At 50.4% G+C, this 127,849-nt stretch overlaps 2 protein-coding genes and 2 long non-coding RNA genes across 5 annotated transcripts; 2 read left to right on the top strand and 2 right to left on the bottom strand.

Annotated features, from left to right (window-relative positions):
• The first annotated feature begins 6,414 nt into the window (after positions 1-6,414).
• Positions 6,415-33,033, top strand: LOC137311301 (E3 ubiquitin/ISG15 ligase TRIM25-like). Of its 2 annotated transcripts, none has more exons than XM_067978588.1 (6): positions 6,415-7,047; positions 8,548-8,643; positions 9,333-9,563; positions 18,096-18,118; positions 19,074-19,207; positions 29,669-33,033. In XM_067978588.1, the coding sequence occupies exons 1-6, from the start codon at positions 6,487-6,489 to the stop codon at positions 30,196-30,198; spliced, it is 1,575 nt and encodes a 524-aa protein (XP_067834689.1). In that variant the 5' UTR covers positions 6,415-6,486; the 3' UTR covers positions 30,199-33,033. The 2 variants fall into 2 exon arrangements, with proteins under 2 accessions (XP_067834689.1, XP_067834688.1); XM_067978587.1 differs by having other exon boundaries at positions 19,074-19,282.
• A 38,452-nt stretch (positions 33,034-71,485) lies between these two features.
• LOC137311299 (uncharacterized) lies at positions 71,486-77,990 on the top strand. Its single transcript, XR_010960288.1, has 2 exons — positions 71,486-71,913; positions 77,724-77,990. It is a non-coding gene; the product is annotated as an uncharacterized lncRNA (long non-coding RNA).
• LOC137311298 (E3 ubiquitin/ISG15 ligase TRIM25-like) lies at positions 73,858-107,815 on the bottom strand. Its single transcript, XM_067978586.1, has 6 exons — positions 107,184-107,815; positions 101,719-101,814; positions 100,796-101,026; positions 92,999-93,021; positions 91,835-92,043; positions 73,858-78,454 (listed from the first exon to the last, which is right to left on the bottom strand). Exons 1-6 carry the CDS (start codon positions 107,742-107,744, stop codon positions 77,925-77,927), a joined length of 1,650 nt encoding a protein of 549 aa, XP_067834687.1. The 5' UTR covers positions 107,745-107,815; the 3' UTR covers positions 73,858-77,924.
• A 5,597-nt stretch (positions 107,816-113,412) lies between these two features.
• LOC137311300 (uncharacterized) lies at positions 113,413-127,510 on the bottom strand. The gene is made up of 3 exons (XR_010960290.1): positions 127,484-127,510; positions 115,161-115,295; positions 113,413-113,833 (listed from the first exon to the last, which is right to left on the bottom strand). It is a non-coding gene; the product is annotated as an uncharacterized lncRNA (long non-coding RNA).
• Between the last annotated feature and the right edge of the window lie 339 nt (positions 127,511-127,849).

Raw genomic sequence — 127,849 nt, 5'->3', positions numbered from 1 at the left:
CAGGAGCGGAAGGTGTTGAGGGGAAGGGGTTGAGCAGGAGCGGAAGGTGTTGATGGGGAGGGGAAGGGGTTGAGGGGGTTATGAAGGGGGTTCGGGGGGAGTGTCCCGGGCCAGTTCCGGTCCTGGGTTCCCCGATTCCAGGAGCCGGTTGAACGAGAGCCATCGACAGCTCGGGCCGCATTGCACTCTGGGAGATTGAGTGACCTGACCCCGTGACCCCGGGCAGGCAGCAGAGGGGGAGGGGGAGGGGGGCGAGGAGGGGGAGGGGGAGGGCTGCGTCTGTTTCGGCCGGAGACAGTGGCCAGGGAGGGGGGGAGGGGGTGGAATCAGCAGCGAGGGAACAGAGTTTGTGGCGGGGATCGAAGACGATGGCCGAAATTTTAACTCCGAGCCCGGAAGTCGGCGGGGCCGAATTCCCTGAGTCTGGGTTTCCCGGACGTCCTTAGGATTTTGATGCCAGGACGTCTTTTAGGTTTTTTTTGACAGTTTTGCGCCCGAGAGGCCGTCCGGATTGACAGGCTGGTCTCAGTCGGACGGGAGAAGAGCAAGGAAGATGATGTGAGCAGGTAAGTGTTAGACAGGGAGCGCGGGGGTTGGGGCAGGGGAGCGATGTGGGGTCATCGGGGTGGGGGGAGGGTTGGCTGTCATCGGGGTTCCGGAGTCATCTGGGTGTTCGGGTGTCATCGTTGGGGGGGGGGTTCATGGGGGGTCGGAGATCATGGTGGGGTCGGAGATCGTGGGGGCGGTCGGAGATCATGGTGGGGGTCGGAGATCGTGGTGGGGTCGGAGATCGTGGTGGGGTCGGAGATCGTGGGGGGGCGTCGGAGATCGTGGGGGGGCGTCGGAGATCGTGGGGGGGGGTCGGAGATTGTAGGGGCAGGTTGGAGATTGTGTGTAGGAGGGTCGGAGATCGTAGGGCGGTGGGGTTGCCCCAGGGAAGCTTGTTGGGCCTGGGGGAAGCACTCCTGCTCCTCCGGGCCCACAAGCCGTGCGATAAAGTCACTCACCTGCTGTTTGGGGCTTTCTCACCTCCTCTCACGAGGCGTGAAGAAGAAGGCCCGGGAATCCAGACAAAGCAGCACTCCCTCCGCACTGCCCTGGAGTGGCAGCTTGGATCATGAGCTCAAACTCCCGAGCCCCAGCAAGTCGCACAACTCTCTAGTCCCAGAATAGAACATAAGAACATAAGAAATAGGAGCAGGAGGAGGCCAATCGGCCCCTCGAGCCTGCTCCGCCATTCAATAAGATCATGGCTGATCTGATCCTAACCTCAAATCTAAATTCATGTCCAATTTCCTGCCCGCTCCCCGTAACCCCTAATTCCCTTTACTTCCAGGAAACTGTCGATTTCTGTTTTAAATTTATTTAATGATGTAGCTTCCACAGCTTCCTGGGGCAGCAAATTCCACAGACCTACGACCCTCTGAGTGAAGAAGTTTCTCCTCATCTCAGTTTTGAAAGAGCAGCCCCTTATTCTAAGATAATGCCCCCTAGTTCTAGTTTCACCCATCCTTGGGAACATCCTTACTGCATCCACCCGATCAAGCCCCTTCACAATCTTATATGTTTCAATAAGATCGCCTCTCATTCTTCTGAACTCCAATGAGTAGAGTCCCAATTTACTCAACCTCTCCTCATATGTCCGCCCCCTCATCCCCGGGATTAACCAAGTGAAGCTTCTTTGTACTGCCTCGAGAGCAAGTATGTCTTTTCTTAAGTATGGACACCAAAACTGTATGCAGTATTCCAGATGCAGTCTCACCAATACCTTATATAACTGCAGCAATACCTCCCTGTTTTTATATTCTATCCCATGAGCAATAAAAGCCAACATTCCGTTGGCCTTCTTGATCACCTGCTGAACCTGCATACTAACTTTTTGGAAACCAACTGAGCTCTGCACCGGTCAGGCAGCATCTGAGGGGCAACGTTTTGGGTGGGATCCTGAGTCAGTTCTGCTGTTTATTGCCAGCAATTTGTTTTATTCAAAGTACAGATGCCATTTTGTCGAAATGTCTTTAATCTAAAAACGGAGAAACAGTGTACACACGCTCACACTAAAGGAATTGAAGGTGAAATATTAGTGAGCATTCCTGGTTCCTTTCAGAGACCGAGCAATCAGTTATTGAAGCCCCCCTGCCCATGGTTTAGTGGGTAAAGTGTAACTGGTCTGATGTGTTGACCGTGGGCTCCACATGGTCTCGGTCTCATTAAACTGGGGCAGGACAAAGAATCAGTCAGGGTTAAATTTATATTTATCAGTGACTTGGATGAAGGAATAGAGAGCCGTGTATCTCAGTTTGCTGACGACACTAAGTTAGGTGACACAGTAAATAGTGTAGATGGGAGGAGAAAGTTGCAAAGGGACATTGGTCGATTCAGTGAGTGGGCAAAACTGGGGCAGATGGAGTTCAATGTGGGGAAGTGTGAGGTCATTCACTTTGGACCGAAGAAAGATCGATCAGAGTATTTTCTAAATGGTGAGAAGCCGGGAACTGTGGAGGAGCCAAGAGATTTAGGGGCCCAAGTACAGAAATCACTAAACGCCAGTGGACAGGTACAAAAAAATAATTAAAAAGACAAATGGAATGTTCACCTTTATCTCGGGGGCTGGAATACAAAGGGGAGGAAGTGATGTTCCAGCTGTACAGAGCTCTGGTCAGACCACATCTGGAGACTGGGTTCAGTTCTGGGCACCGCACCTCAGGAAGGATATATTGGCCCTGGAGGGGGTGCAGTGCAGATTCACCAGAATGTTCTTATTAGGGCGGGAAAGTGGAGTTGAGGTAAAAGATCAGCCATGATCTGATTGAATGGCGGAGCAGGCTCGAGGGGCCGTATGGCCGACTCCAGCTCCTAGTTCTTATGTTCTTATATCGGGGCTGGAATGGTTAAATTACGAGGCCAGGCTGCACACACTAGGCTCATATGCCCTGAGTCTCGAAGATTAAGGGGTGATCTAATTGAATATTTAAAATGATTAAAGGATTTGATAGGGTAGATAGAGAGAAACTATTTCATCTGGTGGGAGAGTCCAGAACAAGGGGGAATAATCTTAAAATTAGAGCTCGGCCATTCAGGGGTGATGTCAGGAAGCATTTCTTCACACAAAGGGGAGTGGAAATCTGGAACTCTCTCCCCCAAAAAGCAGTTGAGGCTGGGGGTCAATTGAAAATTTGAAAATTGAGATTGATAGATTTCTGTTGGGTGAGGGGATGAAGGGTTACAGAACATTGGCGGGTAAATGGAGTTAAGATACAGATCTGCCATGATCTAATTGAATGGCGGAACAGGCTGGAGGGGATGAATGGCCTCCTCCTGCTCCTATGTTCCCATAACCAGAACTGGACACAGTACTCGGGGTGGGTCTGACCAGAACTGGACACAGTACTCGAGTGGGTCTGACCAGAACTGGACACAGTGCTCGAGGTGGGTCTGACCAGAACTGGACACAGTGCTCGGGGTGGGTCTGACCAGAACTGGACACAGTACTCGGGGTGGGTCTGACCAGAACTGGACACAGTACTCGGGGTGGGTCTGACCAGAACTGGACACAGTACTCGGGGTGGGTCTGACCAGAACTGGACACAGTACTCGGGGTGGGTCTGACCAGAACTGGACACAGTACTCGAGGTGGGTCTGACCAGAACTGGACACAGTGCTCGGGGTGGGTCTGACCAGAACTGGACACAGTGCTCGGGGTGGGTCTGACCAGAACTGGACACAGTACTCGAGGTGGGTCTGACCAGAACTGGACACAGTGCTCGGGGTGGGTCTGACCAGAACTGGACACAGTACTCGAGGTGGGTCTGACCAGAACTGGACACAGTGCTCGGGGTGGGTCTGACCAGAACTGGACACAGTGCTCGGGGTGGGTCTGACCAGAACTGGACACAGTGCTCGGGGTGGGTCTGACCAGAACTGGACACAGTGCTCGGGGTGGGTCTGACCAGAACTGGACACAGTACTCGAGTGGGTCTGACCAGAGCCCTGTACAGTTTGACCATGACTTCCTCTGACTGTATTCTCCTGTTTTGGATTTGTTGTCCAACATTCTTTTGTCTTTGTTGGTTTGCAGCTCTGTGTTTTTTTTTATTCGTTCACGGGATGTGGGCGTTGCTGGCAAGGCCGGCATTTATTGCCCATCCCTAATTGCCCTCGAGAAGGTGGTGGTGAGCCGCCTTCTTGAACCGCTGCAGTCCGTGTGGTGACGGTTCTCCCACAGTGCTGTTAGGAAGGGAGTTCCAGGATTTTGACCCAGCGACAATGAAGGAACGGCGATATATTTCCAAGTCGGGATGGTGTGTGACTTAGAGGGGAACGTGCAGGTGGTGTTGTTCCCATGTGCCTGCTGCCCTTGTCCTTCTAGGTGGTAGAGGTCGTGGGTTTGGGAGGTGCTGTCGAAGAAGCCTTGGCGAGTTGCTGCAGTGCATCCTGTGGATGGTGCACACTGCAGCCACAGTGCGCCGGTGGTGAAGGGAGTGAATGTTTAGGGTGGTGGATGGGGTGCCAATCAAGCGGGCTGCTTTATCTTGGATGGTGTCGAGCTTCTTGAGTGTTGTTGGAGCTGCACTCATCCAGGCAAGTGGAGAGTATTCCATCACACTCCTGACTTGTGCCTTGTAGATGGTGGAAAGGCTTTGGGGAGTCAGGAGGTGAGTCACTCGCCGCAGAATACCCAGCCTCTGACCTGCTCTCGTAGCCACAGTATTTATATGGCTGGTCCAGTTAAGTTTCTGGTCAATGGTGACCCCCAGGATGTTGATGGTGGGGGATTCGGCGATGGTAATGCCGTTGAATGTCAAGGGGAGGTGGTTAGACTCTCTCTTGTTGGAGATGGTCATTGCCTGGCACTTATCTGGCGCGAATGTTACTTGCCACTTATGAGCCCAAGCCTGGATGTTGTCCAGGTCTTGCTGCATGCAGGCTCGGACTGCTTCATTATGTGAGGGGTTGCGAATGGAACTGAACACTGTGCAGTCATCAGCGAACATCCCCATTTCTGACCTTATGATGGAGGGAAGGTCATTGATGAAGCAGCTGAAGATGGTTGGGCCTAGGACACTGCCCTGAGGAACTCCTGCAGCAATGTTGGTCGGACATGTTTCGTGTCGAGTTTACTCAGACTTGTAGCCTCTGCTGCTTTGCTTTTCTTCATCGGTCTTTGCCCCACTGATAAGAATATAAGAAATAGGAGCAGGAGTAGGCCACAGGGCCCCTCGAGCCTGCTCCGCAATTCAATAAGATCATGGCTAATCTTCAACCTCAACTCCACTTTCCTGCCCAATCCCCAGATCTGTTGATTTCCCTAGAACCCAAAAATCTGTCCATCTCAGCCCTGAATATACTCAACGACTCAGCATCCACAGTCCTCTGGGGTAGGGAATTCCATAGATTCACAACCCTCTGAGTGAAGGAATTCCTCCTCATCTCAGTTTTAAATGGCCGACCCCTTATCCTGAGACTATGCCCCCGAGTTCTAGACTCTCCAGCCAGGGGAAACAGCCTCTGAGCATCTACCCTCTCAAGCCCCCTCAGAATCTTATATGTTTCAATGAGATCACCTCTCATTCTTCTAAACTCCAGAGAGTATAGGCCCATTCTACTCAATCTCTCCTCAAAGGACAACCTTCTCATCCCAGGAATCAATCCAGTGAATCTTCGTTGCACCGCCTCTAAGGCAAGTATATCCTTCCTGAGATAAGGAGACCAAAACTGTGCGCAGTACTCCCGGTGAAGTCTCACCAAAGCCCTGTATAATTGTAGTAAGACTTCCTTACTCTTGTACTCCAACCTCTTGCAATAAAGGCCAACATTCCATTTGCCTTCCTAATTGCCTGCTGTACCTGTGTGCTAACTTTTGTGTTTCTTGAATGAGGACACCCAGATCTCTCTGAACACCAACATTTAATAGTTTCTCACCATTTCAACAATATTCTGTTTTTCTGTTCTTCCCACAAAAGTGAATAACCTCACATTTCCCCACATTATACTCCATCTGCCACCTTCTTGCCCACTCACTTAACCTGTCCATATCCCTTTGCAGATTTTCTGTGTCCTCCTCACAGCTCACTTTCCCACGATGAACCTTTTAACTTTTTCTGTATATTTTTCTATTCCTCCCAGAGAGCTCCTTCCCTTTCCTCTCTGGGGGATTTGTGAAGGTTATTGTTCCTCTTTATATCAGTTTTAAATCATTTGTTAAACCGTTTAGGGTCTGGTCTGAGCTGATTAGTTTTCGGTTTGTGTTTACTGAGTCCAGCTTGCTGTATTCTGGCTCCAGATTGTAAAATTGCAATCTTGTTTTTCTGAGCTGCTACTGCAGGCCTGAAAGGGTTAATCTTCAAACAAAGTGAGTCACGAAACTGAAACTAACTTTGTCACTCCTTGCACCGAGTGTTTATTAGAATTTCACTTCCTGCTCTGGTTCCTCTCTCTCTCTCTCTCTCTCTGTTCTGTGTGAAAACTCTTTCAGGTGCTGCAGGAATGGAGCCCGGAGCTTTCGAGGATGAATTAACCTGTGCTGTGTGTCTCCAGGTGTACCAGGACCCGGTGATATTACCCTGTCTGCACAGTTTCTGTTTGAAATGTATTGAGGGAGTTTGGGCCCAGACAGCAGGCCCAGGAGGGTTTGAGTGCCCTCAGTGTCGCCGGAAATTCAACCCCAGGCCCAGTCTGGAGAGAAACTTCACGCTGTGTAATATCGTGGAGAAATACAATCGCTCACAGCCTCCTGCTGATTCAGGCCGTGTCATGTGTGATTGCTGTGAAGAAAATCCAACCCCGGCTGTGAAGACGTGTCTGAAATGTGAAGCTTCCTTTTGCTCCCTTCATTTAAAACCACATTTACGGAAAGAGGCCTTCAAGGATCACACCCTAATCGAGCCTACGGCTGACCTTACAGAGAGACAGTGCCTTGACCATAAGAAGGTCCTTGAATACTACTGTAAAGATGATGCAGAGAGTGTGTGTGCTTCCTGTACAATAATAGGGAAACATAAATCCCACACACTGCTGAGCCTCGATCAGGCACAAGCTGCAATTAAGGTGAGCGACACAATTCCTGATATTAAATACAGTGAGGGAGAGTTTTCCTGTTGATGACGAACATTAATTCGAACTGATTGCAGACAGTGCTGATTTAGCCCAGAGTTTTCTTTCTGCCCCGGGTCTGGGTTTACGGCTGTTAATTTTTTGTCAGTCAGATGCTCCCTCCCCTTTCTCTTACAGTCTGTCTGAGAGAACAGGGTGGGCACTGGGAGGGGTGTGAGAGTGAGCCAGGGTGAGGGCATTGTGGAGCTCAGTAATTCACTGTGTGGGTGATGAACTCGATTCTTTCCCCTCAGTCTGGTTCAGCAAAAACTGAAATCGAATACGTCTTTAAATTCAACACAATTTTATTTACCGCGGGGCTTGGTCTCTAGCATCGATTTTGACTCCGGACAGAGCCGTGTCGATCCTAACAGAACAAGACAAGTTACATACAGGAGTTCACACTTTTATACATTTATCAGAGGAGGTGGGCACCTGTACAGCCAGGGTCCACACCAATCATCAGCGGGGCATCGGTAGGCCATGTAAGGTTACATAATTACCGGCCAATTACAGGTAGTACAGGGGCCTGAACATGCAACATTGACAGACACAGATGAATGTATTCTTATCTCCCAGTTTGGAATGCCTTCGTGGTCCTTCTCCACTCTTATCTACTAGCTTGGAATGTTTCCAGCCTTGATCAGCTTATTGCTTTTATTGATTAACCGGCTGTACCAAGACACTCACACCAGAGACTCCCGAGTCCTGTCAGGTCTCTTCCATGATGAGCATCAACAGACCTCTATATCTAACAAACTCAGCATATAACTATCAGCCTTGATGGGGCCCCTTGTCCTGACCCACAGTATGCTGGCTTCGAAGTAACTCCTGTTTCTACTTTGCCACATAAGCAATCCTAGCTTCTAGTATTACTGACTATGTAAGCATTTTCATTAAAGGGGCACTGCGTATGGATTCTCATGGGCACCTGTGAGAACTGGCACTCCATGACATAGGGCTGTAGAGCAGAGCATGTTGGAGCCCTGTGTAACGCTGGGGTATTCTGCCATCTGACCAGCAGGGAGAGGACCATCACCGGTGGGGGGAGTGAGGGACACCCACGGGGGGTGACTCAGGGGCTGGGGGGGGAAACTGTTTCTCACAACAAGAGGGAATTGGTGTTTGAGAAATGCTGGTGTGACTGAGTCTGTCTCCCTTTCCCCTCGGCTGATTCCTGGAAATGGAGGAGCTGAGTCCGTGTGAAAATGCAGCACACGGTGTGTCAGTGTGAAAAGAAGCCGGTGTGTGTGTGGTCACTCAGTTTATACAGGGCAGGGAGCGCCTCTTTACTGAGAGCCACAGAAGGGAATATTTCTGCTCAAGGCCCAGACACTGAGAATCCCCCAAACCACTTTCTATCCACACCCAGTGGGGTCACTCCTGGAACGGAATCATTTCCCCTTTAAATCCCAGTTTGAATCCCTTTTGAAAACTTTCCAATTGCCTTTACAGGAAGAATTGGAGAGAGAAATCGAGAGGCTTCGGGGAGTCCAGCAGAATTGTTCCACCAAACAGCGAGACTTGGAGAGATCAGAAGCTGAAATAAAGGTAGGGAAAAGTGGGACTGGATTTACTCTGGAATCTGCAGCCAATTCAGGACAAACTCTGGGAAATTCCTCCCCAGCTCCCTTTTAAAGGGTGGGAGTGACTCCAAACCCCCCACATGTTCAGGGAGTCTGTTCCAGAGATCGAGGACTCTGGTGTCCAACCTAACTCTGTGCCTATGGATTTTATACACAGACCCTCTGGTCCTACCATCCCGATCCATCTCAATACCTCACCCAACCAGTGAGTCCAATAATCCCTCGATCATTTTAAAAACCTCAATCATGTCCCTCTCGGCCTTTCTCTAAATCGCCCTCCCTCTTGGAGCCGATCCTCAGAATTAAATCCATCAGACTACGTGTCATTCTGGCCACCGTCCTCTCCAGAGTCTCGATCTCCTTCACCAGGTGTGGGCACCAAAACTGGACCCATCACTCCAGGTGTGGATGGACCAGGTGGCAGTGCCATACACAGTCTAAATACAGTGCTCTTTCTTTTAAACTCAAGGCTCAAGGCAACACTCGTTAAACTCTGTTTTCTCTCCCAGTAGACACCCCCCACTGCTCGTCTATCTTTAACGGGTGATCGAGTAGTGATCGAAACAAACTGTCCCGTCCCTGGAAAGTGCCGTGTGCTCAGGGTAAGAGCTGTGTGGAAGGGCCGTTTGTAATGAGAGTTGGTTTGGGTTTCAGACACGAATCAATGAGCTGAAAGGAAAGCTATCGAAGAGCTACTCTGACTGGAGGAGACAGCTGGAAGAAGATGAAGAATACGCACTGAAACTGATCGATGAGGAGGGGCTCCGAGCTCTCTCACAGATTAGAAGCTGTTCTGAAGCATTAAACAAGAGGATGGAACAGATGACATTAATAGATGGAGAATACCATGGTCTGCTACAGAGGGACCCTCTCTCCTTTATTCAGGTACATCTTCAATATAAACAGGGCCATGTCTGGGGAATGGGGCGTTTCTGTGAGGCTGGTGAGAGGGCTGAATTGTTTGAAGATTGTTGGTGGGGCCCAGCAATGGTGCTGCCCCCTCAGCCCTGCCCCAGGAGTGTTGGTGCTGCCCCCTCAGCCCTGCCCCAGGAGTGTTGGTGCTGCCCCCTCAGCCCTGCCCCAGGAGTGTTGGCGCTGCCCCCTCAGCCCTGCCCCAGGAGTGTTGGTGTTGCCCCCTCAGCCCTGCCCCAGGAGTGTTGGTGCTGCCCCCTCAGCCCTGCCCCAGGAGTGTTGGTGCTGCCCCCTCAGCCCTGCCCCTGGGGTGTTGGTGCTGCCCCCTCAGCCCTGCCCCAGGAGTGTTGGTGCTGCCCCCTCAGCCCTGCCCCAGGAGTGTTGGTGCTGCCCCCTCAGCCCTGCCCCAGGAGTGTTGGTGCTGCCCCCTCAGCCCTGCCCCAGGAGTGTTGGTGTTGCCCCCTCAGCCCTGCCCCAGGAGTGTTGGTGCTGCCCCCTCAGCCCTGCCCCAGGAGTGTTGGTGCTGCCCCCTCAGCCCTGCCCCAGGAGTGTTGGTGCTGCCCCCTCAGCCCTGCCCCAGGAGTGTTGGTGCTGCCCCCTCAGCCCTGCCCCAGGAGTGTTGGTGCTGCCCCCTCAGCCCTGCCCCAGGAGTGTTGGTGCTGCCCCAGGATGGAGTGCAGTAAAATGTTGGATTATTCCCCATTCCTGTGACTGGCCCCACCTACTGTTATACATTGAACTCTTTACTCTCAATCCCAAATTCACGGTTTGGTTTCATTGGGTGTTGATTTGTTTGTTGTATAAACAATCGAATAGTGATCATGGGGGAGTTCAATTATCCGAATATAGACTGGGGAAAAAACAGAGTAAAGGGCAAAGAGGGGGAGGAATTCCTCAAATGTGTTCAGGAGAACTTTCTTCAATATGTTTCCAGCCCAACGAGGAAGGAAGCAGTGCTGGATCTAGTTCTGGGGAATGAAGTGGGGCAAGTGGAGCATGTTTCAGTGGGGGAGCATTTGGGAAACAGTGATCACAATATAATTAGGTTTAGAAAGTAATGGAAGAGGACAAGAAACAATCAAATGTGAAAATACTCAACTGGAGGAGGGTTAATTTCTGTGAGTTGAAAAGGGATCTGGCCCAGGTGGGTTGGAAACAAAGATTGGAAGGTAAAACAGTAAATGAGCAATGGGAGGCCTTCAAAGAGGAGATAGTTCGGGTACAGACTAGAGACATTCCTGTGAGGGGGAAAGGAAGGGCATCCAGAGCTAGAGCTCCCTGGATGATTAAAGAAATAGAGATTAAAATGAAACAGAAAAAGGAGGCTTATGATAAATGTCAGGTTCATAATAGTAAACAATTTTACAACACCAAGTTATAGTCCAGCAATTTTATTTTAAATTCACAAGCTTTCGGAGGCTTCCTCCTTTGTCAGGTGAACGATGTGAAAATGGATCACATCGTTCACCTGACGAAGGAGGAAGCCTCCGAAAGCTTGTGAATTTAAAATAAAATTGCTGGACTATAACTTGGTGTTGTAAAATTGTTTACAATTGTCAACCCCAGTCCATCACCGGCATCTCCACATCAGGTTCATAATAGACAGTAATCACAGTAGAGAATCAAACAGAATACAGAGAGTGCAGAGGAGAACTGAAAAAAAGGAAATGAAAGGGGCAAAGATAATGTATGAGAAAAGATTAGCGGGTAACATAAAGTCTTTTAGAAACTTACAAAGTGTAAAAGGGTAGTTAAAGGAAAGGTGGGGCCAATGAAGGACCATAAAACTCCACAGGAAAAGTGATCCAACCGCGGCTATCTAGAGAAGTTAAGGATGGTATTAGATTAGAAGAAGAGGCTTACAATGTTACCAAAAAGAGCAGTCAGCCTGAGGATTTGGAGGGTTTTAGAAATCAGCAAGGGATGACCACGAAATTGATAAAGAGAGACAAAATTGAATGAGAGTAAACTAGCAAGAAATATAAAAACAGATTGTAAGAGTTTCTACAGGAATGTAACAAGGAAGAGATTAGTTAAAGTAAACGTGGGTCACTTAGAAGCAGAGACAGGAGAAATTATAATGGGGATTAAGGAAATGGCAGAGATGTTAAACAAATATTTTGTATCTGTCCTCACCGTTGAAAAGACAAAAACATACCGGAAATAGTGGGGAACCAAGGGGCAAATGAGAGTGAGGAACATAAAGTAATGACGATTAGTAAAGAAAAAGTACTGGAGAAATTAATGGGACTAAAAGCTGACAAATCCCCTGGACCTGATGGTCTACATCGTGGGGTTTTAAAAGAGGTGGCTGCAGAGATAGTGGATGCATTGGTTTTGATCTTCCAGAATTCCCTCGATTCTAGAACAGTACCTGTTGATTGGAAGGTAGCAAATGTAAACCCGTATTCAAGATAGAAGAGAGAGAGAAAACAGGGACCTATAGGCCAGTTAGCCTGACATCAGTGGGAGAGAAAATCCTAGAATCTATTATTAAGGACGTAGTAACAGGCACTTAGAAAATCGTAATATGATCAGGCAGAGTCAGCACGGTTTTATGAAAGGGAAATTGTGTTTGACAAATCTATTCGAGCTTTTTATGGGTGTAACTAGCAGGGTAGATAAGGGGGAACTGGTGGATGTAGTATATTTGGATTTTCAAAAGGCATTTGGTAAGGTGCCACAGAAGATTAGGGCTCATGTGATTGGGGGTAATATATTAGCATGGATTGAAGATTGGTTAACGGACAGAAAACAGAGAGTAGGAATAAACGGGTCATTTTCGGGTTGACAGGTTGTAACTAGTGGGGTGCTGCAAGGATCAGTGCTTGGGCCTCAGCTGTTTACAATCTATATCAATGATTAGATTAGTGGACCGAGTGTAATGTATCCAAGTTTGCTGACAATATAAAGATAGGTGGGAAAGTAAGCTGTGAGGAGGATGCAAAGAGGCTGCAAATGGATATAGACAGGTTAAGTGAATGGGCGAGACGGTGGCAGGTGGAGTATAATGTGGGGAAATGTGAAATTATCCACTTTGGCAGGAAGAATAGAAAAGCAGAATATTTTTTAAAAGGTGAGAGACTAAAAATGTTGGTAGTCAGAGGGATTTGGGTGTCCTTGTACAAGAATCACAGAAAGTTAACATGCAGGTACAGCAAGCAATTAGGAAGGCAAATGGTATGTTAGCTTTTATTGCAAGGGGGTTGGAGTATAAGAGTATAAGAGTAAGGACGTCTTGCTGCAATTATACAGGGCTCTGGTGAGACCATACCTGGAGCATTATGTACAGTTTTGGTCTCCTTACCAAAGGAAGGATATACTTGCCTTGGAGGGGGTGCAACGAAGGTTCATTAGATTGATTCCTGGGGTGAGAGGGATGTCTTATGAGGAGAGATTGAGTGGAATGAGTTTATATTCTCTGGAGTCTAGAACATAAGAACATACGAAATAGGAGCAGGAGTAGGCCAATCAGCCCCTCGAGCCTGCTCCGCCATTCAATCAGATCATGGCTGATCTGATCCTAACCTCAAATCTAAATTCATGTCCAATTTCCTGCCCGCTCCCCGTAACCCCTAATTCCCTTTACTTCTTGGAAACTGTCTATTTCTGTTTTAAATTTATTTAATGATGTAGCTTCCACAGCTTCCTGGGGCAGCAAATTCCACAGACCTACTACCCTCTGAGTGAAGAAGTTTCTCCTCATCTCAGTTTTGAAAGAGCAGCCCCTTATTCTAAGATTATGCCCCCTCGTTCTAGTTTCACCCATCCTTGGGAACATCCTCACCGCATCCACCCAATCAAGCCCCTTCACAATCTTATATGTTTCAATAAGATCGCCTCTCATTCTTCTGAACTCCAATGAGTGGAGTCCCAATCTACTCAACCTCTCCTCATATGTCCGCCCCCTCATCAAAAGAATGAGAGGTGATCTCATTGAAACATATAAGATTCTGAGAGGGCTCGACAGGGTAGGTGCTGAGAGGTTGTTTCCTCTGGCTGGAAGTCTAGAACTAGGGGGCATAGTCTCAAGATAATTAGCCCATTTAGGACCAAGATGAGGTGAAATGTCTTCACTTAGAGGATTGTGAATCTTTGGAATTCTCTACCCCTGAGTGCTGTGGATGCTCAGTCATTGAGTATATTCAAGACTGAGATTGACAGATTTTTGGAAACTAATGGAATGAAGGGATTATGGGGATTGTGCGGGAAGTTAAGTTGAGGTTGAAGATCAGCCATGATCTGATTGAATGGTGGAGCAGGCTCAAGGGGCCGAATGGATTAAAATAGATAAAGAGGAAGTACGAAAAGGGTTGACAGCGCTCAAAGTAGAAAAGTCACCCGGTCCGGGTGGGATGCATCCTAGTTTGCTGAGGGAAGTAAGGGTGGAAATAGTGGAGAGTCTGTCCACAATATTTCAATCCTCCTTGGATATGGGAATGTTGCCAGAGGACTGGAGGATTGCAAATGTTACACCTCTGTTCAAAAAAGGGGAGAGGGATAAACCCGGCAACTACAGGCCAGTCAGCCTAACGTCGATGGTGGGGAAATTTCGAGAGACAATAATCTGAGACAAAATTAATTGTCACTTGGAAGAAAATGGGATAATAAACGACAGACAACACAGATTTATTAAAGGCAAATCGTGTCGGACTAACTTGATTGAATTCTTCGATGAAAACTTGTCAGCAAAATTGAAGCCCATGGGATTAAAGGGACAGTGGCAGCATGGACACGAAATATGCTCAGAGACAGAAAGCAGAGAGTAGTGGTGAACGGTTGTTTTTCAGACTGGAGGGAAGTTTATAGTGGTGTTCCCCCAGGGGTCAGTATTCGGACCATTGCTCTTTTTAATATATATTAATGACCTCGACTTGGGTATACAGGGCATAATTTCAAAGTTTGCAGATGTCACAAAACTCGGAAATGTAGTAAACGATGTGAAGGATAGTAACAGACTTCAGGAGGACAGAGACAGACTGGTGAAATGGGCAGAAACATGGCAGATGCAATTTAATGCAAAGAAGTGTGAAGTGATGTATTTTGGTGGGAAGAATGAAGAGAGGCAAAATAAACTAAATGGTACAATTTTAAAGAGGGTGCAGGAACAGAGAGACCTGGGGGTGTACGTACACAAATCTTTGAAGGTGACAGGACAAGGTGAGAAGGCTGTTTAAAAAGTACCCAGGATCCTTGGCTTTATAAACAGTGGCATAGATTACAAAAGCAAGGAAGTTATTCTAAACCTTTATAAATGACTGGTTCGGCCCCAGCTGGAGTATTGTGTCCAATTCTGGGCACTGAACTTTAGGAAGCATGTGAAGGCCTTAGAGAGAGTGCAGAGGAGATTTACTGGAATGGGACCAGGGATGAGGGACTTCAGTTATGTGGAGAGACTGGAGAAGCTGGGGTTGTTTTCCTTGGAGCAGAAAAGGTTAACGGGAGATTTAATTGAGGTGTTCAAAATCATGAAGGGTTTTGATAGAGTAAATCTGGAGAAACTGTTTCCAGTGGCAGAAGGTTGGCCTTTATTTCTAGGGGGATGGAGTATAAAAGCAGGGGAATCATGCTACAACTGTACAGGGTGCTGGTGAGACCACACCTGGAGTACTGCGTACAGTTCTGGTGCCCTTATTTAAGGAAGGACATACTTGCATTGGAGGCAGTTCAGAGAAGGTTCACTCGGTTGATTCCGGGTATGGAAGGGTTGTCTTATGAGGAAAGATTGAACAGGTTGGGTCTATACTCATTGGAGTTTAGAAGAATGAGAGGAGATCTTATTGGAACACACAAGATTCTGAGGGGACTCGATAGGGTAGATGCTGAGGGGATGTTACCCCTCGTGGGGGAATCTAAAACGAGGGGGTATGGTCTCAGAATAAGGGGTCACCCGTTTAAGATGGAAATGAGGAGGAATTTCTTCTCCCAGAGGGTCGTGAATCTTTGGAATTCTTTACCCCAAAAAGCTGTGGAGGCTGAGTCACTGAATACATTCAAGGCTGAGTTGGACAAATTTTGATCAGCAAGGGAGTCAAAGGATATGGGGAAAGGGCGGGAAAGTGGAGTTGAGGTAAAAATCAGATCAGCCATGATCTCATTAAATGGCAGAGCAGGTTCAAGGGGCCGAATGGCCGACTCCTGCTCCTATCTCTTATGGGCTTATAAAGTTCTGTAAACATTGGACACAGATTTAAGATGATCAGCAAAAGAATCAGGTGAGAAGAGGAGAATTCTTTTTACACAGCGAGTTGTTCTGATCTGGAATGCGCTGCCTGAAAGGGCGGTGGAAGCAGATTCAATAATAACTTTCAAAACAGAATTGGATAAATACTTGGAGGGGTAAAATTTACAGGGCGATGGGGAAAGAGCGGGGGAATCAGGCTAATTTGATAGCTCTACCCAAGAGCCGGCACAGACACGATGGGCTGAATGGCCTCCTTCTGTCCTGAATCATACTATGATTTTATGATTTAAAAATAATTGAGAGATCTGATGAGGGTTGTGCAGTTGATGTTGTGTATATGGACTTTCAGAAGACATATGATAAATCATAGAATCATCGATTCATAGAAAGGTTACAGCACGGAAGGAGGCCATTCAGCCCATCGAGTCCACGCCGGCTCTATGCAAGAGCAATCCAGCTAGTAACACTCCCCCACCCTTTCCCTGCAGCCCTGCAAATTTTTCCTTTCAAGTACTTATCCAGTTCCCTTTTGAAGGCCATGATTGAATCTGCCTCCACCACCCCCTCGGGCAGTGCATTCCAGATCAGAACCACTCGCTGTGTAAAAAAGTTTTTCCTCATGTCACCTTTGGTTCTTTTGCCAAACACCTTAAATCTGTGTCCTCTGGTTCTTGACCCTTCCGCCAATGGGAACAGTTTCTCTCTATCTACTCTGCCTGAACCCTTCATGATTTTGAATATCTCTATCAAATCTCCTCGCAACCGTCTCTTCCAAGGAGAACAACCCCAGCTTCTCCAGTCTATCCACGTAACTAAACTCCTTCATCCCTGGAATCATTCTAGTAAATCTCTTCTGCACCCTCTCTAAGGCCTTCACATCTTTCCTAAAGTGCGGTGCCCAGAACTGGACACAATACTCCAGTTGTGGTCGATCTAGTGTTTCATAAAGGGTCATCATGACTTCCTTACTTTTGTACTCTGTGCCTCTATTTATAAAGCCCAGGATCCCGTATGCTTTTTTAATCACTTTCTCAACCTGCCCTGCCACCTTCAACGATTTGTGCACATAAACCCCCAGATCTCTCTGTTCCTGTACCCCTTTTAGAGTTGTGCCCTTTAGTTTATATTGCCTCTCCTCATTCTTCCTACCGAAATATATCATTTAGTATTTTTCTGCATCCCACACAATAGACTTGTTAGCAAAATTAATGCCCATGGGAATAAAGGGACAGGGGCAGCGTGGATACAAAATTGGCTAAGGGACAGAAAGCAGAGAGTAGTTTTTCAGATTGGAGGGAAGTTTACAGTGGTGTTCCCCAGGGGTCAGTGTTAGGACCACTGCTCTTTTTGATATATATTAATGACCTGGACTTGGGTATATGGAACATAATTTCAATGTTTGCGGCTGACACAAAGCTTGGAAATGTAGTAAACAGTGAGGAGGATAGGAACAGACTTCAGGAGGACATGGACAGACTGGTGAAATGGGCGGACACATGGCAGATGCAATTTAAGTGATGCATTTTGGAAGGAAAAATGAGGAGAGGCAAAATAAACTAAATGGTACAATTTTAAAGGGGGTGCAGGAACAGAGAGACCTGGAGGGTCATCGACAGAAATCTTTGAAGGTGATTAGGACAATTTGATCAAGCTGTTAAAAAAGAATACGGGATCCTGGGCTTTATAAACAGGCTTGGAGTACAAAAGCAAGGAAGTTATTCTAAACCTTTATAAATCACTGGTTAGGTCCCAGCTGGAGTATTGTGTCCAGGTCTGGGCACCACTCTTTAGGAAGGATATGAAGGCCTAAGAGAAGGTGTAGAGGAGATTTACTAGAATGGGACCAGGGATGAGGGACTTCAGTTATGTGGAGAGACTGGAGAAGCTGGGATTGTTCTCCTCAGGGCAGAGAAGGTTAAGGGGAGATTTAATCGAGGTGTTCAAATCATGAAGGGTTTTGATAGAGTAAATAAGGAGAAACTGTTTCCACTGGCAGGGAGGCCAGTAACCAGAGGACACAGATTTAAGGTAATTGGTAGAAGAACCAGAGGGGAGATGAGGAGAATTTTTTTATGCAGTGAGTTGTTCTGATCTGGAATGCGCTGCCTGAAAGGGCGGTGGAAGCAGATTCAATAATAACTTTCAAAAGGGAATTGAAGGGGAAAAATTTGCAGGACTATGGGGAAAGAACAGGGGGAGTGGACTAATTGGATAGCTCTTTCAAAGAGCCAGCACAGGCACGATGGGCCGAATGGCCTCCTCCTGTGCAGTATGATTCTTTGATTCTATTGACTGATTTGATCTCCTCTCTTTATTCACAGAACTCGAAGCAGCTCCTTTCCAGGTAAGTTCCTCTCAGTCATACAGTACCTGCTGCTGATAGGGAACCTTCACCTGTATCTGGGAGAAGAGTGAAAGTAGAATCACCGCTTGGAAACCTCCCCAGATCAGGGGCTTCCAAATGGGGCGAATATTGAGTGATGTTTAACTGTGGTTTGAGGGGTTCTTGGCTCAGGCAGCCTGTGGGAAATGGGAGTGAGATGGGCTGTTCCATCGGTGTGTCGAGCTTCTCAGGAACCTGTTGGACAGGAATTGAGAGTGAGAGAAACCTGCAGTGACCTGTATCTAACCGAGGCTTCCTAAAGGCTCCATGTGTGTCAGTGACAGCTTTATTCCATTGGGTCAGTAAGTGCTGTGTGATTGGCTTGTTCTATCAACCAGCCCATGGAGAAATGAGGAGAGGGGCAGGTCCCAGTGTCAGAGTGACAGTAAAATGTCTTGTGATTGGCTCATTCTATCCACTAACAGAGAAATGAGTGTGTGCTGAAATTTCCCAGTAATGTCAGTGTGACTGGACACTCTGTGAGGGAATCCCACCGATCCCAGGTCCCTGGGAGGCTGTTCCTTCTCCTCTCCTCACTTCACATGATCGTAGTGAGTGTGTTCCTGCAGAGAGGGGGGAGCACAGACTGGAGACCCTCGGGATAATAATAATTATTAATAATGGAAAGATAAGGGCTCCAGTACAGAGAAACTGGACTGAACACAGACGGCTTTGAAAATCACAAACTGAGCTGAAGTGACAGCAAACCAGGATCCCACTGCACGTGTGGAGATCAGTGTGAATGCAGGGAGACTGCAAATCCCGGGATTCTGCCATTCTCAGGATGGGTTGCTGCGGGGTGTCAGTACGAGCATTAGAAGGGGTGCAGGTTGTCGCACTGATCACTCGTTCCCCTTTGGGTTTCTGATCTGAAATGTCCCCACTGATAAAAACATTCTCTCCTCTTTCATTACAGAGTGACTGAGACTCAGAGAGTCACAGACCCAGATGTTCCAGCGCTCACCCTGAACCTGTCCAAAATATCTCAACTTATCCAGAAGAGGCTGAATGGATCGGAAAAGTACCACTCAGACATATTGGGAATGATAAGTGAGAACGTGCAGCTTTTCTCCAATTCTGGGCACCACACTTTAGGAGAGATGTCAAGGTTAAGAATTTCAGGAGGTGAGGAGGCACTTAGATTAAAGCCCTCAGGTTAGAGATGATTGCCGTTAGCTGGGCTTGTCTGAGACATGAAGAAACTGTTATTAAATCATTAAAATAAGATTTCCAAGGCGATTACGATCAATATACTGATTGGACTGAAAGAGGAGGAAGGCGGTGTGTACTGAGGACATCTGAATGGAGAAGCGGGGAAGTTATGTTAAACTTGTATCAAACCTTGGTTAGACCACACTTGGAGCACTGTGCACAGTTCTGGTCTCCATATACCTTGGTTAGACCACACTTGGAGCACTGTGCACAGTTCTGGTCTCCATATACCTTGGTTAGACCACACTTGGAGCACTGTGCACAGTTCTGGTCTCCATATACCTTGGTTAGACCACACTTGGAGCACTGTGCACAGTTCTGGTCTCCGTATACCTTGGTTAGACCTCACTTGGAGTACGATGCACAGTTCTGGTCTCAATATTATAAAAAGAATCTAGAGGCACTGGATAACGTGCAAAAAAGATTCACAACGATGATGACAGAACTGAGAGGTTATAAATATCAGGAAAGGTTGAACAGACTGGGGCTCTTTTCTCTCAAAAAGAGAAGGCTGAGGGGTGACCTGATAGAGGTCTTTAAGATTATGAAGGGGTTTGATGGGGTAGACGTAAGGAAGATGTTTACACTTGTGGGGAGACCAAAACTAGGGTCATAAATATAAGATAGTCACTAATAAATCCAATCGGGAACTCAGGAGAATCTTCTTTACTGAGAGAGTGGTGAGAATGTGGAACTCGCTCCCACATGGAGTAGTTGAGGCGAACACACAGATACATTTAAGGGGAAGCAAGATAAAGACATGAGGGGGAAAGGAATAGAATGATACACTGAAAGGGTTAAATCAAGTCGGAGGGAAGAGGCTCATGTGGAGCATTAACACCAGCATGGACCAGATGGGCCGAATGGCCTGTTTCTCTGCTGTTCATTCTATGTAATTCTATTGATGTCGAGGCCTTGGAGAGGGTGCAGAGGAGATGTACTAGAATGGTACAGGGATGAGGGACCTCAGTTATGTGGAGAGATTAGAGAAACTGGGATTGTTCTCTTTACATCGAGTCACATCAAGTCTACAGCACAGAAACAGGCCATTCGGCCCAACTGGTCCATGCCGGCATTTATGCTCCACACGGGCCTCCCCTCTCCCTACTTCATCTCACCCTATCAGGATACCCTTCTATTCCTTTCTCCATCATGTGCGTATCGAGCTTTCCCTTCAATACATCTGTGCTATTTGCCTGAACTGCTCCTTGTGGTGGTGAGTTCCACATTCTCACCACTCTCTGGGTTAAGAAGTTTCTCCTGAATTCCCTATTGGATTTATTAGTGACTATTTCCCATTGATGACCTCGAGTTTTGGACTCCCCCACAAGTGGAAACATTTTCTCTCGAAGGCTCGAAGGGCCGAATGGCCTACTCCTGCTCCTATTTTCTATGTTTCTCTACTTCTACCCTATCAAACCCTTTCATTATCTTAAAAACCTCGATCAGGTCACCCCTCAGCCTTCTCTTTTCTAGAGTAAAGAGTCCCAGCCTGTTCAGCCTTTCCTGATAAGTTTATCCTCTCAGTTCTGATATCATCCTTGTGAATCTTTTTTTGCACCCTCTCCAATGCCTCTATACACTATTTATAATATGGAGACCGGAACTGTTCACAATACTCCAAGTGTGGTCTAACCAAGATTCTATACAAGTTCAACATAACTTCTTCACTTTTCAATTCTATCCCTCCAGAAATGAACCCCAGTGATGATTTGCCTTTTTATGGCCTTATTAACCTGTGTCACTACTTTTAGTGATTTGTGTGTCTGTACCCCCAGATCCCTTTGCTCCTCTACCCCATTTAGACTCTTATTGAACAAGCAGTTTGTGGCCTCTTTATTCTTCCTACCAAAATGCACCACCTCACACTTATCTATATTACAATTCATTTGCCAATTACAGCCGACTCTGTAAGTTTATTAATGTCTCCTTGTATTTTGACACATTCTTCCTTTGTATTAACCACACCCCCCAATGTGCTGTCGTCTGCAAATTTTGAAATTGTACTTCCAATTCCCGAATACAAATCATGAATGTAAATTGTGAACAACAGTGGTCCCAGCACCGATCCCTGGGGAACACCACTTCCCACCTTTTGCCAGTCTGAGTAACTACCCTTAATCCCGACTCTCTGTTTTCTGTTTTGTAGCCAACTTGCTCTCCATTACCTGCTCATTTATCCTGAGTGCAGAGAAGGTTAAGGGCAGATTTAATAGAGGAGTTCAAAATTTTGAGTGATTTTTATAGAGTAGAGAGGGAGAAACTGTTTCCAGTGGCAGGAGGGTCTGTAACCAGAGGACACAGATTTAAGGTAATCAGCAAAAGAACCAGAGGGGAGATTTGGAGAATTTTTTTTACAGTGAGTTGTTCTGATCTGGAATGCGCTGCCTGAAAGGGCGGTGGAAGCAGATTCAATAATAACTTTCAAAAGGGAATTGGATAAATACTTGAAAAGGAAAAATTTGCAGGGCTATGGGGAAAGAGCGGGGAAGTGGGACTAATTGGATAGCTCTTTCAAAGAGCCGGCACAGGCACGATGGGCCGAATGGCCTCCTTCTGTGCTGTAAGATTCTAGGATTCTATAGGGGACTGCCAGTATAGAATCATAGAAAGGTTACAGCACGGAAGGAGGCCATTCGGCCCATCGAGTTCACGCCTGCTCTTTGCAAAAGCAATCCTGCTAGTCCCGTTCCCCCGCCCTTTCCCTGTATCACTGCAGATTTTTTCCTTTCAAGTAGTTATCCAGTTCCCTTTTGAAGGCCATGATTGAATCTGCCTCCACCACCACCTCGGGCCGTGCATTCCAGATCCTAACCACTCGCTGTGTAAAAAAGTTTTTCCTCATGTCACCATTGGTTCTTTTGCCAATCACCTTAAATCTATGTCCTCTCATTCTTGACCCTTCTGCCAATGGGAACAGTTTCCCTCTATCTACTCTGTCTGGACCCTTCATGATTTTGAACACCTCTATCAAATCTCCTCGCAACCATCTCTGTTCCAAGGAGAACAACCCCAGCTTCTCCAGTCTATCCACGTAACTAAAGTCCCTCATCCCTGGAATCATTCTAGTAAATCTTTTCTGCACCCTCTGTAAGGCCTTCACATCTTTTTTAAGTGCGGTTCCCAGAACTGGACACAATACTCCAGTTGTGGCCGAACCAGTGTTTTATAAAGGTTCATCATGACTTCCTTGCCTTTGTACACTATGCCTCTATGTATAAAGCCCAGGATCTCTCTGTTCCTGTACCCCTTTTAGAGTTGTGCCCTCTAGTTTATATTGCCTCTCCTCATTCTTCCTACTAAAATGTATCACTTTGCATTTTTCTGCGTTAAATTTCATGCCACGTGTCCGCCCATGCCACCTGCCTGTCTATACCTCTTGAAGTCTATCACTATCCTCCTCACTGTTTACTACCCTTCCAAGTTTTGTGTCAACTGCAAATTTTGAAATTGTCCCCTCGACACCCAAGTCATGAATATATATCAAGGAAAGTATCTCCAAGCACTGGCACCTAATAGACCACATCATGGTCCGAGCGAGGGACCGCAAAGATGTCCGCATCACCTGGAGCCGCCGACTGCTGGACTGACCACCGACTAATCCACTCGACCATCTCCATCAACCGAGCCCCAAACCGGCAGCGGCAGAAAAAACTCTGCCGCAGGAGACTTAATGTCGCTGGACTCAAAGACCCTGAGGAGAAAGACCAACTCAGCCGTCGCCTTACAACCAATCTGGTGACGACCAATGATCCAGAGTCCCAGAGTGCCCACAGCGTCTGGTCCGCCCTAAAAGCCACCATAGTCAGCACCTGCGAGGAGACGCTCGGTCTCTCGACCAGGAAACACCAAGACTGGTTCGACGAGAACTATCAGGAGATCCAGGATCTCCTAGACCGCAAAGGCAAGGCGTTCCTGAATTGGCAGCTCCACCAAAACTCGAGTGAGAGGAAACAAGCCTCCAGGCAACTGAAGGCCGAGGTGCAACAAAGAACCCGTGACCTAAAGAACAGATGGTGGGTGGAAAGAGCGCAGGAAACTCAGCAACTCGCCGACAACCACAACGTGCGCGGCTTCTTCAGCGCAATTAAAGCCATCCACGGTCCGAGTACCCAGGGACCTACCCCACTGAGAGCCAAACATGGAGAGGCGCTCATCAAAGACAGAGAGGCAGTCAACGCCCGCTGGAGAGAGCACTTCGAGGACCTCCTCAACCAAGACCCAGTCCTCGACACAAGTACCCTCGACACTATCCCGCAACACGCGACCCGCCACCATCTCAGCACAACCCCAGCCCGCCACCATCTCAGCACAACCCCAGCCCGTCACCATCTCAGCACCACCCCAGCCCGCCACCATCTCAGCACAACCCCAGCCCGCCACCATCTCAGCACAACCCCAGCCCGCCACCATCTCAGCACAACCCCAGCCCGCCACCATCTCAGCACAACCCCAGCCCGCCACCATCTCAGCACAACCCCAGCCCACCACCATCTCAGCACAACCCCAGCCCGCCACCATCTCAGCACAACCCCAGCCCGCCACCATCTCAGCACAACCCCAGCCCGCCACCATCTCAGCACAACCCCAGCCCGCCACCATCTCAGCACAACCCCAGCCCGCCACCATCTCAGCACAACCCCAGCCCGCCACCATCTCAGCACAACCCCAGCCCGCCACCATCTCAGCACAACCCCAGCCCGCCACCATCTCAGCACAACCCCAGCCCGCCACCATCTCAGCACAACCCCAGCCCGCCACCATCTCAGCACAACCCCAGCCCGCCACCATCTCAGCACAACCCCAGCCCGCCACCATCTCAGCACAACCCCAGCCCGTCACCATCTCAGCTCAACCCCAGCCCGCCGTGAGGTCAAAAAAGCCATTCGACAACTGAAAAACAACAAGGCCCCCGGTGCTGATGGAATCCCCGCTGAAGTACGAAAACATGGTGGAGAGGCACTCTTGACACGAATACACGACCTTATCACCCTTGTCTGGAAGGAAGAGAGCATGCTGGGAGATCTCAGAGACGCCGTAATTGTGACCATCTTCAAGAAAGGAGATAGGTCCGACTGCGGAAATTACAGAGGGATTTCCCTAATGTCCACCACGGGAAAGGTCATCGCGAGAATCCTCCTCAACCGCCTCCTTCCAGTGGCCGAAGAGCTCCTCCCTGAGTCTCAATGCGGCTTCCGCCCATCAAGAGGCACAATGGACATGATCTTTAGCGCGCGACAAATCCAGGAAAAGTGCAGGGAGCAGCATCAACCTCTGTACATGGCCTTCTTCGATCTCGCAAAGGCCTTCGACTCTGTCAACCGTGAGGAATTGTGGAGCATCCTCCTCAAATTCGGCTACCCCCAGAAATTCGTCACCATTCTCCACCTGCTCCACGATGACATGCGAGCCGTGATCCTCACCAACGGATCCACCACAGACCCAATACGAGTGCAAACTGGGGATCAACCAGGGCTGCGTCATCACACCAACGCTCTTCTCCATCTTCCTCGTTGCAACACTCCACCCCATCACCATGAAGCTCCCCGCCGGAGTGGAGCTAACCTACAGGACAAGTGGGAAACTGTTCAACCTTTGACGCCTCCAGGCCAGAACCAAGACCACCCCAACTTCGGTCATCGAGCTGCAGTACGCAGACGATGCCAGCGTGTGCACACACTCAGAGGCCGAGCTACAAACCATCGTCGACACATTCACCGAGGTGTATGAGAGAATGGGCCTCAGGCTAAACATCCCGAAAACAAAGGTCCTCTCCCAGCCCGCTCCTGCCACACAACACTGCCCCCCGACCATCAAGATCCACGGTGAGCCTCTGGACAGTGTGGATCATTTCCCATACCTCGGGAGCCTCCTCTCGGTGCGAGCAGACATCGACGATGAAATTCAACATCGACTCCAAAGCGCCAGTGACACCTGAGGAACAGAGTGTTCGAAGACCGAGACCTCAAATCCAGCACCAATGGTCTACAGAGCAGCCGTGGTCCCCGCCCTCCTGTACACATCAGAAACATGGACAATGTACAGCAGACACCTCAAATCACTGGAGAGATATCACCAACGTTGCCTCCGCAAAATCCTGCAAATCCACTGGCGGGATAGACGTACCAACGTGAGCATTCTCTCCCAGGCTAATATCCCCAGTATCGAGGCACTGGTCACGCTCAACCAGCTGCGATGGGCGGGGCCACATTGTCTGCATGCCCGACACAAGATTCCCTAAACAAGTGCTCTACTCCGAGCTCCGCAATGGCAGGCGATCACTAGGAGGGCAGAGGAAACGCGAGACGGACACTCTCAAAGCCTCCCTAAAAAAATGCAACATCCCCACCGACACGTGGGAATCGCTTGCCCTAAATCGCCCAAACTGGAGAAGAAGCATCCACGAAGGCGCCAATTACCTCGAGCGTCACCGAGTGGAGCACGCGGAGGCCAAGCGTAAGCAGCAAAAAGAGCGCACAGAATCCAGAGCGTCTCACCCACCCACCTTATCAAACACTACCTGCCCCACCTGTGGCAGAGTCTGCGGCTCCAGGATTGGACTATTCAGCCACCGCAGAACCCACCCTCCCGGAGTGGAAGCAAGTCATCCTCGACCCTGAGGGACTGCCAAAGAAGAAGATTTATCAAGAAAAGTAGTGGTCCCAGCACCAACCCCTGGGGAACACCACTGCACACCTCCCTCCAGTCCGAAAAACAACCGTTCACCACTACTCTCTGTTTCCTGTCACTTAGCCAATTCTGTATCCATGTTTCCACTGCCCCCTTTATTCCATGGGCCGCAATCTTGATGATAAACCTACCATGCGACACTTTATCAAATGCCTTTTGGAAGTCCATGTACATCACATCAACTGCATTACCCTCATCTACCCTCTCTGTTACCTCATCAAAAAGCTCTATCAGGTCAGTTAAACACGATTTGCCTTTGACAAATCCGTGCTGGGTTTCCCTATTCAATCCACACTTGACCAAGTGACTGTTAATTCTGTCCCGGATTATCGGTTCTAAAAGTTTCCCCACCACTGAGGTTAAACTGACTGGCCTATAGTTGCTGGGTTTATCCTTACACCCTCTTTTGAACAAGGGTGTAACATTTGTGATTCTCCAGTCCTCTGGCACCGCCCCCCGTATCTACGGATGTTTGGAAAGTTATGGCCAGTTAGCAGGTCGGGTTAGTTGTGTTCAGACAGCTGGGAATATCCCCGAACTTTAATCTCAGGTCCCTGTGTGTGTGGATCAGGAGCCTGAGATTAATCCTCAGTCGTCAGTGACACCTGCTTTAAACATTCCTCACTGCAATGGGCCAAAGCTTCACCCGCCATGGGTCAGGTAGGGGCGGGGTTACACACTGTCAATCAGAGTGTCTCTTAAAGGGACACTGTCCCTCACAGGGCTGTCAGTATCTGTGCTCCGGGGAGGGGGCAGAATCAGCTCAACAGGGGGAGCCCCTGTCCCAGGGATTGTCATCGAGCAGTCGACAGGGATCGGGGGGAGAGCGGGAATATTCCAAGGTGTGTTTATATCACAGGGGATCACAATGTTCATAATTTCTATTTAACCCTTTATGTTTCTATTTAACCCTTTCTGTTCCTAGTTAACCCTTTCTTTCTCGGTGACGTTTCTTCAGTCAGGGTTCAGTGCGAGGGATTCGAGGGTCGAGTTCCTGCACCTGTTCCCTCCTCGCAGCTGGGAATTGGTCCAAGTCTCAGACCCAGGGCGAGAGGGAGTGTTGGTGAATTCAGAGTGAACAGGGAGCAACAGTTTAATGTACAGAAGGGACATCAGATTCATCTCAATTGACAACAGAATCCTCACTACTGTGTGGAAATTAATGGAGACTTTAATCAGAGCTGTGAGCAGGATGGAACAGTAACAGGAGGGGGAGAGCCCAGGGCACACTCCTGTATTCAGGATGGGACAGTAACAGGAGGGAGAGAGCCCAGGGCTCACTACTGTATTCAGGATGGGACAGTAACAGGAGGGAGAGAGCCCAGGGCACACTCCTGTATTCAGGATGGGACAGTAACAGGAGGGAGAGAGCTCAGGGCACACTCCTGTATTCAGGATGGAACAGTAACAGGAGGGAGAGAGCCCAGGGCACACTCCTGTATTCAGGATGGAACAGTAACAGGAGGGAGAGAGCCCAGGGCACACTCCTGTATTCAGGATGGGACAGTAACAGGAGGGAGAGAGTCCAGGGCACACTCCTGTATTCAGGATGGGACAGTAACAGGAGGGAGAGAGCCCAGGGCTCACTACTGTATTCAGGATGGGACAGTAACAGGAGGGAGAGAGCCCAGGGCACACTCCTGTATTCAGGATGGGACAGTAACAGGAGGGAGAGAGCTCAGGGCACACTCCTGTATTCAGGATGGAACAGTAACAGGAGGGAGAGAGCCCAGGGCACACTCCTGTATTCAGGATGGAACAGTAACAGGAGGGAGAGGGCCCAGGACACACTCCTGTATTCAGGATGGGACAGTAACAGGAGGGAGGGAGCCCAGGGCACACTCCTGTATTCAGGATGGAACAGTAACAGGAGGGAGAGAGCCCAGGGCACACTCCTGTATTCAGGATGGGACAGTAACAGGAGGGAGAGAGCCCAGGGCACACTCCTGTATTCAGGATGGAACAGTAACAGGAGGGAGAGGGCCCAGGGCACACTCCTGTATTCAGGATGGGACAGTCACAGGAGGGAGAGAGCCCAGGGCACACTCCTGCATTCAGGATGGGACAGTAACAGGAGGGAGAGGGCCCAGGGCACACTCCTGTATTCAGGATGGAACAGTAACAGGAGGGAGAGAGCCCAGGACACACTCCTGTATTCACGATGGGACAGCAACAGGAGGGAGAGAGACCAGGGCACACTCCTGTATTCAGGATGGAACAGTGACAGGAGGGAGAGAGCCCAGGGCACACTCCTGTATTCAGGATGGGTCAGTAACAGGAGGGAGAGAGTCCAGGGCACACTCCTGTATTCAGGATGGGATAGTAACAGGAGGGAGAGAGCCCAGGGCACACTCCTGTATTCAGGATGGGACAGTAACAGGAGGGAGAGAGCCCAGGGCACACTCCTGTATTCAGGATGGAACGGTAACAGGAGGGAGAGAGCCCAGGGCACACTCCTGTATTCAGGATGTAACAGTAACAGGAGGGAGAGAGCCCAGGGCACACTCCTGTATTCAGGATGGGACAGTAACTGGAGGGAGAGAGCCCAGGGCACACTCCTGTATTCAGGATGGGACAGTAAAAGGAGGGAGAGAGCCCAGGGCACACTCCTGTATTCAGGATGGAACAGTAACAGGAGGGAGAGAGCTCAGGGCACACTCCTGTATTCAGGATGGAACAGTAACAGGAGGGAGTGAGCCCAGGGCACACTCCTGTATTCAGGATGGAACAGTAACAGGAGGGAGAGAGCCCAGGGCACACTCCTGTATTCAGGATGGAACACTAACAGGAGGGAGAGAGCCCAGGTCACACTCCTGTATTCAAGATGGAACAGTAACAGGAGGGAGAGAGCCCAGGGCACACTCCTGTATTCAGGATGGGACAGTAACAGGAGGGAGAGGGCCCAGGGCACACTCCTGTATTCAGGATGGAACAGTAACAGGAGGGGGAGAGCCCAGGACGCACTCCTGTATTCAGGATGGAACAGTAACAGGAGGGAGAGAGCTCAGGGCACACTCCTGTATTCAGGATGGGACAGTAACAGGAGGGAGAGAGCTCAGGGCACACTCCTGTATTCAGGATTGGACAGTAACAGGAGGGAGAGAGCTCAGGGCACACTCCTGTATTCAGGATGGGACAGTAACAGGAGGGAGAGAGCCCAGGGCACACTCCTGTATTCAGGATGGGACAGTAACAGGAGGGAGAAAGCCCAGGACACACTCCTGTGAGCTGTGTGTTCCCAGTACAGCCAGTGCTGAGATTGTGGGGCTGTAACTGTGAGTCTGTGGGATGTGTTGTGTGCCGGTGAATCCCCTCCATTGTGTCTGGGAGAACGTGTGCACAGTGCCAGGGGCTTGTGTGATTAAACTGACTGCTAATGTGTGTCTCCACTGCAGTGTTTGCACTGAGTGTACAGCACTGGGACCCACACACTGCTATTTAACAGGGATTCTGATCAAAGGCCATTTATTTAACAGGGGATGAACACAGTCTAAGAGGTAATATGGGGCTGACAGTGTCTGGGAAATACTGACACTCCCACCCTGCAGCTGTCAATCATTGATGGGAGTGGAATAACCCTGTCTGACCAATCTCTTCTCTCCCCTCTAGGGCAAAGGTCAGCGATGAGCCTGGATCCAAAGACAGCAAACTGGAACTTGGTTCTGTCCAATGATCTGAGATCAGTAACAGGGACTGGACATGAACAACCCTACCCACCTCACCCAGAGAGGTTCGCAGTCTGGCCCCAAGTCCTCTGCTCCCAGAGTTTCTCCTCAGAATCCCATTCCTGGGATGTGGAGACTGATGGGGAAGACTGGAGAATAGGGATTGTGTGTCGGAGCGCAGAGAGAGAGGAGGGAGAGTCTGGTCTCGGGGAAAACAGTAAATCCTGGTGTTTACGTTATGGTTTGTTTGGTGTTTCTCTCAGTGCCGGTCACAATTCCCGGTTCACTGACCTCCCACCGATCCCGTCTAAGAGCCGGATCCGAGTTCAGTTGGACTACGAGGCCGGGACTGTGTCATTTCACCGGGTCACTGACTCACTGACACATTTACACACATTTCAAACCACATTCACTGAACCCGTGTTTCCGGCATTTTGTTGTTGGGAAGAAACATCCCTAAAACTGTTAAATTAATCCTGATAGCGGAGACTCGGTGACATCACTTCCTGTTCGGGACTGATGTCACTTCCAGGTCTGCCCTTCTGATGATGTCACTTCCAGGACTGCTCTTCTGATGATGTCAGTTCCAGGTCTGCTCCATATGATGATGTCACTTCCAGGTCTGCCCCTCTGATGATGTCACTTCCGGGAGCGTGTCTCTGATGATGTCACTTCCAGGAGTGCCCCTCTGATGATGTCACTCCCCGCTCTGTCCCTCTGATGATGTCGCTCCTGGCTCCGCCCCCTCTGATGATGTCACTTCCGGGAGCACCTCTCTGCTGACGGTATTTCCGGGTCCGCACCTCTAATTATGTCACTTCCAGCACTGCCCCTCTTTGTCAGGATCCGGGGTCTTTGTGATTTTCTTTGTTCGGGTCTGTCACTAAAGCTAAAAATAGCTGCTTTTGGTGAGTTTGCTTGTAATTCGTAGCGTTCCAATTAATTGTCTCCTTCAGTTGTAGAATTTTACCACTTTAGTTGCAGAATTGTCGTGGTATTAATCACAGTAGTGAATCAGAATAGTGGCAGGCACGACTGTATTAATCTCAGTAGTGAATGGTAGTGACAGGGCATGACTGTATTAATCTCAGGAGTGAATGGTAGTGACAGGGCATGACTGTATTAATCTCAGTCGTGAATGGTAGTGACAGGGCATGACTGTATTAATCTCAGGAGTGAATGGTAGTGACAGGGCATGACTGTATTAATCTCAGTAGTGAATGGTAGTGACAGGGCACGACTGTATTAATCACAGTAGTGAATGGTAGTGACAGGGCATGACTGTATTAATCACAGTAGTGAATGGTAGTGACAGGGCACGACTGTATGAATCACAGTTGTGAATGGTAGTGACAGGGCACGATCGTATGAATCTCAGTAGTGAATGGTAGTGACAGGGCACGACTGTATTAATCTCAGTAGTGAATGGTAGTGACAGGGCACGGTCCCTTTAAAGTGCTGCTGTGAAAATCTGAGGCTGGGGTTTGAAATTGTTCTTTGACGGTCGCTCCAAACAGCGATGGTGAATCGACAGCCCGAGTTACACTGACTTCAGTGGGAAAGAAAATGGTGCGGGTGTAAAATGGGCTGTCCATTCACTATCGCCCGTGTTGCACTAACACCAGAGACTAATTTCACCCCCGGGGTCTCCTGGGCATCGCTGAGAGCTTCTGGGACTGCCCAGGGGGGGTAACACATCTGTCTGCAACTAAGCAAATGTATTGATTCATTGGACCAGACTGGGAACTTTTAATCTGTGTTTTATGGGGTGGTGATTTTTAGTTTATTGGACAGTAAGGTTCCTCCAGGGCTCACAACCAACATGAAATGGGAGTATTATGGGATGTTACTGAGGTGACTGAGTGTGTGAGACACAAACAGGAAAATTGCCCCACCAATTGGAGTCTACAATCAGCGTCCCAGGTGGTCATGGGTGATAATGGGACATTTTGTGATAACCAAAAACCAAAGGGTCAGGAAAACGATGTGTGAGTGACCGGTGAGAAACAAAGATCACCTGGGAACAACCCCCAAAGGGCATCAATCAGGAATCAATACACAATCCAGTGAAAGTCAGGAAAGGGGAGTTAACAATCGTTAATTGATAGCTTTCTCTTGGAGACGGTTGTGTCCTTGCTTATACTGAACAGTGAGAAGAATATTTTATAACCTGGGCTCTACCCGAGAGATCGGGACCACGCAGGGGGAGATAAGCAAATACCTCCAGACACCCCCCGGTCTGTTGATCAGATAGCCTGAAAGCACAGGAATGGCTTGTATTTGATGTCACGTTCGGTGTGATTTTGGGAAACAGCTGTGTGTGTAAATGTGATATTTTGCACGTGAGGCAACCAGTCTGTGGAACGCATGATGGAGATGCCCTGAAGGACGGGTCTCAGACATGCTCAGTCATGTTGACAACACCACGACATGAAATGGTTAATGTGCTCAGGAGAGTGAGGACAGATACTGGATCACTACTGATTTACACTTGGTAATCAAGGCACTGACACATGCTCCATAGAGAAACCGACCAGTTAATGAAACAATCAGGACAGTGTTAAACACACTGGTACCTATCAGAGGGATTGAAATTAAAGTAAAGACGGACATAGAATTTGGATTTCCAAAATTCAGGTTTGGATTCCTTCGAGTTAACGATGAAATTGGGACAACTGAGGGCCGGGGAGAAATAATACTGAGCCAGAATTATCCACAAGATGGATAATGGTAAAAAGGAGAGCTGGAGGATCTTTGAAGTCCAAGATTTCTTGATGATATGGTAGTATTTGGGGGGAGCCTAGTTTCTGTAGTTTTCTGTACAATGTATTATGATTTTCTTTGTCTGTATCATGATGTGTGATATTAACCAAATGAAACTTAGATTAGAAGAGCAAATGGCTGGAGATCGGTCTGTGATGCTCACAGGATGAGGACCTTAGATAAGGCCCCAGGATCCCACAAAGGAGGGTGGGGGGAGATTGTAGAAGATTAAGACTGAGAAGTAATGAGGGAAACCACTTTCTTAGATTACTTCTGTAGTTTAAAACCCCTAATATTGATAGACTGACAGTGCATTCAAAACAACGTAATGCTGACATTGAAAAGGGGACCTCTACCCCTGGGGATCATGAATGGAGGGAGGTCGTCTATAATGTGGGACAGCATCCTTGGGTGAAAATCATGTCTCTGCTTTTTGTTATTATACAGCTTGTTATGATTGTAACACTTTTCTTTCTCATTTGTCGTATTTGAAAGAACTTTTTTGTAAATGTGACGCTGATTAAACTTCTTGTAACAATGTTTAAACTTATCTGTGGTGAGTGCAATTCAGATTCAATGAATGGGTTAAAGTGAGTTGTTCGATCTCACACTCAATTGAGGGGCGACTGAAGGATTTTGGACTTTCAACACCAGTTATTAATTACCTGCTAAAGGAGCTGAGTTTGGTTAAAAATATTATTTCAACAAAGGAACGGTTAAACTGACTGTTCAAGGCAGCATGCTGGGAAGGTTGGCCAAATTGGAAAAGTTTCATTCAGCAGATTGTCTCGAAGGTTAAAGGTAAGACAGATACAAGGCCTTGAAAGTCTGTGAGAAGCTGTTGTAAACATCAGATGCTGTAATATCAACTTGTTCAAACCATGGGAAAGAGAGAGAGGGAAAAGTAACAACAGTGAGTTTTGCCAGCAAGAGTGGGGAGAAGTGAGGAGGGAGTGGGGGAGAAGAGGGAAGAAGGGGAGGAGATTGGGGGTCGGGGAGGGAGGAAGAGAGGGGGAGTGGGGAGGGGGGGGATGCGGGGAGGGGGACGTGAGGCCTGGTTCCCACACTCCTCGTCGGCCAAGTTTTGTATCATCTGCAAATTTTGAAATTGTGCCCTCGACACCCAGGTCCAAATTGAAAAGAGAAGATTGTGAAGTTCAAATTAACCGATCGAAAACATTCCAAGTGAGCAAAGATTCATCAAAGAATTCACCACAATACATCTCTCAATAAATGCCCTGCTTCCCTCCACCTTTTACGAGTTGTTTTAATATATTTTCATTCTTTGTCACTGACACATAAATCAGAGGAGGAAATTTCAGCTGCAATGAGATTCCCGTGAGATGGGCCTTGTCCCATTAGCTGCAGTGTTACAAGAACAACAGAAACTTGTATTTATAAAGCACCTTTAACGTAGTAAAACATCACAATGTGCTTCACAGGAGCAATCAAACCAAAACTGACACCAAGGCAAAGAAAAAGACATTAGGTCAGGTGACCAAAAGCTTGGTCAAAGAGGTCGGTTTTAAGGAGAGTCTTAAAGGAGGAGAGAGAGGGGGAGAGGTTCAGGGAGGGAATTCCAGAGCTTAGGGCCGAGGCAGCTGAAGGCACGGCCGCCAATGGTGGAGCGATGAAAATCGGGGATGCACAACAGGCCAGAATTGAAGGAGCGCAGAGATCCCGGAGGATTGTAGGGCTGGAAGAGGTTACAGAGATAGGGAGGGGCGAGGCCAGGGAGGGATTTGAATACAACGATGAGAATTTTGAATTTAAGGTGTTGCTGGACCGGGAACCAATGTAGGTCAGTGAGCACAGGGGTGATGGGTGAATGGGACTTGGTACAAGTTAGGATACGGGCAGCAGAGTCTTGGATGGGCTGAAGTTTAAGGAGGGTGGAAATGGGAGGCCGGCCAGGAGAGCATTGGAATAGTCAAGTCTGGAGGTCACAAATGCATGGATGAGGGTTTCAGCAGCAGATGAGTTGAGGCAGGGGTGGAGACGGGTAATGTTGAGGTGGAAGTAGGCGGTCCCGGTGATGTTGAGAATATGGGGTCGGAAGCTCAGCTCAGGGTCCAATAGGACGCTAAGGTTGCAAACAGTCAGCATCAGACAGTGGTCAGGGAGAGGGATGGAGTCGGTGGCTCGGGAACGGAGTTTGTGGCGGGGACTGAAGACAATGGCTTCGGTCTTCCCAATATTTAGTTGGAGGGAATTTCTGCTCCTCCAGTACTGGATGTCGGACAAGCAGCGTGACAAATCAGAGAGAGTGGAGGGGTCGAGAGAGGTGGGGGTGAGGTCGAGCTGGGTGTCGTCAGTGTACATGTGGAACCCGACACTGTGTTTTCGGATGATGTCACCGAGAGGTAGCATGTAAATGAGAAATAGGAGACCACCAAGCACAGATCCATGGGGAACTCCAGAGTTAACGGTACGGGAGATTTACTCTGTATCTAACCCGTGCTGTACCTGCCCTGGGAGTGTTTGATGAGTCAGGCTGAAGCATTTGCAACCATCTTCAGCCAGAAGTGCGGAGTGGATGATTCATCTCCGCCTCCTCCCGATATCCCCACCATCACAGAATCTAGTCTTCAGCCAATTCGATTCACTCCACGTGATATCAAGAAACAGCTGAGTGCACTGGATACAGCAAAGGCGATGGGCCCTGACAACATCCCAGCTGTAGTGCTGAAGACTTGTGCTCCAGAACTAGCTGCGCCTCGAGCCAAGCTGTTCCAGTACAGCTACAACACTGGCATCTACCCGACAATGTGGAAAATTGCCCAGGTATGTCCTGTCCACAAAAAGCAGGACAAATCCAATCCGGCCAATTACCGCCCCATCAGTCTACTCTCAATCATCAGTAAAGTGATGGAAGGTATCATCGACAGTGCTATCAAGCGGCACTTACTCACCAATAACCTGCTCACCGATGCTCAGTTTGGGTTCCGCCAGGACCACTCTGCTCCAGACCTCATTACAGCCTTGGTCCAAACATGGATAAAAGAGCGGAATTCCAGAGGTGAGGTGAGAGTGACTGCCCTTGACATCAAGGCAGCATTTGACCGAGTGTGGCATCAAGGAGCCCTAGTAAAATTGAAGTCAATGGGAATCAGGGGGAAAACTCTCCAGTGGCTGGAGTCATACCTAGCACAAAGGAAGATGGTCGTGGTTGTTGGAGGCCAATCATCTCAGCCCCAGGGCATTGCTGCATGAGTTCCTCAGGGCAGTGTCCGAGGCCCAACCATCTTCAGCTGCTTCATCAGTGACCTTCCCTCCATAAGGTCAGAAATGGGGATGTTCGCTGATGATTGCACAGTGCTCAGTTCCATTTGCAACCCCTCAGATAATGAAGCAGTCTGTGCCCGCATGCAGCAAGACCTGGACAACATCCAGGCTTGTGCTGATAAGTGGCAAGTCTCATTCGAAAAACGACACTTCCTCAGTACTGCCCCTCCGATAGTGCAGCACTCCCTCAGTACTGCCCCTCCGATAGTGCAGCACTCCCTCAGTACTGCCCCTCCGATAGTGCAGCACTCCCTCAGTACTGCCCCTCCGATAGTGCAGCACTCCCTCAGTACTGCCCCTCCAAGAGTGCAACACTCCCTCAGTACTGACCCTCCGACAGTGCAGCGCTCCCTCAGTACTGACCCTCCGACAGTGCAGCGCTCCCTCAGTACTGACCCTCCGACAGTGCAGCACTCCCTCAGTACTGACCCTCCGACAGTGCAGCGCTCCCTCAGTACTGACCCTCCGACAGTGCAGCGCTCCCTCAGTACTGACCCTCCGACAGTGCAGCGCTCCCTCAGTACTGACCCTCCGACAGTGCAGCGCTCCCTCAGTACTGCCCCTCCGACAGTGCAGCACTCCCTCAGTACTGCCCCTCCGACAGTGCCGCGCTCCCTCAGTACTGACCCTCCGACAGTGCCGCGCTCCCTCAGTACTGCATTGAAGTTTCAGTCTGGATTATGAGCTCACGTCTCTCGAGTAGAGATTGATCCCACGACCTTCTGATTCAGAGGCCATTTGGTCCATCGTGCCTGTGCCGGCTCTTTGAAAGAGCTATCCAATTACATAAGAACATAAGAACATAAGAAATTGGAGCAGGAGTAGGCCAATCGGCCCCTCGAGCCTGCTCCGCCATTCAATAAGATCATGGCTGATCTGATCCCAACCACAAATCTAAAGAACACAAGAAGTCGGAGCAGGACCCGGCCACATAGCCCCTGGGCCCTCTCCGCCACCCACAGGGCATTGACCGATCCGAACTCAGCTTCATGTCCAATTTCCTGCCCGCTCCCCATAACCCCTAATTCCCTTTACTTCTAGGAAACTGTCTATTTCTGTTTTAAATTTATCTAATGATGTAGCTTCCACAGCTTCCTGGGGCAGCAAATTCCACAGACCTACCACCCTCTGAGTGAAGAAGTTTCTCCTCATCTCAGTTTTGAAAGAGCAGCCCCTTATTCTAAGATTATGCCCCCTAGTTCTAGTTTCACCCATCTTTGGGAACATCCTTACTGCATCCACCCGATCAAGACCCTTCACAATCTTATATGTTTCAATAAGATCGCCTCTCATTCTTCTGAACTCCAATGAGTAGAGTCCCAATCTACTCAACCTCTCCTCATATGTCCGCCCCCCCATCCCCGGGATTAACCGAGTGAACCTTCTTTGTACTGCCTCGAGAGCAAGTATGTCTTTTCTTAAGTATGGAGACCAAAACTGTATGCAGTATTCCAGGTGCGGTCTCACCAATACCTTATATAACTGCAGCAATACCTCCTTGTTTTTATATTCTATCCCCCTAGCAATAAAAGCCAACATTCCGTTGGCTTTCTTGATCACCTGCTGCACCTGCATACCAACTTTTTGATTTTCTTGCACTAGGACCCCCAGATCCCTTTGTACTGCAGTACTTTCCAGTCTCTCGCCATTAAGAAAATAACTTGCTCTCTGATTTTTCCTGCTAAAGTGCATAACCTCACATTTTCCAATATTATATTGCATCTGCCAAATCTCCGCCCACTCACCCAGCCTGTCTATATCCCCTTGCAGGTTTTTTATGTCCTCCTCACTCTCTACTTTCGCTCCCATCTTTGTATCATCTGCAAATTTTGATATGTTGCACTCGGTCCCCTCCTCCAAATCGTTAATATAGATTGTAAAGAGTTGGGGACCCAGCACCGACCCCTGTGGAACACCACTGGTTACTGGTTGCCAGTCCGAAAATGAACCATTTATCCCAACTCTCTGCTTCCTGTTTGATAACCAATCCTCCACCCATGCCAGAATATTACCCCCAATCCCGTGATTTTTTATCTTAAGTAATAATCTTTTATGTGGCACCTTGTCGAATGCCTTCTGGAAGTCTAAATACACTACGTCCACTGGTTCCCCTTTATCCACCCTATACGTTATATCCTCGAAGAACTCAAGCAAATTTGTCAGACATGACTTCCCCTTCATAAAGCCATGCTGACTTTGTCCTATTAAATTATGCTTATCTAAATGTTCCGTTACTGTCTCCTTAATAATAGACTCCAAAATTTTACCCACCACAGATGTTAAGCTAACTGGCCTATAATTTCCAGCCTTCTGCCTACTACCCTTTTTAAATAACGGTGTTACATTAGCAGTTTTCCAATCTGCCGGGACCTCTCCTGAGTCCAGGGAATTTTGGAAAACTATCACCAAAGCATCCACAATCCCTACTGCCACTTCCCTCAAGACCCTAGGATGGAAGCCATCAGGTCCAGGGGATTTATCCGCCTTGAGTCCCATTATTTTACTGAGTACCATCTCTTGAGTGATTTTAATCGTATTTAGCTCCTCCCCCCCGAGAGTCCCCTGTTTGTCCAGTGTTGGGATATTCTTAGTGTCCTCTACTGTAAAGACTGAAACAAAATATTTGTTCAGCATTTTTGCCATCTCCATGTTTCCCACCATTAATTTCCCGGTCTCATCCTCTAAGGGACCTATGTTTGCCTTAGCCACCCTTTTTCTTTTTATATAACGATAGAAACTCTTGCTATCTGTTTTTATATTTTTTGCTAATTTCTTTTCAGAATCTAACTTCCCTTTCTTAATCAATCCTTTAGTTACTTTTTGCTGTCTTTTGAAGAATTCCCAATCTTCTATCCTCCCACTAAGTTTGGCTACCTTATATGTCCTTGTTTTTAGTCGGATACTATCCTTGATTTCTTTACTTAGCCACGGGTGGCTGTCATTTCTTTTACACCCTTTTTTCCTCAGTGGAATATATTTATTTTGAAAGTTGTAAAATAACTCCCTAAATGAACACCACTGCTCATGTACCGTCTTACCCTTTAATCTATTTTCCCAGTCCACTTTAATCAATTCCGCTCTCATACCATCATAGTCTCCTTTATTCAAGCTCAGTACGCTTGTTTGAGAATCAACCTTCTCACCCTCTAATTGGATATGGAATTCAACCATGTTGTGGTCGCTCGTTCCAAGGGGATCCTTAACTAGGACATTATTAATTAATCCTGACTCATTACACAGGACCAGGTCCAAGGTTGCCTGCCCCCTTGTAGGATCAGTTACATACTGCTCAAGAAATCCATCCCTGATGCACTCAATGAACTCGTCCTCAAGGCTGCTCTGCCCAATTTGATTTGTCCAGTTAATATGATAATTAAAATCCCCCATAATTATGGCTGTTCCCTTATTACATGCCCCGACTATCTCCTGATTAATACTTCTTCCAGCAGAGTTGCAACTATTAGGAGGCCTATATACTACGCCCACTAATGTTTTTTTCCCTTATTATTCCTTATCTCCACCCAAACTGTTTCATTATCTTGATGCTTTGTCCCAATATCATTTCTCTGTATTACAGTGATTCCTTCCTTTATTAACATAGCCACCCCACCTCCCCTTCCTTCCTGCCTGTCCTTCCTGATTGTTAAATACCCTGGCATATTTAATTCCCAGTCGTTGTCACCCTGCAGCCATGTTTCTGTAATGGCCACAAGATCATACCCATACGTAGTTATTTGTGCCGTTAACTCGTCCATTTTATTACGAATGCTACGTGCATTCAGATAAAGAACTTTCAAATCTGTTTTGTGACGCTTAGTTCCTGCTTTTTCCTTTTTTAACACTTTACCTATTACTCCATACCTTCTGTCCCTTCCTGTTACGCTTTCCTCTCTCTCCCTGCTCAGGTCCCACTCCCCTGCTCTTTCCCATAACTCTGTAAATTTTTCCCCTTCAAGTATTTAGAAAATCTCAAAAGGGAATTGAATATTGAATCTGCTTCCCCCGCCCTTTCAGGCAGCACATTCCAGATCAGAACAACTCACTGCGTAAAAACATTCTCCTCATCTCCCCTCTGGTTCTTTTGCCAATTACCTTAAATCTGTGTCCTCTGGTTATCGACCCTCCTGCCACTGGAAACAGTTTCTCCTTATTTACTCTATCAAAACACTTCATGATTTGAACACTTCTGTTAAATCTCCCCTTAACCTTCTCTGCTCTGAGGAGAACAACCCCAGCTTCTCCAGTCTCTCCCCATAACTGAAGTCCCTCATCCCTGGTCCCATTCTAGTAAATCTCCTCTGCACCCTCTCCAAGGCCTTGAGATCATTCCTAAAGTGCGGTGCCCAGAATTGGACACAATCCTCCAGCTGAGGCCTAACCAGTGATTTATAAAGGTTTAGCATAACTTCCTTGCTCTTGTACTCTCTGCCTCTGTTTATAAAGCCAAGGTTCAACCAACTGACCATTAAACCCCTCACAGGAGGTCCACTAGTGATTGAAAGTTAAATCAGGATTTCCCAGCACAAATTCTCCCTGAGACAGATTCAACAGCCCGTCCCCTGAGCTCTGGGGAACTGACGAGGGCTGATTTAATTCCATCTTTGATTTCATTGTAATTTAACCGAATCATGCTGTACAAATAATCTCCTGTTGGGCTTTATCTGAATGGAGATGAGAGGCTTGTCATGGTTGACACCTTGAACAAACTCCATCACATTCACCGAGTCCTGCTGGGGATTGGTCGAATTGTAAAGGGTCCCTGGACCAGTGACTGATGGAGAACAGTCAGAAAACTCCCCATACAGACATTTCCAAACCTCAGGTCAGTGCTCTGTCACGGCCAGAATCGTGACTCGCCTCGGAGTCAGAAGGTCGTGGGTTCAAGTCCCACTCCAGAGACTCGAGCCCATAATCCAGGCCGACACTCCATATCACACGAAGGGCCCAAACCTCTCCACCATTCTCCAGCGTTCCCGGGAAGATCAAAGGTTTCTTCCTGTAATCTCTGCGGCTCAAAGATGGTCACAGACGAGGTTGGGAATCAATGTTTCTCTCAATGGGCTGATGGAATTCACAAAGGGGGAGTCAGAGCTCGGCTGTGAGAGTGAGCTCAGGAACATTAGAGATAAGTCCCAGAGAGTGACCTTCGGAAGGTCAGAGAATGGGTGGCCTTTGGAGATGGTGTTTAGCCTCAGACTCTGGGCAGGTAATCTCTGTACCTTGTGTGTTAAACCAGAATGGGAGTCTGCGGGGAGCTGATTTGCCTGAACTGATGTGCCATTGAGTGCAGTTTGTAAACAAGGCTCTGGCTGTGAGTGAGGAAGTGTCGAAATGTCATTTCCAGTCCAGCTCTTTCACAGCACTTTGTGTTTCCATCAAACCCTCACAAGGACCTTCTCACCAGCTCCCTGAACAGTCAGTCAGGGCGTCTGAGAGACATTTAGGAGATTACAGAGATAGGGAGGGGCGAGGCCATGTGAAGATCAACTGTCTGTTAGGTTCTGTGGGCCGAGGAATGTTTCCTCCCTCAGGGACAGAAACTGTCAGTCAGACACGGTTTGGGTGAAAGTTTTGTAACTCTGAATATTTCTGTCCCCTCGGATGGAGCTGAGCTCTGGGCCTGAGTGAGGAACCTGTGGGAATGAGTTGATGTGAAGGGGCTGAGGTGGACAGTGTGTCTGCTGTCTCCCTTCTCTCCCACTCTGCTCTATAAGCTTCATATCATCGGGTACCTGAACTCTACTGATTGTTTCTGGATGTGGAACCTTCCCTGGTTAATGGAGCCATTGAACTGTGAGTCCTGTTACTGGGAAAGTGCTCGATCTGCAGACAGGGTTGCAAGGTGTGTAATACGGGGAGAGAATCACTGGCCTTACACTGGGAGTTGCCTTTCCTTCACTCTCAGAATATATTTTTACTGCACATTATATTTCAGCTGGGAAGTGATTCAAAGAGTAAAGTTTCTCTTATGATTTCTGTATTATTGGATTCCTCTGACACGTGATATTAATAAAAGCTGGGATGAGTTACAGTCTGACCCCAGGGTGACCCTGCAGGTTTTGTGATGTCCTTTGCCTGAACTTGGGCTGGTTGAATATTTAAGGCATTGAGTGAGCGGGGGAGGGGGAAAGGTTTCTGTGGGCCCCACAGAGAGGAGTGGGACTGGTCGTCTATTGGAGGTTTGGGGTCTCCCCCCACTGCTCCCTCTGAGGATCAGGGTTCAGCCTCTCTCCGTCCAGTAACCCCGGGGCCCATTGAAATCTGGACATTGCTTCAGGATCCTACAACACACAGAGGAATCTCACTCCCACTATTTCCTTCTTTCACAAGAAACCCATCGCTCGTTTCTCCTGTGACCGGGGGAAACTCTGACAAAATACTTTTATTATCAATTCTTCGGGATGTGGGTGTCGCTGGCAAGGCCGGCATTCATTGCCCATCCCCAGTTGCCCCTTGAGAAGGTGGTGATGGGCCTTCTTCTTGAACCGCTGCAGTCCGTGTGGTGAAGGTTCTCCCACAGTGCTGTTCGGTCGGGAGTTCCAGGATTTGGACCCAGTGACGATGAAGGAACGGCCGATATATGTCCAAGTCGGGATGGTGTGTGACTCGGAGGGGAACTTGGAGGTGACGGTGTTCCCATGCACCTGCTGCCCTTGTCCTTCTCGGTGGTGGAGGTGGTGGGTTTGGGAGGTGTTGTTGAAGAAGCCTTGGCGAGTTACTTGGTGTGATTATTGTGTTGGTGCTGAATGTGAGAGGAATCCATCTCCCCATCACAGCTCACATTATTCAGAAACACTTCACACAACTTTACACTTTGACCCCAGCTGATTGATGGCGGTGATATTAGGGCCAATAACAATTAATAACCTGGACCCTTTGTACAAGGGAAGGATGGAGTGAATATTATGGAGATTAACTACAGAATTAAGAGCTTGTTTTTGGTATTAATCCCTCGTCATGACATCAAACACCAACTTTCTCCGTTGATCTTTAACAGTTTCGATGTTGACGACTTGGACTCAAAGCTCGATCTCCATTCACTGGTTTAAAGGCCTCTCGTGAAGTGAGCTTTTCATATTTCAAACTGAAGCCTTTCCCTATCACTGAGGTCAGAGCCCGTTGGCAATATCTTCCTGTCATTTCACTCACCGAGCACTTTCTCCTCAAATGGCAGCTCACTGGGGACAGATCTCCAATCAGGGAAAAGATGACACCACCTTTCTCTTCACTCAAACTAAAGCAAAATACTGCGGACGCTGCAAATCAGAACTCAAACCCGAGAATGCTGGAAACACTCAGCAGGTCAGGCAGCGTCTGTGGGGAGAGAAACAGAGTGAATGTTTCAGGTCGATGACCTTTCATCAGAACAATCTGTCTCTCTCCCCACAGACGCTGCCTGACCTGCTGAGTGTTTCCAGTATTCTCGGCTTTGATTTCTTTCTCTTCACTCTGAGGGGCTGCGGGAGTTTATTGACCGACGGCCGTTGTATGTTCAGTAATTTTACACGCCCCTTGGTCAGGACCAGGGGTGATTCTGGGATCAAAAAGCCCCTGTGACATCCTGGGATCCGTTTCCCAGTGAGCGTCGCTCCCTAAAGGGAATCTCCCGGATCGGAGAGTCTCCCCGAGAGATCCCGACATCGGGGAGTAAATGTGCAGTTACTCGATCTCACACTCCTGTGTCACACTCCTTCTGTATCACACTCGTTCTGTCCCCTCCTCCTCCTCCACTTTGTGTTTGGGGCAAATCCCTTGGGGAATTCTGATGGAAGTGGTGACAGAATTAACCAGCGTTGAGTTACAGACTGAATCGTCAGATTAAACTCAGGAGTTTCATGAAATGAGGGAAAAATCTGCAAAAAAAAGAGAATTTTCTCGGCTGATTGTGAACAATCTGCCCTTTTGTGTAAAAAAACCCTAAAAATTCAGCGTAACTTTAAAAGGAAAGATGATAAAACTAAAAGCTGTGGAAAGGACGGAGGTTTGTGTTGTTTTGCCAGGATGTCACTGCACGAAATGGGAAATGGATTCACCGAATGGCAGAGTCGGAATATCAAATCAGGCCGGAGAAATCAATGGGAAGGTGCCGAGTGATGTGATCACATCTCAGCCCTGGGCACGGAGGGAATGGGAATCCATCTCAGGATCAATCTCTCACATCAATGGTGCCGAGTTGTGGAACTGCCCCCAGTGTTTCAGTGTTTCCACTCATTTCATGATCAGATTTGAAATCTCCCACCTGTCTCTCTGGCCTTTCCTCACTCATCATTTCACAATTGGAGATCTCACTCGGTGCGATTTCCAACAGTTCGAGAATTCAGGAGTCAGTCGTGGCTCAGTGGGTGGCTCTCTCGCCCCTGAGTCAGAAGGTCATGGGTTCAAGTCCCACTCCAGAGACTTGAGCATAAAATCCAGGCTGACACTCCCAGTACAGTACTGAGGGAGTGCAGCACTGTCGGAGGGTCAGTACTGAGGGAGTGCGGCACTGTCGGAGGGTCAGTACTGAGGGAGTGCTGCACTGTCGGAGGGTCAGTACTGAGGGAGTGCAGCACTGTCAGAGGGTCAGTACTGAGGGAGTGCGGCACTGTCGGAGGGTCAGTACTGAGGGAGCGCTGCACTGTCGGAGGGTCAGTACTGAGGGAGCGCTGCACTGTCGGAGGGTCAGTACTGAGGGAGCGCTGCACTGTCGGAGGGTCAGTACTGAGGGAGTGCTGCACTGTCGGAGGGTCAGTACTGAGGGAGCGCTACACTATCAGAGGGTCAGTACTGAGGGAGCGCTGCACTGTCGGAGGGTCAGTACTGAGGGAGAGCTGCACTGTCGGAGGGTCAGTACTGAGGGAGCGCTGCACTGTCGGAGGGTCAGTACTGAGGGAGCGCTGCACTGTCGGAGGGTCAACACTGAGGGAGCGCTGCACTGTCGGAGGGTCAGCACTGAGGGAGCGCTGCACTGTCGGAGGGTCAGTACTGAGGGAGTGCTGCACTGTCGGAGGGTCAGTACTGAGGGAGTGCTGCACTGTCGGGGGGTCAGTACTGAGGGAGTGCTGCACTGTTGGATGTGCTGCCTTTGGGATGAGATATTAAACTGAAGCCCTGTCTGCCCTCTCAGGTGGATGTGAACTATTCAAAGATAAGCAGGAGAGTTCTCCCCAGTGTCCTGGCCAATATTTATCCCACAACCAACATCACGAAACAGATTTTCTGGTCATTATCTCATTGCTATTGTGGGATCTTGCTGTGCGCAAACAATCACATCAACAGACAACCTCAGGCGGTTTTCCACACCGCCTGAGGAAGGGGAAAGCCCCCGAAAGCTTGTGGGATTAAAAATAAAATCGTTGGACTATAACTTGGTGTTGTAAAATTGTTTACAATTTCTTTATTCTGACTGCAGTCAGTTAAAATATAAATCTTATCCATGAGCCCATGGGTCAGGGAGGGTCTGTGGGAAAGTATTTGTGTTTCTGTGTGTTAAGTTTCCAGTCACCTGTTTATCATTGTCGATGTTTCTTTGTAAACTTCTCCCTTCTTCCTCCTTCATTGTTACAACCATTTCATCTTCCCTTTCACTCCCTCTCACTGCCCACCATTCACTGGATGGGAGGGTGGGCATGTAACTCACTCCCAGACCTCTGTCACAGCTGCTGGAACATCAGGGGACAGGGACAGGGGAAGGGCCTTCGACTCAAACAAGGACATCCCTTTCAACAAAGGAACAACTTGCATTTTTATTGCTCTTTTCACAAACTCAGGACGTCCCAAAGTGTTTCTTTTCTCTCTTTGTTGGTTTGAAGTGGGGATTCATTGATTGGAGACTGGGCTTGTTATCGAGCATCATTCAGACACCAGTCCATTGAGACCAGACTCTGTTCTCAGCCTCCACTTCACTAATTGTCACCATTGTGTAGAATGGGCCCAAACTCTCTGGGGTTTCGGAGACTGAGAGGTGATCTCATTGAAACATATAAGATTCTGAGGGGGCTTGACAGGGTAGATGCTCAGAGGCTGTTTCCCCTGGCTGGAGAGTCCAGAACTGGAGGCCATAGTCTCAGGATAAAGGGGTCCACCATTTAAGACTGAGATGAAGAGGAATTTCTTCACTCAGAGGGTTGTGAACCTTTGGCATTCTCTACCCCAGAGGGCTGTGGATGCTGAGTCGTTGAGTATATTCAAGACTGAGATCGATGGATATTTGGACTCTCGGGAAATCAAGGGATATGGGGATCGGGCGGGAAAGTGGAGTTGATGTGGAAGATCAGCCACAATCTGATTGAATGGCGGGGCAGGCTCGAGGGGCCGAATGGCCTACTCCTGCTCCTATTTCTTATGTTCTTATCTCCTGGTCTTCAAAGTACAACTGATGAGATTCACCCTCTCACCACAAGCTCATTCCCTGATTGGTTTTATTATTGACATCAATCAGCTCCAAATAAAATGGAGCAATCAGTGAGAAATGAGGGGAGGCGATGAGTTTGTGAATAAACAGACGCTTCAGTTATAGATTCAGGGCGGTGCTGGAAGACCCAATAAGCCCAGGAGCTGCCTCGTGTTCAGGGTCCAATAAGGTCACGGTTGGGAGTTAATTTGTGGATCAAATCCTCTGCACCGTGAAAAACACTTTCTATAAAACAATCACTGTCCCTCCCCCTCCCCAAGGGCACTGAGGCCAAATGTGCTGCCCGTACTGTGGTTCTAGCTGAGTGTGATGGGTCAGGGGTGACCAGGGGTCAGGCCTACAGGTTATGTGAGGCCAGGTGGAGGTTAGATGTCAGGAGGTGGTTCTTTCCCCGGGGAATCGTGGGCCTCTGGAACAGGCTGCCGGCTCGTGCGGTGGACACCGATTCACTGAATTCCTTCGAGCGAGAGCTGGACCTGTTTCTGTCTGGGGCGGAGATCTCCTGGTACAAAAGGTCGGTACCTGGTGACATTAATCAGGGTCAGAGTGACCTCCTGGACTAGTTTCAATCACCTAGGGGGGGGTCGGAGATGAATTTCCCAGATTTTTCCCCTAATTGTCCTGGGTTTTTATCTGTTTTCTCGCCTCTCCCAGGAGATCCCATGGATTCCGGGTGGGTGGGGAGTGTCTGTATTGTGAAGCATTGGGCACCGTGACTATATGGGACAGGCTGGATGGACCAGAGGGTCTTCTCCTGTCCGTCCGTTTTGTAATATTTCTATGTTCAGAAAATCTTCAGAATAAAATCAGGCACCGACAGCAGCTTGGATTTATCTCTGGAATTTTCTGGAAATTCCGCTGTCATCGAAGGGTTAAAACTGCGGAGGAGGCAAAGCCCAAGAGAATCAACTCCGACCTGAGGGAGTTTCGGATTTCCTGCTGAAATATGTGAATATAAATCACACACTCGAGTTAATACCGGCCGCAGGTTCATCACTTTGTAATTTCTCCTGTTCCCAACATTATTCTTCATATTCCAGTAGAATCTTGTGGGGTAAAATCAGTCAAAGTCCGGGAACCAGTTCCAGATCTCCAGACTCACTGACCACAACCACCAATGTTAAACCCGGGCTGATTATTACGGTTCTCACTGAGGGTGAGGGGAGAATGTGATTCAAACACAATGCAGAGGAGATTTACCAGAATGGGAGCAGGGATGAGGGACTTCAGTTATGGGGAGAGACTGGAGAAGCTGGGATTGTTCTCCTAAGAGCAGAGAAGGTTAAGGGGAGATTTAATAGAGGTGTTCAAAATGATGAGTGGCTTTGATAGAGCAGAGAGGGAGAAACTGTTTCCAGTGGCAGGAGGGTCGGTAACCAGAGGACACAGATTTAAGGTAATTGGCAAAAGGTTTGGGGGGAAATGAGGAGAATTTTTTTGACGCAGCGAGTTGTTATGATCTGGAATGTGCTGCCTGACAGAGTGGTGGAAGCAGATTCAATAATAACTTTCAAAAGGGAATTGGATCAATACTTGAAAAGGAGAAATTTGCAGTGTTATGGGGAAAGAGCGGGGGAGTGGGACTAATTGGATAGCTCTTTCAAACAGCCAGCACAGAAAGGATGGGCTGAATGGCCTCCTTCTCCGATGGATGATTCTATCATTCTATGATTCTGTCCTTAATAATACGACAGGCACACTCCTGAACATAAGAAATAGGGACCACTAATGGGAGTGACCAAATCTGGTGAAGCCCTGAACCCTGAACCCATAAACCTTGAACCCAGAACCCTGGGGAATGTCTAAGGTGGATGTGAAATTTGTAACACTTGGTACAACACTCCTGAATTTATAAAGCAACGTATCGAGTGATGCCATGGGAGATCTGCTGGAAATCTTAAACCATGTCCTCTGTAAAAATTAGAATAATGTACAAATGTTAATTGCTCTTTTTGTAGTGAGCAGAGGGGAGATTCATTGGATCAGTTGTCTGGTGGAGTCAGGATAAAATAATCTGATTAATATGAGAATTAGGACTTCAATTCCAATCAATTAAAATCTCATCAAATAATCTCCAGTAATGAGCGCGAGTGATTGGCATCGATCGTATCCAGCTGCTGAATTATTAATGGAGGAAATTATATTCACAGCTCTTCATTCACAATTAAAACCTGTCCTTATTAGTTGATTTTAGCTGCACTCATTACATTAGAACCACTGTTACTACGGCCACTCCTCCCCGAACCACCGCCACTCCTCCCCGAACCACCGCCACTCCTCCCCGAACACTGCCACTCCTCCCCGAACCACCGCCACTCCTCCCCGAACCACCGCCACTCCTCCCCGAACACTGCCACTCCTCCCCGAACCACCGCCACTCCTCCCCGAACCACCGCCACTCCTCCCCGAACCACCGCCACTCCTCCCCGAACCACCGCCACTCCTCCCCGAACCACCGCCACTCCTCCCCGAACCACCGCCACTCCTCCCCGAACCACCGCCACTCCTCCCCGAACCACCGCCACTCCTCCCCGAACCACCGCCACTCCTCCCCGAACCACCGCCACTCCTCCCCGAACCACCGCCACTCCTCCCCTAACCACCGCCACTCCTCCCCTAACCACTGCCACTCCCAGTGTCACTCTGTGAATTCCTGCCGTCTTTTAATCCAATAACTGTAATGTAACAAACCCAGCTCGAATATTCTTTATTAATGAATTGACACTAATTCTGGGCCAGGAATTACAGTAACTGTCGGGAGGTTGGTGTGTCGAGGGGAGAATGGTTTCTGTAACGATCGGATTCAAAGGTTGCAGCAATGAGGAAAGTGTATTTCAGAATAGTTATTCCTGGTGTTCCTGTTCCCACTGACACTGTCAGACCAGAATCTGCCCTCCCCGACACTAACAGGGTCACTCCCTGTTCACACTCACACTGTCAGACCAGAATCTGCCCTCCCCGACACTAACAGGGTCACTCCCTGTTCACACTCACACTGTCAGACCAGAATCTGCCCTCCCCGACACTAACAGGGTCACTCCCTGTTCTCTCGATCTCCGTCAAGTGTCAAAAACAAATTAAAATCCAGGAATCCCTCGAGGATCAAAATCCATTTTCTAGAAACGATCCATTTAATGAAAACAATGTGCCTTTTAATCGAGGAGATGATAAGTGGGAATCTCACAGTCACTCTCGGGAGACACAGCCCAGCTTTGGGAACTGTTTGTATCGAATGTGGACCATCTCCTTACTTTAAATTCAGCCATTATATCGTTCCATGTCGAGTGTTCTAAAAGGCCAGGGTCCTGGGTCCCTCACTCTGTGTCCTCAGCCCCAGTCCTGGACCCGCTCCATGATTCAGTATCTCTGTCCCCGGGGACACACTGGGGGAGGTTTAATGAAGAGGGAGCTCAGACTACACACACCAGTCCTGGACCCGCTCTATGATTCAGTATCTCTGTCTCCGGGGACACACTGGGGGAGGTTTAATGAAGGGGGAGCTCAGACTACACACACCAGTCCTGGACCCACTCTATGATTCAGTATCTCTGTCCCCGGGGACACACTGGGGGAGGTTTAATGAAGGGGGAGCTCAGACTACACACACCAGTCCTGGACCCACTCTATGATTCAGTATCTCTGTCTCCGGGGACACACTGGGGGAGGTTTAATGAAGAGGGAGCTCAGACTACACACACCAGTCCTGGGCCCACTCTATGATTCAGTATCTCTGTCCCCGGGGACACACTGGGGGAGGTTTAATGAAGAGGGAGCTCAGACTACACACACCAGTCCTGGACCCACTCTATGATTCTATGAACCCAGGACTTGGGGCCTGAGAGACAAAGTACCTTTTTATCCTGGAGTCTCGCTGTCAGAGGCTCAGAGAAGAGGACGGGAAACCTTTGACCAGTGAAGGTCCTGACCCCTCTGAGAATGGCCAGTGACAGATTCACACTCAACATTAGAGGACAATTCAGAGGGGAAATCCCCTGAGGTGTCAGTGTGGTTCAGTGGGTCGTTCTCTCACCTCTGGGTCAGAAGGTCATGGGTTCAAGTCCCACTCCAGAGACTTGAGCACAAAATCAGAGGAGAGTTTTGGAAGATTTACAATCAGCACTGACTGCACTTTGTGAAGAGGCAAGGTTACCTTGATCAAAAGCCCTTCCCTTTTACACAGATATATGTTTAATCCTCGGGCAATGTTTAGAAACAAGCTTTCCAAAATATTAATCTCTCATCTGATATTTCTTCGTGACGTCAGAAGATTGGATTTAAAATCACTGAATGTTTTGGGAAAATTCTGTGAAAGATTGTTTCCAAACGTCCCCTGTCTGTTAAAGACATCGTACAGCTCGATTGTAATATTAGAATCACACTAGTTTTACATTACATCGACAGAAGGTAAATTTAATCAGCATCACAGCATAACTGCAGTGTAAAAGGGCAATGAGCTGGGCAGGAAACGATATCTAAAACTGTCTGTGGATCATCAACACAAGGGACATAGGCCCAGAAAATTAATCCTCGAAAAATAATTAAATCCTCTTCACCCCCAATAAATATCCACCACTTCTTCACAATTAATTTTATTCCTGATCAAAATTACTGATCTAATCCCCCCTCCAATATCTAATCCTTTCCGATATCACAGGATTATAAAAACCTGATCCTCTTTCCCCAAATATTAAATCTCAGTAATAAGTTGGGTCTCGATGGCCCCAATCTTTGCTCCTTCTGTCCCCTGTTTGGTCTCAGAGGCCGGAATGTGTTTTCTGTTTAATTTCTCCTGGTATTTTTGAATGAAAGATTTCTCCCCCTCACTAATCTAATGATGGGCCTGAGATCAGAGAGCTCCAGCATTCCAAACCAGCCCCCTTTCCCCGATATAAACCTCAGATCAAAGCGGCTCCCACACTTTCTCACTTTACTCCTTGGGTTTTACAGCTCGGGAACTCCTTCCGACCAATCTCCCCGTCATTGGAAAATGGCCACATTGATTTGTGGAACTGCAGGGAGCAGAGTTCAGGATTCCGCCTCTCGTTAAATGTGGAAAGAAATCAGATTCTAATCGTGGGTTCAGTATCCAGGGTCACTGCGAGTAAAGTTATAATACAGGACAAGGCTGGTCCAGGATAATAAGGGGCAATGACCCCAACCCCAATCTCACCCCCAATATTAATATAATACAGGACAAGGCTGGTCCAGGATAATAAGGGGCAATAACCCCAACCCCAATCTCAACCCCAATATTAATATAATACAGGACAAGGCTGGTCCAGGATAATAAGGGGCAATAACCCCAACCCCAATCTCACCCCCAATATTAATATAATACAGGACAAGGCTGGTCCAGGATAATAAGGGGCAATAACCCCAACCCCAATCTCACCCCCAAAATTAATATAATACAGGACAAGGCTGGTCCAGGATAATAAGGGGCAATAACCCCAACCCCAATCTCACCCCCAATATTAATATAATACAGGACAAGACTGGTCCAGGATAATAAGGGGCAATAACCCCAACCCCAATCTCACCCCCAATATTAATATAATACAGGACAAGGCTGGTCCAGGATAATAAGGGGCAATAACCCCAACCCCAATCTCACCCCCAATATTAATATAATACAGGACAAGGCTGGTCCAGGATAATAAGGGGCAATAACCCCAACCCCAATCTCAACCCCCATTTTAATATAATACACACATTAATATAATGGTCCAGGATAATAAGGGGCAATAATGGAGCAAACGTTTCGATGAGATTATTTGTGTTTGTGAGAAGATGGAAGTTTGCCTCAATTCTCTCTCCCAATGTATCTGTGGATTATTATAAATACACAGATTATCTTATTTAGAAAATGAAAAAACGATTACAGTCAAATGTAGACACGGGGGGAGGGGTTCAGGGGGAGGGGTGGTGATTACAGCAGAGTCTGGACAGAGGGGGTGGGAGAGTTCAGGGGAGGGGGTGGTGATTACAGCCGAGTCTGGACACAGGGGTGAGGGGTGGCGATTACAGCCGAGTCTGGGCAGAGGGGGTGGGAGAGTTCAGGGGAGGGGGTGGGGATTACAGTGGATTACACTGAGAACAAAGATGGGAAGGGAATCTGATGTGATATTAAAGTGAAATTGTATTACACTGAATTTTGCCCCACGATCCTAAAGACCATAAAGGGAAATATCTGCAGACTCACTGCTGTTTGTCTGTAATATGACAGTCCGCAATGTGACAGTCCGCAATGTGACAGTCCGCAATGTGACAGTCCGCAATGTGACAGTCCGCAATGTGACAGTCTGTAAGAACATAAGGACATAAGAAATAGGAACAGGAGTGGGCCATAAGGCCCCTCGAGCCTGCTCCGCCATTCAATCAGATCATGGCTGATCTTCGACCTCAACTCCACTTTCCCGCCCGATCCCCATATCCCTTGATTCCCCGAGAGTCCAAAAATCTATCGATCTCAGTCTTGAATATGTTCAATGACTCAGCATCCACAGCCCTCTGGGGTGGAGAATTCCAAAGATTCACAACCCTGTGTGTGAAGAAATTCCTCCTCATCTCAGTCTGAAATGGCCGACCCCTTATCCTGAGACTATGCTCCCTCGTTCTAGACTCTCCAGCCAGGGGAAACAATCTCTCAGCATCGACCCTGACAAGCCCCCTCATAATCTTATATATTTCAATGAGATCATCTCTCATTCTTCTAAACTCCAGAGAGAATAGGCCCACTCTACTCAACCTCTCCTCATAGGACAATCCTCTCATCCCAGGAATCAATCTAGTGAACCTTCATTGCACCGCCTCCAAGGCAAGTGTATCCTTCCTTAGATAAAGAGACCAAAACTGTACGGAGTATTCCGGTGAGGTCTCACCAAAGCCCTGTACAACTGTAGTAAGACTTCCTTACTCTTGTACTCCAACTCCCTTGCAATAAAGGCCAAAATGCCATTTGCCTTCCTAATTGCTTGCTGTACCTGCACGCTAACTTTTTGTGTTTCTTGTACGAGGACACCCAAGTCTCTCTGGACAACAACATTTAATAGTTTCTCACCATTTAAAAAATATTCTGTTTTTCGATTCTTTCTACCAAAGTGAATAACCTCACATTTCCCCACATTATATTCCATCTGCCACCTTCTTACCCACTCACTTAACCTGTCTATATCCCTTTGCAGAATCTTTGTGTCCTCCTCACAGCTTACCTTTCCATCTAGCTTTGTATCGTCAGCAAACTTGGATACAATACACTCGGTCCCTTCATCTCCCACCTTTAAGGTGGGGGAGGGAGGGGGGTGTTTAAGGTGAGGGGAGGGAGGGACGGGGGTGTTTAAGGTGGGGAGGGAGGGATGGGGGTGTTTAAGGTGAGGGGAGGGAGGGACGGAGGGAGGGGGTGTTTCAGGTGGGGAGGGAGGGACGGAGGGAGGGACGGAGGGAGGGGGTGTTTCAGGTGGGAGGGGGTGTTTCAGGTGGGAGGGGGTGTTTAAGGTGGGAGGGGGTGTTTAAGGTGGGGGGGGGAGAGAGGGAGGGGGTGTTTAAGGTGGGGGGGGGAGAGAGGGAGGGGGTGTTTAAGGTGGGAGGGGGTGTTTAAGGTGGGGGGGGAGAGAGGGAGGGGGTGTTTAAGGTGGGAGGGGGTGTTTAAGGTGGGGGGGAGAGAGGGAGGGGGTGTTTAAGGTGGGAGGGGGTGTTTAAGGTGGGGGGGAGAGAGGGAGGGGGTGTTTAAGGGGCGGATGGAGGGACGGTGTGTTTTAGATGGGGGAGCAGGTGTTTAAGGGGGGAGCGGGTTTGGGAGGTCCCGTTGAAGGTGTGGGGGGGCGGGTTTGGGAGCTCCTGGTGTAGGGGGGAGCGGGTTTGGGGGGGTCCTGGTGAAGGGGGGGGAGGGGGTTTGGGGGTCCTGGTGAAGGGGGGGGAGGAGGTTTGGGGGGTCCTGGTGAAGGGGGGAGGGGGTTTGGGGTTTGGGGGGTCCTGGTGAAGGGGGGTGTTGGGGGGTTTGGGAGGTCCTGTTGAAGGGGGTGGGGGTTTGGAAGGTCCTGGTGAAGGGGGCGGGGGGAGGGGGTTTGGGGGGTCCTGGTGAAGGGGGGGTGGGTTTGGGGGGTCCTGGTGAAGGAGGTGAGGGTTTGGGGGGTCCTGGTGAAGGGGGTGCGGGTTTGGGGGGTCCTGGTGAAGGGGGTGCGGGTTTGGGGGGTCCTGGTGAAGGGGGGGCGGGTTTGGGGGGTCCTGGTGAAGGGGGGGCGGGTTTGGGGGGTCCTGGTGAAGGGGGGTGGGTTTGGGGGGTCCTGAAGGGGAGCGGGTTTGGGGGGTCCTGGTGAAGGGGAGTGGGTTTGGGAGGTCCTGTTGAAGGGGGGCGGGTTTGGGGGGTCCTGGTGAAGGGGGAGCGGGTTTGGGGGGTCCTGGTGAAGGGGGGGCGGGTTTGGGGGGTCCTGGTGAAGGGGGGGCGTGTTTGGGGGGTCCTGGTGAAGGGGGGGGCGGGTTTGGGGGGTCCTGGTGAAGGGGGGGTGGGTTTGGGGGGTCCTGGTGAAGGGGGCGGCGGGTTTGGGGGGTCCTGGTGAAGGGGGGCGGGTTTGGGGGGTCCTGGTGAAGGGGGGCGGGTTTGGGGGGTCCTGGTGAAGGGGGGCGGGTTTGGGGGGTCCTGGTGAAGGGGGAGCGGGTTTGGGGGGTCCTGGTGAAGGGGGAGCGGGTTTGGGGGGTCCTGGTGAAGGGGGGCGGGGGTTTGGGAGGTCCTGGTGAAGGGGGAGCGGGTTTGGGGGGTCCTGGTGAAGGGGGGAGCGGGTTTGGGGGGTCCTGGTGAAGGGGGTGGGGGTTTGGGGGGTCCTGGTGAAGGGGGAGTGGGTTTGGGGGGTCCTGGTGAAGGGGGAGCGGGTTTGGGGGGTCCTGGTGAAGGGGGAGCGGGTTTGGGGGGTCCTGGTGAAGGGGGAGCGGGTTTGGGGGGTCCTGGTGAAGGGGGGAGCGGGTTTGGGGGGTCCTGGTGAAGGTGGTGGGGGTTTGGGGGGTCCTGGTGAAGGGGGTGGGGGTTTGGGGGGTCCTGGTGATGGGGGAGCGGGTTTGGGGGGTCCTGGTGAAGGGGGAGCGGGTTTGGGGGGTCCTGGTGAAGGGGGAGTGGGTTTGGGGGGTCCTGGTGAAGGGGGAGCGGGTTTGGGGGGTCCTGGTGAAGGGGGGAGGGGGTTTGTGGGGTGCTGGTGAAGGGGGGAGGGGGTTTGTGGGGTGCTGGTGAAGGGGGGAGGGGGTTTGTGGGGTGCTGGTGAAGGGGGAGGGGGTTTGGGGGGTCCTGGTGAAGGGGGGGCGGGTTTGGGGGGTCCTGGTGAAGGGGGAGCGGGTTTGGGGGGTCCTGGTGAAGGGGGAGCGGGTTTGGGGGGTCCTGGTGAAGGGGGGCGGGGGTTTGGGGGGTCCTGGTGAAGGATCCTGGGCCAGTTGCTGCAGTGGAACTAACGCCCAGAGCAGCAGCTGTGTGGATCCGGCTGCAGAGAGATCGGGCGATAAATCCGTTCCCTCCCGTTTCTGGCCACGAACCGATCTGTTGCTCCCGTTGTCTCCGTCCTTCCATTTAAATTAAACCGTCCCGTGTTCACCAGCTGAAATATCACAGCTCCGAGACATTTAAATATTCTGAGATTGTTTTAATCTGGGCCCCGCTGACCCTCAATAATCTGTTTAAAGTTTCTGGTTAAACTCAACAACAGGGAACATGGTCACATTTTCTGTAAGTTTGTTCCTTCAAAAAGATTTCTCCCTCTGGCAGCGAATTAAAACCTGAACTCCCGGACATCCCATAATCCGTGGGCTCCACTCTCTCCCTTTGATGCTCAGTTCTGTCTCTCGGCCACATTTGTCTAATTGCGATCTGTTGATCGGAGTAATTAATTTCTAATTGTGTGAACCCGGGTCCCACAAACCATCGGATTTAGTGCAGCCCCCGCTGATATCTCAGATCCTCAAACACAGCTCAGTGTGTGAACAGGAACATCTGAGACAACAGGAAACTCCACACACATTTAACCCCTTATTACTGCCTCCTTCTGGCACTCTCCTTCTGCCTGATATTTCTGGTGATCAATCAATGTGATTAAACCCAGGGCCGGCCGGGATACTAATGACACAATTGGGACCAATAACCGGTCAATCAGACGCGCTGATTGATATCAAGCGGCTCACTGTTGGTGAACGAGTTCTCACCGACTGACAAATGGAACAGAACCTGGAGCAGAAACTGAGCCCATCGGGACCGACATCTCTGCCGGTGTTTCTGTCCCTGAGAGATGGGAATATCAGCGTTTAATGGGATTGTTATTTCTCTCCTGTTTGGAGCAGAAGAGGGAGGAATCGCATCGCTCCCAACACGCAGAGGACTTTCTGGAACCAAGAGGGAGCAGCGAGATTAGACCCTCATTGAAAGGCAAACACAATTCTACTGATATCGATAGTCCAATAAACAGGAGAGTGTCTCAGGCCCAAAGCATTAATCAGAGGACAGAGGAAACCCAGGTGTTTCCCTGTGAGTGAGATTAGAAAGTGAGACCGAGCCAGTGCCCTGAATTACACACAGCCCCCGATTGATGGTCCCACTCTCCTGGGGGCAGGTTTTACCCTCCCTCGGGGGCTCCTCACTCTTCTATTCACAGCTGATAATGATCTGAATGTCCCACAACACAGAGTTATTGCTCCAATCGCTGCCTTGCCCTGCGAGTTCCCAATATAACGTTGCTCACTCTGTGAATATCCAGGCAGCTCATTCCAGTCCTGCATCAAGTCAACCAGTGACACAAATTAAAACTCCTTCCACTTAAAGGAAGAATCAGACCAATTCCCTGAGACTCCCTCCAGCACGGGTCCATTTTAAAGAGGTCTGACGGTGTTAAAAGGAAGGTCATTCCCCTGTGTTGTGAGATTGAGAAGTCCCTTCCCCCACTGCGATCACTCCGTCCCTCTCAGTTACTCTGCCGTTTATAGCCCTGCGGGACAGAGGCCCCAGAACAAGGAAACAGTCCCAGCTCGGGCCGTGTAGAGATACAACACACTGAGGGGACAATGTCGGGCCCAGGGATCTCAGGATTCATGCTGGGCCCTGTAATTCCACACACAACAAACTGCATTTATATAGCGCCTTTAACGGAGTAAAACGTCCCAAGGAAATTCACAGGAGTGTAAATCAGACAAAACATTTGACACCGAAACAAAGAAGGAGACATTAGGTCAGGTGACCAAAAGCTTGGACAAAGAGGTGGTTTTTAAGAAGCATCTTAAGGGATGAGAGAGAGGTGGAGAGGCAGAAAGGTTCAGGGAGGGATTTCCGGAGCTTCGGGCCCAGGCAGCTGAAGGCACGGCCGCCAATGGTGGGGTGATGAAAACTGGGGATGCACAAGAGGCCAGAATTGGAGGAGCGCCGAGATCTCAGAGGGTTGTAGGACTGGAGGAGGTGGCAGAGAGAGGGAGGGGTGTCGGGCTGGAGGGGGTTACAGAGATAGGGAGGGGTGTAGGGCTGTAGGAGGTTACAGAGATAGGGAGGGGTGCAGGGCTGGAGGGGGTTACAGTGATGGGGAGGGGTGTAGGGCTGGAGGAGGTTACAGAGATAGGGAGAGGTGTAGGGCCTGAGGAGGTTACAAAGATGGGGAGGGGTGTCGGGCTGGAGGGGGTTACAGAGAGAGGGAGGGGTGTTGGGCTGGAGGAGGTTACAGAGATGGGGAGGGGTGTAGGGCTGGAGGAGGTTACAGAGACGGGGAGAGGTGTAGGGCTGGAGTGGGTTACAGAGATGGGGAGGGGTGTCGGGCTGGAGGGGGTTACAGAGATGGGGAGGGGTGTAGGGCTGGAGGGGGTTACAGAGATAGGGAGGGGTGTTGGGCTGGAGGGCGTTACAGAGATAGCGAGGGGTGTAGGGCTGGAGGGGGTTACAGAGATGGGGAGGGGTGTAGGGCTGGAGGGGGTTACAGAGATACGGAGGGGTGTAGGGCTGGAGGGGGTTACAGAGATTGGGAGGGGTGTCGGGCTGGAGGGGGTTACAGAGATAGGGAGGGATGTGGGGCTGGAGGGGGTTACAGAGATAGGGAGGGGTGTAGGGCTGGAGGGGGTTACAGAGAGAGGGAGGGGTGTAGGGCTGGAGGGGGTTGCAGAGATGGGGAAACCTTCAATCACACTTCACTAAAGCCGTTCTCTCCATTCCAACAGTTTATCTGTTACGATCTGATGCCCTCGACCTACACAGAGAGCAGCCGGCTACAGAAATCTGGTCATTTAATTTAATATTGAAGTGTTGTGATGTCTGGGGCCAGAGGAACAAATATCTTATCGTGATGTTTATTGCTTTATCTCAATCTGGACGATTGCCCTGGTAACAACACAGATACAGTAAAGATGTGATGTGCCCGTAAATCGATCAGAACAGGATGAACATTAATGCCCTCCTGCAATAACTCACCACAGTCCAAAAACAACATCCTCCATTTATATCACACGGTTAACATCGTAAAACGACCAAGGAGATTCACAGGAGCGATTATCAAAAAGAAATTGACACGGAGTCACATAAGGAGATATTTGGACAGGTGATCAAAAGCTTGGTCAAAGAGGTGGGTTTTAAGGAGGGTCTTAAAGGAGGAGAGAGAAGGGGAGAGGGGGAGAGGTTTCGGGGGGGAATTCCAGAGCTTAGGGCCCAGGCAGCTGAAGGCACGGCCGCCAATGGTGGAGCGATTAAAATCGGGGATGCGCAAGAGGCCAGAATTGGAGGAGTGCAGAGATCTCGGAGGGGTGTCGGGCTGGAGGAGGTTACAGAGATAGGCAGGGGCGAGGCCAGGGAGGGATTTGAACACAAGGATGAGAATTTTAAATTTCAGGTGTTGCTTGTCTGGGAGCCAATGTCGGTCAGCGAGCGCAGGGGTGATGGGTGAACGGGACTTGGTGTGAGTTCGGATACGGGCAGCAGAGTTTTGGAGGAGCTGAAGTTTATGGAGGGTAAAATTGGAGGCCGGCCAGGAGAGCATTGGAATAGTCAAGTCTGGAGGTAACAAATGCATGGATGAGGGTTTCAGCAGCAGATGAGCTGAAGCAGGGGTGGAGACGGGCGATGTTACAGAGGTGGAAGTTGGCGGTCTTAGTGATGGAGTGGATATGGTGTCAGAAGATCATCTCAGGGTCAAATAGAACTCCAGGATTGCGAACGATCTGGTTCAGCCTCAGACAGTGGTCAGGGAGAGGGATGGAATCGGTGACTCTGCATTGACGTCAATGAGCTCATAATCCAGGCCGACACACACAGTGCAGTACTGAGGGAGTGCTGCACTGTTGGAGGGTCAGTACTGAGGGAGTGCTGCACTGTCGGAGGGTCAGTACTGAGGGAGTGCTGCACTGTCGGAGGGTCAGTACCGAGGGAGTTCTGCACTGTCGGAGGGTCAGTACTGAGGGAGTGCTGCACTGTCGGAGGGTCAGTACCGAGGGAGTTCTGCACTGTCGGAGGGTCAGTACTGAGGGAGTGCTGCACTGTCGGAGCGTCAGTTCTGAGGGAGTGCTGCACTGTCGGAGGGTCAGTACTGAGGGAGTGCTGCACTGTCGGAGGGTCAGTACCGAGGGAGTGCTGCACTGTCGGAGGGTCAGTACCGAGGGAGTGCTGCACTGTCGGAGGGACAGGACCGAGGGAGTGCTGCACTGTCGGAGGGTCAGTACCGAGGGAGTGCTGCACTGTCGGAGGGTCAGTACCGAGGGAGTGCTGCACTGTCGGAGGGTCAGTACCGAGGGAGTGCTGCACTGTCGGAGGGTCAGTACTGAGGGAGCGCTGCACTGTCGGAGGGTCAGTACTGAGGGAGTGCTGCACTGTCGGAGGGTTAGTATCGAGGGAGTGCTCCACTGTCGGAGGGTCAGTACCGAGGGAGTGCTGCACTGTCGGAGAGTCAGTACCGAGGGAGTGCTGCACTGTTGGAGGGTCAGTACCGAGGGAGTGCTGCACTGTCGGAGGGTCAGTACCGAGGGAGTGCTGCACTGTCGGAGGGTCAGTACCGAGGGAGTGCTGCACTGTCGGAGGGTCAGTACTGAAGGAGCGCTGCACTGTCGGAGGGTCAGTACCGAGGGAGAGCTGCACTGTCGGAGGGTCAGTACTGAAGGAGCGCTGCACTGTCGGAGGGTCAGTACTGAAGGAGTGCTCCACTGTCGGAGGGTCAGTACTGAGGGAGTGCTGCACTGTCGGAGGGTCAGTACTGAAGGAGCGCTGCACTGTCGGAGGGTCAGTACCGAGGGAGTGCTGCACTGTCGGAGGGTCAGTACTGAGGGAGTGCTGCACTGTCGGAGGGTCAGTAGTGAGGGAGCGCTGCACTGTCGGAGGGTCAGTACTGAGGGAGCGCTGCACTGTCGGAGGGGCAGTACTGAGGAAGTTACGTGTGGAGACTGGAGAATTGGGATGTTTCTCCTTTGAGTCGAGAAAGTTAAGTGGAGATTTAATTGAGGTTTTCAAAATCGTGAGGGGAGAAAAATTGGAATGGGGGCCGTTTTTGGGCGTAGGTAGTGTGATGTGCTGTTACCCCGAGCCCAATGACCCCTGTGCAGGACACAAGTTTCAGCCCACCCGAGGACTCTCCCGCAATCAGCGTTCATTCCAGGCCTTGCGGGTGGAATCAATGCAATTCGTACTTTCCATCACCAGATGGTGCTCAATCTCTTAAAGGGAGAATGTTTCTGAGAAATCTCTTAAAGGGAGCTGGTACCTGTTATTGGCTGAAATTAACAGTCGACTGTCTGCACAGAGTCTGAACGGAGGCCAGACATCGCACACGTAAAACACAGATGCAGATCCCATCCTTATGTTTACACACTGATGAGTTATATTACAACATTGAATAAATATTGCGCACTACTAAATCGCACATCCTCCAATCTGCACACCAGACCTCACCAATCTGCCGATCTGAGTTGGTACCAGGCCTGCGAGAGTGCGTGCACCAAGGTTCTCTGCTGATGCACTACAGACCTTGGGTGCAAGAGGTGGAACGAAGGACGGACATCCTATAACCGCGGGGGGGCAAGAGGCCCTCCAGACATATATCCAAAAGGCAGTGGGAGGCAGCGGGGGACGAAGTCAATGCCAGGCGCACAGCATCATGAACATGGATGCAGTGCAGGAAGAAGTTCAATGCTTTGACATGAGTGGTCAAGGTGAGTGAGGTCAACTGTCAAGTGGTGTCTCCGACCAACTGCTCCACACACGACACCCCCATCGCCCACACACCAATAAACTCTTCCCATCAATACTCAACTCTTCCAATCAGATGCTTCCTCTCACCCTTACACATTCCCACTGTTTCAAGCCGCCCACCCACAACTCACAGGCCACACACACTGGCTGCTATTCTACCATGACAGACACATCACCCAGACACACGTCCCGCTTTCTTGCAGGAGAAGGTGGCGCATATCAAGAGGCAGCAAGTGGCCGTGGCCATTTAGCCCCTCGAGCCTGTTCCACCATTCAATGAGATCATGGTGGACCTGTGATCTAACTCCATATACCCGTCTTAGCCCCATATCCCTTAATACCCTTGGTTCACAGAAATCAATCAATCTCAGATTTAACATTCACAATTGAGCGAGCATCAACTGCCGTCTGTAGAAGAGTGTTCCAAACATCTCCCACCCTTTGCGTGTAGAAGCATTTCCTAACTTCACTCCTGCACGTCATGGCTCTAAATGTTGGGCTATGTCCCCGCGTCCGAGTATTGAAGTCTGGGAGACCTCCAAAAACAGTTACAAATGTCTCAGCAGCCAGAGGCAATAATCCAGCCACTAACCTGTAAATCCTGCATGGTCCCTTTAAATAGCGGTGGTGGGGGGTCCTCCAGGCACCGAAGACACGTTCAGATGGTCGGGGTTAAGACTGTGCGTTGAGTTCAGCGTTAGGTCCCAAAATGGTGTCGATCACTTCAAATCAGCGTTTCACACTGATTGAAGCCATTTTCTCCCCACTTTACATGATTCCAGCGTTCGTTATCTGCGCCTGCGCAAACACCGATACCAAGATGGCGTCTGGTGCACGTCACGCAGGAAACGTGCGTGCGCATCCATGACACCATCTTGGATATTTAACGCCCTCTGTCTCCTGCCTCCGAACCAATTCCCTCCCATGTCAATCGGTTGCCTCCAATTCCATGAGCTCTCATGTTTGTGAACAGTCTCTCATGTGGAACCTTGTCGAATGTCTTCTGAAATTCCAGGCCCACATTTCACCCCGAGCTCAGGCCCACACGGACTCTGTCCCCCCCCCCCCATTCCCACACGGACTCTGTCCCCCCCGCCCATTCCCACACGGACTCTGTCCCCCCCCCCCCATTCCCACACGGACTCTGACCACCCCCCCATTCCCACACGGACTCTGTCCCCCCCCCATTCCCACACGGACTCTGTCCCCCCCCATTCCCACACGGACTCTGTCCCCACCCCCCATTCCCACACGGACTCTGTCCCCACCCCCCATTCCCACACGGACTCTGTCCCCCCCCCCATTCCCACACGGACTCTGTCCCCACCCCCCATTCCCACACGGACTCTGTCCCCCCCCCCATTCCCACACGGACTCTGTCCCCCCCCACCATTCCCACACGGACTCTGTCCCCCCCCATTCCCACACGGACTCTGTCCCCCCCCATTCCCACACGGACTATGTCCCCCCACCCATTCCCACACGGACTCTGTCCCCCCCCCATTGCCACACAGACTCTGTCCCCCCCCCAATGCCACACAGACTCTGTCCCCCCCCCATTGCCACACGGAATCTGTCCCCCCCCCATTCCCACACGGACTCTGTCCCCCCCCCATTCCCACACAGACTCTGTCCCCCCCCCATTGCCACACGGAATCTGTACCCCCCCCATTCCCACACAGACTCTGTCCCCCCCCCATTCCCACACGGACTCTGTCCCCCCCCCCCCATTCCCACACGGACTCTGTCCCCCCCCCATACCCCACACGGACTCTGTCCCCCCCCCCATTCCCACACAGACTCTGTCCCCACCCCCCATTCCCACACGGACTCTGTCCCCCCCCCATTGCCACACAGACTCTGTCCCCACCCCCCATTCCCACACGGACTCTGTCCCCCCCCCCACACGGACTCTGTCCCCCCCCCATTCCCACACGGACTCTGTCCCCCCTCCCCATTCCCACACGGACTCTGTCCCCCCCCCATTCCCACACAGACTCTGTCCCCCCCCCCCATTGCCACACGGAATCTGTCCCCCCCCCATTGCCACACTGACTCTGTCCCCCCCCCATTCCCACACGGACTCTGTCCCCACCCATTCCCACACGGACTCTGTCCCCCCCCCCCATTCCCACACGGACTCTGTCCCCCCCCCATTCCCACACGGACTCTGTCCCCCCCCCATTCCCACACGGACTCTGTCCCCCCCCGCCATTCCCACAAGGACTCTGTCCCCCCCCCCCCATTCCCACACGGACTCTGTCCCCCCCCCCATTCCCACACGGACTCTGTTTCCCCCCCCATTCCCACACGGACTCTGTCCGCCCCCCCGATTCCCACACGGACTCTGTCCCCCCCCCCCATTCCCACACGGACTCTGCCCCCCCCCATTCCCACACGGACTCTGTCCCCACCCCCCGCCATTCCCACAAGGACTCTGTCCCCCCCCCCATTCCCACACAGACTCTGTCCCCCCCCCCCCATTCCCACACGGACTCTGTCCCCCCCCCCCCATTCCCACACGGACTCTGTCCCCCCCCATTCCCACACGGACTCTGTCCCCCCCCCATTCCCAAACAGACTCTGTCCCCCCCCCCATTCCCACACGGACTCTGTCCCCCCCCCCCACTCCCACACGGACTCTGTCCCCCCCCATTCCCACACGGACTCTGTCCCCCCCCCCCATTCCCACACGGACTCTGTTCCCCACCCCCCCCATTCCCACACGGACTCTGCCCCCCCCCCCCCATTCCCACACGGACTCTGTCCCCCCCCCCCACATTCCCACACGGACTCTGTCCCCCCCCATTCCCACACGGACTCTGTCCCCCCCCCCCATTCCCACACGGACTCTGTCCCCCCCCCCATTCCCACACGGACTCTGTCCCCCCCCCATACCCACACGGACTCTGTCCCCCCCCCCCATTCCCACACGGACTCTGTCCCCCCCCCCTTTTCCACACGGACTCTGTCCCTCCCCCCCATTCCCACACGGACTCTGTCCCCCCCCCCATTCCCACACGGACTCTGTCCCCCCCCCCCCATTCCCACACGGACTCTGTCCCCCCCCCCATTCCCACACGGACTCTGTCCCCCCCCCCATTCCCACACGGACTCTGTCCCCCCCCGATTCCCACACGGACTCTGTCCCCCCCCATTCCCACACGGACTCTGTCCCCCCCCATTCCCACACGGACTCTGCCCCCCCCCCATTCCCACACGGACTCTGTCCCCCCCCCATTCCCACACGGACTCTGTCCCCCCCCCATTCCCACACGGACTCTGTCCCCCCCCCCCATTCCCACACGGACTCTGTCCCCCCCCCTTTTCCCACACGGACTCTGTCCCTCCCCCCCATTCCCACACGGACTCTGTCCCCCCCCATTCCCACACGGACTCTGTCCCCCCCCCATTCCCAAACAGACTCTGTCCCCCCCCCCATTCCCACACGGACTCTGTCCCCCACCCCCCCATTCCCACACGGACTCTGTCCCTCCCCCCCCATTCCCACACGGACTCTGTCTCCCCCCCCCATTCCCACACGGACTCTGTCCCCCCCCCCCCATTCCCACACGGACTCTGCCCCCCCCCATTCCCACACGGACTCTGTCCCCACCCCCCGCCATTCCCACAAGGACTCTGTCCCCCCCCCCCATTCCCACACAGACTCTGTCCCCCCCCCCCATTCCCACACGGACTCTGTCCGCCCCCCCCCATTCCCACACGGACTCTGTCCCCCCCCATTCCCACACGGACTCTGTCCCCCCCCCATTCCCAAACAGACTCTGTCCCCCCCCCCATTCCCACACGGACTCTGTCCCCCTCCCCCATTCCCACACGGACTCTGTCCCCCCCCCCATTTCCACACGGACTCTGTCCGCCCCCCATTCCCACACGGACTCTGTCCCCCCCCCCCATTCCCACACGGACTCTGTCCCCCCCCCCATTCCCACACGGACTCTGTCCCCCCCCCCATTCCCACACGGACTCTGTCCCCCCCCCATTCCCACACGGACTCTGTCCCCCCCCCCATTCCCACACGGACTCTGTCCCCCCCCCCCCATTCCCACACGGACTCTGTCCCCCCCCCCCATTCCCACACGGACTCTGTCCCCCCCCCCCATTCCCACACGGACTCTGTCCCCCCCCCCCCCATTCCCACACGGACTCTGTCCCCCCCCCATTCCCACACGGACTCTGTCCCACCCCCCCATTCCCACACGGACTCTGTCCCCCCCCCCATTCCCACAGGGACTCTGTCCCCCACCCCCCATTCCCACACGGACTCTGTCCCCCCCCCATTCCCACACGGACTCTGTCCCCCCCCCCCATTCCCACACGGACTCTGTCCCCCCCCCCCCATTCCCACACGGACTCTGTCCCCCCCCCCCCATTCCACACGGACTCTGCCCCCCCCCCCCATTCCCACACGGACTCTGTCCCCCCCCCCCCATTCCCACACGGACTCTGTCCCCCCCCCCCCATTCCCACACGGACTCTGTCCCCCCCCCCCCATTCCCACACGGACTCTGTCCCCCCCCCCATTCCCACACGGACTCTGTCCCCCCCCCCATTCCCACACGGACTCTGTCCCCCCCCCATTCCCACACGGACTCTGTCCCCCCCCCCCCCCCCATTCCCACGACGGACTCTGTCCCCCCCCATTCCCACACGGACTCTGTCCCCCCCCCATTCCCACACGGACTCTGTCCGCCCCCCCATTCCCACACGGACTCTGTCCCCCCCCCCCATTCCCACACGGACTCTGTCCCCCCCCCCCATTCCCACACGGACTCTGTTCCCCACCCCCCCGGACTCTGTTCCCCCCCCCCCCCCATTCCCACACGGACTCTATCCCCCCCCCCATTCCCACACGGACTCTGTCCCCCCCCCCATTCCCACACGGACTCTGTCCCCCCCCCCCATTCCCACACGGACTCTATCCCCCCCCCCATTCCCACACGGACTCTGTCCCCCCCCCCATTCCCACACGGACTCTGTCCCCCCCCCCCCATTCCCACACGGACTCTGTCCCCCCCCCCCATTCCCACACGGACTCTGTCCCCCCCCCATTCCCACACGGACTCTGTCCCCCCCCCCCATTCCCACACGGACTCTGTCCCCCCCCCCCCATTCCCACACGGACTCTGTCCCCCCCCCCATTCCCACACGGACTCTGTCCCCCCCCCCCCCATTCCCACACGGACTCTGTCCCCCCCCCCATTCCCACACGGACTCTGTCCCCCCCCATTCCCACACGGACTCTGTCCCCCCCCCCATTCCCACACGGACTCTGTCCCCCCCCCCCATACGGACTCTGTCCCCCACCCCCCCCCCATTCCCACACGGACTCTGTCCCCCCCCATTCCCACACGGACTCTGTCCCCCCCCCCCATTCCCACACGGACTCTGTCCCCCCCCCCCATTCCCACACGGACTCTGTCCCCCCCCCCCCATTCCCACACGGACTCTGTCCCCCCCCCCCATTCCCACACGGGACTCTGTTCCCCCCCCCCCCGGACTCTGTTCCCCCCCCCCCATTCCCACACGGACTCTATCCCCCCCCCCATTCCCACACGGACTCTGTCCCCCCCCCCATTCCCACACGGACTCTGTCCCCCCCCCCATTCCCACACGGACTCTGTCCCCCCCCCCATTCCCACACGGACTCTGTCCCCCCCCATTCCCACACGGACTCTGTCCCCCCCCCCCATTCCCACACGGACTCTGTCCCCCCCCCCCATTCCCACACGGACTCTGTCCCCCCCCCATTCCCACACGGACTCTGTCCCCCCCCCCCATTCCCACACGGACTCTGTCCCCCCCCCCCATTCCCACACGGACTCTGTCCCCCCCCCCATTCCCACACGGACTCTGTCCCCCCCCCCCAATCCCACACGGACTCTGTCCCCCCCCCATTCCCACACGGACTCTGTCCCCCCCCCATTCCCACACGGACTCTGTCCCCCCCCCCATTCCCACACGGACTCTGTCCCCCCCCCCCCATCACGGACTCTGTCCCCCCCCCATTCCCACACGGACTCTGTCCCCCCCCCATTCCCACACGGACTCTGTCCCCCCCCATTCCCACACGGACTCTGTCCCCCCCCCCCCCATTCCCACACGGACTCTGTCCCCCCCCCCCATTCCCACACGGACTCTGTCCCCCCCCCCCCATTCCCACACGGACTCTGTCCCCCCCCCCATTCCCACACGGACTCTGTCCCCCCCCCATTCCCACACGGACTCTGTCCCCCCCCCCATTCCCACACGGACTCTGTCCCCCCCCCCCATTCCCACACGGACTCTGTCCCCCCCCCCCCATTCCCACACGGACTCTGTCCCCCCCCCATTCCCACACGGACTCTGTCCCCCCCCCATTCCCACACGGACTCTGTCCCCCCCCCCATTCCCACACGGACTCTGTCCCCCCCCCCCCACACGGACTCTGTCCCCCCCCCCCATTCCCACACGGGACTCTGTCCCCCCCCCCACACGACTCTGTCCCCCCCCCCATTCCCACACGGACTCTGTCCCCCCCCCCCATTCCCACACGGACTCTGTCCCCCCCCCCCACACGGACTCTGTCCCCCCCCCCATTCCCACACGGACTCTGTCCCCCCCCCCCATTCCCACACGGACTCTGTCCCCCCCCCCACACGGACTCTGTCCCCCCCCCCATTCCCACACGGACTCTGTCCCCCCCCCATTCCCACACGGACTCTGTCCCCCCCCCATTCCCACACGGACTCTGTCCCCCCCCCATTCCCACACGGACTCTGTCCCCCCCCCCATTCCCACACGGACTCTGTCCCCCCCCCCCCCCACACGGACTCTGTCCCCCCCCCCATTCCCACACGGACTCTGTCCCCCCCCCCCACACGGACTCTGTCCCCCCCCCATTCCCACACGGACTCTGTCCCCCCCCCCCCATTCCCACACGGACTCTGTCCCCCCCCCCCACACGGACTCTGTCCCCCCCCCCCACACGGACTCTGTCCCCCCCCCCCCATTCCCACACGGACTCTGTCCCCCCCCCCCCCCATTACCACACGGACTCTGTCCCCCCCCCCCCATTCCCACACGGACTCTGTCCCCCCCCCCCCCATTCCCACACGGACTCTGTCCCCCCCCCCCCATTCCCACACGGACTCTGTCCCCCCCCATTCCCACACGACTCTGTCCCCCCCCCCATTCCCACACGGACTCTGTCCCCCCCCCCCCACACGTACTCTGTCCCCCCCCATTCCCACACGGACTCTGTCCCCCCCCCCCCCCACACGGACTCTGTCCCCCCCCCATTCCCACACGGACTCTGTCCCCCCCCCATTCCCACACGGACTCTGTCCCCCCCCCATTCCCACACGGGACTCTGTCCCCCCCCCCCCATTCCCACACGGACTCTGTCCCCCCCCCCATTCCCACACGGACTCTGTCCCCCCCCCCCCATTCCCACACGGACTCTGTCCCCCCCCCATTCCCACACGGACTCTGTCCCCCCCCCCCCATTCCCACACGGACTCTGTCCCCCCCCCCATTCCCACACGGACTCTGTCCCCCCCCCCCCATTCCCACACGGACTCTGTCCCCCCCCTCCCATTCCCACACGGACTCTGTCCCCCCCCCATTCCCACACGGACTCTGTCCCCCCCCCCCCCATTCCCACACGGACTCTGTCCCCCCCCCCCCATTCCCACACGGACTCTGTCCCCCCCCCCCCATTCCCACACGGACTCTGTCCCCCCCCCCATTCCCACACGGACTCTGTCCCCCCCCCCATTCCCACACGGACTCTGTCCCCCCCCCCATTCCCACACGGACTCTGTCCCCGCCCCCCCCCATTCCCACACAGACTCTGTCCCCCCCCCCCCCCATTCCCACACGGACTCTGTCCCCCCCCATTCCCACACGGACTCTGTCCCCCCCCATTCCCACACGGGACTCTGTCCCCCCCCCCCCATTCCCACACGGACTCTGTCCCCCCCCCCCATTCCCACACGGACTCTGTCCCCCCCCATTCCCACACGGACTCTGTCCCCCCCCCCCATTCCCACACGGACTCTGTCCCCCCCCCCCCCCATTCCCACACGGACTCTGTCCCCCCCCCCCCCATTCCCACACGGACTCTGTCCCCCCCCCCCCCATTCCCACACGGACTCTGTCCCCCCCCCCATTCCCACACGGACTCTGTCCCCCCCCATTCCCACACGGACTCTGTCCCCCCCCCCATTCCCACACGGACTCTGTCCCCCCCCATTCCCACACGGACTCTGTCCCCCCACCCCATTCCCACACGGACTCTGTCCCCCCCCCCCCATTCCCACACGGACTCTGTCCCCCCCCCCCCCCCATTCCCACACGGACTCTGTCCCCCCCCCCCCCCCCATTCCCACACGGACTCTGTCCCCCCCCCATTCCCACACGGACTCTGTCCCCCCCCCCCCATTCCCACACGGACTCTGTCCCCCCCCCCCCCATTCCCACACGGACTCTGTCCCCCCCCCCCCCATTCCCACACGGACTCTGTCCCCCCCCCCCCCATTCCCACACGGACTCTGTCCCCCCCCCATTCCCACACGGACTCTGTCCCCCCCCCATTCCCACACGGACTCTGTCCCCCCCCATTCCCACACGGACTCTGTCCCCCCCCCCCATTCCCACACGGACTCTGTCCCCCCCCCCCATTCCCACACGGACTCTGTCCCCCCCCATTCCCACACGGACTCTGTCCCCCCCCCCATTCCCACACGGACTCTGTCCCCCCCCATTCCCACACGGACTCTGTCCCCCCCCCCATTCCCACACGGACTCTGTCCCCCCCCCCCCCATTCCCACACGGACTCTGTCCCCCCCCCCATTCCCACACGGACTCTGTCCCCCCCCCCATTCCCACACGGACTCTGTCCCCCCCCCCCATTCCCACACGGACTCTGTCCCCCCCCCATTCCCACACGGACTCTGTCCCCCCCCCCCCCCCATTCCCACACGGACTCTGTCCCCCCCCCATTCCCACACGGACTCTGTCCCCCCCCCCCATTCCCACACGGACTCTGTCCCCCCCCCCCATTCCCACACGGACTCTGTCCCCCCCCCCATTCCCACACGGACTCTGTCCCCCCCCCCCCCCCATTCCCACACGGACTCTGTCCCCCCCCCATTCCCACACGGACTCTGTCCCCCCCCCCCCATTCCCACACGGACTCTGTCCCCCCCCCCCATTCCCACACGGACTCTGTCCCCCCCCCCCCCCATTCCCACACGGACTCTGTCCCCCCCCCCCCCCATTCCCACACGGACTCTGTCCCCCCCCCCCCCATTCCCACACGGACTCTGTCCCCCCCCCCATTCCCACACGGACTCTGTCCCCCCCCCATTCCCACACGGACTCTGTCCCCCCCCCATTCCCACACGGACTCTGTCCCCCCCCCCCCCCCATTCCCACACGGACTCTGTCCCCCCCCCCCCCATTCCCACACGGACTCTGTCCCCCCCCCATTCCCACACGGACTCTGTCCCCCCCCCCCCCATTCCCACACGGACTCTGTCCCCCCCCCCCCCATTCCCACACGGACTCTGTCCCCCCCCCCCCCCCCATTCCCACACGGACTCTGTCCCCCCCCCCCCCATTCCCACACGGACTCTGTCCCCCCCCCCATTCCCACACGGACTCTGTCCCCCCCCCATTCCCACACGGACTCTGTCCCCCCCCCCCCCATTCCCACACGGACTCTGTCCCCCCCCCCATTCCCACACGGACTCTGTCCCCCCCCCATTCCCACACGGACTCTGTCCCCCCCCCATTCCCACACGGACTCTGTCTCCCCCCCCATTCCCACACGGACTCTGTCCCCCCCCCCCCCATTCCCACACGGACTCTGTCCCCCCCCCATTCCCACACGGACTCTGTCCCCCCCCCCCCCATTCCCACACGGACTCTGTCCCCCCCCCCCATTCCCACACGGACTCTGTCCCCCCCCCCCCATTCCCACACGGACTCTGTCCCCCCCCCCCATTCCCACACGGACTCTGTCCCCCCCCCCCATTCCCACACGGACTCTGTCCCCCCCCCCCCATTCCCACACGGACTCTGTCCCCCCCCCCATTCCCACACGGACTCTGTCCCCCCCCCCACACGGACTCGGGCCCGGCGCCTGCGCACTGTGCGTGTGTTGAGCGCGAGGGGCGGATTGAGCGGGAAATGAGAGTCGGAGAATCTGAAGGAGGGAAAATGGCGGAGTCACCGAGTGAATTCCCCGGGACCCGGGGTTTCTGCATCAGCCGATTAATCGCAGTCTGAGAGCTGCTGGATGTCCAGGTCAGACATTGAAATCCTCGCCGCCCGGCTCCCAGTGACTCAACACCTGATCGCAGCCTTTGGGAAGGAAGGTTTGGGGAGCAGTGAGCACTCGGTCTGGGCCCTCTCTCTCTCTCAATCAAATAGACCCAAATACAATTTAACTCAAAGAGGAACAAGAGCAGCCTGCGATCTCACTGAGTAACGGCTCCATTGGAGAGACACTGAGGAACTGACTCTTCACCGCCTCAGGACGGCCCAAAGCGCTTTACACACAATGAGGTGGGTTTGAAGTGTAGTCACTGTTGGAATGGAGGGAATGAGGCAGCTCATTGATGCACAGCAAGATCCCACAAACAGCAATGATCCCACGGACACTATTGGGAGAGGAGCAGGGGAGTTCTCCCCGGTGTCCTGGACAATATTTATCCCTCAACCAACATCATAAAACAGATTATCCGGTCATTATCACATCGCTGTTTATGGGACATCTTCAACCACTGGTTGGAGACAGGATTCCCCCCAAGGTCAAATATCCAGCTGACATTCACCATCACATGAACACTGGCCCCTTGGGGGTGAGGTACTGAGGGGGGGGGGGTGAGGGGGTGACCAGAGCTGTGGAACCTCAGACCAACAAGGAGCAGCTGGGAGGGAGAGGGAAGGGGATTAAAACAAACAGAAACAGCAAAAAGAAAATGTTTTAACGCAGAGTGAATGATGATAACTGGAGTGAGATTAATCCCCGGGATATCGAAGGACTGGGGCTGGAATCACACCGTCTGAATTCATCCCAATCCCGCAACTCCCAGCTCTGCTAATTTAACAGGATTTACAGCGTTAAAATGTGTAAACAGGGTGAGGATAAATGAGCAGAGCTCGAGGTCATTAGATCCTGGACGGCCCGATCTATCAAAATAAAAACTGGGAGAATTGAGAAACGCAGCGGGAAACATGAGCTGAGGCCGAGACTCGGGGGCAGAGCGGAATCTGAAATCTGACGGCATTTTTTGTCCTTCACCAGGGAAACAAACACAATCATTTAACTCTGAGTGAGAATCAGATCTGAAACCCCCCCCCCAGTTCTGGGCCCCAGTCATTAAAGAAAGAAAGAACTTGCATTTATATAGCGCCTTTCACAACCTCAGGATGTCCCAAAGCCATTTACAACCAATGAAGCACTTTTGGAGTGTACTCACTGTTTTAATGTAGGAAACGCAGCAGCCAATTTGCGCACAGCAAGATCCCACAAACAGGAATGTGATAAATGATCAGATAATCTGTTTTATCGTGATGTTAGTTGAGGGATAAATATTGGTCCCAGGACACCGGAGAGAACTCAATTGCTCCTCTTCCAATATTGGCGGTTGGATCGTGGAGGGTGAGGGTCCCGGGGAGGCAGCAGCCCAGATTATTTCTGTGGGTCCCTCCTGCTCCTCCATGACATACAAACCTAATTGGCCACTTCCCTTTTCCGGGCCTCTTCGATTCCATCGCCCGTGGAGCCTGGTCGGAGTGAGAACAGCGCAGGCTCCGGCCTAAAATGGCGATCGGGGGCCTATTTACCCCAATTTCCATATTAACAGGGGCTGATTGCCTGAAACAGGCGGTGATTTGGACACCCGGCAGGAGGCCCCTTTCAAAATGGCACCGGCTCCATCGCCGGGGTTACCGGGGCGGGAGAGGCGACTGACCCCCATTCTCAGACCGGGAGGGGAGTGAGAATCGATCCCCGGGTCGAACTTCACAATCCCCTCTTGAATTTGGACTTGGGTGTGGGAACCAGGCCCCACGTTCCCCTCCCCCTCCCCCCACTCTCCTCCCCCCTCACTTCCCCCCACTCTTGCTGGCAAAAACACACTGTTACTCTTCCCTCTCTCTCTTTCCCATGCTTTGAACAAGTTGATATTACAGCATCTGATGTTTACAACAGCTTCTCACAGACTTTCAAGGCCTTGCATCTGTCTTACCTTTAACCTTCGAGACAATCTGCTGAATAAGACTTTTCCAATGTGGTCAACCTTCCCATCATGCCGCCTTGAACAGTCAGTTTAACCGTTCCTTTGTTGAATTAATACTTTTAACTAAACTCAGCTCCTTTAGCAGGTAATTAATAACTGGTATTGAAAGTCCAAAATCCTTTAGTCGCCCCTCAAGTGAGTGTGAGATCGAATAACTCACTTTAACCCATTCATTGAATCTGAATTGCACTCACCACAGATAAGGTTAAACATTGTTACAAGAAGTTTAATCACCGTGACATTTACACAAAAGTTCTTTCAAATATGACAAATGAGAAAGAAAAGTGTTAAATCATAACAAGCTGTATAATAACAAAAAGCAGAGACATGATTTTCACCCAAGGATGCTGTCCCACATTATAGACGACCTCCCTCCGTTCACGAAGGAATTGGTACTCAGTAAATTAATGGGACTCAAGGCGGATAAATCCCCTGGACCTGATGGCTTACATCCTCGGGTCTTGAGGGAAGTGGCAGTGGGGATTGTGGATGCTTTGGTAATAATTTTCCAAAATTCCCTGGACTCGACAAAGGTCCCAGCAGATTGGAAAACTGCTAATGTAACACCCTTATTTAAAAAGGGTAGTAGGCAGATGGCTGGAAATTATAGACCAGTTAGCCTAACATCTGTGGTGGGTAAAATTTTGGAGTCTATTATTAAGGAGACAGGAGCTGAACATTTGGATAAACATAATTTAATCGGACAAAGTCAGCATGGCTTTATGAAGGGGAAGTCATGTCTGACAAATTTGCTTGAGTTCTTTGAGGACATAACGTACAGGGTGGATAAAGGGGAACCAGTGGACGTAGTGTATTTAGACTTCCAGAAGGCATTCGACAAGGTGCCACATAAAAGATTATTGCTCAAGATAAAGAATCACTGGATTGGGGGTAATATTCTGGCATGGGTGGAGGATTGGTTATCTAACAGGATGCAGAGAGTTGGGATAAATGGTTCATTCTCGGACTGGCAACCAGTAACCAGTGGTGTTCCGCAGGGGTCGGTGCTGGGTCCCCAACACTTTATAATCTATATTAATGATTTGGAGGAGGGGACCAAGTGTAACATATCAAAGTTTGCAGATGATACAAAGATGGGAGGGAAAGGAGAGAGTGAGGAGGACGTAAAAAACCTACAAGGGGATATAGACAGGCTGGGTGAGTGGGTGGAGATTTGGCAGATGCAATACAATATTGGAAAATGTGAGGTTATGCACTTTGGCAGGAAAAATCAGAGAGCAAGTTATTATCTCAATGGCGAGAAACTGTAAAGTACTGCAGTACAAAGGGATCTGGGGGTCCTAGTGCAAGAAAATCAAAAAGTTAGTATGCAGGTGCAGCAGGTGATCAATAAGGCCAACGGAATGTTGGCTTTTATTGCTCGGGGGATAGAATATAAAAACAGGGAGGTATTGCTGCAGTTATATAAGGTATTGGTGAGACCGCATCTGGAATACTGCATACAGTTTTGGTGTCCATACTTAAGAAAAGACATACTTGCTCTCGAGGCAGTACAAAGAAGCTTCACTCAGTTAATCGCGGGGATGAGGGGGCGGACATATGAGGAGAGGTTGAGTAGATTGGGACTCTACTCATTGGAGTTCAGAAGAATGAGAGGCGATCTTATTGAAACATATAAGAATGTGAAGGGGCTTGATCGGGTGGATGCGGTAAGGATGTTCCCAAGGATGGGTGAAACTAGAACTAGGGGGCATAATCTTAGAATAAGGGGCTGCTCTTTCAAAACTGAGATGAGAAACTTCTTCACTCAGAGGGTGGTAGGTCTGTGGAATTTGCTGCCCCAGGAAGCTACATCATTAAATAAATTTAAAACAGAAATAGACAGTTTCCTAGAAGTAAAGGGAATTAGGGGTTACGGGGAGCGGGCAGGAGATTGGACATGAATTTAGATTTGAGGTTGGGATCAGATCAGCCATGATTTTATTGAATGGCGGAGCAGGCTCGAGGGGCCGATTGGCCTCCTCCTGCTCCTATTTCTTATGTTCTTATGATCCCCAGGGGTAGAGGTCCCCTTTTCAATGTCAGCATGACGTTGTTTTGAATGCTCTGTCAGTCTATCAATATTAGGGGTTTTAAACTACAGAAGTAATCGAAGAAAGTGGTTTCTCTCATTCCTTCTCAGTCTTAATCTTCAACACCCTCCCCCCCCCCCCCCCTCCTTTGTGGGATCCTGGGGCCTTATCTAAGGTCCTCATCCTGTGAGCATCACAGACCGATCTCCAGCCGTTTGCTCTTCTAATCTAAGTTTCATTTGGTTAATATCACACATCATGATACAGAAAAAGAAAATCATAATACATTGTACAGAAAACTACAGAAACTTGGCTCCCCCCAAATACTACCATATCATCAAGAAATCTTGGACTTAAAAGATCCTCCAGCTCTCCTTTTTACCATTATCCATCTTGTGTATAATTCTGGCTCAGTATTATTTCTCCCCGGCCCTCAGTTTCCCAATTTCATTGTTAACTCAAAAGGAACCCAACCCTGAATTTTGGAAATCCAAATTCTATGTCCGTCTTTACTTTAATTTCAGTCCCTCTGATAGGTACCAGTGTGTTTAACACTATCCTGATTGTTTCATTAACTAGTCGGTTTCTCTATGGAGCATGTGTCAGTGCCTTGATTACCAAGTGTAAATCAGTAGTGATCCAGTATCTGTCCTCACTCTCCTGAGCACATTAACCATTTCATGTAGTGGTGTTGTCAACGTGACTGAGCATGTCTGAGACCCGTCCTTCAGGGCATCTCCATCATGCATTCCACAGACTGGTTGCCTCACGTGCAAAATATCACATTTACACACACAGCAGTTTCCCAAAATCACACCGAACGTGACATCAAATACAAGCCATTCCTGTGCTTTCAGGCTATCTGATCAACAGATCGGGGGGTGTCTGGAGGTCTTTGCTTATCTCCCCCTGCATGGTCCCGATGTCTCGGGTAGAGCCCAGGTTATAAAATATTCTTCTCACTGTTCAGTATAAGTAAGGACACAACCATCTCCAAGAGAAAGCTATCAATTAACGATTGTTAACTCCCCTTTCCTGACTTTCACTGGATTGTGTATTGATTCCTGATTGATGCCCTTTGGGGGTTGTTCCCAGGTGATCTTTGTTTCTCACCGGTCACTCACACATCGTTTTCCTGACCCTTTGGTTTTGGTGATCACAAAATGTCCCATTATCACCCATGACCACCTGGGACGCTGATTGTAGGCCCCAATTGGTGGGGCAATTTTCCTGTTGAAATCTCACACACTCAGTCACCTCCTCGTGTCTAATTAAGTTAAACATCCCATAATATTCCCATTTCATGTTGGTTGTGAGCCCTGGAGGAACCTGACTGTCCAATAAACTAAAAATCACCACCCCATAAAACATAAATTAAAAGTTCCCAGTCTGGTCCAATGAATCAATACATTTGCTTAGTTTCGGACAGATGTGTTACCCCCCTGGGCAGTCCCAGAAGCTCTCAGCGATGCCCAGGAGACCCCGGGGGTGAAATTAGTCTCTGGTGTTAGTGCAACACGGGCGATAGTGAATGGACAGCCCATTTTACACCCGCACCATTTTCTTTCCCACTGAAGTCAGTGTAACTCGGGCTGTCGATTCACCATCACTGTTTGGGAGACCGTCAAAGAACAATTTCAAACCCCAGCCTCAGATTTTCACAGCAGCACTTTAAAGGGACCGTGCCCTGTCACTGGCATTCACTACTGAGATTAATAGTCGTGCCCTGTCACTACCATTCACTACTGAGATTAATGCAGTCGTGCCCTGTCACTACCATTCACTACTGTGATTAATGCAGTTGTGCCCTATCACTACGATTCACTACTGTGATTAATGCAGTCGTGCCCTGTCACTACTATAATTCACTACTGTGATTAGTGCAGTCGTGCCTGCCGTTATTCTGATTCACTACTGTGATTAATACCACGACAATTCTGCAACTAAAGTGGTAAAATTCTACAACTGAAGGAGACAATTAATTGGAACGCTACGAATTACAAGCAAACTCACCAAAAGCAGCTATTTTTAGCTTTAGTGACAGACCCGAACAAAGAAAATCACAAAGACCCCGGGATCCTTGAAAGGGCAGTCCTGGAAGTGACATCATCAGAAGGGCAGTCCTGGAAGTGACATCATCAGAGGGGCACTCCTGGAAATGACATCATTAGAGGGGCAGACCTGGAAGTGACAGCAGTCCTGAAGAGGAAGTGACATCACTGAGTCTGAACTATCAGGATTAATTTAACAGTTTTAGGGATGTTTTTTTCCAACAATAAAATGCCGGAAACACGGGTTCAGTGAATGTGGTTTGAAATGTGTGTAAATGTGTCAGTGAGTCAGTGACCCGGTGAAATGACACAGTCCCGGCCTCGTAGTCCAACTGAACTCGGATCCGGCTCTTAGACGGGATCAGTGGGAGGCGAGTGAAGTGGGAATTGTGACCGGTTCTGAGAGAAACACCAAACAAACCATAACATAAACACCAGGATTTATTGCTGTTCCCGAGACCAGACTCTCCCCCCTCTCTCTCTGCGCTCCCACACACAATCCCTATTCTGCAGAGATTCCCATCAGTCTCCACATCCCAGGAATGGGATCCTGAGGAGAAACTCTGGGAGCAGAGGACTTGGGGATCGTCTTTAAACCTCTCTGGGTGAGGTGGGTAGGGCTGTTTCTGTTTAGTCTGTGTTACTGATCTCAGATCATCCGACAGAACCAAGTTCCAGTTTGCTGTCTTTGGATCCAGGCTCATCGCTGACCTTTGCCCTAGAGAGGAGAGAAGAGATTGGTCAGACAGGGTTATTCCACTCCCATCAATGATTAACAGCTGCAGGGTGGGAGTGTCAGTATTTCCCAGACACCGTCAGCCCCATATTACCTCTGAGACTGTGTTCATCCCCTGTTAAATAAATGGCCTTTGATCAGAATCCCTGTTAAATAGCAGTGTGTGGGTCCCAGTGCTGTACACTCAGTGCAAACACTGCAGTGGAGACACACAGTAGCAGTCAGTTTAATCACACAAGCCCCTGGCACTGTGCACACGTTCTCCCAGACACAATGGAGGGGATTCACCAGCACACAACACATCCCACAGACTCACAGTTACAGCCCCACAATCTCAGCACTGGCTGTACTGGGAATACACAGCTCACAGGAGTGTGCCCTGGGCTCTCTCCCTCCTGTTACTGTTCCATCCTGAATACAGGAGTGTGCCTTAGGCTCTCTCCCTCCTGTTACTGTTCCATCCTGAATACAGGAGTGTGCCCTGGGCTCTCTCCCTCCTGTTACTGTTCCATCCTGAATACAGGAGTGTGTCCTGGGCTCCCACCCTCCTGTTACTGTCCCATCCTGAATACAGGAGTGTGCCCTGGGCCCTCTCCCTCCTGTTCCTGTTCCATCCTGAATACAGGAGTGTGCCCTGGGCTCTCTCCCTCCTGTTACTGTTCCATCCTGAATACAGGAGTGTGCCCTGGGCTCTCCCCCTCCTGTTACTGTCCCATCCTGAATACAGGAGTGTGCCCTGCGCTCTCTCCCTCCTGTTACTGTCCCATCCTGAACACAGGAGTGTGCCCTGGGCTCTCTCCCTCCTGTTACTGTTCCATCCTGAATACAGGAGTGTGCCCTGGGCTCTCTCCCTCCTGTTACTGTTCCATCCTGAATACAGGAGTGTGCCCTGGGCTCTCTCCCTCCTGTTACTAGTGTAGATGAAAACATAAAATTACAAAGCGATATTGATAGATCAGGTGAATGGGCAAAACTGTTGTAAATGGAATTCAATGCAGACAAATGTGAGGTCATCCACTTTGGATCAAAAAAGGATAGAACAGGGTACTTTCTAAATGGTAAAAAGTTAAAAACAGTGGATGTCCAAAGGGACTTCGGGGTTCAGGTACATAGATCATTGAAGTGTCCTGAACAGGTGCAGAAAATAATTAAGAAGGCTAATGGAATGCTGGCCTTTATATCTAGAGGACGAGAGTACAAGGGGGCAGAAGTTATGCTGCAGCTATACAAAACCCTGGTTTGACCGCACCTGGAGTACTGTGAGCAGTTCTGGGCACCGCACCTTCGGAAGGACATATTGGCCTTGGAGGGAGTGCAGCGTGGGTTTACTAGAATGATACCCGGACTGCAAGGTTTAAGTTACGAGGAGAGATTACACAAATTGGGGTTGTATTCTCTGGAGTTTCGAAGGTTAAGAGGTGATCTGATCGAAGTTTATAAGATATTAAGGGGAACAGATAGGGTGGATAGAGAGAAACTATTTCCGCTGGTTGGGGATTCCAGGAGTTGGGGGCACAGTCTAAAAATTAGAGCCAGACTTTTCAGGAGCGAGATTAGAAAACATCTCTGCACACAAAGGGTGGTTGAAGTTTGGAACTCTCTTCCGCAAACGGCAATTGATACTAGCTCAATTGCTAAATTTAAATCTGAGATAGATAGCTTTTTGGCAACCACAGGTATTAAGGGATATGGGCCAAAGGCAGGTATATGGAGTTAGATCACAGACCAGCCATGATCTTATCAAATGGCGGAGCAGGCACGAGGGGCTGAATGGCCTACTCCTGTTCCTATGTTCCTACGTACTGTTCCATCCTGCTCACAGCTCTGATTAAAGTCTCCATTTGTTTCCACACAGCAGTGAGAATTCAGTGGTGAATTGAGATGAATCTGATGTTCCTTCTGTACATTAAACTGTTGCTCCCTGTTCACTCTGAATTCACCAACACTCCCTCTGGCCCTGGGTCTCAGACTCGGACCAGTTCCGAGCTGCGAGGAGGGAACAGGTGCAGGAACTCGACCCTCGAATCCCTCGCACTAAACCCTGACTGAAGAAACATCACCGAGAAAAAAAAGGTTAAACAGAAATTATGAACAGTGTGATCCCCTGTGATATAAACACACCTTGGAATATTCCCACTCCCCTGATCCCTGTCGACTGCTCGATGACGATCCCTGGGACAGGGACTGCCCCTGTTGAACTGATTCAACCCCCTCCCCGGAGCACAGAGACTGACAGCCCTGTGAGGGACAGTGTCCCTTTAAGAGACACTCTGATTGACAGTGTAACCCCGCCCCAACCTGACCCATGGTGGGTGAAGCTTTGGCCCATTCCAGTGAGGAATGTTTAAAGCAGGTGTCACTGACGACTGAGGATTAATCTCAGGCTCCTGATCCACACACACAGGGACCTGAGATTAAAGTTCGGGGATATTCCCAGCTGTCTGAACACAACTAACCCGACCTGCGAACTGGCCATAACTTTCCAAAAATCCGTAGATACGGGGGGTGGTGCCAGAGGACTGGAGAATCACAAATGTTCCACCCTTGTTCAAAAGAGGGTGTAAGGATAAACCCAGCAACTATAGGCCAGTCAGTTTAACCTCAGTGGTGGGGAAACTTTTAGAACCGATAATCCGGGACAGAATTAACAGTCACTTGGTCAAGTGTGGATTGAATCGGGAAAGCCAGCACGGAATTGTCAAAGGCAAATCGTGTTTAACTAACCTGATAGAGCTTTTTGATGAGGTAACAGAGAGGGTCGATGAGGGTAATACAGTTGATGTGATGTATATGGACTTCCAAAAGGCGTTTGATAAAGTGCCGTATGGTAGGCTCATCATCAAGATTGCGGCCCATGGAATAAAGGGGGCAGTGAAAACATGGATACAGAATTGGCTGAGTGACAGGAAACAGAGAGTAGTGGTGAACGGTTGTTTTTCGGACTGGAGGGTGGTGTACAGTGGTGTTCCCCAGGGGTTGGTGCTGGGACCACTACTTTTCTTGATAAATCTTCTTCTTTGGCAGTCCCTCAGGGTCGAGGATGACTTGCTTCCACTCCGGGAGGGTGGGTTCTGCGGTGGCTGAATAATCCAATCCTGGAGCCGCAGACTCTGCCACAGGTGGGGCAGGTAGTGTTTGATAAGGCGGGTGGGTGAGACGCTCTGGATTCTGTGCGCTCTTTTTGCTGCTTACGCTTGGCCTCCGCGTGCTCCACTCGGTGACGCTCGAGGTAATTGGCGCCTTCGTGGATGCTTCTTCTCCAGTTTGGGCGATTTAGGGCAAGCGATTCCCACGTGTCGGTGGGGATGTTGCATTTTTTTAGGGAGGCTTTGAGAGTGTCCGTCTCGCGTTTCCTCTGCCCTCCTAGTGATCACCTGCCATCGCGGAGCTCGGAGTACAGCACTTGTTTAGGGAATCTTGTGTCGGGCATGCGGACAATGTGGCCCCGCCCATCGCAGCTGGTTGAGCGTGACCAGTGCCTCGATACTGGGGATATTAGCCTGGGAGAGAACGCTCACGTTGGTGCGTCTACCCCGCCAGTGGATTTGCAGGATTTTGCAGAGGCAACGTTGGTGATATCTCTCCAGTGATTTGAGGTGTCTGCTGTACATTGTCCATGTTTCTGATGTGTACAGGAGGGCGGGGACCACGGCTGCTCTGTAGACCATGAGCTTGGTGCTGGATTTGAGGTCTCGGTCTTCGAACACTCTGTTCCTCAGGCGTCCGAAAGCTACACTGGCGCATTGGAGTCGATGTTGAATTTCATCGTCGATGTCTGCTCGCACCGAGAGGAGGCTCCCGAGGTATGGGAAATGATCCACGCTGTCCAGAGGCTCACCGTGGATCTTGATGGTCGGGGGGCAGTGTTGTGTGGCAGGAGAGGGCTGGGAGAGGACCTTTGTTTTCGGGATGTTTAGCCCGAGGCCCATTCTCTCATCCACCTCGGTGAATGCATCGACGATGGTTTGTAACTCGGCCTCTGAGTGTGCGCACACGCTGGCATCGTCTGCGTACTGCAGCTCGATGACAGAAGTTGGGGTGGTCTTGGTTCTGGCCTGGAGGTGTCGAAGGTTGAACAGTTTCCCGCTTGTCCTGTAGGTTAGCTCCACTCCGGCGGGGAGCTTCATGGTGATGGGGTGGAGTGTTGCAGCGAGGAAGATGGAGAAGAGCGTTGGTGCGATGACGCAGCCCTGCTTGACCCCAGTTTGCACTCGTATTGGGTCTGTGGTGGATCCGTTGGTGAGGATCACGGCTCGCATGTCATCGTGGAGCAGGTGGAGAATGGTGACGAATTTCTGCGGGCAGCCGAATTTGAGGAGGATGCTCCACAATTCCTCACGGTTGACAGAGTCGAAGGCCTTTGCGAGATCGAAGAAGGCCATGTACAGAGGTTGATGCTGCTCCCTGCACTTTTCCTGGATTTGTCGCGCGCTAAAGATCATGTCCATTGTGCCTCTTGACGGGCGGAAGCCGCATTGAGACTCAGGGAGGAGCTCTTCGGCCACTGGAAGGAGGCGGTTGAGGAGGATTCTCGCGATGACCTTTCCCGTGGTGGACATTAGGGAAATCCCTCTGTAATTTCCGCAGTCGGACCTATCTCCTTTCTTGAAGATGGTCACAATTACGGCGTCTCTGAGATCTCCCAGCATGCTCTCTTCCTTCCAGACAAGGGTGATAAGGTCGTGTATTCATGTCAAGAGTGCCTCTCCGCCGTGTTTTCGTACTTCAGCGGGGATTCCATCAGCACCGGGGACATTGTTGTTTTTCAGCTGTCGAATGGCTTTTTTGACCTCACGGCGGGCTGGGGTTGAGCTGAGATGGTGGCGGGTAGCGTGTTGCGGGATGGTGTCGAGGACTGGGTCTTGGTTGGGGTAGGTCCCTGGGTACTCGGACCGTAGATGGCTTTAATTGCGCTGAAGAAGCCGCGCACGTCGTGGTTGTCAGCGAGTTGCTGAGTCTCCTGCGCTCTTTCCACCCACCATCTGTTCTTTCGGTCACGGGTTCTTTGTTGCACCTCGGCCTTCAGTTGCCTGGAGGCTTGTTTCCTCTCACTCGAGTTTTGGTGGAGCTGCCAATTCAGGAACGCCTTGCATTTACGGTCTAAGAGATCCTGGATCTCCTGATCATTCTCGTCGAACCAGTCTTGGTGTTTCCTGGTCGAGAGACCGAGCGTCTCCTTGCAGGTGCTGACTATGGTGGCTTTTAGGGCGGACCAGACGCTGTGGGCACTCTGTGACTCTGGATCGTTGGTCGTTGCCAGATTGGTTGTAAGGTGACGGCTGAGTCGGTCTTTCTTCTCAGGGTCTTTGAGTCCAGCGACATTAAGTCTCCTGCGGCAGAGGTTTTTCTGCCGCTGCCGGTTTGGGGCCAGGTTGATGGAGATGGTCGAGTGGATTAGTCGGTGGTCAGTCCAGCAGTCGTCGGCTCCAGGCATGGCGCGGGTGATGCGGACATCTTTGCGGTCCCTCGCTCGGACCATGATGTGGTCTATTAGGTGCCAGTGCTTAGAGCTACTTTCCTTGATATATATTCATGACTTGGGTGTCGAGGGGACAATTTCAAAATTTGCAGATGACACAAAACTTGGAAGGGTAGTAAACAGTGAGGAGGATAGTGATAGACTTCAAGAGGTATAGACAGGCAGGTGGCCTGGGCGGACACGTGGCATGAAATTTAACGCAGAAAAATGCAAAGTGATACATTTTAGTAGGAAGAATGAGGAGAGGCAATATAAACTAGAGGGCACAACTCTAAAAGGGGTACAGGAACAGGGATGAGGGACTTTAGTTACGTGGATAGGCCAGAGAAGCTGGGGTTGTTCTCCTTGGAACAGAGATGGTTGCGAGGAGATTTGATAGAGGTATTCAAAATCATGAAGGGTCCAGACAGAGTGGATGGAGGGAAACTGTTCCCATTGGCGGAAGGGTCAAGAATGAGAGGACATAGATTTAAGGTGATTGGCAAAAGAACCAAAGGTGATATGAGGAAAAACTTTTTTACACAGCGAGTGGTTAGGATCTGGAATGCACGGCCCGAGGGGGTGGTGGAGGCAGATTCAATCATGGTCTTCAAAAGGGAACTGAATAACTACTTGAAAGGAAAAAATCTGCAGTGATACAGGGGAACGGGACCAGCTGGATTGCTTTTGCATAGAGCCAGCGTGAACTCGATGGGCCGAATGGCCTCCTTCCGTGCTGTAACCTTTCGATGATTCTATACTGGCAGTCCCCTATAGAATCATAGAATCTTACAGCACAGAAGGAGGCCATTCAGCCCATCGTGCCTGTGCCGGCTCTTTGACCCACTTCCCCGCTCTTTCCACATAGCCCTGCAAATTTTTCCTTTTCAAGTATTTATCTGATTCCCTTTTGAAAGTTATCATTGAATCTGCTTCCACCGCCCTTTCAGGCAGCGCATTCCAGATCAGAACAACTCGCTGTGAAAGAAATTCTCCAAATCTCCCCTCTGGTTCTTTTGCTGTTTACCTTAAATCTGTGTCCTCTGGTTACCGACCCTCCTGCCATTGGAAACAGTTTCTCCCTCTCTACTCTATGAAAATCACTCAAAATTTTGAACTCCGCTATTAAATCTGCCCTTAACCTTCTCTGCACTCAGGATAAATGAGCAGATAATGGAGAGCAAGTTGGCAACAAAACAGAAAACAGAGAGTAGGGATTAAGGGTAGTTACTCAGACTGGCAAAAGGTGGGAAGTGGTGTTCCCCAGGGATCGGTGCTGGGACCACTGTTGTTCACAATTTACATTCATGATTTGTATTCGGGAATCGGAAGTACAATTTCAAAATTTGCGGACGACACCAAATTGGGGGGTGTAGTTAATACAAAGAAAGAATGTGACAAAATACAAGAGGACATTAATAAACTTACAGAGTCGGCTGTAATTGGCAAATGAATTGTAATATAGATAAGTGTGAGGTGGTGCATTTTGGTAGGAAGAATAAAGAGGCCACAAACTGCTTGTTCAATAAGAGTCTAAATGGGGTAGAGGAGCAAAGGGATCTGGGGGTACAGACACACAAATCACTAAAAGCAGCGACACAGGTTAATAAGGCCATAAAAAGGCAAATCAAGCACTGGGGTTCATTTCTAGATGGGTAGAATTGAAAAGCAAAGAAGTTATGTTAAACTTATATAGAATCTTGTTTAGACCACACTTGGAGTATTGTGAACAGTTCTGGTCTCCATATTATAAATAGAATATAGAGGCATTGGAGAGGGTGCAAAAAAAGATTCACAAGGATGATATCAGAACTGAGAGGATAAACTTATCAGGAAAGGCTGAACAGGCTGGGACTCTTTACTCTCGAAAAGAGAAGACTGAGGGGCGACCTGATCGAGGTTTTTAAGATAATGAAAGGGTTTGATAGGGTAGACGTAGAGAAAATATTTCCACTTGTGGGGGAGTCCAAAACTAGAGGTCATAAGTACAAAATAGTCGCTAATAAATCCAATAGGGAATTCAGGAGAAACCTCTTTCCCCAGAGAGTGGTGAGAATGTGGAACTCACCACCACAAGGAGCAGTTCAGGCAAATAGCACAGATGTATTTCAGAAGAAGCTCGATAAACACATGATGGAGAAAGGAATAGAAGGGTATCCTGATAGGGTGAGATGAAGTAGGGAGAGGGGAGGCCCGTGTGGAGCATAAACTCCGGCATGGACCAGTTGGGCCGAATGGCCTGTTTCTGTGCTGTAGACTTGATGTAACTCGATGTAAAGAGAACAATCCCAGTTTCTCTCATCTCTCCACATAACTGAGGTCCCTCATCCCTGTACCATTCCAGGACATCTCCTCTGCACCCTCTCCAAGGCCTCGACATCTCTTGACATTGTAGTTGTTCTTAAGCTAATTTAAGGGTTAAGTCATGGCAGGAGATCCCAGCGCCGTGTCATGTTCCTCTTGTGGGATGTGGGAATTCAGGGCTCCTTCCTGTATCCCTGATTCCTTCACCTGCGGGAAGTGTGTCCAGCTGCAGCTATTGTTTGACCGCTTGACGGCTCTGGAGCTGCGGATGGACTCACTTTGGAGCATCCGCGATGCTGAGAAAGTCGTGGATAGCACGTTCAGTGAGTTGGTCACACCGCAGATAAAAATTACTGAGGGAGATAATGAATGGGTGACCAACAGACAGAGGAAGAGTAGGAAGGCAGTGCAGGGGTCCCCTGCGGTCATCTCCCTCCAAAACAGGTATACCGTTTTGGATACTGTTGGCGGAGATGGCTCACCAGGGGAAGGTGGCAGTGGCCAGGTTCATGGCACCGTGGCTGGCTCTGCTGCACAGGAGGGCAGGAAAAAGAGTGGCAGAGCTATAGTGATAGGGGACTCGATTGTAAGGGGAATAGACAGGCGTTTCTGCGGACGCAACCGAGACTCCAGGATGGTATGTTGCCTCCCTGGTGCAAGGGTCAAGGATGTCTCGGAGCGGCTGCAGGACATTCTGGAGGGGGAGGGTGAACAGCCAGTTGTCGTGGTGCATATAGGCACCAACGATATAGGTAAAAAACAGGATGAGGTCCTACAAGCTGAATTTAGGGAGTTAGGAGTTAAACTAAAGAGTAGGACCTCAAAGGTAGTAATCTCAGGATTGCTACCAGTGCCACGGGTTAGTCAGAGTAGGAATGACAGGATAGCTAAGATGAATACGTGGCTTGAGAGATGGTGCAAGCTGGAGGGATTCAAATTCCTGGGCCATTGGAACCGGTTCTGGGGGAGGTGGGACCAGTACAAATTGGACGGTCTGCATCTGGGCAGGACTGGAACCAATGTCCTAGGGGGAGTGTTTGCCAGTGCTGTTGGGGAGGGTTTAAACTAATGTGGCAGGGGGATGGGAACCGATGCAGGAAGTCAGTGGGAAATAAAGTGGTGACAGAAACAAAAGGCAGTAAGGGAGAGTGTACAGAACATGACCGGACAGATGGTCTGAGAAAGCAGGGCAAAGACCAAGGGAAGTCTAGATTAAACTGCATTTATTTCAATGCAAGAAGTCTGATGGGCAAGGCAGATGAACTCAGGGCATGGATGGGTACATGGGACTGGGATGTTATAGCTATTACTGAAACATGGCTAAGGGAGGGGCAGGACTGGCAGCTCAATGTTCCAGGGTACAGATGCTATAGGAAAGATAGAGCAGGAGGTAAGAGAGGAGGGGGAGTTGCGTTCTTGATTAGGGAGAACATCACGGCAGTAGTGAGAGGGGATATATCCGAGGGTTCGCCCACTGAGTCCATATGGGTAGAACTGAAAAATAAGAAGGGAGAGATCACTTTGATAGGATTGTACTACAGACCCCCAAATAGTCAACGGGAAATTGAGGAGCAAATATGTAAGGAGATTACAGACAGCTGCAAGAAAAATAGGGTGGTAATAGTAGGGGACTTTAACTTTCCCAACATTGACTGGGACAGCCATAGCATTAGGGGCTTGGATGGAGAGAAATTTGTTGAGTGTATTCAGGAGGAATTTCTCATTCAGTATGTGGATGACCCGACTAGAGAGGGGGCAAAACTTGACCTCCTCTTGGGAAATAAGGAAGGGCAGGTGACAGAAGTGTTAGTGAGGGATCACTTTGGGACCAGTGATCATAATTCCATTAGTTTTAAGATAGCTATGGAGAAGGATAGGTCTGGCCCAAAAGTTAAAATTCTAAATTGGGGAAAGGCCAATTTTGATGGTATTAGACAGGAACTTTCAGAAGTTGATTGGGAGAGTCTGTTGGCAGGCAAAGGGACGTCTGGTAAGTGGGAGGCTTTCAAAAGTGTGTTAACCAGGGTTCAGGGTAAGCACATTCCTTATAAAGTGAAGGGCAAGGCTGGTAGAAGTAGGGAACCTTGGATGACTCGGGAGATTGAGGCACTAGTCAAAAATAAGAAGGAGGCATATGACATGCACAGACAGCTGGGATCAAGTGGATCCCTTGAAGAGTATAGAGATTGCCGGAGTAGAGTTAAGAGAGAAATCAGGAGGGCAAAAAGGGGATATGAGATTGCTTTGGCAGATCAGGCAAAGGTGAATCCAAAGAGCTTCTACAAATACATAAAGGGCAAAAGGGTAACTAGGGAGAGAGTAGGGCCTCTTAAGGATCAACAAGGTCATCTAAGTGCGGAACCACAAGAGATGGGTGAGATCCTGAATGAATATTTCACATCGGTATTTACGGTTGAGAAAGGCATGGATGTTAGGGAACTTGGGGAAATAAATAGTGATGTCTTGAGGAGTGTACATATTACAGAGAGGGAGGTGCTGGAAGTCTTAACGCGCATCAAGGTAGATAAATCTCCGGGACCTGATGAAATGTATCCCAGGACGTTATGGGAGGAAATTGCGGGTCCCCTAGCAGAGATATTTGAATCATCCACCGCTACAGGTGAGGTGCCTGAAGATTGGAGGGTAGCAAATGTTGTGCCTTTGTTTAAGAAGGGCGGCAGGGAAAAGCCTGGGAACTACAGACCAGTGAGCCTGACATCTGTAGTGGGTAAGTTGTTAGAGGGTATTCTGAGGGACAGGATCTACAGGCATTTGGAGAGGCAGGGACTAATTAGGAACAGTCAGCATGGTTTTGTGAGAGGAAAATCATGTCTCACGAATTTGATTGAGTTTTTTGAAGGGGTAACCAAGAAGATAGATGAGGGCTGTGCAGTAGACGTGGTCTACATGGACTTCAGCAAAGCATTTGACAAGGTACCGCATGGTAGGTGGTTACATAAGGTTAAATCTCATGGGATCCAAGGTGAGGTAGCCAATTGGATACAAAATTGGCTTGACGACAGAAGACAGAGGGTGGTTGTCGAGGGTTGTTTTTCAAACTGGATGCCTGTGTCCAGCGGTGTGCCTCAGGGATCGGTGCTGGGTCCGCTGTTATTTGTTATTTATATTAATGATTTGGATGAGAATTTAGGAGGCATGGTTAGTAAGTTTGCAGATGACACCAAGATTGGTGGCATTGTGGACAGTGAAGAAGGTTATCTAGGATTGCAACGGGATCTTGATAAATTGGGCCAGTGGGCCGATGAATGGCAGATGGAGTTTAATTTAGATAAATGTGAGGTGATGCATTTTGGTAGATCGAATCGGGCCAGGACCTACTCCGTTAATGGTAGGGCGTTGGGGAGAGTTATAGAACAAAGAGATCTAGGAGTACAGATTCATAGCTCCTTGAAAGTGGAGTCACAGGTGGATAGGGTGGTGAAGAAGGCATTCAGCATGCTTGGTTTCATTGGTCAGAACATTGAATGCAGGAGTTGGGATGTCTTGGTGAAGTTGTACAGGGCATTGGTGAGGCCACACTTGGAGTACTGTGTACAGTTCTGGTCACCCTATTATAGAAAGGATATTATTAAACGAGAAAGAGTGCAGAAAAGATTTACGAGGATGCTACCGGGACTTGATGGTTTGACTTACAGGGAGAGGTTAGACAGACTGGGACTTTATTCCCTGGAGAGTAGGAGGTTAAGGGGTGATCTTATAGAAGTCTATAAAATAATGAGGGGCATAGATAAGGTCGATAGTCAAAATCTTTTCCCAAAGGTAGGGGAGTCTATAACGAGGGGGCACAGATTTAAGGTGAGAGGGGAGAGATACAAAAGGATCCAGAGGGGCAATTTTTTCACTCAAAGGGTGGTGAGTGTCTGGAACGAGCTGCCAGAGGCAGTAGTAGAGGCGGGTACAATTTTGTCTTTTAAAAAGCATTTGGACAGTTACATGGGGAAGATGGGTATCGAGGGATATGGGCCAAGTGCAGGCAATTGGGACTAGCTTAGTGGTATAAACTGGGCGACATGGACATGTTGGGCCGAAGGGCCTGTTTCCATGTTGTAACTTCTATGATTCTACATAGAATGTACAGCACAGAAACAGGCCATTCTGCCCAACTGGTCCATGCTGGTGTTATGCTCCACACGAGCCTCTTCCCTCCGACTTGATTTAACCCTTTCAGTGTATCCTTCTATTCCTTTCCCCCTCATGTGTTTATCGAGCTTCCCCTTAAATGTATCTGTGTCTTCACCTCAACTATTCCATGTGGGAGCGAGTTCCACATTCTCACCACTCTCTCAGTGAAGAAGATTCTCCTGAGTTCCCTATTGGATTTATTAGTGACTATCTTATATTTATGACCCCTAGTTTTGGTCTCCCCACAAGTGTAAACATCTTCCTTACGTCTACCCTATCAAACCCTTTCATAATCTGAAAGACCTCTATCAGGTCACCCCTCAGCCTTCTCTTTTCGAGAGAAAAGAGCCCCAGCCTATTCAACCTTTCCTGATGGGTATAATCTCGCAGTTCTGGTATCATCCTTGTGAATCTTTTTTGCACATTATCCAGTGCCTCTGGATCCTTTTTATAATATGGAGACCAGAACTGTGCACCGTACTCCAAGTGTGGTCTATCCAAGGTACATGGAGACCAGAACAGTGCACAGTATAGAATCATAGAAAAGTTACGGCACAGAAGGAGGCTATTCGGCCCATCGTGTCCACGCCGACCGAAAATGAGCCACCCAGCGTAATCCCACTTTCCAGCACTTGGCCCGTAGACTTGTAGTTACGACACTTCAGGTGCACATCCTGGTACTTTTTAAATGAGTTGAGGGTTTCTGCCTCTACCACCCTCTCAGGCAGTGAGTTCCAGACCCCCATCGCCATTGGGTGAAATTGTTTTCTATGTCCCCTGGTTATTGACCTCTCTGCGAAGGGAAACAGGTCCTTCCTATCCACTCTATCAAGCCTTCTCATAATTTTGTACACCTCAGCCTCCTCTGTTCCAAAGAGAACAACCCCAGCCTGTCCAATCTTTCCCTTGAGCGAAAATTCTCCAGTCCTGGCAACATCCTTGTAAATCTCCTCTGTACTCTCTCCAGTGCAATTACATCCTTCCTGTGATGTGGAGACCGGAACTGTGCACAGTGCTCCAAGTGTGGTCTAACCAAGGTATATGGAGACCAGAACTGTGCACAGTGCTCCAAGTGAGGTCCAACCAAGATATATGAAGACCGGAACTGTGCACAGTGCTCCAAGTGAGGTCTAACCAAGGTATATGGAGACCAGAACTGTGCACAGTGCTCCAAGTGAGGTCTAACCAAGGTATATGGAGACCAGAACTGTGCACAGTGCTCCAAGTGTGGTCTAACCAAGGTTTGATACAAGTTTAACATAACTTCCCCACTTCTCCATTCAGATGTCCTCAGTGCACACCGCCTTCCTCCTCTTTCAGTCCAATCAGTATATTGATCGTAATCCCCTTGGAAATCTTATTTTAATGATTCAATAACAGTTTCTTCATGTCTCAGACAAGCCCAGCCAACAGCAATCATCTCTAACCTGAGGGCTTTAATCTAAGTGCCTCCTCACCTCTTGAAATTCTTAACCTTGACATCTCTCCTAAAGTGTGGTGCCCAGAATTGGAGAAAAGCTGCACGTTTTTCCTTATCATTCCCAATATGTCTGAGTGGTACTTTTCCGATCCATTCAGCCTCTTCTGGATAAGTTCAGATATATTGGACAGGTTCAGGGTGAGCGCTGGAACATCTGGGTCTGTGACTCTCTGAGTCTCAGTCACTCTGTAATGAAAGAGGAGAGAATGTTTTTATCAGTGGGGACATTTCAGATCAGAAACCCAAAGGGGAACGAGTGATCAGTGCAACAACCTGCACCCCTTCTAATGCTCGTACTGACACCCCGCAGCAACCCATCCTGAGAAAGGCAGAATCCCGGGATTTGCAGTCTCCCTGCATTCACACTGATCTCCAAACGAGCAGTGGGATCCTGGTTTGCTGTCACTTCAGCTCAGTTTGTGATTTTCAAAGCCGTCTGTGTTCAGTCCAGTTTCTCTGTACTGGAGCCCTTATCTTTCTATTATTAATTATTATTATTATCCCGAGGGTCTCCAGTCTGTGCTCCCCCCTCTCTGCAGGAACACACTCACTACGATCATGTGAAGTGAGGAGAGGAGAAGGAACAGCCTCCCAGGGACCTGGGATCGGTGGGATTCCCTCACAGAGTGTCCAGTCACACTGACATCACTGGGACATTTCAGCACACACTCATTTCTCTGTTAGTGGATAGAATGAGCCAATCACAAGACATTTTACTGTCACTCTGACACTGGGGCCTGCCCCTCTCCTCATTTCTCCATGGGCTGGTTGATAGAACAAGCCAATCACACAGCACTTACTGACCCAATGGAATAAAGCTGTCACTGACACACATGGAGCCTTTAGGAAGCCTCGGTTAGATACAGGTCACTGCAGGTTTCTCTCACTCTCAATTCCTGTCTAACAGGTTCCTGAGAAGCTCGACACACCGATGGAACAGCCCATCTCACTCCCATTTCCCACAGGCTGCCTGAGCCAAGAACCCCTCAAACCACAGTTAAACATCACTCAATATTCACCCCATTTGAAAGCCCCTGATCTGGGGAGGTTTCCAAGCGGTGATTCTACTTTCACTCTTCTCCCAGATACAGGTGAAGGTTCCCTATCAGCAGCAGGTACTGTATGACTGAGAGGAACTTACCTGGAAAGGAGCTGCTTCGAGTTCTGTGAATAAAGAGAGGAGATCAAATCAGTCAATAGAATCATAGAATCATACTGCACAGGAGGAGGCCATTCGGCCCATTGTGCCTGTGCCGGCTCTTTGAAAGAGCTATCCAATTAGTCCCACTCCCCCTGCTCTTTCCCCATAGGCCTGCAAATTTTTCCCCTTCAAGTATTTATCCAATTCCCTTTTGAAAGTTATTATTGAATCTGCTTCCACCGCCCTTTCAGGCAGCGCATTCCAGATCAGAACAACTCATTCTGTAAATACAATTCTCCTCATGCTGCCTCTGGTGCTTCTACCAATTACCTTAAATCTGTGTCCTCTGGTTACCGACCCTCCTGCCAGTGGTAACAGTTTCTCCTTATTTACTGTATCGAAACCCTTCATGATTTGAACACCTCGATTAAATCTCCCCTTAACCTTCTCTGCTCTGAGGAGAACAATCCCAGTTTCTCCAGTCTCTCCACATAACTAAAGTCCCTCATCCCTGGTCCCATTCCAGTAAATCTCCTCTGCACCCTCTATAAGGCCTTCACATCCTTCCTAAAGTGCGGTGCGCAGAATTCGACACAATACTCCAGCTGGGACCTAACCATGTGATTTATAAAGGTTTAGAATAACTTCCTTGCTTTTGTACTCCAAGCCTGTTTATAAAGCCCAGGATCTCGTATTCTTTTTTTTAACAGCTTGATCAAATTGTCCTGATCACCTTCAAAGATTTCTGTTGATGATTCCCCAGATCTCTCTGTTCCTGCACCCCCTTTAAAATTGGACCATTTAGTTTATATTGCCTCTCCTCATTTTTCCTTCCAAAATGCATCACTTCACACTTCTCTGTGTTAAATTGCATCTGCCATGTGTCCGCCCATTTCACCAGTCTGTCCATGTCCTCCTGAAGTCTGTTACTATCCTCCTCACTGTTTACTACATTTCCAAGCTTTGTGTCAGCCACAAACATTGAAATTATGTTCCATATACCCAAGTCCAGGTCATTAATATATATCAAAAAGAGCAGTGGTCCTAACACTGACCCCTGGGGAACACCACTGTAAACTTCCTTCCAATCTGAAAAACAACCGTTCACCACTACTCTCTGCTTTCTGTCCCTGAGCCAATTTTGTATCCACGCTGCCACTGTCCCTTTAATCCCATGGGCATTAATTTTGCTAATAAGTCTTTTATGTGGGCTGCAGAAAAATGCGAAGTGATGCATTTTGGTAGGAAGAACGAGGAGAGGCAATATAAACTAGAGGGCACAACTCTAAAGGGTTACAGGAAGAGAGATCTGGGGGTTTATGTGCACAAATCATTGAAGGTGGCAGGGCAGGTTGAGAAAGTGGTTTGAAAAAGCATACGGGATCCTGGGCTTTACAAATAGAGGCACAGAGCACAAAAGTATGGAAGTCATGATGACCCTTTCTAAAACACTGGAGTATTGTGTCCAGTTCTGGGCACCACTCTTTAGGAAAGATGTGAAGGCCTTAGAGAGGGTGCAGAAGAGATTTACTAGAATGATTCCAGGGATGAGGGGCTTTAGTTACGTGGATAGACTGGAGAAGCTGGGGTTGTTCCCCTTGGAACAGAGATGGTTGCGAGGAGATTTGATAGAGGTATTCAAAATCATGAAGGGTCCAGACAGAGTAAATAGAGAGAAACTGTTCCCATTGGCGGAAGGGTCAAGAACCAGAGGACATAGATTTAAGGTGATTGGCAAAAGAACCAAAGGTGACATGAGGAAAAACTTTTTTACACATCGAGTGGTTCTGATCTGGAATGCACTGCCCGAGGGGGTGGTGGAGGCAGATTCAATCATGGCCTTCAAAAGGGAACTGGATAACTACTTGAAAGGAAAATATTGCAGGGCTACAGGGAAAGGGTGGGGGAGTGTTACTCGCTGGATTGCTCTTGCATCGAGCCGGCGTGGGCTCGATGGGCTGAATGGCCTCCTTCCGTGCTGTAACCTTTCTACGAATCGATGATTCTATGATTTATCATATGTCTTCTGAAAGTCCATATACACAACATCAACTGCACAACCCTCATCAGATCTCTCATTATTTTTAAATAATAGAATCATAGTATGATATAGCACAGAAAGAGGCCATTCAGCCCATCGTGTCTGTGCTGGCTCTTTGGTAGAGCTATCAAATTAGCCTGACTCCCCATAGCCCTGTAAATTTTACCCCAAGTATTTATCCAATTCCCTTTTGAAAGTTATTATTGAATCTGCTTCCACCGCCCTTTCAGGCAGCACATTCCAGATCATAACAACTCGCTGTGTAAAAAGAATTCTCCTCTTCTCACCTGATTCTTTTCCGATCATCTTAAATACAGAACTTTATAAGACCATAAGAGATAGGAGCAGGAGTCGGCCATTCGGCCCCTTGAACCTGCTCCGCCATTTAATGAGATCATGGCTGATCTGATTTTTACCTCAACTCCACTTTCCCGCCCTTTCCCCATATCCTTTGACTCCCTTGCTGATCAAAATTTGTCCAACTCAGCCTTGAATGTATTCAATGACTCAGCCTCCACAGCTTTTTGGGGTAAAGAATTCCAAAGATTCACGACCCTCTGGGAGAAGAAATTCCTCCTCATTTCCGTCTTAAACGGGCGACCCCTTATTCTGAGACCAAGCCCCCTAGTTTTAGATTCCCCCATGAGGGGTAACATCCTCTCAGCATCTACCTTATCGAGTCCCCTCAGAATCTTGTGTGTTTCAATAAGATCTCCTCTCATTCTTCGAAACTCCAATGAGTACAGACCCAACCTGTTCAATCTTTCCTCATAGGACAAACCTTCCATACCTGGAATCAAACTAGTGAACCTTCTCTGAACTGCCTCCAATGCAAATATGTCTTTCCTTAAATAAGGGCACCAGAACTGTACGCAGTACTCCAGGTGTGGTCTCACCAGCACCCTGTACAGTTGTAGCATGACTCCCCTGCTTTGATACTCCATCCCCCTAGAAGTAAAGGCCAACCTTCTGCCACTGGAAACAGTTTCTCCCTATTTACTCTATCAAAACCCTTCATGATTTTGAACACCTCTGTTAAATCTCCTGTTAACCTTCTCTGCTCGAAGGAGAACAATCCCAGTTTCTTCAGTCTCTCCACATAACTGAAGTCCCTCATCCCTGGTCCCATTCCAGTAAATCTCCTCTGCACCCTCTCCAAGGCCTTGACATCCTTCCTAAAGTGCGGTGCCCAGAATTGGACACAATACTCCAGCTGGGGCCTAACCGGTGATTTATAAAGGTTTAGAATAACTTCCTTGCTTTTGTAATCTATGCCTCTGTTTATAAAGCCAAGGATCCTGGGTACTTTTTTTAAACAGCCTTCTCACCTTGTCCTGTCACCTTGAAAGATTTGTGTACGTACACCCCCCGGTCTCTCTGTTCCTGCACCCTCTTTAAAATTGTACCATTTAGTTTATTTTGCCTCACCTCATTCTTCCCACCAAAATACATCACTTCACACTTCTTTGCATTAAATTGCATCTGCCATGTTTCTGCCCATTTCACCAGTCTGTCTCTGTCCTCCTGAAGTCTGTTACTATCCTTCACATCGTTTACTACATTTCCGAGTTTCGTGTCATCTGCAAACTTTGAAATTATACCCTCTGCACCCAAGTCCAGGTCATTAATATATATCAAAAAGAGCAATGGTCCTAATACTGACCCCTGGGGAACACCACTGTAAACTTCCCTCCAGTCTGAAAAACAACCGTTCACCACTACTCTCTGCTTTCTGTCTCTGAGCATATTTCGTGTCCACGCTGCCACTGTCCCTTTAATCCCATGGGCTTCAATTTTGCTCACAAGTTTTCATCGAAGAATTCAATCAAGTTAGTCCGACACGATTTGCCTTTAATAAATCTGTGTTGTCTGTTGTTTATTATCCCATTTTCTTCCAAGTGACAATTAATTTTGTCTCAGATTATTGTCTCTTGAAATTTCACCACCATCGACGTTAGGCTGATTGGCCTGTAGTTGCCGGGTTTATCCCTCTCCCCTTTTTTGAACAGAGGTGTAACATTTGCAATCCTCCAGTCCTCTGGCAACATTCCCATATCCAAGGAGGATTGAAATATTGTGGCCAGAGCCTCCACTATTTCCACCCTTACTTCCCTCAGCAAACTAGGATGCATCCCACCCGGACCGGGTGACTTTTCTACTTTGAGCGCTGCCAACCCTTTTAGTACTTCCTCTTTATCTATTTTAATCCTCTCCAGTTTCTCTACCCCCTCGTCCTTTACTGGAAGATTGGCAGCATCCTCTTCTTTACTGAAGACCAATGCAAAGTATTCATTTAGTACCTCAGTCATTCCCTCTGCCTCCACAAGAAGATTTCCTTTTTAAGAACATAAGAAACAGGAACAGGAGTAGGCCATTCGGCCCCTCGAACCTGCTCCGCCATTCAATAAGATCATGGCTGATCTTCGACCTCAACTCCACTTTCCCGCCCGATCCCCATATCCCTTGATTCCCCGAGAGTCCAAAAATCTATCCATCTCATCCTTGAATATGTTCAATGACTGAGCATCCACAGCCCTCAGGGGTAGAGAATTCCAAAGATTCACAACACTTAGTGAAGAAATTTTACCTCATCTTGGTCCTAAATAGGCTAATTTCTCCTTATCTTGAGACTATGCCCTCTAGTTCTAGACTCTCAGCATCTACCCTGTCGAGCCTCTCAGAATCTTATATGTTTCAATGAGATCATCTCTCATTCTTCTAAAATCCACTGACTATAAACTCATTCTACTCAATCGCTCCTCATAAGACAACCCTCTGACCCCAGGAATCAATCTGGTGAACCTTTGTTGAACAACTGTAACCTTCCTTTGGTACGGAGACCAAAACTGTACATAATTAGTCTCTCACCTTTTAAAAAATATTCTGCTTTCCTATTCTTCCTGCCAAAGTGGATAATTTCACATTTCCCCACATTATACTCCACCTGCCACCGTCTCGCCCATTCACTTAACCTGTCTATATCCATTTGCAGCCTCTTTGCATCCTCCTCACAGCTTACTTTCCCACCGATCTTTGTATTGTCAGCAAACTTGTATACATTACACTCGGTCCACTAATCTAATCATTGATATAGATTGTAAACAGCTGAGGCCCAAGCACTGATCCTAGTGGCACCCCACTAGTTATAACCTGTCAGCCCGAAAATGACCCGTTTATTCCTACTCTCTGTTTTCTGTCCGTCAAGCAATCCTCAATCCATGCTAATATATTACCCCCAATCACATGAGCCCTAATCTTCTGTGGCACCTTATCAAATGCCTTTTGAAAATCCAAATATACTACATCTACCAGTTCCCCCATATCTACCCTGCTAGTTACACCCATTAAAAGCTCTAATAGATTTGTCAAACACAAGTTCCCTTTCAAAAACCGTGCTGACTCTGCCTAATCATATTACGATTTTCTAAGTGCCCTGTTACTACGTCCTTAATAATAGATTCTAGGATTTTCTCTACCACTGATGTCAGGCTAACTGGCCTATAGGTCCCTGTTTTCTCTCTCTCTTCTATCTTGAATACGGGGTTACATTTGCCACCTTCCAATCAACAGGTACCGTTCCAGAATCTAGGGAATTCTGGAAGATCAAAACCAATGCATCCACTATCTCTGCAGTCACCTCTTTCAAAACCCTACGATGTAGGCCATCAGGTCCAGGGGATTCATCAGCTTTTAGTCCCATTAATTTCTCCAGTACTTTTTCTTTACTAATCATAATTACTTTAAGTTCCTCACTCTCATTAGACCCTTGGTTCCCCACTATTTCTGGTATGTTTTTGTCTCTTCAACTGTGAGGACAGATACAAAATATTAATTTAACGTCTCTGCCATTTCCTTAATCCCCATTATAATTTCTCCTGTCTCTGCCTCTAAGTGACCCATGTTTACTTTAACTAATCTCTTCCTTGTTACACACCTGTAGAAGCTCTTACAATCTGTTTTTATATTTCTTGCTAGTTTACTTTCATATTCAATTTTCTCCCTCTGCATCAATTTCTTGGTCATCCCTTGTTGATTTCTAAAACCCTCCAAATCCTCGGGCTTACTGCTCTTTTTGGTAACATTGTAAGCCTCTTCTTCTAATCTAATACCATCCTTAACTTCTCTAGAAAGCCACGGTTGGATCACTTTTCCTGTGGAGTTTTATGGTCCTTCATCGGCCCCACCTTTCCTTTAACCACCCTTTTACACTTTGTAAGTCTCTAAAAGACTTTATGTTACCCGCTAATCTTTTCTCATACATTATCTTTGCCCCTTTCATTTCCTTTTTCAGTTCTCCTCTGCACTCTCTGTATTCTGTTTGATTCTCTACTGTGATTGCTGTCTATTATGAACCTGACATTTATCATAAGCCTCCTTTTTATGTTTCATTTTAATCTCTATTTCTTCAATCATCCAAGGAGCTCTAGCTCTGGATGCCCTTCCTTTCCCCCTCACAGAAATGTCTCTAGTCTGTAGCCGAACTATCTCCTCTTTGAAGGCCTCCCATTGCTCATTTACTGTTTTACCTGCCAACCTTTGTTTCCAACCCACCTGGGCCAGATCCCTTTTCAACTCACAGAAATTAGCCCTCCCCCAGTTGTGTATTTTCACGTTTGATTGTTTCTTGTCCTCTTCCATTACTTTCTAAACCTAATGATATTGTGATCACTGTTTCCCAAACGCTCCCTCACTGAAATGTGCTCCACTTGCCCCACTTCATTCCCCAGAACTAGATCCAGCACTGCTTCCTTCCTCATTGGACTGGAAACATATTGAAGAAAGTTCTCCTGAACACATTTGAGGAATTCCTCCCCCTCTTTGCCCTTTACTCTGTTTTTCCCCCAGTCGATATTCGGATAATTGAACTGCCCCATTATCACTATTCAATTGTTAAAACAACAAACAAATCAAAACCCAATGAAACCAAACCGTGAATTTGGGATTGAGAGTAAAGAGTTCAGTGTATAACAGTAGGTGGGGCCAGTCACAGGAATGGGGAATAATCCAACATTTCACTGCACTCCATCCTGGGGCAGCACCAACACTCCTGGGGCAGGGCTGAGGGGGCAGCACCAACACTCCTGGGGCAGGGCTGAGGGGGCAGCACCAACACTCCTGGGGCAGGGCTGAGGGGGCAGCACCAACACTCCTGGGGCAGGGCTGAGGGGGCAGCACCAACACTCCTGGGGCAGGGCTGAGGGGGCAGCACCAACACTCCTGGGGCAGGGCTGAGGGGGCAGCACCAACACTCCTGGGGCAGGGCTGAGGGGGCAGCACCAACACTCCTGGGGCAGGGCTGAGGGGGCAGCACCAACACTCCTGGGGCAGGGCTGAGGGGGCAGCACCAACACTCCTGGGGCAGGGCTGAGGGGGCAGCACCAACACTCCTGGGGCAGGGCTGAGGGGGCAGCACCAACACTCCCGGGGCAGGGCTGAGGGGGCAGCACCAACACTCCCGGGGCAGGGCTGAGGGGGCAGCACCAACACTCCCGGGGCAGGGCTGAGGGGGCAGCACCAACACTCCCGGGGCAGGGCTGAGGGGGCAGCACCAACACTCCCGGGGCAGGGCTGAGGGGGCAGCACCAACACTCCTCGGGCAGGGCTGAGGGGGCAGCACCAACACTCCTCGGGCAGGGCTGAGGGGGCAGCACCATTGCTGGGCCCCACCAACAATCTTCAAACAATTCAGCCCTCTCACCAGCCTCACAGAAACGCCCCATTCCCCAGACATGACCCTGTTTATATTGAAGATGTACCTGAATAAAGGAGAGAGGGTCCCTCTGTTCCAGACTCTGGTATTCTCCATCTATTAATGTCATCTGTTCCATCCTCTTGTTTAATGCTTCAGAACAGCTTCTAATCTGTGAGAGAGCTCGGAGCCCCTCCTCATCGATCAGTTTCAGTGCGTATTCTTCATCTTCTTCCAGCTGTCTCCTCCAGTCAGAGTAGCTCTTCGATAGCTTTCCTTTCAGCTCATTGATTCGTGTCTGAAACCCAAACCAACTCTCATTACAAACGGCCCTTCCACACAGCTCTTACCCTGAGCACACGGCACTTTCCAGGGACGGGACAGTTTGTTTCGATCACTACTCGATCACCCGTTAAAGATAGACAAGCAGTGGGGGGTGTCTACTGGGAGAGAAAGCAGAGTTTAACGAGTGTTGCCTTGAGCCTTGAGTTTAAAAGAAAGAGCACTGTATTTAGACTGTGTATGGCACTGCCACCTGGTCCATCCACACCTGGAGTGATGGGTCCAGTTTTGGTGCCCACACCTGGTGAAGGAGATCAAGACTCTGGAGAGGACGGTGGCCAGAATGACACGTAGTCTGATGGATTTAATTCTGAGGATCGTCTCCAAGAGGGAGGGTCATTTAGAGAAAGGCAGGCCGAGAGGGACAGGATTGAGGTTTTTAAAATGATGGAGGGATTATTGACTCACTGGTTGGGTGAGGTATTGAGATGGATCGGGATGGTAGGACCAGAGGGTCTGTGTATAAAATCCATAGGCACAGAGTTAGGTTAGACGCCAGAGTCCTTGATCTCTGGAACAGACTCCCTGAACATGTGGGGGGTTTGGAGTCACTCCCACCCTTTAAAAGGGAGCTGGGGAGGAATTTCCCAGAGTTTTTCCTGAATTAGTTGCAGATTCCAGAGTAAATCCAGTCCCACTTTTCCCTACCTTCATTTCAGCTTCTGATCTCTCCAAGTCTCGCTGTTTGCTGGAACAATTCTGCTGGACTCCCCGAAGCCTCTCGATTTCTCTCTCCAATTCTTCCTGTAAAGGCAATTGGAAAGTTTTCAAAAGGGATTCAAACTGGAATTTAAAGGGGAAATGATTCCGTTCCAGGAGTGACCCCACTGGGTGTGGATAGAAAGTGGTTTGGGGGATTCTCAGTGTCTGGGCCCTGAGCAGAAATATTCCCTTCTGTGGCTCTCAGTAAAGAGGCGCTCCCTGCCCTGTATAAACTGAGTGACCACACACACCAGCTTCTTTTCACACTGACACACCGTGTGCTGCATTTTCACACGGACTCAGTTCCTCCATTTCCAGGAATCAGCCGAGGGGAAAGGGAGACAGACTCAGTCACACCAGCATTTCTCAAACACCAATTCCCTCTTGTTGTGAGAAACAGTTTCTCCCCCCAGCCCCTGAGTCACCCCCCGTGGGTGTCCCTCACTCCCCCCACCAGTGATGGTCCTCTCCCTGATGGTCAGATGGCAGAATACCCCAGTGTTACACAGGGCTCCAACATGCTCTGCTCTACAGCCCTATGCCATGGAGTGCCAGTTCTCACAGGTGCCCACACAGTGAATTACTGAGCTCCACAATGTCCTCACCAGGAGGGGCTGAGTGTGGGTGAGGGGCAGTCACCCTGGGTCACTCTCACACCCCTCCCAGTGCCCACCCTGTTCTCTCAGACAGACTGTAAGAGAAAGGGGAGGGAGCAAATCTGACTGACAAAAAATAACTAGCAGTAAACATAGAAACTTAGAAAATAGGAGCAAGAGTAGGCCATTCAGCCATTCAAAATGATCATGGCTGATCGTCTAACTCAGTACCCTGTTCCCGCTTTTTCCCCATATCCCTTGATCCCTTTAGCATTAAGAAATATATCTATCTCCTTCTTGAATACATCTAATGACTTGGCCTCCACTGCCTTCTGTGGTAGAAAATTCCACAGGTTCACCACTCTCTGAGTGAAGAAATTTCTCCTCATCTCGGTTCTAAATGGCATACCCCGTATCCTGAGACTGCGACCCCTGGTTCTGGACTCCCCAACCATCAGGAACATCCTCCCTGTATCTAGTCTGCCTAGTCCTGTTAGAATTTTAGATGTTTCGATCAGATTGCCTCTCATTCTTCTAAACTCTAGCGAATATAGGCCTAGTCGACCCCATCTCTCCTCATAGGTCAGTCATAGGAACATAGGAAGAGGAGTAGGCCATTCAGCCCCTCGTGCCTGCTCCGCCATTTGATAAGATCATGGCTGATCTGTGATCTAACTCCATATACCTGCCTTTGGCCCATATCCCTTAATACCTTTGGTTGCCAAAAAGCTATCTATCTCAGATTTAAGTTTAGCAATTGAGCTGGTATCAATTGCCGTTTGCGGAAGAGAGTTCCAAACTTCTACCACCCTTTGTGTGTAGAAATGTTTTCTAATCTCACTCCTGAAAGGTCTGGCTCTAATTTTTAGACTGTGCCCCCTACTCCTTGAATCCCCAACCAGCGGAAATAGTTTCTCTCTATCCACCTTATCCATTCCCCTTAATATCTCAAACTTTGATCAGATCACTCCTTGACCTTCGAAACTCTAGAGAATACAACCCCAATTTGTGTAATCTCTCCTCGTAACTTAACCCTTGAAGTCCAGGTATCATTCTAGTAAACCTACGCTGCACTCCCTCCAAGGCCAATATGTCCTTCCGAAGGTGCGGTGCCCAGAACTGCTCACAGTACTCCAGATGTGGTCTAACCAGGGTTTTCTTTTGTTGCAGCATAACCTCTGCCCCCTTGTACTCCAGTCCTCTTGATATAAAGGCCAGCATTCCATTAGCCTTATTGATTATTTTCTGCACCTGTTCATGACACTTCAATGATCTATGTAACTGAACCCCTCAGTCCCTTTGGACATCCACTGTTTTTAACTTTTTACCATTTAGAAAGTACCCTGTTCTCTTCTTTTTTGATCCAAAGTGGATGACCTCACATTTGTCTACATTGAATTCCATTTGCCACAGTTTTGCCCATTCACCTAATCTATCAATATCCCTTTGTAATTTTATGTTTTCATCTACACTGCTTACAATGCCACCAATCTTTGTGTCATCTGCAAACTTAGATATGAGACTTTCTATGCCTTCATCTAAGTCGTTAATAAATATTGTGAATAATTGAGGCCCCGAGGCAGATCCCTGCGGGACTCCACTAATCACATCCTGCCAATGTGAATACTTACCCATTATCCCTACTCTCTTGTTGCCTTTCGCTCAACCAATTTCCTAACCAAGTCCGTACTTTTCCCTCGATTCCATGGGCTTCTATCTTAGCTAACAGTCTCTTATGTGGGACCTTATCAAATGCCTTCTGGAAGTCCATATAAATAACATCCATTGACATTCCCCTGACCACTACTTTAGTCACCTCTTCAAAAAATTCAATCAGATTTGTCAGGCATGACCTGCCTTTCACAAATCAATGCTGGCTCTCCCTGCCATCCCAGGAATCAGTCTGGTAAACCTTCGTTGCACTCCCTCCATGGCAAGGACATCCTTCCTCAGATAAGGAGACCAAAACTGCACACAATACTCCAGATGTGGTCTCACGAAGGCCCTGTATAACTGCAGTAAGACATCCCACTCCTGTACTCAAATCCTGTTTCAATGAAGGCCAACATACCATTCGCCTTCCTAACTGCTTGCTGCACCTGAATGCTCGCTTTCAGCGTCTGGGGTACAAGGACACCCAGGTCTCGTTGCACCTCCCCTTTTCCCAATCTATCACCATTCAGTTTTTACAACCAAAGTGGATAACCTCACATTTATCCACACTATATTGCATCTGCCATGTTCTTGCCCACTCACCCAACTTGTCTAAATCACATTGGAGCCTCTTTGCATCCTCCTCACAGCTCACATTCCACCCCAGCTTTGTGTCGTCTGCAAACTTGGAAATGTTACATTTAGTTCCCTCATCCAAATCATTGATATATATTGTGAATAGCTGGGGCCCAAGCACTGATCCCTGCGGTACCCACTAGTCACTGCCTGCCACCCGGAAAAAGACCCGTTTATTCCTACTCTCTGTTTCCTGTCCATCAACCAATTCTCAATCCATGCCAGTACATTCCCCCCAATCCCATCTGCTTTAATTTTGCACACTAACCTCTTGTGTGGGACCTTATCAAAAGCTTTCTGAAAATCCAAGTACACCACATCCACTGGTTCTCCCCTATCTATTCTACTCGTTACATCCTCAAAAAACTCCAGTAGATTTGTTAAGCATGATTTCCCTTTCATAAACCCATGCTGACTTTGTCCAATCCTGTTAATGCCCTCCAAGTGTTCTGTTATCACATCTTTTATAATAGACTAGTATTTTCCCCACTACTGATGTTAGGCTAACTGGTCCGTAGTTCCCTGTTTTTTGTCTGCCTCCTTTTTTAAATAGTGGGGTTACATTTGCCACCCTTCAATCTGTAGGAACTGTTCCAGAATCTATAGAATTTGGGAAGATGATCACCAATGCATCCACTATTTCAAGGGCCACTTCCTTTACTATTCTGGGATGTAGATTATCAGGCCCTGGCGATTTGTCAGCCTTTAGCCCCATTAATTTCCCGAGCACTATTTTTTTTACTAATACTGGTTTCCTTCAGTTCCTCCCTCTCACTAGACCCTTGGTTCCCTAACATTTCTGGCAGGTTATTTGTGTCCTCCTTCGTGAAGACAGAACCAAAGTATGTGTTTAATTGTTCTGCCATTTCTTTGTTCCCCATTATAATTTCCCCCATTTCTAACTGTAAGGGACCTACATTTGTCTTCACCAATCTTTTTCTCTTGACATATTTATAGAAGCTTTTACAGTCAGTTTTTATGTTTCCTGCTAGTTTACTCTCATACTCGATTTTTCCCCTCTTAATCAATCTCTTTGTCCTCCTTTGCTGAATTCTGAACTGTTACCAATCCTTAGGCTTGCCGCTTTTTCTGGCAATTTTATATGCCTCCTCTTTGGATCCAATACTATCCCTAATTTCTTTTGTAAGCCATGGTTGAGCCACCTTTCCTGTTTTATTTTTGCACCAGACAGGAATGAATAATTGTTGTAATTCCTGCACATGTTCTTTAAATATTCGCCATTGTCTGTCCACCGACATCCCTTTTAGTAAAGTTCCCCAATCTGTCAGAACCAACTTATACCTCATACTTTCGTAATTTCCTTTATTTAGATTCAGGACCCTAATTTTGGATTCAACTACTTCAGTCTCCATCTTAATGAGGAATTCTATCATGTTATGGTCGCTCTTCCCTAAGGGACCCCGCACAACAAGATTGTTAATTAATCCTTTCTCATTGCACAATATCCAGTCTAAGATCGCCTGTTCTCTCGTTGGTTCCTCAATGTATTGGTCTACAAAACCATCACGTGCACACTCCAGGAATTCCTCCCCCACAGTATTATTGCTCATTTTGTTTGACCAATCTATATGTAAATTCAAGTCACCCATGATTATAGTTGTACCCTTCTTGCATGCATCTCTAATTTCCTGTTTAATGCCTTCTCCACTATTGTTTGGGGGCCTATAGACAACCCCCACCAACGTTTTCTGCCCCTTGGTGTTTCTTAGCTCCACCCATACAGATTCCACATTGTGATTTTCCAAGCCAATATCCTTCCTCACGATTGCATTAATTTCCTCCTTTACTAACAACGCTACCCAACCTCCTTTCCCTTTTTGCCTGTCCTTCCTAAATATTGAATACCCCTGGATGTTCAGTTCCCATCCTTGGTCACCCTGCAGCCATGTCTCCGTAATTGCAACTATATCAGAACCGTTAATATCTATCTGCGCTGTTAATTCATCTACCTTATTGCGAATGCTCCGCACATTTAGACACAATGCCTTTAGACTTGTCTTTTTAAGATTGCTAGTCATCTTAGTTTTATTTTGCACTATGGCCCTATTTGTTTTTCGCCCTTGTTTTCTCTGCCTTCCACAATTGCTTCGTCCATTTCTGTCTTTTGTTTCCATGCTTGTTTCCCCCACCTCTGTCTCCCTGCTCAGGTTCCCATCCCCCTGCCATTCTAGTTTAAACCTTCCCCAACAGCACGAGCAAACACCCCCACGAGGACATCGGTCCCAATCCTGCTCGGGTGTAACTCGTCCCGCTTGTACAGGTCCCACCTTCCCCAGAACTGGTCCCATTGTCCCAGGAATCCAAATCCCTCCCTCCTACACCATCCCTGTAGCCATGCATTCATCTGGTCCATTCTCCTGTTCCTATACTCACTAGCACAGACCCAGGGCAGCATGAAAACTCTGGGCTAAATCAGCACCGTCTGCAATCAGTTCTAATTAACATTCATCATTAACAGGAAAACTCTCCCTCACTGTATTTAATATCAGGAATTGTGTCACTCACCTTAATTGCAGCTTGTGCCTGTTCGAGGCTCAGCAGTGTGTGGGATTTATGTTTCCCTGTTATTATACAGGAAACACATACACTCTCTGCATCATCTTTACAGTAGAATTCAAAGACCTTCTTATGGTCAAGGCACTGTCTCTCTGTAAGGTCAGCCGTAGGCTCGATTAGGGTGTGATCTTTCAAGGCCTCTTTCCGTAAATGTGGATTTAAATGAAGGGAGCAAAAGGAAGTTTCACATTTCAGACACGTCTTCACAGCCGGGGTTGGATTTTCTTCACAATACTCACACATGACACGGCCTGAATCAGCAGGAGGCTGTGAGCGATTGTATTTCTCCACGATATTACACAGCGTGAAGTTTCTCTCCAGACTGGGCCTGGGGTTGAATTTCCGGCGACACTGAGGGCACTCAAACCCTTCTGGGCCTGCTGTCTGGGCCCAAACTCCCTCAATACATTTCAAACAGAAACTGTGCACACAGGGTAATATCACCGGGTCCTGGTACACCTGGAGACACACAGCACAGGTTAATTCATCCTCGAAAGCTCCGGGCTCCATTCCTACAGCACCTGAAAAAGTTTTCACACAGCACAGAGAGAGAGAGCAAGGAACCAGAGCAGGAAGTGAAATTCTTGCAAACTCTCAGTGCAGGAAGTGGTTTCATGACTCACTTTGGTTGAAGATTAACCCTTTCAGGCCTGCAGTAGCAGTTCAGAAACAAAAATCAGAAGAACAAGATTGCAGTTTTACAATCTGGAGCCAGAATACAGCAAGCTGGGCTCAGTAAACACAAACCGAAAACTAATCAGCTCAGACCAGACCCTAAATGGTTTCACAAATGATTTAAAACTGATATAATAAACTGATATAATAAAACATAGAATTTCAAAGCGATATTGATAGATTAGGTGAATGGGCAAAACTGTGGCAAATGGAATTCAATGTAGACAAATGTGAGGTCATCCACTTTGGATCAAAAAAGGATAGAACAGGGTACTTTCTAAATGGTAAAAAGTTAAAAACAGTGGATGTCCAAAGGGACTGAGGGGTACAGGTATAAAGATCATTGAAGTGTCATGAACAGGTGCAGAAAATAATCAAGGCAGCAAATGGAATGCTGGCCTTTATATCTAGAGGACCAGAGTACAAGGGGGCAGAAGTTATGCTGCAGCTATACAAAACCCTGGTTAGACCGCACCTGGAGTACTGTGAGCAGTTCTGGGCACCGCACCTTCGGAAGGACATATTGGCCTTGGAGGGAGTGCAGCGTAGGTTTACTAGAATGATACCCGGACTTCAAGGGTCAAGTTACGAGGAGAGATTACACAAATTGGGGTTGTATTCTCTCGAGTTTCGAAGGTTAAGGGGTGATCTGATCGAAGTTTATAAGATATTAAGGGGAACAGATAGAGTGGAAAGAGAGAAACTATTTCCGCTGGTTGGGGATTTTAGGAGTCGGGGGCACAGTCTAAAAATTAGAGCCAGACCTTTCAGGAGCGAGATTAGAAAACATTTCTGCACACAAAGGGTGGTAGAAGTTTGGAACACTCTTCCGCAAACGGCAATTGATACGAGCTCAATTGCTAAATTTAAATCTGCTTTTTGGCAACCAAAGGTATTAAGGGATGTGGGCCAAAGGCAGGTATATGGAGTTAGATCACAGATCAGCCATGATCTCATCAAATGGCGGAGCAGGCAAGAGGAGCTGAATGGCCTACTCCTGTTCCTATGTTCCTATAAAGAGGAACAATAACCTTTACAAATCCCGCAGAGAGGAAAGGGAAGGAGCTCTCTGGGAGGAATAGAAAAATATATAGAGAAAGTTAAAAGGTTCATCAGTGGGGAAAGAGAGATGAGAAAAAGCAAAGCAGCAGAGGCTACAAGTCTCAGTAAACTCGACACGAAACATGTCCGACCAACACAGAGCTGCAAACCAACAAAGACAAAAGAATGTTGGACAACAAATCAAAAACAGGAGAATACAGTCAGAGGAAGTCATGGTCAAACTGTACAGGGCTCTGGTCAGACCCACTCGAGCACTGTGTCCAGTTCTGGTCAGACCCACCCCGAGCACTGTGTCCAGTTCTGGTCAGACCCACCCCGAGCACTGTGTCCAGTTCTGGTCAGACCCACCCCGAGCACTGTGTCCAGTTCTGGTCAGACCCACCCCGAGCACTGTGTCCAGTTCTGGTCAGACCCACCCCGAGCACTGTGTCCAGTTCTGGTCAGACTCACCTCGAGTACTGTGTCCAGTTCTGGTCAGACCCACCTCGAGTACTGTGTCCAGTTCTGGTCAGACCCACCTCGAGTACTGTGTCCAGTTCTGGTCAGTCCCACTCGAGTATTGTGTCCAGTTCTGGTCATACGAATTTAGGAACAGGAGGAGGCCATTCGATTAGATCATGGCTGATCTGTATCTTAACTCCATCCACCCGTCTTGGTTCCGTAACCCTTAACATCCTTACCAAACAAAAATCTATCGATCTCAGTTTTGAAATTTTCACTTGACCCCCAGCCTCAACAGCTTTTTGGGGGAAGAGAGTTCCAGATTTCCACTCCCCTTTGTGTGAAGAAATGCTTCCCGACATCACCCCTGAACGGCCGAGCTCTAATTTTAAGATTATTCCCCCTTGTTCTGGACTCTCCCACCAGAGGAAATAGTTTCTCTCTATCTCCCCTATCAAATCTTTTAAACGTTTTAAACACCACTTAATCTTCTCTGCTCATGGGAATCCAAGCCTAGTCTGTTCAACCTGTCCTCATAATTTAACCCTTTCAGCCCTGGTATCATTCTGGTGAATCTGCGCTGCACTCCCTCCAGGGCCAATATATCCTTCCTGAGGTGCGGTGCCCAGAACTGAACACAGTCTCCAGATGGGGTCTGACCAGAGCTCTGTACAGCTGGAACATCACTTCCTCCCCTTTGAATTCCAGCCCCCGAGATAAAGGCCAACATCCCATTCATCTTTTTAATTATTTTTTGTACCTGTCCACTGGCGTTTCGTGATTTCTGTACTTGGACCCCTAAATCTCTCGGCTCCTCACCATTTAGAAAATACTCTGATCGATCTTTCTTCGGTCCAAAGTGAATGACCTCACACTTCCCCACATTGAACTCCATCTGCCCCAGTTTTGCCCACTCACTGAATCGACCAATGTCCCTTTGCAACTTTCTGCTCCCATCTACACTATTTACTGTGTCACCTAACTTAGTGTCGTCAGCAAACTGAGATACACGGCTCTCTATTCCTTCATCCAAGTCATTGATAAATATAAATTTAACCCTGACTGATTCTTTTTCCTCCCCCAGTTTAATGAGACCGAGACCATGTGGAGCCCACGGTCAACACATCAGACCAGTTACACTTTACCCACTAAACCATGGGCAGGGGGGCTTCAATAACTGATTGCTCGGTCTCTGAAAGGAACCAGGAATGCTCACTAATATTTCACCTTCAATTCCTTTAGTGTGAGTGTGTGTACACTGTTTCTCCGTTTTTAGATTAAAGACATTTCGACAAAATGGCATCTGTACTTTGAATAAAACAAATTGCTGGCAATAAACAGCACAACTGACTCAGGATCCCACCCAAAACATTGGCCCTCAGATGCTGCCTGACCGGTGCAGAGCTCAGTTGGTTTCCAAAAAGTTAGTTTGCAGGTGCAGCAGGTGATCAAGAAGGCCAACGGAATGTTGGCTTTTATTGCTCATGGGATAGAATATAAAAACAGGGAGGTATTGCTGCAGTTCTATAAGGTATTGGTGAGACCGCACCTGGAATACTGCATACAGTTTTGGTGTCCATACTTAAGAAAAGACATACTTGCTCTCGAGGCAGTACAAAGAAGCTTCACTTGGTTAATCCCGGGGATGAGGGGGTGGACATATGAGGAGAGGTTGAGTAAATTGGGACTCTACTCATTGGAGTTCAGAAGAATGAGAGGCGATCTTATTGAAACATATAAGATTGTGAAGGGGCTTGATCGGGTGGATGTGGTAAGGATGTTCCCAAGGATGGGTGAAACTAGAACTAGGGGGCATAATCTTAGAATAAGGGGCTGCTCTTTCAAAACTGAGATGAGGAGAAACTTCTTCACTCAGAGGGTCGTAGGTCTGTGGAATTTGCTGCCCCAGGAAGCTGTGGAAGCTACATCATTAAATAAATTTAAAACAGAAATCGACAGTTTCCTGGAAGTAAAGGGAATTAGGGGTTACGGGGAGCGGGCAGGAAATTGGATATGAATTTAGATTTGAGGTTAGGATCAGATCAGCCATGATCTTATTGAATGGCGGAGCAGGCTCGAGGAGCCGATTGGCCTACTCCTGCTCCTATTTCTTATGTTCTTCTGTTCTATTCTGTGACTGGAGAGTTGTGCGACTTGCTGGGGCTCGGGAGTTTGAGCTCATGATCCAAGCTGCCACTCCAGGGCAGTGCGGAGGGAGTGCTGCTTTGTCTGGATTCCCGGGCCTTCTTCTTCACGCCTCGTGAGAGGAGGTGAGAAAGCCCCAAACAGCAGGTGAGTGACTTTATCGCACGGCTTGTGGGCCCGGAGGAGCAGGAGTGCTTCCCCCAGGCCCAAAAAGCTTCCCTGGGGCAACCCCTCCACCCCACGATCTCCGACCCTCCTACACACAATCACCAACCTGCCCCTACAATCTCCGACCCCCCTCCACGATCTCCGACGCCCCCCCCACAATCTCCGACCGCCCCCACGATCTCCAACCCCCACCATGATCTGTGACCCCCATACGATCTCCGACCCCCCATGAACCCCCCCCCCAACGATGACACCCGAACACCCAGATGACTCCGGAACCCCGATGACCTTCGATGACAGCCAACCCTCCCCCCCACCCCGATGACCCCACATCGCTCCCCTGCCCCAACCCCCGCGCTCCCTGTCTAACACTTACCTGCTCACATCATCTTCCTTGCTCTTCTCCCGTCCGACTGAGACCAGCCTGTCAATCCGGACGGCCTCTCGGGCGTAAAACTGTCAAAAAAAACCTAAAAGACGTCCTGGCATCAAAATCCTAAGGACGTCCAGGAAACCCAGACTCAGGGAATTCAGCCCCGCCGACTTCCGGGCTCGGAGTTAAAATTTCGGCCATCGTCTTCGATCCCCGCCACAAACTCTGTTCCCTCGCTGCTGATTCCACCCCCTCCCCCCCTCCCTGGCCACTGTCTCCGGCCGAAACAGACACAGCTCTCCCCCTCTCCCTCCCCCCTCCCCCTCCCCCTCCCCCTGAACCCCTTCCCCCAGACACACAGTCAGGACCCAGATCAGGAGACCAGGACACTTTCTGCAGCAGCTTTTATTGTTGTCCAGAGTAAAGCATCAAATCCTTTCCTGGATCTTATGACACTTTCCAGAGCTGTAAACTCAGATTCTTTGATGTCAGCACGTTGCAGTTACAGAGAAATCTGTGCACAGGAAAATCATACAAATAAAATAAAACCGTCTTATTCCCCCCGTCGCTGGGAATTACACAGTGAGAGATATATTCATCAACACAAACCGCGATTCATACAAAAACTACATGGAACATTGTGGGATTGCAAGAAAATAACTTCATCTTAATACAAAAGAATCGATAAACGCACTAACACTCTCCACTCACTGCTCAGGATTATTCCCCCATCGCTCTGATGTGCTCCAGGATTACACACAACGGGCACTAAAGCCCAGGTTGTAGGCCGCTCGAAGCCGGCCCACAGATTTCCTCAGGTCACGATGTACCGACAGCAATCCCTCGCAGTGAGTGAGGGAGGGAGGGAGAGGGAGGGAAGGAGTGAGGGAGGGAAAGAGTGAGGGAGGGAAAGAGTGAGGCAGTGAGGAGTGAATGAGAGTGCGAGGGAGTGAGTGTGAGTGGAATGAGTGAGGGGCGAGGGAGGGACCGACGAGGGAGGGAGTGAGTGAGAGGCGAGCGAGCAAGGGCTGCACCAGAGCGGGGAACGGCCTCCTCTGAGCTCCACAAATTTTCTGCCATGTTTCCTACATTCCAACAGTGACGACACTTCAAAAGTACTTCATTGTCTGGAAAGCTCTTTGGGACGTCCTGAGGTGGTGAAAGGCGCTATATAAATGCAAGTCTTTCTTTCTTTCTTCTTTCCCAAAGCTGGCCATCCGAGGCCAGGCTGGCGATTGGAGAATGAATATTAGCAGCTGCCTCCCTCCCTCCCTCCCTCCCTCCGGCGGGGGGTCTGAAAGTACAGTCCCCACTGACTGCCCATTCCTTCAGGGCTCGGAGATACAGTCGGGCTCGGTGGGTGGGTGGGTGGGCTCAGGCCTGGGTTACAGTTTGCCTTTCCCGGGCCGGAGGGCGGGGACCGTGTTTAACGGGGACGCAGTAAACGCTGGATTCTCCTCCGCTCTTTGCACCTTCCCGTGAGCGTCCGTGGTGCTGGAAGCGGGTCAGAGCGCCGGGCGTCCGTTAGCGGTGGTTAGCAGCGCAGTGAGTGACAGCAGCACCCGGTGTAAGGTGGGGTCCCGGGGGGATTGGGAGACACACCCTCCTGCTTCCTTCCCACACTGGCCTTTCTCACACAGGAGCCCGGTGTAGGGAGCGGGACAGCGACACCTCCCATTGTCCTCGCACACTCCTCCGTTCTGACACCGCGTCAGCAAGTTATCGCACACGCCGGCTGCAAGAGGTCAGAGAAAAGAAACGTCAGGTCACTGAAAATCTCCTGACCTCAGAGATTGTTTGAACTGTCGCCGCTCCCAGTGTTTCACTTTTACACCAACATCTACTTGCATTTATATAGCGCCTTTAACGTAGTAAAACGGCCCAAGGTGCTTCACAGGAGCGTAAATCAGACCAAAATTAACACTGAACCACATAAGGAGATATTAGGACAGGAGACCAAAAGCTTGGTCAAGGAGGTGGATTTTAAGGATCGTCTTAAAGGAGGAGAGAGAGGGGGAGAGGGGGGAGAGGTTTAGGGAGGGAATTCCAGAGTTTAGGGTCCAGACAGCTGAAGGCACGGCCGCCAATGGTGGGGCGAAGGAAATGGGGGATGTGCAAGAGGCCAGAATTGGGGGAGTGCAGAGATCTCGGAGGGGTGTAGGGCTGAAGGAGGTTACAGAGATAGGGAGGGGCGAGGCAACGGAGGGATTTGAATGTGAGGATGTGAATCTTAAAATTGAGGCGTTGCTGGACCGGGAGCCAATGTAGGTCAGAGATCACAGGGGTGATGGGTGAATAGGACTAAATTGATGGTTAAATACTGAAGGAGAGACTGAGGGTTAAATTCTGTGCCCAATTATTGTGTCCAATTCTGGGATGTCAAGGCCTCGGAGAGGGTGCAGAGGAGATTTACCAGAATGGTACCAGGGATGAGGGACTTCAGTTATGTGGAGAGACTGGAGAAGCTGGGATTGTTCTCCTCAGAGCAGAGAAGGTTAAGGGGAGATTTAATGGAGGGGTTAAAAATTATGAAGGGTTTTAATAGAGTAAATAAGGAGAAACTGTTTCCAGTGGCAGGAGGGTCGGTAACCAGAGGACACAGATTTAAGGTAATTGGTGAAAGAACCAGAGGGGAGATGAGGAGAATTTTTTTTACACAGCGAGTTGTTCTGATCTGGAAGCAGATTCAATAATAACTTTCAAAAGGGAACTGGATAAATACTTGAAAAGGAAAAATTTGCAGGGCTATGGGGAAAGAGCGGGGAAGTGGGACTAATTGGATAGCTCTTTCAAATAGCCAGCACTGCCTCGATGGGCTGAACGGCCTCCTTGTGTGCTGTCTGATTCTATGAAATGCTCCTCACTGAACTCCAGTCCCTCCCTTTGCGAGGAGCTGTGCCACTAATTGTTTCTGAGGGTGATGGGGGAACCCAGGAGGGTTCCTTGTCTAAAAGCCTTTGTGTTTCCCCCCCTGGTATCTCTGCTCTCGGATCCACTGCTGACCCTGACACACAGGAGCCGGGTGGAGTGAGGGAGGGTCTGGTGCTGGAACGGTTACTTACCTCGGCAGCCCCTGTGCCAGTAATATCCGGGCAGGCACTTGTCACACTTGGGCCCTGCTGTCCCCTCCTTACAGTCACAATATCCCGTCTCATTACAGCGATCATGGAGTGAGCCATAGGGGTGACACTGACAGTCTGCAGAAACAAGACAACACACACACTACACATGGCTGTTCCCAATAAAACCCATCGACACAACCTCAGGGACACAAATGACTCGGGCCCAGGACAGGGGACGAGCCGACTCTGGGGGGAAACAAGTCTCCAACAGTTTACAAACAGCGTCAATCGTCCACACACTGATTGGACACGGCCCGTGTTCCACTCCTTGGGGTGACTGCACACAATTAACGCAGGTTAACAAGACCATAAAAAGCAAACCAAGCTCCGGGGTTCATTATCAGAGAGAGAGAATTCACAATCAGAGAGGTTATGTTAAACTTGTACAGAACCTTGGTTAGACCACACTTGGAGAACTGTGCACAGTTCTGGTCTCCATATTATAAAAAGGATAGAGAGACACTGGAGAGGGTGCAAAAATTCATCAGGATGATACCAGAACTGAGAGGTTATAAATATCAGGAAAGATTGAACAGGCTGGGGCTCTTTTCTCAAGAAAAGAGAAGACTGAGGGGTGACCTGATAGAGGTCTTCAAAATTATGACAGGGTTTGATAAGATAGACGGAGAGAAGATGTTTCCACTTGTGGGGGAGACCAAAACTAGAGGCCATAAATATAAGACTGTCATTAATAAATCCAATAGGGAATTCAGGAGAAACTTCTTGACCCAGAGAGTGGTGAGAATGTGGACCTCACTCCCACAAGGAGTAGTTGAGGCGAATAGCATCAAGGGGAAGCAAGATAAACACATGAGGGAGAAAGGAATAGAAGGATCTGCTGATAGGGTGAGATGAAGTCAGGAGGGAGGAGGCTCGTGTGGAGAATAAACACCAGCACAGACCAGTTGGGCCGAATGGCCTGTTTCTGTGCTGTACATTCTCTGTAATTCTATGTGTGGAGAATGGGAAGGAGATGAGGAAATGGAGAGAGAACATTGATGTTAGACAATGGGGGGAGGGTAACATTGAGCAGAGGCGAGTGATGCTGCTACAATGAAGGATGTTCGTTTGCCGAGAGTACAAACAACATACAAATTCCAGAAAAACAATGGAGACAGGGAAGCAATGATTATATCGTCACAACACAGGGCTTTCAATTTACCTCAGGGCCAGGCCTCATCGCTAGGGAAAGGTCGGACCGGGTCTGATCTCCGGGGAAAGGTCGGACCGGGTCTGATCTCCGGGGAAAGGTCGGACCGGGTCTGATCTCCGGGGAAAGGTCGGACCGGGTCTGATCTCTGGGGAAAGGTCGGACCGGGTCTGATCTCTGGGGAAAGGTCGGACCGGGTCTGATCTCTGGGGAAAGGTCGGACCGGGTCTGATCTCTGGGGAAAGGTCGGACCGGGTCTGATCTCTGGGGAAAGGTCGGACCGGGTCTGATCTCTGGGGAAAGGTCGGACCGGGTCTGATCTCTGGGGAAAGGTCGGACCGGGTCTGATCTCTGGGGAAAGGTCGGACCGGGTCTGATCTCCGGGGAAAGGTCGGACCGGGTCTGATCTCTGGGGAAAGGTCGGACCGGGTCTGATCTCCGGGGAAAGGTCGGACCGGGTCTGATCTCCGGGGAAAGGTCGGACCGGGTCTGATCTCTGGGGAAAGGTCGGACCGGGTCTGATCTCTGGGGAAAGGGGAGCTGATTCCTTTTGCTCAGCCCTATCGCAGGTTCCTTTTTGTTTCTTTATCTTGTTTTGGGCTGAAATCTGAAGGGTGAAGGAAGGAGGCGAGAGCGGAGATTGTAACAGGAACTGACCTAGGCAAACGTTGTGATGGTCCAGCTCTGCTGACGGGTTTCGGTGATAGCCCAGTCGGCACAACTGGCAGTGTCGGCCTCTCGTGTTGTGCTTACAGCTCACGCAAATGGTGGTGGTGAGCAGCTCGATGTAACTGCACCGGTTCGAGTGGCCGAAACATTCACAGTCTTGCAAGGAGAAGACAGAAAGTGTAGACGGGACGTAGACAGGACGTAGACGGGTCGCAAACTTCGAGCGGGTCACATGCTGCAGGAATGAGAGGCGGAGAGGGAATGTCTGGAATGGGAGGGAGGGGAGACACTGAGACTTTTAGCAGTGAGGGGAGAACATCAGACTCCTGGCTCGATACGGTCACATTGAATCAGGCAGATGGCGATGGATGGGAACGTTCCAGGGTTTATAGAGTCCAGTGGTGTGGCTCAGTGGGCAGCACTCTCACCGCGGAGTCAGAAGGTCATTGGGTCAAGCCCCACTCCAGAGACTTGAGCCCAAAATCCAGGCCAACACTCGGAGTGCTGTACTGTCGGAGGGGCAGTAATGAGGGAGTGTTGTACTGTCGGAGGGGCAGTAATGAGGGAGTGCTGTACTGTCGGAGGGGCAGTACTGAGGGAGTGCTGTACTGTCGGAGGGTCAGTAATGAGGGAGTGCTGTACTGTCGGAGGGGCAGTAATGAGGGAGTGCTGTACTGTCGGAGGGGCAGTAATGAGGGAGTGCTGTACTGTCGGAGGGGCAGTAATGAGGGAGTGCTGTACTGTCGGAGGGGCAGTAATGAGGGAGTGCTGTACTGTCGGAGGGGCAGTAATGAGGGAGTGCTGTACTGTCGGAGGGGCAGTAATGAGGGAGTGCTGTACTGTCGGAGGGGCAGTAATGAGGGAGTGCTGTACTGTCGGAGGGGCAGTAATGAGGGAGCGCTGCACTGAGGGAGTGCTGTCCTGTCGGAGGGGCAGTAATGAGGGAGTGCTGCACTGTCGGAGGGGCAGTAATGAGGGAGTGCTGTACTATCGGAGGGGCAGTAATGAGGGAGTGCTGTACTGTCAGAGGGGCAGTAATGAGGGAGTGCTGTATTGTCGGAGGGGCAGTAATGAGGGAGTGCTGTACTGTCAGAGGGGCAGTAATGAGGGAGTGCTGCATTGTCGGAGGGGCAGTCGTGAGGGAGTGCTGTACTGTCGGAGGGGCAGTAATGAGGGAGTGCTGTACTGTCGGAGGGGCAGTAATGAGGGAGTGCTGCACTGTCGGAGGGGCAGTAATGAGGGAGTGCTGCATTGTCGGAAGTCCTGTCTTTCGAATGAAACATTAAACCGAGGCCCTGTCCACCCTCTCAGGTGGACGTAAAAGATCTCATGGCAGTATTTCGAAGAGCAAGGTAGTTCTCCCCATTGTCCTGGCCAATATTTATCCCTCAACTCAACGTCACTAAAAATAAATTATCTGCTCTTTATTTATTGCTGTTTGTGGGATCTTGCTGTGCGCAAATTTTCTGCCGCGTTTCCTACATTACAACAGTGACCACACTTCAAAAGTACTTCTTTGGCTGTAAAGGACATTGGGATGTCTTGAGATTGTGAAAGGCGCTATATAAATGCAAGTCTTTCTTTCTTCATCTTTCTGCTGTAAGCCAGTAGCATTGTTTGAGAGCTCCTCCCTTACTTTGTGTTAGTGACCTCGAGTGATGAGATACTTGGCCGTGTCTGACCTTGCTTTGTGTTAGTGACCCCGAGTGATGAGATACTTGGCCGTGTCTGACCTTGCTTTGTGTTAGTGACCTCCAGTGATGAGATACTTGGCCGTGTCTGACCTTGCTTTGTGTTAGTGACCTCGAGTGATGAGATACTTGGCCGTGTCTGACCTTGCTTTGTGTTAGTGACCCCGAGTGATGAGATACTTGGCCGTGTCTGACCTTGCTTTGGATGAGCTGCGTCAGGAGAAATCAGCAAAGATTAATCCCAGATGGAGAACAACGCGTGGTCTGAACAGAACATCTGTACTGTGCGCACAAACACATCGACTCGAGACTGCACGGGACAGTAAGTGGGTCCGAGAGACAAGCAACCAGACACTTCCATCAAAACCCAATAAATATTTCTGAAAATCGTCACAGATTTCAATCTGCTGGGGTCAGACAGATGTTTGCAATGATTTCAATCTGCTGGGGTCAGACAGATGTTTGTAATGATTTCAATCTGCTGGGGTCAGACAGATGTTTGTAATGATTTCAATCTGCTGGGGTCAGACAGATGTTTGTAATGATTTCAATCTGCTGGGGTCAGACAGATGTTTGTAATGATTTCAATCTGCTGGGGTCAGACAGATGTTTGTAATGATTTCAATCTGCTGGGGTCAGACAGATGTTTGTGATGATTTCCTGCCAGAAGTTACTTTTCAGCTGATAGATTTTTTTTAAAGATGATGTCAGCAGTGAAACCTCACTATCCACAGGATATTGGAACAGGAGGAGGCCATTCAGCCCCTCGAGCCTGTTACACAGGAACAGGAGGGGGCCATTCAGCCCCTCGAGCCTGTTGCACAGGAACAGGAGGAGGCCATTCAGCCCCATGAGCCTGTTACACAGGAACAGAGGAGGCCATTCAGTCCCTCGAGCCTGTTGCACAGGAACAGGAGGAGGCCATTCAGCCCCTCGAGCCTGTTGCACAGGAACAGGAGGAGGCCATTCAGCCCCTCGAGCCTGTTACACAGGAACAGGAGGAGGCCATTCAGCCCCTTGAGCCTGTTACACAGGAACAGGAGGAGGCCTTTTAACCCCTCGAGCCTGTTCTGCTGTTCATATAAGATCACAGCTGATCTGTACCTCAACTCCATTCACCCTCCTTTGCTCCATATCCCTCAATACCCTCACCCAACAAAAATCTATCGATCTCAGTCTTGAAAGCTCCAATTGACTCCCTGCATCCACAGCCTTTTGGGGGAGAGAGTTCCAGATTTCCACTCCCCTTTGTGTGAAGAAATGTTTCCTGACATCACCCCTGAACGGCCGAGCTCCAATTTGAAGATTATTCCCCCTTGTTCTGGACTCTCCCACCAGAGGAAATAGTTTCTCTCTATCTACCCGATCAAATCGTTTAATCATTTTAAACACCTCGATCAGATCAACCCTCAATCTTCTAAACTCAGGGAATACAAGCCTGGTTTATGTAACCTGTCCTCTTAATTTAACCCTTTTAGCCCTGGTATCATTCTGGTGAATCTGCGCTGAACCCCCTCCAGGGCCAATATATCTTGTCCACATTGAACTCCATCTGCCTCAGTTTTGCCCACTCACTCAGTCTGTCCATGTCCCTTTGTAACTTCCTGCTCCCATCCCCACGACTGACTGTGTCTCCGAACTGAGTCTCACAAACTTCAATAAAAACAAACTCCTTCTTGCAGGGGTCAAGTTGCTCAGTTGAAAGTATATTTTTTACATAAGGTTATATCTCATGTGATCCAAGGTGAGGTTGCCAATTGGATACAAAATTGGCTTGACGACAGAAGACAGAGGGTGGTTGTAGAGGGTTGTTTTTCAAACTGGAGGCCTGTGTCCAGCGGTGTGCCTCAGGGATCGGTGCTGGGTCCGCTGTTATTTGTTATTTATATTAATGATTTGGATGAGAATTTAGGAGGCATGGTTAGTAAGTTTGCAAATGACACCAAGATTATTGGCATTGTGGACAGTGAAGAAGGTTATCTAGGATTGCAACAGGACCTTAATAAATTGGGCCAGTGGGCCGATGAATGGCAGATGGAGCTTAATTTAGATAAATGTGAGGTGATGCATTTTGGTAGATCAAATCGGGCCAGGACCAACTCCGTTAATGGTAGGGCGTTGGGGAGAGTTATAGAACAAAGAGATCGAGGAGTACAGGTTCATAGCTCCTTGAAAGTGGAGTCACAGGTGGATAGGGTGGTGAAGAAGGCATTCAGCATGCTTGGTTTCATTGGTCAGAACATTGAATACAGGAGTTGGGATGTCTTGTTGAAGTTGTACAGGACATTGGTAAGGCCACACTTGGAATACTGTGTACAGTTCTGGTCACTCTATTACAGAAAGGATATTATTAAACTAGAAAGAGTGCAGAAAAGATTTACTAGGATGCTACCGGGACTTGATGGTTTGACTTAGAGGGAGAGGTTAGACAGACTGGGACTTTTTTCCCTGGAGAGTAGGAGGTTAAGGGGTGATCTTATAGAAGTCTATAAAATAATGAGGGGCATAGATAAGGTAGATAGTCAAAATCTTTTCCCAAAGGTAGGGGAGTCTATAACGAGGGGGCATAGATTTAAGGTGAGAGGGGAGAGATACAAAAGGATCAAGAGGGGCAATTTTTTCACTCAAAGGGTGGTGAGTGTCTGGAACGAGCTGCCAGAGGCAGCAGTAGAGGCGGGTACAATTTTGTCTTTTAAAAAGCATTTGGACAGTTACATGGGTAAGATGGGTATAGAGGGATATAGGCCAAGTGCAGGCAATTGGGACTAGCTTAGTGGTATAAACTGGGCGACATGGACATGTTGGGCCGAAGGGCCTGTTTCCATGTTGTAACTTCTATGATCCTATGATTCTATAATTTTATTCAATCTGAACAAACGGTCACAGTTTCTGACCCTCGCCCACAGATAATAACAACAACCTGCATTTATATAGCGCCTTTAACGTAGTAAAACGTCCCCAGGCCCGACACAGGAGCGATTATCAAAGAGAATTTAACACCGAGCCACATAACGAGATATTCGGACAGGTGACCAAAAGTTTCATCAAAGAGGTGGGTTTTGATGAACATTTTAAAGGAGGAGAGAGAGGGGGAGAGGCGGAGAGGTTTATGGAGGGAATTCCAGAGCTCAGGACCTCGGCAGCTGAAGGCACGGCCGCCAATGGCGGAGCGAAGGAAATCGGGGATGGACAAGAGGCCAGAATTGGAGGAGTGCAGAGATCTCGGAGGGGTGTAGAGCTGGAGGAGGTTACAGAGATAGGGAGGGGTGTAGGGCTGGAGGAAGTTACAGAGATAGGGAGGGGTGAGAGGCTGGAGGAGGTTACAGAGATAGGGAGGGGTGAGGGGCTGGAGGAAGTTACAGAGATAGGGAGGGGTGAGGGGCTGGAGGAAGTTACAGAGATAGGGAGGGGTGAGGGGCTGGAGGAGGTTACAGAGATAGGGAGGGGTGAGAGGCTGGAGGAGGTTACAGAGATAGGGAGGGGTGAGGGGCTGGAGGAAGTTACAGAGATAGGGAGGGGTGAGGGGCTGGAGGAAGTTACAGAGATAGGGAGGGGTGAGGGGCTGGAGGAGGTTACAGAGATAGGGAGGGGTGTAGAGCTGGAGGGGGTTACAGAGATAGGGAGGGGTGTAGGGCTGGAGGGGGTTACAGAGATAGGGAGGGGTGTAGGGCTGGAGGGGGTTACAGAGATAGGGAGGGGTGTAGGGCTGGAGGGGGTTACAGAGATAGGGAGGGGTGTCGGGCTGGAGGGGGTTACAGAGATAGGGAGGGGTGTAGGGCTGGAGGGGGTTACAGAGATAGGGAGGGGTGTAGGGCTGGAGGGGGTTACAGAGATAGGGAGGGGTGTAGGGCTGGAGGAAGTTACAGAGATCAGGAGGGGTGTAGGGCTGGAGGAGGTTACAGAGATAGGGAGGGGTGTCGGGCTGGAGGAAGTTACAGAGATAGGGAGGGGTGAGGGGCTGGAGGAGGTTACAGAGATAGGGAGGGGTGTAGGGCTGGAGGAGGTTACAGAGATAGGGAGGGGTGTAGGACTGGAGGGGGTTACAGAGATAGGGAGGGGTGTGGGGCTGGAGGGGGTTACAGAGATAGCGAGGGGTGAGGGGCTGGAGGAGGTTACAGAGATAGGGAGGGGTGTAGGGCTGGAGGAGGTTACAGAGATAGCGAGGGGTGAGGGGCTGGAAGAGGTTACAGAGATAGGGAGGGGTGTAGGGCTGGGGGAGGTTACAGAGATCGGGAGGGGTGTCGGGCTGCAGGGGGTAACAGAGATAGGGAGGGGTGTAGGGCTGGAGGAGGTTACAGAGATAGGGAGGGGTGAGGGGCTGGAGGAGGTTAATAAGATAGGGAGGGGCTGGAGGGGGTTACAGAGATAGGGAGGGGTGTAGGGCTGGAGGAGGTTACAGAGATAGGGAGGGGTGAGGGGCTGGAGGAGGTTAATAAGATAGGGAGGGGCTGGAGGGGGTTACAGAGATAGGGAGGGGCGAGGGGCTGGAGGAGGTTACAGAGATAGGGAGGGGTGTAGGGCTGGGGGAGGTTACAGAGATCGGGAGGGGTGTCGGGCTGCAGGGGGTAACAGAGATAGGGAGGGGTGTAGGGCTGGAGGAGGTTACAGAGATAGGGAGGGGTGAGGGGCTGGAGGAGGTTAATAAGATAGGGAGGGGCTGGAGGGGGTTACAGAGATAGGGAGGGGCGAGGGGCTGGAGGAGGTTACAGAGATAGAGAGGGGCGAGGGGCTGGAGGAGGTTACAGAGATAGGGAGGGGCGAGGGGCTGGAGGAGGTTACAGAGATAGAGAGGGGCGAGGGGCTGGAGGAGGTTACAGAGATAGGGAGGGGCGAGGGGCTGGAGGAGGTTACAGAGATAGGGAGGGGTGTGGGGCTGGAGGGGGTTACAGAGATAGGGAGGGGCGAGGGGCTGGAGGAGGTTACAGAGATAGGGAGGGGTGTGGGGCTGGAGGGGGTTACAGAGATAGGGAGGGGCGAGGGGCTGGAGGAGGTTACAGAGATAGGGAGGGGTGTAGGGCTGGAGGGGGTTTCAGAGATAGGGAGGGGTGTAGGGCTGGAGGGGGTTACAGAGATAGGGAGGGGTGTAGGGCTGGAGGGGGTTACAGAGATAGGGAGGAGCGAGGGGCTGGAGGAGGTTACAGAGATAGAGAGGGGCGAGGGGCTGGAGGAGGTTACAGAGATAGCGAGGGGCTGGAGGGGGTTACAGAGATAGGGAGGGGCGAGGCCAGGGAGGGATTTGAACGTGAGGATGAGAATTTTAATTGCGAGGCGTTGCTGGACCGGGAGCCAATGTCGGTTCAATCAATCGCTTCTCCGGGTCTAATCACTGCCCGGGTTGGAGCTCGAAGCCGAGCGAACGCTAATTAGCTGGAATCTGGTCTGTGGAGCCGATGATTTAATGGGGGGAGGCCGCTGACAGGCTGTTATTATGGGATTTCAGTAATTCGAGTAGGTTGAGTGTTTGAAAGACAAACTGTGTAATCCAGTATCTGACTGAGTCTCCCTGTTATTATTCAGCGAGACTGAATCCAGTAACAATCACGGTCAGTCATTAAGGACAAAATAGATAATCATTGAAGACATTCGAACGAGTTTATCTTTCGTTAAGTTTGTGCCAGTGATGAAGGTTTTGATGGTCTGTTTTTTCATGTCGGTTCTGGCTGTACCTGGGCAGGAAAGGGGCAGGTTTGGGTCCAAAGTGTAACGTTTCATAGAAACCCAGGGTGTCCCAGTCCCAGTCCCAGTCCCAGCATCGCACATGTTCCTGTCCAGTATCGGACTGTGATACAGACACTCTGTCCCGGTCAGTACGGGGAGTTATGGACACTCTGTCCCGGTCAGTACAGGGAGTTATGGACACTCTGCTCCCGGTCAGTACGGGGAGTTATGGACACTCTGTCCCGGTCAGTACGGGGAGTTATGGACACTCTGTCCCGGTCAGTACAGGGAGTTATGGACACTCTGTCCCGGTCAGTACGGGGAGTTATGGACACTCTGTCCCGGTCAGTACGGGGAGTTATGGACACTCTGTCCCGGTCAGTACGGGGAGTTATGGACACTCTGTCCCGGTCAGTACGGGGAGTTATGGACACTCTGCTCCCGGTCAGTACGGGGAGTTATGGACACTCTGTCCCGGTCAGTACGGGGAGTTATGGACACTCTGTCCCGGTCAGTACGGGGAGTTATGGACACTCTGTCCCGGTCAGTACGGGGAGTTATGGACACTCTGCTCCCGGTCAGTACGGGGAGTTATGGACACTCTGTCCCGGTCAGTACGGGGAGTTATGGACACTCTGTCCCGGTCAGTACGGGGAGTTATGGACACTCTGCTCCCGGTCAGTACGGGGAGTTATGGACACTCTGTCCCGGTCAGTACGGGGAGTTATGGACACTCTGTCCCCGGTCAGTACGGGGAGTTATGGACACTCTGTCCCCGGTCAGTACGGGGAGTTATGGACACTCTGTCCCGGTCAGTACGGGGAGTTATGGACACTCTGCTCCCGGTCAGTACGGGGAGTTATGGACACTCTGTCCCGGTCAGTACGGGGAGTTATGGACACTCTGTCCCGGTCAGTACGGGGAGTTATGGACACTCTGTCCCGGTCAGTACGGGGAGTTATGGACACTCTCTCCCGGTCAGTACGGGGAGTTATGGACACTCTGCTCCCGGTCAGTACGGGGAGTTATGGACACTCTGTCCCGGTCAGTACGGGGAGTTATGGACACTCTGCTCCTGGTCAGTACGGGGAGTTATGGACACTCTGCTCCCGGTCAGTACGGGGAGTTATGGACACTCTGTCCCGGTCAGTCCGGGGAGTTATGGACACTCTGTCCTGGTCAGTACGGGGAGTTATGGACACTCTGTCCCCGGTCAGTACGGGGAGTTATGGACACTCTGTCCCGGTCAGTACGGGGAGTTATGGACACTCTGTCCCGGTCAGTACGGGGAGTTATGGACACTCTGCTCCCGGTCAGTACGGGGAGTTATGGACACTCTGCTCCCGGTCAGTACGGGGAGTTATGGACACTCTGCTCCCGGTCAGTACGGGGAGTTATGGACACTCTGTCCCCGGTCAGTACGGGGAGTTATGGACACTCTGTCCCCGGTCAGTACGGGGAGTTATGGACACTCTGTCCCGGTCAGTATGGGTGTTGGTTTGCGTGCTCAATGTAGCCGATGGTTTGGAATGTCATGGACAGCATGCGAAGGGTTAAATAAACGGGAACGAGTTCATGCAAAATACGGGAAACGAAGGTGAAGAGATTGAGGCCGAGAGACACTCGTCCAGTTCCCATTTCTGTATCTGGGAGAACGGGATTACAACAGGTCCCGATTGATCTCGGTATCAGGAACCAGACAGCTTTCCACAAATACACTCAGTCCCTGTTCACACCTACACCTGTTCCACACTCAGTCCCTGTTCACACCTACACCTGTTCCACACCCAGTCCCTGTTCACACCTACACCTGTTCCACACTCACTCCCTGTTCACACCTACACCTGTTCCACACTCAGTCCCTGTTCACACCTACACCTGTTCCACACTCAGTCCCTGTTCACACCTACACCTGTTCCACACCCAGTCCCTGTTCACACCTACACCTGTTCCACACTCAGTCCCTGTTCACACCTACACCTGTTCCACACCCAGTCCCTGTTCACACCTACACCTGTTCCACACTCACTCCCTGTTCACACCTACACCTGTTCCACACTCAGTCCCTGTTCACACCTACACCTGTTCCACACCCAGTCCCTGTTCACACCTACACCTGTTCCACACCCAGTCCCTGTTCACACCTACACCTGTTCCACACTCAGTCCCTGTTCACACCTACACCTGTTCCACACTCAGTCCCTGTTCCCACCTGCACCAGTTCCACACTCAGTCCCTGTTCACACCTACACCTGTTCCACACTCAGTCCCTGTTCACACCTACACCTGTTCCACACCCAGTCCCTGTTCACACCTACACCTGTTCCACACTCAGTCCCTGTTCACACCTACACCTGTTCCACACTCAGTCCCTGTTCACACCTGCACCTGTTCCACACTCACTCCCTGTTCCACACTCAGTCTCTATTCACCTACACCTGTTCCACACTCAGTCCCTGTTCACACCTACACCTGTTCCACACTCAGTCCCTGTTCACACCGACACCTGTTCCACACTCAGTCCCTGTTCACACCGACACCTGTTCCACACTCAGTCCCTGTTCACACCTACACCTGTTCCACACTCAGTCCCTGTTCACCTGCACCTGTTCCACACTCAGTCCCTGTTCACACCTACACCTGTTCCACACTCAGTCCCTGTTCACACCTACACCTGTTCCACACTCAGTCCCTGTTCACCTGCACCTGTTCCACACTCAGTCCCTGTTCACACCTGCACCTGTTCCACACTCAGTCCCTGTTCACACCTACACTTGTTCCACACTCAGTCTCTGTTCCCACCTGCACCAGTTCCACACTCACTCCCTGTTCACACCTGCACCAGTTCCACACTCACTCCCTGTTCACACCTACACCTGTTCCACACTCACTCCCTGTTCACACCTACACCTGTTTCACACTCACTCCCTGTTCACACCTACACCTGTTCCACACTCACTCCCTGTTCACACCTACACCTGTTCCACGGTCAGTGAGACATGAGGGGGGGTCGAGGGGAAGGTTCGTTCGCTCCAGATACAGAAATGGGCTCAGGGTCAGCAGGTCGCAGGTCAGAGAGCGTAGGTCCTACTTACGGTCACTGGTGACGGTGTTCGGGAGGCCTGGAGAGGGAAACGGAAACAAAAATCAGGGCCTGAGTTCAGGTGTTTGTGTCGAACACGGATTATAAAGTATTTTAGTGGAACAATGTGACAGAACGCAACGTAAACACATTACAGTGAAAGGAGATTTCTTCAGAGTGAAGGAAGGGGGAGGGGGAGGGGGAGAGGAGGGGAGGATTGGAGAGAGGAACAGGAGGAGGGGGAGAGGTAGAGGGGGAGGAGGGGGAGTGGGAGAGGAGGGGGAGTGGAGTGGGAATGGAGGGGGAGGGGTATTGGAGGTGGAGTGGACATTGGAGGGGGAGGGGAAAGGAGTGGGAAGGGGAGACCAGAGAGGGGGGA

The sequence above is a fragment of the Heptranchias perlo genome, unplaced genomic scaffold (genome assembly GCF_035084215.1).
Source record: "Heptranchias perlo isolate sHepPer1 unplaced genomic scaffold, sHepPer1.hap1 HAP1_SCAFFOLD_322, whole genome shotgun sequence".
Lineage (NCBI taxonomy): Eukaryota > Metazoa > Chordata > Chondrichthyes > Hexanchiformes > Hexanchidae > Heptranchias > Heptranchias perlo.
The sequence above is the reverse complement of the archived record's forward strand: the minus strand, read 5'-3'. Positions and strand labels throughout refer to the sequence as shown.

Excerpts from the sequence above, each read along its gene's own strand:
- LOC137311301 (XM_067978587.1), top strand. The coding sequence starts at position 6,487 with ATGGAGCCCGGAGCTTTCGAGGATGAATTAACCTGTGCTGTGTGTCTC. Across the intron at positions 7,048-8,547 it reads AGGCACAAGCTGCAATTAAG|GAAGAATTGGAGAGAGAAAT; the intron begins GTGAGCGACACA and ends TTGCCTTTACAG. Across the intron at positions 19,283-29,668 it reads AAGGTTAAGAATTTCAGGAG|GGCAAAGGTCAGCGATGAGC; the intron begins GTGAGGAGGCAC and ends TCTCCCCTCTAG.
- LOC137311298 (XM_067978586.1), bottom strand. The coding sequence starts at position 107,744 with ATGGAGCCCGGAGCTTTCGAGGATGAATTAACCTGTGCTGTGTGTCTC. Across the intron at positions 92,044-92,998 it reads TCGAAGCAGCTCCTTTCCAG|AGTGACTGAGACTCAGAGAG; the intron begins GTAAGTTCCTCT and ends CTTTCATTACAG. Across the intron at positions 78,455-91,834 it reads AAGGTTAAGAATTTCAAGAG|GGCAAAGGTCAGCGATGAGC; the intron begins GTGAGGAGGCAC and ends TCTCCTCTCTAG.